The sequence below is a fragment of the Talpa occidentalis genome, unplaced genomic scaffold (assembly GCF_014898055.3).
Source record: "Talpa occidentalis isolate TD23 unplaced genomic scaffold, MPIMG_talOcc4v2.1 talOcc4.4, whole genome shotgun sequence".
Classification (NCBI taxonomy): Eukaryota; Metazoa; Chordata; class Mammalia; order Eulipotyphla; family Talpidae; genus Talpa; species Talpa occidentalis.
The window spans coordinates 117904711-118048889 of NW_023604295.1; the positions used below are offsets into that span (position 1 = coordinate 117904711).

The 144179-nt window shown below is 39.5% G+C and overlaps 2 protein-coding genes across 24 annotated transcripts; one reads left to right on the top strand and one right to left on the bottom strand.

The window, feature by feature from the left end:
• Positions 1-6852: 6852 nt before the first annotated feature.
• On the bottom strand, positions 6853-104254 carry SLC20A2 (solute carrier family 20 member 2). Of its 23 annotated transcripts, none has more exons than XM_054700931.1 (14): positions 104151-104254; positions 101518-101589; positions 99678-100094; positions 98263-98510; positions 41594-42145; positions 37346-37486; positions 35930-36015; positions 32805-32901; positions 23226-23342; positions 18467-18670; positions 16497-17088; positions 14090-14275; positions 12867-12951; positions 6854-8350 (listed from the first exon to the last, which is right to left on the bottom strand). In XM_054700931.1, exons 5-14 carry the CDS (start codon positions 41880-41882, stop codon positions 8186-8188), a joined length of 1962 nt encoding a protein of 653 aa, XP_054556906.1. In that variant the 5' UTR covers positions 41883-42145; positions 98263-98510; positions 99678-100094; positions 101518-101589; positions 104151-104254; the 3' UTR covers positions 6854-8185. The 23 variants fall into 23 exon arrangements, with proteins under 23 accessions (XP_037382066.1, XP_054556906.1, XP_054556900.1 ...); XM_054700925.1 differs by having other exon boundaries at positions 101518-101711; XM_054700927.1 differs by lacking the exon at positions 104151-104254 and adding an exon at positions 103805-103944.
• Positions 103902-121163, top strand: SMIM19 (small integral membrane protein 19). Its single transcript, XM_037526170.2, has 4 exons — positions 103902-103968; positions 108461-108591; positions 109984-110108; positions 114971-121163. Exons 2-4 carry the CDS (start codon positions 108479-108481, stop codon positions 115033-115035), a joined length of 303 nt encoding a protein of 100 aa, XP_037382067.1. The 5' UTR covers positions 103902-103968; positions 108461-108478; the 3' UTR covers positions 115036-121163.
• Positions 121164-144179: the final 23016 nt, after the last annotated feature.

The window sequence follows — 144179 nt, forward strand, 5'->3', positions numbered from 1 at the left end:
TGAGGTGGGCAGTCTGTGGTGTGTAGGAATTCCATGTGGGAGGGACTGGAGGAGTAAACACAGAGTGGGCAGCTAACTGCTGTGTATTAGAGAAGTGTGGTTCTGGGGCATTGCTCTTCAGTTTAGTCTTAAGGGTAGTGTATAGAAAGGAGGGTGGGGTTGGAGGACATTAGGAAATAAGAGGAAAGATGGATGAGATAGACCCCTAATTAATTTCTTAGTTACTTAACATGGTTTATTGTAAATGAGGTGAGAAGGACATTGTTAAGGTTTGAATGTTTTAATTGACACACAGCATTAATGAGCCAGATTTTGTGTGTTGACATAATCACCCATATATGGACGTAGGTAGCTCAAATCCAGCCTTTATCCAGTAGTTATATTGAGTCCCAATACAACTAGACTGTGTTCTAAGTACCCTTAGACTGTCTTCTAAGTACCCTTGTCATTGTGAGTGTCATTGAGTTGTAGCAGAAAAGAGACCACGTTTCTTGACCTTATGTGCCAGACACTGTGCTGGGCACTTACATGATACATTCTATTTCATACTCAAGAGTAGCTCTAGAAATTTTGCAACCCAGTAGTCCATGAAAGAAAGCCATGAGAGGTGGTATGGTTTTTCATGATGGAAATTCTCAATTTCTCTTCTTTCCCCTTTAAATTTCATGCAAGTACCTCTTTCTGTTCCCCCAGAAACTCACCTTTTCCAATTCCTGTTCTTTCTCCCTTTTCTCCCCAATGTAACGTTATAATTCTTGCGGCAACTCATTTTATTTGATTATATTTACTTTTAAAAGTTGATTCAAGGTACTGCCAGGATCCTCAATTTGTCTTTTGAGCCTTACTCTCAAGATAACTGTTAACAGTTGATATTTTGGTCTTCAGAAGTCTGTGAACTATGCCACTAGGTGCAGAGAATTCACATTCTAAAATATATCTTGAATATCAGCATATTATTTGACTCAGTTGCTCTACTTCTAGGAATTTGATTTAAGGAAATTATTAGAGATCCACGAATATATATGTACAAAGTTGTCCATTGCAGTTCTTGATATGATAGTGAAAAATTGTTAACCATCAAATATGTATTTAATAAGTGAATGATTAAAATTATGTATATTCATTAAGTGGAGTAGTATTTAGCCATTGAAAGTTGTGGTTTTGAAGAATAATAACCATTGGGAATTGTTCACAATATGCTAAACAGAAAAAGCAAAGTAAAATACTAATCTCAGTTTTAAAAATGAGTCATGCAAATAATAGGTGAAATATTCCATGAAGGTGGACTCATAGTTTTTATTTCTTTTTTTTTTTTAACACTTTTTTTTTTTTTAATAGAGGCATGTTTTTATTTATTTATTATATTTGTTTGTTTGTTTTGTTTATACATGCACTGGGTATAGTCAGAAGTGCGGGAGGGTGAGAGAATTCACCAGAGCCAGAGTGGGGAGCAGAGCAGGCAGAAGGACCGAAGTACACTGCTGAGGGGAGCAGCGGGTGGCAGGAGAGGTCTGCGCACCATGTGGGATCCTCCTCCGGTGGCCGGGGAGCAGCCGGGGATCGAACCGGCGCCGCAGAGGCCGCGGGCAGCTTTGCAACCCAGCGCTCAACCACTGCGCCACCGGGGAGGCCCTCATAGTTTTTATTTCTTACTTTACTGTACTTTCCTGGTTTTCTAAAGTGAATTTCTTATTTCTGTAATGAGGGGAAATAACTTCTAATTTCTTATAATTAATGTTTGACAAGGGGCCATTTGTTGCGGCAGGGCAAGTTTGTGGCTTGATGGATTATGTAGGCCAAAGCGGCAAGAATACTCTGTGGTTCCTACTTGCTACCTTTAGGATAGTTAATCAAAGAGACTGTCAAAGTATTGGCGTTGCTTGTGACAGGAAACTAATAGGCATGAAGTCCTTATTAGATTTTGTAATAAGGGATTAAAGTTCACACATTTTTAAAACACTGATAACTTCTGTAAGAGACCAGAAATTGTCACAGTGCATCGCTAATTTATCATAATCTGGGCATCACTGCTCAAGGGAAGGGGACGTCAGTAAATGTCCTGAAGTTTCATTTGGTTACTAAATGTCTTTCCTTGGAAGCTCACTGCTTGTTGGCCAAATCTCAGGACTAGAACTCTGGACAGAAAGGGACCTAACCAGAGAGCTGAAACTGCTCTGGGCTGCCCCAAGGTGTTTTCTACGCACATGCGCATGAAGACTGCTATTTTCTGCACATGAGGACCCCACCCTAATTGTGAGTGCTGTGCATCCTCTCATCCAGTTTCCACTGCCTCCCTTGAGGAACAAATCCCCCTTTTCTTTCGCCCTCCACTTAAATATGGTGGTGTGGGTTCTCTCTATACCCTGGCGTTCTGCTTGTGGGCGGAGCATTTTCACATTGCTCCTGCCTGTCCTCAAATTCTGCACCTCGGGCCTTAATGATCTCATAATAGCATCATTCTTTCTTTTTCAGGTTTAAACAGATTGTAAAATAGGACAGGGTGGCAGTGGATAGAGGCCAGAAGCTCCATCTTCACCACTGATGGCTAGTTGAGGCCCCAGCTCAGGGTGACGGTACAGCATTGTCTCTGGCCAGGCAGGCCTCTGCCCAAGTAGGGTGGCATGAAGGATGGCAGTTCTTGTGCTTGGAGGTCACTGTGACTCCCAGAAGGAAAACAGGATCTGACTCCAGCACCCCCAGTTCATTCTTTCCATATATACCAGTCAGATGCACATCTTTGCTCAGGCAGAGGAGTGAAAGAGACTAGGCTCTAGTCACATGGAAGGCGACAGTAAGAAGCGGCACAGCACTCATAGCGTGTGTACTTTTAAACCATAGCCAGCCCATCCCCATTCCCAGGGATTTGGCTTTTCTATTTAGATGTTTCCAGAGCTTGAGTTATCGGGATGAGTGTAGTATGTGGTTCTCATTTACCCCCACTGCACTTGGCTTTTGAACACTGCTGCCGTATTCTTGGACAGCTGCCTCTTAAAGCTAACTACTCCCAAAGCTCATCTTGAAACAGGGCCGGACAGGGGTACAGGGCAGCAAGGCAGGAGGCCGGATGGAAGGAGGGAATGGCCACCCACCTGCCCGGGCTCTGAGACCAAAGAGCCACCAAAAAGTCCAAAAGGCCAAAAAACAAAACCAAAGGCTATGGCTTAACAAAGGACAGTGCCTGATAAGAGGACAGTCACTGTCGGTGGGTTCTCACCGGCACACACAATTACAAGAAACCTTAGGCTCTAGGAACAACCACTGCGGGGTTTATTTTACAAACATGGCTAACAGAGCTTACTGTATCCACAAGTGGCAGCTATCTCACCCAGATAGCGTCAGTGATGGTCACCACCGGTCACCAGGAGTGCTGGACAGCACTGGCCAGTAGTGATGGCCACTACTGGTCCATCAGAGGTGGTATCAGAGACACCCAGTGTCAACAGCTCTTTGTGAGTTGGTGGGTTATACCAACAACAGCAGCTCTTTGAGGCACCAGGCCCAGGGCTATTGGTGCTTCTCTCAGGCAATGTCAGAGGGTCTCCATTCCTGACGAAGACCTCTGACAGAGGTCTTCAGTTTCTCTTCCCTCCTTGGAGGTTGGCTACTGGATGCTTCTTTTCCTCTTCAGAGGCCAAGAACAGAGTCTTCCGCTGCTTCCTTCGGAGGCTGGAACCATCTTTTCTTTGGGGGCTGGCGTCCTCTCAGGGCTGGTGTCATTTCTTCTTCAGGGGCTGGTGTCGTGTCTCCCTCAGCTCCCTCTGACCCTGGCTTATAACCTCTTTCAGAGTGCCCCACCCACACGTCTGATTGGACCATTTTTCAATCCTGTGGCTAGTTGGACCATTTAGCACCAATCAGCTCATAGCTCACAACTGATTGGTCCATTCCACCATCCAGGAAGTACGCTGTTACATAAAAGATCTCTGAGGAACAACTGACAGAAGGCAGTTACTGGGCTCTGAGGACCAACTGCCACAACTGACTGGTGGTGGAGCAGCAGGGTGAAAGACCACCACTGTCCTGCCAGCTCCCACCGCTGAGGCGGCTGGGTTCCGGTCACAATATGAAGCTGAGAAGGCTAGCCTAAGAACCCCGACCCTTGACTGCCAACTGCCTCTTTGATACTCTGCAGGCACCTGAAACTCATCATTTCCCAAACTGAACCAAAGTCCTCATTGTCCGCTTTGCACTGGCGTCTCAGCCAAATTTATGCCTCGTTGCGATGGCTTCCCTGCCCTCCCAACCGCTCAGCAGCCTTTCCTCGGGACTCATCTCCCTGGAGACAGCCTCACCATGACATAATCACATTGTATTATGTGAACTCCTTGAGGCCTTTTTTGTCTTCCTACCTCCAGTGGCCAGGCTAGCAGTAGGCATGCGACAGGATGCTTGCTAATGAGTGGAAATGAGTTATCAGGCATGTGGGCCTGATTTGACTTCTAGGTCATGGGAACGTTGTGCATATAGATTGAGTACCCTGTTCCCTGTGACTTGGGAAGTGGCCTGGCATTTCTTGCAGCTCTGAATTGTGGTATATAGTTAACGTTCTGTGAGATGACTCCGCTGCTGTTCTTTAAAAAGATCAGGGAAGATGGCCATCCATAGTTGCAGTTAAACTTGATCCCACTGGGTGCCACTGTTGTTGCCAGTGGAAGATGATGACTATCATCTTGAGGCCAGTTTATCGCCTTCCTTTTGGTCTCTGCCTCCCCTCCCCAACACTGTCAACTCATAGTTTGGAATCTCTGAAGTCAGGCTTTGACTTAAACCATAAATGTCAAGTTCTGGGGAAAGGCCAGGAAATTCTCCCTTCTACAGTGGCCCAGGTTGTGTTTGCTCTGAACTTCCTTACTTAAAATAAGGTTTAATTTCTTGTTTCTTTCTAAAAATAGGCAGAATAAGCCTCTCACCCTTTCTTCTTAGACTTCCTTCCAAGTGTTGGTCACCTATCACAACTTTCCTTCTCATAATCTTCCTCCCAGGCCTATTTCTAAAGACCACAATGTGAACACAGTGCCTGAGTGGGAAGCGCTAGATGAGGTCAGGAGCCTGGGACCTGCTCAGGCTCTGCTACTACGTTGTACCTAGACTTTTTCTCATTCTGGGCTTTCATTTTCCCAGTGCCTGGCAGCCCCAGATGTTTTAAAGACCTGTGTGTTTAAGACGATGGTGGCGGTATAATGGAATATGACATTTCTTTTTTCATAATACGCTTCAGGATTGTTTCACTATCTTCTTCAATAATAAAGGACAGTGTACTATAAAAATACTTGAGGGAGGTGACATCACCTCCCTTCTTGTAACCCAAGAACAGGCCCACATTTCCCTCTTATGAGGACATAACCATTCTCTACAGGGCTCATTAGTCTTCCTCTCACAGGCATTCAGAGTACGTTCTCTGTTCCTAAAATAGTCTCTAGCTATTCTGTCTTGTTCAACTAGTGGTGGTTTACTTTCCATTCCTTTTCTTCATCACCCTTCTGCATTCTTTCACCAAGAGAGGAAAACAAGCACTTGTCCTATCCTGGGCCAGGCCTGGAGTGTCCCTTTCCTTTCACTGTCCTCCAGAATTCTTTATAACCCCCATGATGTCTCACTCTCCCCTGCAGGAGACTGCAGCACACCGGGGTGCTGACTGCAGGGATAATCTCAGGAGAACGCCAAGGCCTTGGGCAAATCTGGTCCCCCATAGGTGAGATGTCTGGACACAGCCTCGTTGGAGGACTCAGCAAGCACATGCCTAAGCTCCTTTAGCACCTTTCCGACCTCTCATTGATGCTCATTGATACCCTAGATCTTCATTTACATTTATTTCCCCATTTCTTAATGATGAAATGGCTTTCAATTTTTATTTTGCTTTTTCTAGGGAGAAGGGGAGGCCTTATTTAAAAAGTTATCTAGTTGCAAATGAACATGTTTACATGTTAGTTCAAAAGGTCAGGTCCCTGCTGAAAGGCAAAAAACAAAGCAACAGAATATTGTCTCTTCAGCGCAGACTCCTTGTGGCAGCCTGTTCCCCACGCACACCTTCCCCTAAGAGGAGCCTAGACCAGGGAAGGCAGCGGCCTCCAGGGAGCTCTTCGCTCCAGGCAGCTGTCCTATACATAGCACAGTGATCTGGAGAGAAAAGCATCCCAAAGTCGCAGAGATGCAGGGTTAACCCTTGTCCTTGTCAGGGCAGTGTTTGGATTTTTAGGTTAGCTCTGAGGAAAGACTCCAGGGGCCTGGACTAAGGCAGTCCCTTACTCCCAACCCTCCCAGTGAAAGTGACCCATCCTCTGAGCTCACCTGCCTGCCCTCATGGGGGGATGGGAGCCATGGGGGGGTCATGTAACAGACTGGGAGGACACAGTGGGCATCTTTACACAGCGCCTGGGTGCTTAGTCATTCAAATGCTCAGTGTGGGTGTGACTTTTGTCCTACTTGGTCCTGGGCTTCTGCCTCTGCCCCCCTGGCTGCTGGGTCAGGCTGGGGTTCAGATGGCAACCCCTACAGCACACAGAGTCAACTGGCACTAGGTGGTGCTGTTTTTTTTTTTAGAAGAAGATGGAATTTCTTTTTGAATCTATGACTTTGTCAAAAGTCAGGGACTGGCTAGGCCCCAGGGCACACCCCTTTAACAAAAACCCATCCAGTGGAAACCCTCTGGCTAGGTGTTCTGTTACCCAAGGCTGACAGGAGAGGGGGAGACTGCTGAGAGTTGCTCTGGGGCTCATTCTTTCCTTTTCTAGCTCGTGTGTATTTTCTACACAAATATGTAATAGTAGTAAATGAGAAGAAAAATATTTGAAAACTAGAAGTAACCAAAGTATAGCTTTTATTTTTATGGAAATTCAAAGAAAAACACTATTATATACATTTAGAGAAAAAACTTCTGAGGCAAACTCTTGAGGGACATTTTTTATTATAAATTTAATATGGTTGATTAATGAAAAATCACAATGAAGTACCAAGAAAATGTTTGTCAATATAAAAATTTTAGCAGCATTTCCATAGTTTCAGGCTCTAACATTAGTCATACTTCCTCCCTCCCGCTATTAACAAAGAAGAGAATCCAGTGGGACTACAGTAGAGCATCAGGCTGTCAGCTTAGTAAAGGCCTCCAAGAAATCCTCAAATCCACTGTATCCTCTCAGATCCCCTCATCCCCCTCCCAGATATCCAGAATGTTAAAGCACTCACTTGAATGTTTGAGACAAATTCTGCTGTTCAGACTGCCGGGGAGGGAGAGGGGTGGACATTTCAACTGGACTTTATATGTAGTGCTTGATCACGTGTCCTTACGCTGTGCATTCTCTACTCTTGACAGCAATGAAGGGCCACTGCAGGGCTACCAGTATCCGGCAAGTGGCAGCAGTGGTGGGTTGGGTGGGGTGGGGAACTCCGAGTGGGATGTGCACATGATGGGGGGCAGTGCCCCACCCCACACACTACTGCTCTGGGCAGGCCGGGGCACAGTGGTCTAGCTACATCCCAGGTTAATGGTAGGATTAATGAGAAGGGGAAACATACAATATGAAAATATAATACTGGCAAACTATTCCCCTGCTTCTTTGGTACTTTCCAAAATTCTCTGATCAAAAAAGTATAAGGGAAGCACACCATTAAAAAATTACAGTTTTAAGTATTTACAGAAGCAATTATGATATATTACATAATAATCAATACACATTATATAAACAAATTCTTCAGTGAAAGCACTTGTGAACTCCTGTTCCAGTATTATTCAACAGTAACCATGTGTACACCTTCCCAAATGTGTATCCGCCATCTTGTATCTCACTTATCTTACAGTATATTAAATGGGGAAAATACCACTTCCAATCTATATTTTCCTTTTAAAAGGGTCGTAAAATTTGCCACTAAAATCATTATGTACAAAGATTTGCTGAATACTCTAGGCAAATATCTCCACTCCCATTCTGAATATGAAATAATGCTACCTATTCTATGTATACAATATATATTTAATATATAAGTAACTGCACCACGTTATATCACCAAGATACCAGTTTAATGCACATGATTATGTACAGTAGTTAAGTTAGCTCTGGAGGATGATCCCACAGCCTCGGTGAGCAGTGTGGTGTGGAATCATGTGGAAGGGACACGGGCAAGACACCCCTCCCACACAGACCCGCACCAGACCACCCCTTTCCTTAGTTACTGGCTGGAAGAAGACAGATCACACGTATGGAAGGATCCCGTACATGAGAAGAGCCATGATAGCAGCACTGAATACCCCAGCCACGGGGACAGTCACAAACCACGCCACAAAGATGTTTCGGAAGAGGCGCCAGTCCACAGCCTTCCGGGAGCGGATCCAGCCCACGGCCACCACGGAGCCCACCTGTAGGAGCACAGACATTTTACATTAAAAATAGAAGCCCACAGATTTAACGTGAGGTACAAAATCTACACTCAACCCATGTAAGCTGGCATCTCAAAGATAGGCTACATTATAAAATGAGCAATTCTTTCCCTTAGATTTGCTAAAAACCTTAAAAATCATTTAGATTTCAGGAATAATTCTTTTAGGATTAGTCTATCAGTAAGTCATTCTGATGGACTTTTCCACTTGCATCCTACTCTAGAGTGATACAAATCAATTAAAGTGTTTCCTCTTCGCTCTGCATCTTACAAACTATGAAGTCCTTGTTTCAAATATTCCCCATGTAGGTTACTGCTTACTACAACATGTAAGCTGCTTTAGTTAAGTAATGAAGTGGCAATAACGTATTCTTAGAATACAGAGTCTCAAAATGTTGGAGCTGGAGAAGAACTGAGACCATCTAATCCACTTCACTCATTTTACAGAAGATGAAACAGACCCCAGTGGGGCAGAGGAAATATCGTAAATCACAGCCGATTAAGGACTAGAACTCAGGCCTCTTGGTTTTAAATTGGTTTTCTCTGCTACCCTCAAACTTCCTTGCAATGCTTGCGGCACTTTAGCTTCAGTTAAAACGAAGCATATCTATTACTGGATTTAAACAGTCCATCATGCTTCACAAAAGTGGTTGTTTACAGATACTTGAAAATTAGAAAGTGAACACCGATTCAAATATTTTCCTAAACAGTTCATTTTAAGGCTTGTCGATAATTTAAAAAGGAAAAAGAACACTTCATTTTAGGTATCCTGAAAATGGAAACCATAAAGCAAGAAGTCTCGTAACATCTACACCTCTCTGGGGTTCCAGTGAAGTTCAGAGTTGGACAGGTGAGGTGTCCTGGGCCATTGTAAGGGGCTCTTGAATCTCTTCCGACCCTCAAATACTTAAGCATCAGCAGCCGCCAATGAGGTTCAGGGAAAGGTGTTTTAAAGCAATCAAGGTCTAACCACAGAACCCTAATACTGAATGGTTTATGGACACAAGCTGGAACACCAAAAAAAAGAGTAGCTTATTTAAATGTAGTGAATTTGACCTTTTGTCAACACAAGCAGTGATTATCTAGCAATTCCATACATCACGACAGCAACTAAAAACCTGTGTAAGGGATCATCAAAATGATGATGTAAATTCTTCAGCTGTATCCAGTGCACTATATGAGCCTGACAATCCTGTTCAGCAGTTCCTATAGAACATGCCAAACAATCGAGATTTTTCTACTGCATAGAAGTAGATTGTTTGCATGTTCTAGAAATGTGACAGCAGAACTGAGGCTACCAGAAAAGAGTAGGGGAGCACAAAGGACTATGTGGAGGGTGGGTGGTGTTTGGCGATGGGCGCAGTGCGGTAACACATTTGTAGGGGTGTGAGCCGTACTCCTGAAACACATACAGTGTTGTGAATTAACATTACCACAATAAGTATGGTAGTAATGAAAAGATAGTGTAACATTTATTTAAAAGCAGCTGTAGGGCCTCCCCGGTGGCGCAGCGGTTGAGCGCTGGGTTGCGAAGCTGCCCGCGGCCTCTGTGGTGCCGGTTCGATCCCCGGCTGCTCCCCGGCCACTGGAGGAGGGTCCCACATGGCGCGCAGACCTCTCCTGCCGCCCGCTGCTCCCCTCAGCAGTGTACTTCTGTCCTTCTGCCTGCTCTGCTCCCCGCTCTGGCTCTGGTGAATTCTCTCACCCTCCCGCGCTTCTGACTGTACCCAGTGCATGTATAAACAAACAAACAAACAAGTAAATAAATAAAAAACATGCCTCTATTAAAAAAAAAAAATTAAAAAAAAAATAAAAAAAAAAATAAAAATAAAAGCAGCTGTAGGGTAAATAAACAGTATCAGGCTTTTCTGCCCTCCTGCCATCAGGACAGATGACGGATCCCTGCGGTCCTGAATGCATGCCTGATGGCGGGCACCTGGAGTAGGGTGTGGGCATAGGTAGATGGGATTCACCTGGGCTGGGACTGGGCTTATAAGGGCAACGTCATGGGGAGACCAGCAGAGGAACGAACGAGAAGCAGAATGAGGAGAGAAGCAGAATGCGAGAGAAGGCCAGAGAGCCCAGAGAGAGTGAAGACTTGCTGGGGGCTGGGAGCCCTGCCAGCCTCCCGGCCCCCCAGCACCCCTGCCTGCTGTGTACCTGGTAAATCCCTGCAAAAGCCACCGAGGGCTCCAGGACTTCTCCTTACTTCGCCTGCTCGGGTCATAGAGAACCTGCACTGTACCATTCCTGCCGTTACGGCAGCCCAAAAGACTATTTATGCCTGAAAAAAAGTTCAAGGCCTCTCGGGAAGGCGTATATTTAGCAGCTTCCTCTGGCTTCCAGACAGCACAGTGGATTGTGGAGGTGGAACAAAAGGGAAGATGGTTTCTTTTCACTCCACAGTCTTGTGTTGTTTAAATATTCCAGTGAACGTACACTTTTGTAATTTTTAAGGAACTGAAACTAGAAACGCCACGTGAGTGAAAGGAGGAGCCCGCACTTCTGCCTTCCTTCCCTCGGACAGTGCGCGGCAGAGGTGGGAGAACAGGGCGCTAGCCAGTGTCCTCGTGGCACCCTCTGCCCTCTACCCGTTGTGTGATTGTGGGTAAGTGACTCAACTTTTCTATGTATGCTTCAGTTTCCTCATTGGGAAACGAGGGAGACTTAGAACGCACTCACCTCAAAAGCTTCTGGGGGGATTCAGTGAGTTCCTGTTCACAGCGCACTTTACACAGTGCCCGGCAGAGGGTGCTGCTCACACACTGAGCTGAGGCTGGGTGGCAATCAATTATGGCGATTGTGGCTACAGTCAAGAGGCACCCAGCAAGAGGTGAGGTCTGAATTCTGTTTGTCACATGCTTGAAGTATGATCGTGAGAAAGAAGACTGACTCTGGAAGCTTCAATTTTCTCAAAATTGGGATTAATGCTGCCAATGTCAAATGATTGCTGAAGGGATTAAATGCCATATTTGAAGTGTATAAAGCACTAACCACAGTGCCTGACACTATATTCAGGAAATGGTAGTGATTTTACAGTGGAAAGTATGGGTTTTCTATAGTAGCAACAAAGGAAAAGACAAAACAAAAATCCAGTGAAACCTCTCTCCAGAGAAGCTGATAAGATAATCCACATTGCAGAGCCCCAGCTTTGTCTTAAAAGTGATGGCACTTAAAATAGTCCTGAAAACAGGGCCTCCCCGGTAGCCTAGGGCTTACAGTCTCAGTGCTATCACTGCTAAGGCCTGAGTTCGATCACCAGCCTGGGAGCTAACCCACATATGGCACAGCAGGCCTCTCCTGTCTTGCCCGCTGCTCCCCTCAGCAGTGTATTTCAGTAGATTGTCCTGTTCTGTTCCCCACTCTGTCTCTGGTGAATCTTCTTACCACTCTGCCCCCCATACCTCCAGCCTACACCCCAGATCTTGTATGCAAAATCAGTCTTTAAAAAAAAAATATTTCCAAAAATACTGTGTGGCTTTCATATTTGAAACCCTTCATATTTGAAACTCACTCTTAGTAGGTATTTGTTTATAAACACTCCTGCTCCAGCTGTTACACTGGGTAAATGTGGACAGTGCCTGTGTCTTGGTCACTGCCCTGCCCCTGGTCCTGCCTCACACACAGCAAAAACAAATGAGTTTTCTTGAATGATACAAATGAAGGAAACTGGAAAGAGTCTGGAAGTGGTTTGTGCTTTGATGAAGCTAGTATTTTTTAATATAGGAGGCCCACCGAAGGTGTTTTAGAATTCCCCCTGCTACGGGGTAGACCTGGTTATCAGGCCTGGGTTCTAGTCCTGGCTCCAGTCTGGGTGCCCTCAGTAATTCCCTGAACTCATGGAGCCTGTTTCTTCTTCATTCATCGTTTGGATTCTTTAGTACCAACTTTCCACCATTCTGACAAAGAGCCCCTGCCTGCACACCCCTCAGGAATGTGGGAGCCCCAGGTGATCAATATTAAGAATTATCCCTCGTTTAGAGTTTACTCTAAGGCAACACAGTCACTTTTACCATCATATAAGGAAAAAGAACTGAAACATCCGTGTCTTACAGTTCCATTGAGCTGATTTCTGCTTATCTCTAGTTGCACTGTTAACTCCCAGTCCCCTGCAATGGGCTGGAACTGAGTGGCAAGCCCCCTACGAATATGGTTAGCGCACACATGACTTCAATGCAAAATCCACTGTGGAAACATGAGAGAGAAACAGGACAAATGGAAAGTATGAAGCACACATCAAGAGAGCTCCTGCCGTGCATGCACTGAGCAGAGTTTGCAAGACTGAACGTGTCACGCTGCTGAGCAGGAAAGGTTGAGAGGGACAGTCTGAGAAAAGCAAGTGCCCACATCCAAAAAGGCTCTAAGCAGACCCAGCTTGAGATGATTCTTTCCACAAACAACCATATACAAAATGCTACCAGTTTTTCTCAGATTCACTTGGTGACCGTGGACTGAGCCCAGCGGCTGCTGAAAGGACAGGGCTGGCAGGGGCCTACCTTGCAGTGTGTGGTGCTGACAGGAAGCCCGATGTTGGAGGCCATCACCACTGTGAAAGCCGAGGCCAGTTCAATGGTGAAGCCGCTGCGGGAGGGAGCACAAGAGACACATCACAGGCGCCCTTTGTAAGGGCCTTGCTGACACCCCAGGGGTGCCAAAGGCTCACCAGAACATTCTTTGGGTCAATTATTGAGTGCTGACTGGGCAGACAGAACAAGAAACTGCTGCATAATGGCCACAATTCATACTAAGTCTCTGCATTATACTTTTTACAGATTTAAATAGCCTTGTTTTTCTGATATGTTTTCAAAAACCACACATTGTAGTAACTGGGTCAGAAATTCCTGCTGTGTAAAAAATGGTAAATCAGTCATTTCTAAGGTAGCATAGGAAATACTATACTCTCATTTTTAAAATGTTGTTACAAAAAGTGATTTTTCATCAGATTACTAATTTTTCTCCAATCTTATAAAAGAATTTGTCACTGAAATGAATTTGAAGGGAGAAAAGATTTCTTACAATAGGTAGTTCCAAATTTCAGTTGTATTCTGAAAGTTCTTTTTAGTTTGTTATTTCACCCCATCTAATTCTAAAGAACACACATACTAGAAGGCCACATGGAAACCATGTAGAAGACATGTGGGAGGAAGTGTCCAGATGCCCCAGAGCATGGCAGGGGCACCCGCTCGCCATGAGCCGACAAGGGGTGGCAGGAGAGCTAGTCCCAGAGGGTGGCAGGAGAGCTATTCCCAACCAGCAGGTGGAGCTGGTGTGGCTGGGAACTTTTGGGAATGGCCTGCCCTGGGCCTGGCCTGATTTGCCTCTTCCCCACTTGCTCTCTGGCCTTTACACTGGGTAAAACCACCAGTGGGAGTGAACTGGGGGCTGCAGGGTGAGTTCTATTTTTCTCTTGCCTCCCACCCTGCTTTAACTTCTCCTTGTCCTTCCTTCTATCTCCTTGTCTCATTTTCTGTCCCTCTCACAGTGCCACTACGGACAGGGCTGACGAGGGCAAGAGGGATGGTGATGATGGGTGGTGAGCAGAGGTAGGGAGCCTGGCTCACCCCCTGCCCCTCTCCTCACTGGCTCCCACCTGCAGATGGCTGTGCTGAGGGGGTTGGGACAGAAGAGCATCACGAGAGGACTTTGGGGCCTATCAACTCGGGCTCCATGGTGGCCTCAGAGGACAAGTTTGCTGATCCGACCTGCACCCGCAGCTTACCTGGATGGTGTGATAGGAGTGAGGTCCTTGCCCATGGTCTGGATTACTCTTCTCCCCCAAACCCAGAGACCTGTGCAAATTCCAACTCCTCCATAAAACAGCAGCCAGACAGGGGTAACTGCTTCTTGCAGGACTGCGCCTTGTTCATAAATCAGCCACAAAGCTACCAGGGGACCAATGGCATTACTGGGGGGAGGGAGGAAAGGAAGATTAAGCACACATTGTATATGCAGAGAGTGTCCAACTTACAATGGAACTTAGGATTCTCCAACTTCACATGGTGCAAAAGAGGTCCACGTTCAGCAGAAACTGCAGAAGGGATTTTCAATTTTGATCTCCCAAATTCCCCCCAAATGTTGCTCATTTCCCAGGGGAAACAAGTGCCACTGTCAGTACAGCATTCAATAAATTAACTATTCAACACTTAATTTCAAAATGGATCTTACATGAGATGACACTGCCCAGCTACAGGCTAATGCAAGTGCTCTGAAGACATGAGCACAGGCGAGGCTAAGCCGTGATGTTTGGTGGGTTAGGTGTAGGAAATGCATTTTGGACTTAACTATTTTCAGGTGGTGGCGGGTTTATTGAAGGGTGACCCCACCGGAAGTGAAGGGAGATCTGTACAGTTATGCTTCATTTCATCTAATGGGAGCCAAATTCGTCCTTGAGTGAACATCTCAGTCATAGAGTATATACTTCTGCAAACCTAGCTGACACAGCAGACAACCTGCCGGGGCTGCACAGGGGGACCCCCTTCACACAGTCACGCAGTGCTTGATGCCACCCAGTCAGCCACACCGCATATACACTGGTGGCCCCAACAGGTGACCCACGGGGCCTGGGTGTGTGGCAAGCCTTACCCTCTAGGTCTGTGTTCACATGACATTACCTAGCAATGATTTCTTAGAACATATCCCTTCGTTAAGAAACGTGAGGCCATAAGTGTAGTGTTACGCAGCATGACTGTAGGCACTGAGCACAGCAATCCTATGATTCATATTTTGAGGCACGTCCAGATTGTTTTCCATAGCAGGAGCACCATTTTGCATTCCCAATAATGGTAGCCGGGTTCCAATTTCTCCACATCCTTGTCAACCCTTGTTATTTTCTGTTTTTGTTTTATAGTGGCCATCTGATTTATTAATTTTTTAGGAGTACTGAAAAATCACAAGTGAACTAAAAAAAAAATCCTTTTTTCTCCTCTATTGCTTTCCATTCGTATTAACTACCAGTTTTGGGCATATGTGTCAGGCCCCACACTATGGGATCACAAACATTACTGCTAATCATTACTTCTCATACCCACCCTGAAAACTAGGCTGTGTGATCCCAGGCAAGAAAGATTATGTTTCTGACTTTAGATTCCCTGTTTTTGAAGGAACTACTTATGAGCTCAAAGCGCTGTTTTGAGGAGGGTTAGAGAAACTTATAAATTCACAGCACTTTGCCAGTATCAAGCCTTCGAGTACCAAGAATTCTTGATAAGGAGGAAGTGGGGTGATGGCTGGGAATCAGACAAAAAATTATTAAGACAGAACAGAACACGATGTCTCAAATGAAAGAACATGGCAACACCTATACAACACTGAGCAGAGAATAAGTCCAGGACTCTTGCCTGGTGGAGAGGCTTCCTTTAAAAAGAACAGAAATTAAGCTGCATATGTGTGGAAACCCAAGCCCGTAAGCATAGAACAGGGCAATAAAAAATACAACAATAGCCTGTTTTCCTGGTTTGGACAGAAACACTAGCCCTGCATATTAATTACAACAGTAATAGTGAGAAATGTATAGATCCAGATGATGTGAAGGGCATTACCCTAAGCTACGTTATCTCCCGAGCATCTCACTTAATCCTCATAGAAACCTTATGAGGTTGGTATTTATTTTACTCCCATTTTAAAGACTGGAACATGGAGTCTGTGGGAGCTCAAATGACTGATCCAGGGCTACCCCACTGGTAAGAAGAGTAGAGACTCCACATATCCCTACACACTACGACATACTCCAGGCCCCCAGAACCAGTTGACCTCATCCCCAACGTGCCCCTATGGCCTCTGTGCTCTTCTAGAACTGGCACACTCCTGCCCCAGGCCTGTGCACCTGCTGCCCCCTCTTCTAGGTATGTCCCCCACTGCAGATGTCACTCAGGGAGTCCTTACCCAAGCAGCCTGTCCGACTCTGCAGCCCCACCCCCTCCTGTTGTGCCTGGGCCCTTCCTACTTTATCTTTCCCTCTATCATTTATCACTGGTTGGCACCCTGGGGTTACTTATCCATTTGTGTACTGTCTGTGGCCCCCTGCCCTTCCTGGCAGGGACCGTTGTCCGTGTGTGCAACGCTGGATGTGGCCCCCAGAAGAGTACCTGGCCCCGACAGGCACTTGCGGAATGAGTGAGCACACTTACCTCACATCATTGCCGCCGTGAGCAAAGGATCCAAAACAGGCCGTCAGGACTTGCAGAAAATGGAAGAGGAGGTGGACCTCAGCTGTGTCTTTCTCCTCCTTCTCCTCGTCTGCAGGGTCCTCCCGAGGCTGGTCTGAGTCTGTGAGCTCTGAGGCCAGCTTCATCTCCACGCCTCCCTCTTCTGCCTCGATCTCGGCCTCTGCTACCGCGTTGCAGTAGCTGGAGTAGCTGTCATAGCGGAGTCTCTTTTTCGAATAGGACACAGTGTCGCCCACCAGCTTTTCACTGTCCTCCGGTGCCGACGACGAGTCGGCAGCTTTGAAGGCCGAGTGCACCGGCAGCCCGCAGATGGCAGCCGTGTAGCAGGTGTAACTGTTGTTCCGCCGCAGCAGCCGGTAGTTGTTTTCCTGGGCGGGCCTCTCCTCCGGGCCCCGGTCCGTGTGAATTTTGTGCAGCAAGTCTTTGTAGAGCCCCGAGTCTTTGTGCACGGTGTGGTACACGTGCGCGTCACTCCTCGTGTGGCCGTCGAAGCCGAAGGTGCCGTTGGAGATGGGTGACTTGGTGGAGCCGTGGGTCATGGAGAGCGCCCTTCCTGAAAAGGGTGCAAAGGTCTTATTCGCTAGCCTCCTGGATAGAAATGGCGGCTGGAAGGAGATACTCCCTGCCATTTCATGGTGGTTCTCTCTGGAGGGTGCAACGTGGATGATTTAAAAATTTTAAATTTTTCCCACAGGCTTTATTTTCCCAATTGACTCTAAAGGACATATAATAACGCAGCTCAAACATAAGAGGAAACTTGGAAACATACCACAAAAGGGTACATCCAATACTACTGGGTTTAAAAAATGATGTTATTTAAGTTCTTCTAAGAAGTATCTTCCAGAAATTACTACAGTGCTCTTTCCATTCCTAGTAATGAAGGAAGGGAGAATCCTTAAAAGGACTTTAGAAAAACTTCACATATGAGGGATAAAATCCAGTTCTCTGTGGGAGAGATATTTAGTCACTCCTTAAAAGGCCGATCATGACTGCGAAGGTGGTATCTGTCAGATCAGTGGGGCAAAATTAATCTGCTTTCTTTGGGCCAAATCCAAGACCACACCTGTAGAAAGTGGTGCCAGGGCCGCACCTTGTCGAGAGGTGGGATGCCTGCCCAGACAGGCTGGCGGAGGCTGGGGCTTTCCCATCATTGTCCACAAACATCAGGGGACAAAAGGACACCTCCAGGATGGTCAATGTTTTCTGAGGTTTCTGTGATTCTACAGTAGGACAATCTCCTCAGTTCCAATTTTAAGCTTTCTTGTTGCATCTTCCAGGAGGAAGGCATTCTTAGGGAACTGGAGAGACCACTCTCCCTCTAGCTGTCAGGCACCTCCGAATGTGCAGGCGAGTGACTGCACAGAGGGCAGTGCAGGTCCTAGGAGCTGCTGCAGATATTATAAATAGCATTTAGAAGAAAGTCACAAGACAAGAGTGCGGCCACTCTGTCGGCTTTATGGTCTCCCGGGGCCTCTTTAGCCTCTGGGTTTACTTAAAACATAAAAATAGGGAGACTTTTGTGCATTAAAACCTAACCACTTGGGCCTCCTGGGTGGCGCAGCGGGTTGAGCACAGCGCTGTGAAGCTGTCTGCAGCCTCCGCAGTGCCGGTTCGATTCCGGGTGGGCCAGGGAGAATCTCACATGGCGAGGCAGACCTCTCCTGTCTCACCCGCTGCTCCCCTCAGCAGTGTATTTCGGTCTGTCTGCCTGTTCTGCTCCCCGTTCTGTCTCTGGTGAATCCTCTCTCCCTCCCACAACTCTGGCCTGTACCCCAGCTCTTGTATAAATAAAAATAAATCTTTAAAAACAAAAAAACCAAAACAAAACAAAAAACCACCCAACCACCCATACTTAGGCCTAGCTGGCTTCCCCACCCCAGCAAGCCCCGCTCTGTCATCAGGCAAACCCAGACCCTCCATGTGGGTCTTACCGTAGGAGGCCCTGGGATGGTTTACCGTTGATGTGCCTTCTGAGGTCCCAGGGGTCTCCCCAGCTGACCCCGTGAGAGGAACCGTGCTGTCGTCAGTAGTCTTGGCACCTGGTAGCTCTTTAAATACTGGGGACTCCACTTCCTGAACTTTATTGAGGCTTTCATCAGAGGCTCGTGATAAAGCACCTTCTTTTCGTAATTTGCCTATAGAAAATACAGTCATAAGTTTAAAAAAAATTGCAAGAGAATTCCTGCTATTGAAAATGAACATAAAAATGAATATTTATCTTTATACTTTAGTACTTACTTTGAAAACAAAAAAAGTAATAGCTATACAGGGAAAATAAAGTGGAAAGTTCAACCAATTATCTAGGAAACTCAAGCCAGAAAATTGAGCTATTGAGGAAAAGATGGGGCTTCAGGCAGTCATCCCATTCAAAACCAACAAAAAAAGACAGGGTTAGGCCTAATCCCCAAGGCACCCTCCAGGGTAAACATTCTGGAATGCTACAACCATTTAGGCCAGTCTTTTCTTTTCTTAGACTACCATCAGACTAACTGAAATGTCTATCCTTTTTGTCTTCATAGGTATTATTATAGTCTGGTTTTCTTCTCCTCAATAAGTTATTGGTCTCAGATTTCTTCAGGTCACCAAATCTTAGGGAACAAGTAAATCATTTTCCTTAAAAGGAACAGAGAGAGACTACTTACTTTAAAAAACCCTTTACTTCAATAGAAGCAAAGAATTTTTAAAAAGACATTTTATAGCTCAGTAGCATTCTTTCTAATCAAACCTGACATATGCAGCTGCTGACTTAATGATCTTGCTGCTTGCAGTGTTTCTGAGCAAATTTCTAAGCTTTCTCCTTCAGAACTTAAATATCCCAGATTCTCTGCTTGACAACACGCGTACACTCACTCTCCATCTGTCATCTCCATGTCTACCTAGACAGTCAGATAGATCTTTAAAACTCACTTTCTTTTATATATGCAGGGAACAAGACTGTACCTGCAGATTTCTGACCTCAAGTTGCTTATCATACCAATGAGAAGACAGTACTTGTAAAGATGACAATAATTAAAACAAAAATTGTTTAATTACAATTAGACAGGTTATTTTCTACATTTTATTGATGGCAAAAGGAAGCACAGAGAGATCATATCAGGTAAAATTAGGCAATTCAGCTCTACGGACTGTGCCCTTAACCATTAGTCTGTACTTAAAATAACAGAACAAGAAATATCTAGTGAAATATCAAAACATACGGCACTAACAAAAACATTTCCTGAAATGCCAGAATAGGGAACAGGGTCAGGTTCTGCTGTGACATTATAGCTTGAGGCTGGAAAGCAAATGTTTTATGGTCCTTTTGACATTTAAGTTTGGCTATTAAGAAAAGCCTTTACAAAAATCAAAGCACTGAAGTATAGTTTACCACTGCCATGGGGGTAGATCGGACAAGCAGTATGTTTGAGAGGGGCTCATCTTAGGTGAGTGCCATTTAGAAATGGAGGAGGTTATGTTTATTCCCAGCAGAGAGCAGGTGGTCACTTCGCAGGAAGGAAAGAAGCTGGTTACTGCTCATTATTGGCTTGCCTTTACACTTTAGTTTCATATGGTGGATTTTAAAAAATTATTAATGAATAAATGTGGAGTTTTAATTATTACAATGGATTTTTTACTATTAATTGATTCATATGGAATTTTTAATGTAGATTTTTAATATTAAATATGTGGATTTTTTTATTCTTAAACTTACACATAGTAAATTTATTAATGTGGATTTGTAAAATTATTAGTTTTAAATTTTACATGCAGTGAAGTGTGTATGTGTGAGTGTGTGTGTGTGTGTGTGTGTGTGTGTGTGTGTGTGTAATCCTGATTCTAAAACACATCCAGATTTGGGTAACTCCCATCATAATCAGGACATAAGAGGGTTCCATTACTCCCAGAGCTTCCCTTATAGTCAGAACCTCTCTCTGCTCAGCTCTAACAGTTGATAACCACTGATCTGGATTCTGTCCCTATAGTTTTGTCTTTTTCAGAATGTCACATAAATGAAACCATAATGTATATAATTTTTTGAGAATGGCTTCTCTTACTCAGCATAATGCATTGAAAATCATCCATGTTGCTACATGTTAGCAAGAACTTGTTCTTTTTCAGTGCTGAGCAATATTCCAATACTTGGATGTGCCACAGTTCATTTATTCATTCTGTTACTAAACTGTGTTGTTTCTAATTTTTGGTGACCATAAATAAAGCTGCTATAGTTATTCATATGCAGATTTTGTGTAAATTTAAATTTTTATTTCTCTAGGAGTAGGTATGTGTATATTTATGGCAAGCGGATACTACAAGAGACTGTCGAGATATTTTCCCTGAGTGGGTAACCCATTGGACATTCCCACTAGCATGTATGAGAGTTCCAGTAGTTCTTGATTTGCTTTAGTCTGTTGCATATTCATTTTTCTAAAGCCATTCAAATAGGTATATGGTGGTATCTCACTGTGTTTTTGATTTGCCCTTCCCTGATGACTAGTGATATTGAGCGCCTTTTCAAAAATTTATTTACCATTCACATAGTAAATTTCTCACAGAGCAATTTTGACAAAATGCAATTTGACTTTTTTTATAAGTCATATTTTTGGTGTCATCTAAAAATGCTTTTCTTTTTTTTTTTTTAATAGAGGCATGTTTTATTTATTTATTTGTTTGTTTGTTTGTTTTGTTTATACATGCACTGGGTACAGTCAGAAGCACGGGAGGGTGAGAGAATTCACCAGAGCCAGAGCGGGGAGCAGAGCAGGCAGAAGGACCGAAGTACACTGCTGAGGGGAGCAGCGGGCGGCAGGAGAGGTCTGCACGCCATGTGGGACCCTCCTCTGGTGGCCGGGGAGCAGCCGGGGATCGAACCGGCGCCGCAGAGGCCGCGGGCAGCTTTGCAACCCAGCGCTCAACCGCTGAGCCACCGGGGAGGCCCTAAAAATGCTTTTCTTAACCAAAGATCACAAAGGTTTTCCCTTATTAGTTTTTCCATAAAGTCTTACTTTTTCTATTTTACATTTAGATCTCTGATGCATTTTGAGTGAATTTTTTTTAAGGCATAAAGCTTAGAAAATGTTCTTTTTTGGCATAAGGATGTTCAATTATTCTAATACCATTTCTGTAAAAACTATTCTTTTTCCCTTGAGCTTCCTGTGTGCTTATGTAGGAAATTAATTTGTCATATTTGTGTGGGTCTAAGGGTCTATTTCTGGATTCTATTCTGTTCTGTTAACTATTAACCATGGTGTTCTCTCTCTCTACTGATATCGCTGTCTTGTAGCTTGATAGTAAGTTAAGAAGCATGAATCTTCCAACTTTATTATTTTTTCAAAATTGTGTTGGCTATTCCAGTTCCTTTGACTTTCCATATAAATTTTAAAACTGTCCAATTCTTGTCCAAATCTACAAAATATCTGTCTGGATTTTAATTTAAATTGTGTTAAATCTAAAGATCAAGTTGAGAAGAGCGATCAACCAATTAACAAACATGGTGTGTCTCCTCATTTGCCAATTTGGTCTTTGTAATATGGTTTCCAAATTCAGACATGTCCACAGTTGGAATATGATTGTAAAATACAGTAAGGTCAAAGTAACTCTTTCTTTTGAACCCTACTATAGCATGTGGCCTCAAGGTTCTGATTTCAATTACGTTGCCAGTGACAGGTAAATAGCTCTAGCAACTTTCTCAGCCTTTTAAAAAATGTTTCAGTTGAGGCATAGCTTATATACAATAAAATTCAGACATCTTAAACATGTAGGTAGATGACTCCTGATAAGTGTGCATACTCAGCAGCCTGTTGCCCAGTTAAGACAGACTCCACTTTCATGTCCTTGAAAAGGTCCTTCATTGTCCTTGAAAAGGTCCTTCATGCCCTTTTTACTCCATTTCCTGCAACTCCTCTGGCCCCAGCAACTAGTGATTTCTATCAGTGTAGATTAATTTTCTCCGAAATCATGCAGTATATGCTCTTTTGTTTCTGGTTTCTTTTGGTCCAACATGTTGTCTGAAATGAATCATGTATAGATGACTCATTCTCTTCTATATTGTATAAATATACCATAATTTGGTTACCTGTTCACTTAATAATGAATAGTTGGGTAATTTACAGTTTTTGGTTGTATGACTAAATGATTTATGTACAAGTCTTTTTATGAACATGTATTTTCATTTCTGTTGGATACATACCTAGGAGTGGAGTTCTGGGTCATATAGTAAATGCATGGTTTAACTTTATAGGAAACGGCTACCTTAATTTCCAAGTAGCTGTCTTATTTCCCATTTTACCATGATTGTCTGAAAATTCCAATTATTCTACTCCTTCATAAACACTTGGAATTGCGAGTCTTTATTTTTAGCCATTGTTGCAGGTGTGAAGGGCTATCATATTGTGGTGCCAATCTGCATTTCCTGAAGGTCAGCATTTTCCATCAGGCAGGCAGAACTGGACTGCATAGTTAACTTCCAGTTATCAGTGGCAACAGGGATCTTCCTGCTCGCCTGGGTCACAAGTTAGCAAGAAGCAGTTCAAGCCAGGAAACAGTGAGGAGTGAAGAGACAAGGCCTAGGCATGCATCTCAGCAAGTATTCTTGAGTTATTCATGCTCCCATTCCCCTCACTAGTAAGTATAATTGCTTTACACAATTACCATGTGTGAAGCCTCAGGAATTAGGAGCAATTTTGTAAATTAGATGAATAAAAAAGCTCTTACCTGTTATTTTCCTCCGCATCCACGGACACACAAAGAGCCACACAAAAACGGCGAAGAGCAGTGCTACCCCAAAGGAGATGAGCGCGATGGCCCACACGGGAAGGACCAGGCCCAGCACTGGGGAAAGAAATGACAGCAGTGTTGTCACAGGACAGTTTCTGAAGGTCAACCTCGGATCCACATGCTTCCCATTCTGCAAACCCAAAATGAATCCTCTGGATTTTGTTTACTAAAACTCTAAACCAAAAACAATATGCTGTACTTTTGGGGGTAGAAAGCTGTGTGTTTAAGACACACATTCATCTTGCGAATGCATGATTAAACTGGTGAATAAGGTAAAAATTTTATATTAAAATTTTACCAATTTGGCATAAATACCGTATTAAATTGGGAATACAACCATTTACATACTATCTCAGTGTCTAAATTTCCAAGTGGACAAGGGTGACTAAGAACAGAGTCCTCGTGTTCCCCCTAACAGCCTGCCCCCTCCCCTGGTGGTAAGCTGAGGTCTGGAATGCAGCCCAGCCAGGCTGACTGCTGCCTCTCTGGTCCTGCAGCATTCAGCACCCCTACTTTAAATGGACATGACACTCTGACCACATACACAAACCTTTTGTAAAAAAGTAGCCTAGAAATAAAAGCTTTTTAGGGGCTCCCTTGGTGGCACAAGGGGTTAAGATGCAACACTATGAGGCTGTGCGCAGCCACTGAAGCAAGAGTTCGATCCTCAGCCAAGGAGGTGACCTGCATGGTGCAGCAGACCTCTCCTGACTCCCCCACTGCTCCCCTCAGCAGTGTATACAGTGGATCTGCATGTCCTGTTACCCACTCTCTGGTGAATCCTCTTACCCACCACATCTCTAGCTTGCACCCCAGCTCTTGTATGTATGTATAAATAAATAAATGTTTAAAAAAAAAAAGAAATAAAAGCTTTTTTAAAAGGACATTGCCCTTCAAGCTTAATTCTTCTTTGAAGTGTTAACTCAGGGAATTATAACAAAGAAAAACTTCTCATTAAAATCCAATAATGTACACTACATTGCAATTACATTAGTCAATAAAAGGACAGAACTACATGTGGCTTAGTGGCATTGTATTTTCCTAGCTCTACAACATCTCTGAATCTCCTCACTCTGAATTTTTTACATAGTTCGTCACTGGTGGCTAAAGGCACATTTCACACGCAGTTAGTGTACAACTTAAACACAGATGCCTGTATAAGAACATGAACTATAAAACTTCCCATTGGGTTATGTGTAACAGTAAAACTTTGCAAGATAACTAATACATGCATCATCGTGGAAATGTGAAATAATTATTATATACAATCATAAAAATGAGATACACCTGTAGTATTGTTAAGAGTTTTCAAGATCTAATTTATGTTTAAAAACAAAACAATACCACATTTACACTCCCACCTTATATGTGCAAATATATAAAGTTCTGGAAACATTCAATGGTTATTCCTGTGGTGAGATGAAAAGCTGGAGGAAGGGTTCACTTTTTACTACATGTACTTTTCTACTGTTAACTTTTAAAGTAAATAATAATAAATTCATAAAATATATAATAATACTTTTATAAATTGTTCAAAGTTTTTGAACAGTTTCAGGAGTGAATGACTTAAAACTTTGCTCTGGGTTCTTAGATTAAATAAATCTTTAAGGATTCAGGCTTTGTTACATTGTTAACTATTTTATACATACAAACAAAACAAAGTTATTCAATTAAGGTATTATAATATTTTGGTAGTTGTAAGAGGCAGCAAAATAGGTAGTCAATACAATAAATGGGAAGTCAAAATTAACATATAGAAACATGAAAACAAAAATCCAGATTCACCCAGTTTAATTATAGCTAAGGGGTCGGAGTATGGACACTTAGGAGCTAGACTGTTCTACTTCCACATTCCCCAACAAATCAGAAAGCCGAGGACTTAGGCAGGGTTGGGCAGGGTGAGCTGCAGCCTGCCCAGCTCCCCTCCCGCCTTAAGTGGAAGCTTGGGGCAGCTTGTAAACCACCCAGGGCACCCTTGACCACACAAGAGAGGGCCCAGGGGCCCTGGATCCTGGTTCTTGCTTTCTATCTTCATGTCAGTGTCTTCATACAAGTGCCAAAGAGGCACTCCAAAGCTGCTCTGGCCCAACTCTGGTAACTGTTGATGATATCAAGCCAACCCATGAACAACACCAGTCTCAACAGGGGAAAGGATTTAGTTTTTGAAGAGGTTTTTCTTGTTTCCTTTGTGGTTCCTGGTTTAGTGGATGATAAAATTGTTAACTGTGCCCCTTTTGGTTTCTTGTGTTACCCTGATCTGAGAGGGCCTTGGATGCTGCTGGGAGACAAACAATTTGGGAGACTTTTTTTTTAATGAGGGGACACCTTTGCTTTTCGATGCTATTTTTTTCCGCCCATGCTGGGCAGAGTGCACTACAAAAGCAGAGAAGGGTTGCTTTGTGTGGTCCTTTCTTCAGGCCCATCTGTGAGCCCCCCCCCTCCCCCCCGGGGGGATTCCTGAGGGTGTCAGATGGACATGTGAAAGGGAGGAACAGAGGGCAGTGATAAGACTTTTGATCCTCTGCCACAGAACCTTCCCCTGCTTTTGGACCTTGTCTACCACAGCTGCCTTTGCCATAGCCTGACCTCAAAGTAGCCAGAGAGCTCTGAAGTCACTTTCCTGGTCACAAGAAACTAGAGGGAAAGGAGGGGAGAAACGCATTGCCTGGGGTGGAAGGGGTGGGAGAGAGAGTAAAAAAGCCAAAGCAAGAGGGGGTGGGAATTGTATGGGGGCTAAAACCAAGATGAAAATGCACACATCGTGCAAAAATTAAAAATGGTGTAAAAATATATACAATTAAAAAAATAAATTTAAAAAAGCCAAGGAGGAGGAAAAAGAGCAGAGAATGGAGGGAAATCAGGCCAGTTGTTGACAGTGAATAAGAGAGATGTGAGGAACAGGATCGAGATAATTTGTCTTACTAAATCATTTCAGCAATCTAGTAATTTAATAGAGCTTCTAAGGAACACAAGGATTTACTTTTAAAGCCTCATTCATGACATGCAAACTGACAGTTATTGATGCTACGTAGTTCCAAGTTGTATTAAATATAAGCTATCAAGTGTCAAGGATAAAAAATAAATAGAAATATTCAGTTTATGAAAGCAATAGAAATGATGTTCACCCAAGAGAAAACATTTCCCTTCTGCAAATTGAAGGTTGAATTATATACAACAAAATTTGTGATAAAAGTACTTTCTCTTCCAGTGAGAATCTCAGATTGTTTTGCAGTAATTACACCTTACGTTGGCAATAAGGCACGGTGTGTCACTTCACTCTGTGGACAGGCAAAGTAGGACACGGCTTGAATTGCTCCAGTTCCCTTGGCCAAAAGTGGCTGCCAGGAGCCAAGGCTGGGCGCTTGAATCCCAACCCTCTGCGCCAGCCACTCAGCAGCCTTTCATCTCAAGTCCCTTTCATTTTCTGAACAGTAAAGATATGATGAATAGTGATTTAGCTCTAACCTCAAGTATCTTTACAATTCAATTCCAAATCTTCCAAAGATCAGTCTATTCAAGTGACTCGGGGAAGAAGAAAACAGAATGTCTTATAAGCACCTAAAGTCTTCCAGAAGCATTACTTTGTTGTACCTCCTTTCTCATACGTAAAATCATTATTAACATCTATAAAGTGAATAAAATTTTTACAAAGACAGTAAAACTTTAGCCCATATTTGCCCCCACATACCCCTATCCATCAGGAAGAGAAGAAGAGGAGGGAAGCAAGCAGGGAAGGAGGAGAGGGAAGAGACAGTGGAAGAGGGAAGTAGGCAAGGAGGGGACAAGGGAGAGGAGGAGGAGTCGGGGAAGCAGGTCTGTCTCAGGTGTAGACTGCCTGGGGAAGCCAGAAAACAGGTCTGATTAAATGTGAGAATCCATCTGCAGTTAAAAAGAGTGAGCAAAGGTTGCTAGGCAGAACTATTAAGAGCACCCTCTATATCACCATAATAAGAGCAGTATTTAGGGTGAGAGGTGGTTACAGCAGTGGTTCTCAACTGTCCCATGTATCAAAATCACCCAAAGGCCCCCCCAGGAAAACAGATGGCTGAGCTGCAACACTTCTGACTCAGTGGGGCTAGGGTTGGGCCTGAGAACTGGCACTTTTTGACAAGTTACCAAGTGATGGTGATATTGCTGGTCTAGAGACCGCACATTTGACTTAGAAGGTGCAACACTCCCTCTTTACCTGTGAGTGACTTCAATTACCTGTTTGAAAAGATTACCTTCAACAAGATCTTTTGAGAGAGAGAATGCACATTCACATGACTCATTACACAATACTATTGCAATTGCACTGTTTTATTACCAAGTTTTGTTGTTAATCAAATCTTTCACTATTCCTAATTCATAAATTCAGCTTCGTCACAGGTTTGTATGTATAGGAAAGAACAGTATGCATTGGGTTCAATACATCTAGCATCCACTGGCGGTCTTGGAATGTATCCTCTGAGGATAAGGGGGTGGTGGGGGCAGGAACTAGTGTATATAACTTCCAGCGGCTTAATTAGGTGAGTTTGCGAGCTACTCAAAGAGGTATGCGATGAATTTCAGCATTCATTCTGTAAACAGTGAACAAAAACCAGGTCCCATTCAACTGAAGACTTCTTCATTAAAAATAAACATCAGGCTTGTATCTAACCCAAGTGAGCACTTTATTCCTAAAGTTATTTTTGCTTCTTGCAAAATTTTTTAGGACAAAAATACAAAGACAATTTTTTAAAGTGCTAACTCAGTCTCTGAAGAAGCCATGTCAAATGCAAAGTAAAACATATCAAACTGAGCCTAAGATATAAACAATTTCAAAATAACTCAGAGTGGAGGAACAGAGGAAATCAAAACACAATGCTGTAACTCATCATCTAACCCATCTCCACTGAAATCATCTCCATGCATGAAAATGCTATTTATCAAAATCTCTTCAAGTTGAAATCAGGCAGATGACCACTGCCACGCAATCTTGTTCGAGAACCTTCTTCGCTTTTTGATTCTGAGGCCTCCTGTGTACTGAACCGAGAGGTTCTAAGAAAGAAAGGAGTGAGGAAGAATAAGACCCAGCCTGAAGGAAGGCAGACATTTGGGGAAAAGGAGCAGATGGACCAAGTCATTAAAGACACTCCAGCTCAGCCTTTTCACCAAGGGTGACACCACAATTACTGATGAGACAATGGAGAGGCAGAACCCACACGAGGAAAGGCAGAGCAATTCCTCAAATACTTTTAAAAGAAAAGTCATTTTCTTCAACTTTTTTTGTTGTAACATTGATGAGGAAAAAAACAATCCCACTGACAATAACATAAGGCCATTTGTTATTCGTTTTACATTGTTTTGCTTAAAGTTAGTTTCCCAGAATTTATGGGAGATATTAAGCAAGGACTAAAATGTATGTGACTATAGTTTAGTTTGAAGGGCAAAAGAAAACCTTCAATACTTAAATAAAGATTTGGACTATGGGAATCCTAGAACCTTTCCCCAGGGACTAAAGTTTTAGCAAAGTCCTTTTCTAACCAACAAAATGGTTGGTCCTTCAGAATCATTACCTTCTTCTCTTTCTTTCTCCTCTAGGCAAGCCCCCAGGAAAACATCTAGTAAGAAATTTTCCATACCAATATGTGTGGAAAAAATAGGTGGGATGACTCAGTCTATGTTGGCAACACAGGGTCAAAAAGATGAGGCTCCTTATGCTTGAGGATCACGGAACAGCTTCTAATATGTAGTAAGCAATGTCACATGCCAGCCACATGCTAAGCACCTGCTGCCTCATCTCACGTGATACAGCATCCCTCACTCTATGATGACAGAGAGACTCAGGGTGGTGAGGATATGACATTCTTGACAGAATAGTTGCCTGACCAAAGTACTTAATATTGACTTGAGCACAGGGAATATTGTTTGAGCTTCCAACTGAGTAATGATCTTTAAGACTCTCGCACAGATCTTTTCTATTCCTTGTTAAAGATGTAGTCACCCTCTTCAGTCCACTGTATATGACATATACAAAAATAGACAACCAGGTTTCCATATTGGGACCCATTTTTTAAGAGAGTAAGAAGGGAAAGATTGTATTAGGTTGTTGTGTTTTGATTGTCATTAGTGATGGCATTAGGTACCAGGCACTGTACTAGGTGCCTTACCCAGCCCACGTCATGTATCAGGGTCTGTTGAAGCTAAGAGCCTGAGGCTCTGCACTAGACTGCTCATTTCACATTTTGGTTCTGTATCTCACTGGTGACATGACCTTGGGTTCTGTATGTTAATAAGTTATATGACCTTGGATTCTACACCTCACAAATTATATGACCTTGGATATCTTTGGATATGCAGCCTTGCTGTGCCTCAGTTTCCCATATATAAAGTGTAGCTCGCAATATTACCAATCTTATAGAGGAGTTTGGAGGGCTAGAAGGATTAATTCATGTAAAACTCAGCTTAGTAATAGTATTCATATTATTTTTCACAATAACTCTAGGAATTACTTAAATTGCCCTTAGTGTCTCATTTATTATACAGTTTAATTTTCTCTAGAAGAATTTACTCTCCCAGAAAGGTGAGATTTTTAGAAAATTTGCAATACAACTATAGCAACAGATAAGAGGGAAAAGAATGGAAAAATAAGCCAAATACAGAAAAAGTCAAATGTTAATAAAAATCATAGAGTTGTTGTCTTCTGACATTCAGAAGAACAACCAAGGAGCAAAAATAGAGGGTAGGGAAAAAATAACATGGAGAAACAAAAATAAATCATCTTTGTTTATACCAAGTCCCATTTCCAGAACTCAGCATTACAAATGGCATCTGTAGCCTTCTCAGCTCAGTCTCCTAAATCACTAACCAGGGTGGTATCTGGCTATCCATGGTTAAATGGCTTTTTGCTCAGCCAACTTGATGCCTATGAACTTACATAAAATTAAGAACAAGAATTCATGAGTAAAAATATGTCAGATTGTCCAGAAACAAAGTCACAACTAACTTATAAAGGAGCCAAGGACATATAGTAGAGGAAGGAACAGCACATCAACAAAAGATGCTGGGGAAACTATCTAATAGCAGTCACAAAAATTAACTTACTCAAAATGGATTAAAGACTTGAGTCTAAGCCTTGAAAGCATAAAATGCCTATAAGAAAACTTAAGCTATAAATTGACTCCTTGACTTCAGTCTTAGCAATGTTTTGGGGGAATTAACTCCAAAGGCAAGGGAAACAAAAGCAAAAAATAAGCAAATGGGACTATATTAAACTACAAAGCTCCTGCAGAGCAAAAGAAACCATTATTAATGGAAAGGCAACCTACTGAATGGGAGGAGATATTTGCAAATCATTTATCTGACAAAGGGTTAGTATCCAAAAATATATAAAGGACTCATATAACTCAGCAACAACAAAACAACCTGATTTAAAAATGGGCAGAGGATCTGAATAGGTATTTTTCCAAAAAAAAAAAAAAAAAAAAAAGACATGAGCTGGCCAACAAGCATGTAAAAAGATGTTGAATATTCCCTAATTATTAGGGAAACACAAATCATAACCCACACTGTGAGAATGGCTGTTATAAAATATAAGAAGTGAGTGTTAGAGAGAATGTGGAGAAAAGGGAACCCTCCACTGTTGGTGGGAATGTAAATGGGTATAGTCTCTATGGAGAGCAGTATGAAGGGTTGTCTTTAAGTCTAGAACTCCCAAATGATCCAACTATTCCTTTCCTCAGTGTATATCCAAAGAATATGAAAATACTAATTTGGAAAGACACAGGCAGTCCTATGTTCACTGAAGCACTACTTACAAGAGCCAAAATTTAGAAACAACGTAAGTGCCCACCTATGGACGAAGGGATAAAGATGGGTATAGAGACACAATGCCCAGCACCGTGTGAGAGCTTTGGGAGATCCATAGACTTGGTGATATGTGAACTTCGTAGCATCAAAGTGTTTTTTTCTGCTTTAATTTTTTTCCTGTGTGGCAAAACAGTTTGTGATAATCACACTTCATAGTTCAGGAATTGAAAAACCTGAGGGGACATTAGGCTTCTGTTACCTGAGATTAGAGTTTCCTCCCTCTCCAGCTCTCCTTCATCTTTGTGCTTTTCATGTAAATTTTTTTTAAGAAGTTGTTTTTTTTTTTTAAAGATTTATTTATTTATACAAGAACCGGGGTACAGGCCAGATGCACAGGAGGATGAGAGGATTCACCAGAGACAGAGCGGGAAGCAGAACAGGCAGACTGACTGAAATACACTGCTGAGGGGAGCAGTGGGTGAGACAGAAGAGATCTGCCGAGTCATGTGGGATTCTCGCCGGCCAGCCGGGATCAAACTTGCACTACATAGGCTGCGGACAGCTGCACAGTGCAGTGCTCAACTGCCTGCGCCATCAGGGAGGCCCCTTTCATGCAATTTAAAGCACTTGTGATGTCTGCACCCCATCTTCCATCAACCAAAGTCTGGAAGTCCTAACCATGAATCCCCAAACCTTTAAGATCAATGTTTTAAATGCTGCAGAGATGCTAAAGTAGAGGGTTACATAATGCTAACAATCATTCTGAAACTTTTTTTTTTCAGTACTGAAGTACACAAACATATAATTCAGTATGTCTAATAAAATCTCAGGAAAACTACTTTGAGAAAACCTAGTTGGAGAAGTTAATAAGAATGTTCTAGCATTTCAGATGAGGACACTTTCCAACTGTCATAGGGTATACCATTTAGTAGAAAAAATATTTTTTGAACAAAGAGATTTTTGTCAAGTAGGGCCAATTACTTAATCTTAACCCATAAAGGGCATTAACAAGAAGACAGATAACTAATGTATCTCATGGTTCCAGCTGTCCCCACAATGATAGATGTGTTCAGGAGGCTAGTCTCATGAGGAGAAATGGGACAGATCTTCAGCACCATTTAATTAGACTGTTACCAGTTCATCAACACTGAAATGTGTGCAAGGAAGGATGCTATATTTGAATTTTTCTTTACCCACTCAAAATGAAACAGAGCATTTAGCCTTTGCCCTCCCTCCCCCAACTCTCAGAGAATGGAAAGAAAAATCAATTCTGAAAGAAAATCAACCTTGGCTTCATTATCTAAAATCTAGTCACTGCAGTGATGATCTGACCACTTCCAGGGAGCCTGATGTTTCTGCTGCTTCCCCCAGCACCACTCACGGTGGACAAGTACTGCTCATCCACATCCCTTCGGGCCCCTGCCCAGCTTAGTGGTATGAGAGACAGAGCTTATTCTGAGACCCAGAGAGGGTGAGGAGGTCACCAGGACAGCACAGTCGGGCAAGTAGCAGCACAGGGATTTCTATTTTCTTTTTTTAAAATTTGAAAGTCTATTGCCTTCATACTTTTCCCATCTCTTGGGTATTTAAAATAAGCAAATGCATTGACTACTCTTTTTACTACTTCAGAATGACCACCATGAATGTGCTTTTTGCTGCCACGCAACAGTGCCAGCACCAAATAAGTCAATTCCATTAGACATAATACATTTTGCCTTTGGATTTAAGCCTCCAAGGAATTCTTACCTGGTGCTCCTGTGTACATGATGGAAAATACATTTATTGCTATTGTAGCAGCATAGAACACTGGAAGTGCCCGGAGGCCATTGGGAACAGGGTCCTCCTGTATGACAATGAGATAAAGTGGAAGGTCAGGACATCTGCAGCCAACACAGGCAAAATGACATAAAACACTGTGGCCAGAAAGTCCAAAATGGCAGGCCACATGCCACCTGCTGTGGGGTCTTCCGCATATCTACAGAAGTGATGCTGACTGGACAACCAGTGCTCACAGATGCTGTCTCAAAGAGCCCACTATTGGGCAGCAGACACATTAAAGCATGAGAATCACATGAACTGATGTCAGACTTAGAAAAAGAACTGTTGTTAGGTTAGGTCAGTTCCTGTGGACTGAAGCCAGAGCTCAGCATCTACTTCAAAATCTGTGGCACTCACTGCTCTTCAAGCCCAGGTTTGGTGCAAAAACCTTTCAACAAATATTCTAAGATGTGATCCTCTAAGAGAGGCAAATGACTTGAACATCACTGCGTTACTACTAGATTTCATGTCACTATTATACAATTTATTGCAGCTATATTAAAATACATAAACACATTACCAAGTGCTATGATTTTCAAAACCTTTTCAGAAGGCATAGTATTTAATCTTCACATATTAAAAGTTAAAAAGAACTGTGGGTTCTTTGTCTAATAAAACATTTAGTTACAACTTTTGACTTCAGTGACATCATGCCCTAAATCTAACACTTCGACAAGACTGGGAAGTGTCCATGTTTTAAGCTAAACAACAGCAGAGTATTAGAAATGTAGAGTTTCAAGCAGATATACAGAGGCTTTTTTAAAGCAAGCATACAGACTGAGAACTCCTCAATGAAGCACTGGCTTACAGATGTTGCTTAAATAATTCCAAAAAGGACATCTGCTAACAACCAAGTGAGATATTCTTGCACACTTACATGAATCTTCTGCCTACCCATGAAAAAAGGAAATTTTGTCTAAACATATAAACAGAAGTAAGGATAAGTGGAGACTATTTCAAAGATGTCTGCTGTCAACTACAAACTTGTGTAGAAACTAAGTATGCAGAGCACCACAAGTCATCAAGAACTTATTCTGCACTGTCTCAGCAGCCATCAGCACTCATCAAGAAGCTGGAGTTGAAATGGTAGTGGGGATCAGTAAGAGCAGGGTGGGTGGGATTCCCTGGGTGAGTGTCACAACCAGGCCGGGCAAGGAAGTGAAGAACATGGTGGCGGTAATGGCAGGAGCCAGGGCTGAGAGGCTCACCAGTCTTCTAATCTGTCTTGGGCCAAGGGATAGAACTCAGGGTGAACTGAAAACAAAAAATGCTGGGATGCTCAACATTTTCACATTTTATGTTTGGAAAGCTCTGGTTTCTAAAACGTTTTTTCTCAGGGACAATATCATAAAGAACCCCCAACCAATAACTTTTGAAGGTGTGAAAGCCCCAAGCTTGTGGTTTTTTAATTGAAACACTTTATGTTTTCTCAAATAACCTATTATTAAAACTCAAATGCTAAGTGTCTCATCAAGACCTGTCTCCTTTCCTCCGTCCCTCCCACCTCCTCCTCTCTCTTCCTTCTGTCATCTGCCACTCATCCAAACACTCACCATTCCCCTCCCTTAACAAATATTCAAGCAGTGTCTCTGAAGTGCTAAGCACAGTGCTGGACACTAGGATAAAGTGAACAAAATAATGATGGTTTCTGGTCTCAGAGATCTTACAGTTACACAGTAAACTGGCAAGAAAGCAAGAAATAAGGACTGCACAACATGGTAAGTGCAGTGATGAAAAAATCCAGTGTGTGGGAGTATAAAAGCAAGGTATCCAACCAGAACCTGGGCAGGAGGGGCAAGACTTCCTAGGAAGTGACATATGAAATGTCCCTATAACCAGACACCTGCTGAGTTGGAGCAGAAGTTTGCCAGACGAGACTGGGCAAGAGGTAGAGAAAATTGAAGGGTGAAGGTGAACAGACAAGAGAGGGCAACACCTTCCAAGAGGTAAACAAAAATTAGCATGGCTGGAGCCCAGGAGAAGGAATGGCAAAAAATGATGATGGTTAGCTTATACTCATCCCAGAGAAAGCCCTCAAGAGACTTTTAGGCAATGCTAAGAACACTTTGCTGCATCTCCCAATAAGGAGCCGAAGGAAGGCATGCCTATAATGTGGTAAGTTAAGCTAAAATACACTGATCAAAGGCATGTTTTATGGCTTGTAATATACTGCAACAACTTCTGTCAAATAAAAAATACAAACAAATATTTTTTTCTAGAATACTGAGCTCAGTAAGTTTTTGTTTTAATCTCACTTTTTTAAAAATAAAATACATGCTCAATAGGCATATTTCCGTCTTTTTGTCTTTTCTCAAATTAAGTCAATATTTTAAGCATGCTTCCTCCATTAAAATACACCTTACACTAGGGTAAGGAAATTCTCCAGCTATTTTCAGTGATAGTCAATTCCAGAATCTTAATACACCCTCATTCTATTATGTTTAATATGCAGGAAATAATTACCTTTCTTTTTAGAGATCTGAGCACAATGCCTGGGAGCGTTTACTAATGAACTCAATCATGGAGTAAAGCACACGATTCATAATACTGGTTTCTGGGGAAGCCCCTTGGTACTCTACCTTTACTCTCTCGGCCTATCTTATTATAAAGTCTGATTCTGACTCTAGGCTGCTGTGACTTAATTTTATTTTATTTTATTTTTTTTTTTTTAAAGAGGCATGTATATTTATTTATTTATTTGTTTGTTTGTACATGCACTGGGTACAGTCAGAAGCGCGGGAGGGTGAGAGAATTCACCAGAGCCAGAGCAGGGAGCAGAGCAGGCAGAAGGACCGAAGTACACTGCTGAGGGGAGCAGCGGGCGGCAGGAGAGGTCTGCGCGCCATGTGGGACCCTCCTCCAGTGGCTGGGGAGCAGTCGGGGATCGAACCGGCGCCGCTGAGGCTGCGGGCAGCTTCGCAACCCAGCGCTCAACCGCTGCGCCACCAGGGAGGCCCTGTGACTTAATTTTATAAAAATGCATCATTATTAATTTCTATTGAGTATAAGCAAAATTAGTTTAAAACAATAAAATAATAATAGTACTCACTTACCTTTTTTAAGATGAAAATTCTGATCAGTACAAATAGCACACCAGACATGAAACCAGACAACAGTGGAGATATAAACCATGAAGCAACTGAGTAATTAAAAAAAAAGAAAATGAATGTTAAAATTCTACATAATTAAGGTCATATTTACATATAATAATGCTAACCAACATATAGTACAAAAAATTATAAATACTCCAGAACTATTTACCTTAACTCAGAACCTAATAACTCCCCTGCCTTGGCAGAGCTGACCCTGATGTGTGTCTAATTCTCTGACACAAACATTGGGCCCCAGGTCACCTAGCACACTGCTGGCACATAGTCAAGTAAGTCTTTGCCCAAGCTCAGGCTTCAGAAGACAGATTCCTTAGGTTCTCACTCAGATCCTTCATCTGCTCTTGTCAACCCATATGGAGATGCGGGCAATATTTATTGCAACAGTAAGGATTATTGAAGAACTGGTCTGCTATTTCTAAGTTGCTCCCCAACTAATTCTACAGTTAAGAACCACTAATCTAGAAGCCTGGGATCTAAGTGGTTACTCCTTTTTTTTTTTTTTTAAGATTGAGTTATTTATTTATACAAGCACTGGGTACAGTCAGAAGTGCAGGAGGGTGAGAGAATTCACTAGAGCCAGAGCAGGGAACAGAACAGACAGACTGACAAAATACACTGCTGAGGGGAGCAATGGGTGTGGCAGGAGAGGTCTGCACACCTCTAAGTGGTTTTTCTGGATGCATGTATCCCTGCTTGGCAGGTCAGGAATCCATTTTCACTCGAGTTCCTAGAACACTGATTCTTAAATGGAAGAGCACCCCAGAGGATGGAGATGGGTGTTCTTCCAGTGGGTGGGCTGGAATTATGGCTGAATGGATTTCTCTCTTCTTAAAAGGCAGTGCCAGGAAACAGGTTGGCACAGCTCTCAGCTGGGTCTGAGAACTCAGGCCTACAACCCAGAAGGAACATGAGAATGCTTCCTCTCCGGGGGCTTACTGACTGATCAGCTTAATGCAGGGAGGTGAACAGTGCTGGGCTCACATTGAGGTTTTCAGGACCTTAAATCCTGACTCCTGAACACAGAAGGCATTTTCCTCACTTGGGTCTAGTTTTTCTGTGATCTTCAGACTGATTTCAATCATATAAATTTCTTTTCTGCCTGTAACAACAGCTTTGATTTTCAAAGCTTGGTGACAAGGTAATATTTGAAAAGTATTTGTAGTTAGAGATGGTTGAGTACATAATAATAGTCTGTTAATGGAGAAATTAACAGAAATTATAAGGGAAAACACACTACCCACATAGGTCTTCCAGGCCTTGACATTTGAGGGGAAAATATCACAATGGTAACTTTTAATCAAACTTATTCTATAAAATGTAAAATTTCATTCTTTACAAGTTTAAGAAAATGGTGATTACCGATCTTGACAAGTTCCATCCACTGCACACCTTTGGTACCAATTGCAACAAGTGAGAATCCTATAGTAGAGCCAACAATGCAGTGAGTGCCTGAGATCGGAAGTCTCAGGAAGGACGCGATCAGCTGCCAAACAGCTGAACCTAAAGGTTGAAAGATGAAATGAAAAAGTCAGATGAAGAAAGTACAGTGTCTCAAACGGTCACAAAAGAAAGAAACCCAAATCATGGTTCTCATTAACAATAGCAATCTGGGTTGAATTTTCTATGGATTATTTTTTTATGAAGTGCTAAATTCTCAATAAAAATCACTCAATTAACTTTAGTCAAAAGAACATTTTTCAATACTAAAGGAGAATGATGATTTATTTAAAGAAAAGTCTCCTGATGCCAGTTACTAATGGTCTTTGTGGCATTTAGGTACTTGAGTGGATGACGAACTTGTTCTGATGTAAAGTATGCCCAAGACCAAGCAAGAGATTCAAGATTAATAATGAACACAGAGGAAAAAGGCAGGCTGCATCCTGGGCAAGATCTCATTGTAGCAATGCCTCGCAGCCACACAGTGACAAGGGCTAGCTGCTGGCTAGCTCAGCTCAGGCTGTGCAAGAGACAGTCATGTCATGTTGTTCTTTTGATTTCTGCCTCTCATTTGAGAAGTAACTATGATGTTTAACCCAAAGTTGGGTATATGCTCTCAGCCCCGAGCCCAGGAGACTGGACCAATTCTTTGTCTGCTCCCTCAAGCCTTCTCCTTAGGAGTTAAGAGGATCCCTTAGTTTTGGCTTTGTGTCCTTTTACCTCAATTTCACCACTCTTTTCCAAGCTTAATGTTTTTCTAGGCCACAGTTCACTTCAGATATTTTCATAAGCAGATCAAATTTTGCAGTCAGTATTAAAAGCATCAGCTGGGAAAGACCACTTTCAGAAAAGTTGTTGAAAAGCTCATATAGAACAAGAAGGGAACAAAGGGCTTGGCAGATAAGCAGGGCACGTTATTAATCCCAAATGCTAATTCGGGAAAGCTGGTTGCTGGGCAGCAAGAGCACTTCTAAGCAGATCCTGGGCACTTTCTGCAAAAATATCTGAGTTTCAGAGGGTCACTGAAGGCTGCACTGGTCGCAGTGATAAAGCCATGCTGACGCTGCTCTGTGAGCACTGGGCACGCTGACCTTTGGGCTGTGACCCCATGGCTATCCCTGAAGCATGTGCTGGAGGAGAGGGGGCCAGCCTGAGCTGCCAACCTGGTGACAGGCTCCATGGCAGAGGCATCCCTGTGCACAGTTCCTTAAGCCTCACATCTAAGCCCAGGGCTCAGCAGGGACTAGTTGTTTGAAAAATAAAGCCAGAGTTTGGAGCACGTTTCTCGGCAAAGAACTGTAGCTTTAAAAACAAACTTTATGAGTTACATTTTTACAAAAATTAAAACAATTGAGTGATGTTAAGAGGATGGTATACACTCAGCCAATTGAATTCAAAATGAATTCATGGGATTTTCCGTCCTAAAAGTGGCCATCCTTTCTCTGGCTGACTTTATAGCATATATCCTGGAGGAGGAGGCTTTGTAAGGAAAGGTGGGGAGGGCCAGGGCTGCCTGAGAAAGGGAAGAAGGGGAAACATCAGGCCAGTGGGAGGAGAGAAGCAGCAGCTGCAAAAGGGGGCAGGACCAGGCAGGCATCACAAGTGAGGTTCAGGGTTCAGTCTCGAACTCATTTCTGAAGCAAATGGGGTTACATTTATGTTAAGAAAAACAGTGACAAAAAGTAGGAAATATTTTAACCTGAAGTAATGGCATCCTATAAGCAGGAAAGGATTTAAGTACAGTACGGGGGTGTAAGATAAAACCTAGGCGGGGGTGGGGTGGGGGTAACATGAGCATCTTGAAGCAACAGGTTCCTGAAAAGAGGACAGAGTAGTGAGCAAGTGTCAGGGTGACATGGAGGCAGACAGGCAGGTGAGCATGTGCAGGCAGGGAGAAGATGCAAAGTTACACGCTTAGAGGGAGCTTTGGGGTCGGGGTGGGGGTCTGTGCACGTCCTAGACTGGAAGTTGAGGCAGATGGTTTGTTCACGCTATTGTGAGTTTTTCCATGAGAAGCTGCTGAGTTTTGAATTCTCAGTAGAGTTTTGAAGCCTGTGGTTTCATACTAAGTGGACTAACTAAAGCTTCAGGGCTGAGCTAGAGCACCCAAGGATAACTTGTTCCAAAGTATAACTAGCACTGACAATTTATTCTATCCAACCAACTTAATGCTACCATGACTCTAGAAGAAAGCACAGAGGCACATGAGCTTGGGGAGAAGTTTCTAAAGGAAAAAGATAAGAAAGAAAAGAGAATAGGATAAAAGGGCGGGGTGGCGGGGGCAAGAAATGGATGTTGAGTTCAGAAGAGGAGAGCTGGGAGAATTCCAGAATCTGAAAAGAATCAGTTTTGGTTTTTGCCACTAATAATTATACCATCATCTTAAATTTACATAAGTCCCATTTTCAAGAAATCCAGTTTAAAAAATCTAGGTAACTCCTACAAATTCCCAACAAAACAGGCTCTGGTAATCATCTAACCACAACCCCCCCAAAAGAAACCAAAGCAAACAAAATCAAACTATTCAAGCAAAACCCCAAATTGCTTTGGTTAACCTAAATTCTAGTTGAGATAAGTAGTCTTCATTCTTTCAGTCAAGAGCCAAAGGCCAGGGGTGAAAAAACTTAAAAACTGGACACATTATTCTGTCCAAAGGAAGAGTTAGCCCTGACATGAAGTTCAGTTCACAAGGTGAACAGGGGGCCTCAGTGCAGCTCAATGACACATCTTCTCCATAAGCACCACCATCGCTCCAAAGTTGCATCCAATGAAAGGAGAAATGCCTGTTAAAATCTGATTTTTCAGTTTTTCTTTTTTTCTCTTCTACATCCAACATACCTTGCCTATATTACACTGACACTAGAAAAATCTTACTTTCAGCTCAATGTGATTATACTTTAGATATCCATTATGACTAGCAAGGATGAATAATATATTTTTCTAAGGGAATTTCAAATATGTCTGACTATGATAAGACATAAATATTCAGTGAAGGTAAGTAAAATCTAGTCATTACAGTAGCTGTTGTAATTAGAGCAACTGTGAACCATTCATCTTTAAAACAAAATGTGAAGTTCAGAAACAGTAACTCCTTGCTATGTATTACTAACCTATTGTGCTTTGTAATATTTGATACCCTAGGACATCAATCTGACCGGATGCCTCAACAACTTCTCAAACTAATTTGCTGTGATTAAAAAGTTGATGGGTCATCTTAAATTTATTAAGTAATCTCCATATTCTGGATGTTTAAGAAAGGCCAGTGACAATTAATACCTGTGTTCTTGGTACACCAGCATCTTACCTCCTACTGCAGGACTCTTCCTACAAAAGGAGATGTCCTGTTGAAAGCAGAAGGTGATAGAATTCCTCTCTAACCCACTTCTCCCTAACAAATTACCCACATAGATCAGCTGTCTGCTGTGCCATCACCGCTCCCTAGAGGCAAGCAGAGAAAGAGTCCTGTCAGCTACACTTAAGTCATCACTGCCCAGAGCTTGCTTTTCAGGGGTCACAGGACAGTGAGCAAAGTGTCCCCATCGTATTTCAGTTGATGGTCACATTGGGCAATGGAGAAATCCCACCATCTAATCAATTTGCTTATTAACACAGTTCACTGTTCTAAACACTCTTTCATTGAGACAACTGGAAACTACCAATAAAAGGTCATACTGTAAACAGGTGACTCACAAATGATACTCTCGGCTAGAAAACAAAACAAGCATACCAAATGGAACTCCTAGAGGTAGAAACAGAAAATCAAAACAAAAACTAACAAAAGGATTACAAAGAACATAGAGGACCAGAATTTCTTGAAATATGAGCACTCTAGATTGGTTTGGTAACTGCTGTAAGATTTAAATGGAGAATACAAAAGATTAATTAGTCGATAGTGTTTTTTTAGCACCTAAGTTTTCAAAATATTGTATTCTAATTGATGAAAAATAGACATAAACCTTTAAAGAAATCTCATAAGTAAACCTTTCAAATCAAACCTTTGATATTTGAACTCATAAAAATTATAGATTAAAATGTAAAAATGAGATACAATAAATATGAAACATCAGTTTTTGAAAAGTTAAAGCAAAAATCCACTTGGATATGGCAAAGCATGGAGGAAAGAAAGCCAGGGGACACATTTCTCATTGTGCAAAGAACGATGCTACTTACCAACCATTGCACTAACTTCCCCAGCCATTAGTGTTTCTACTGTGTCGTTGTATAGGTTCACATCAATGATACCTTTTCGAATGGTCTCTCCTACTTTGGCTCCCAGTAATACTGAGCCGGTGGTTTCAAATATCGAAGCCAAAATGCATGCCTGTCTCAAGGTCACCACACCAGAGCCCACAGCAGTACCGAATGAATTGGCAACATCATTTGCACCAACAGAAAATGCCAAGATAAAAGCTATGATAAAACCCAAAATGACCATCCACAAATACTCATCCATAGCCATTTTGGAAAGGGGCTCCGGGTACTTTTCTTTTGCAGAAATATTTTAAATAAACAAAGCTTGAGGTTATAAACGTCGTAAGGCCGAGAGTTCTTGTAAACAGTGAGTTTGCTCTGGAAAGTGCTGGATAATGTTAGAGCCTGAACAAACTGCTAACTGCTGGTTTTCAAACTACTGTCAGTACAGTTCATTTGGTTGTGTTCAGTCAGCAGTAAAACACATTCCATATTTTAACTCCCAGTCTGGGAAAGCTGTGATGTCTCCTCCTGTAACAGAAAGAAAAAAAAAGAAATCAATTACTCTAAGCAACCTGAAACAGTTTTTGTTTTTTCAGAAATAAATGATTTAAGCCTACCATCGGGAACTAATTTTGACATGTGACATAAAGCAACTTCAGGTATATTATAATCAGGTTAAATGCCACCACTCCTCTGGCAAAAGCTGATTTCTGGAATGTCAGAGGTAGAAGCAGCCTTAATAATTATAGACTCATAGCAAGCCTTAGTAGGAAATGCTTCTAAGCAATCTGAAAAATAGATTTGCTCATTATTTTCAGAAAGAAAATAATTCCCTCAAATGAGCAAAAAATAAAGGAGAAATTCAGAGTTAGAAGGTTTTTCGAATATATGCAACGCGCCTGATTTCTTGGAACAGTGACTACCAAATAGGATTCTGTGACACTATACCTGCACTTTCATGCAGAGGAACAAGTGCTTTACATTATGATTAGATTGTGAGCCTGAAAGAAAGTTTATAGGTTCTGGTCCAAAGTGACTCATCCAGAGGGTGACAAAGATGGTGACTGAGGACCTCCAGAAGGAAAGGAGGAGGCTACAGAAGGAATCCACCTTGTTAAAGCACCAGCCAAGTTATGACACAACTCAGCTTCTTCCCATCTCACTCAGGGAAAGCCACAGGCCTTACCATAGTCTGTGAGATACACCCCATGCCCCCCTTGCCCCCCGGCAAAAGACCTCTGCAAGCCAGTCCTGGCTCACTGACCTCAGGTCCTATCTACTCTTCCTCCTTCCCTGGTTCCTTGCAATTCCTTGAAAACACCAAGTATGCTCACCTTAGGTCCCTTCTACCTGCTGAGCCCTCTGCCAGGAAAAATCTTCCTGACAGCTGCACAGGTCACGCCTCACTCTATTTAGGTCTGGGCTCAAATGTCACCTTGTGAAAGGGCAGCTCCCCCACACCACGCCATTATCTATCCCTCTCACCCTACTTCTTTTCTTTTCTACTTATCACCTCATTAATTCATTCACGCATGTCTCCTCTCACTAGGATGCAGGGACCTTGTTGGTCTCAGTGAAGAGTGTACCTGGTATGCAGTACATTCTAATAAACTTAGTGAATAAATGAAGAAAGAAGCTATTAAACAACTAGAAAAAAATCTTCCATTTTCTTCCTTCTGGGTTGAAGGGGAGAGGTCACAAAATTAATATATCCACAAGGTAAAAGTATCACGAAAAGCTTTGGAATGACAGTATTCCATTATCATGTAAGTAACACAATCTGTATTTCCAAGTACCGTATCTGTGTATTTTCTTTGAACAGTAGAATGGTGCCTAGCAGAGTGTATACAATTTAATGATAAATCACATAAAAGTTATTTAGGAGAAAAAAAAGGACACAACATTTTTACATAGAGTATGAGTATGGCAATACTAAAAGTAGATAGAAGACCAAAAGATAATATATTAAAACTGTAGCAGTGGTTGAGTTTAAGTGGTAGTGTTATAGATCATTTTTCCCTTTCCTTCCAAACTGTATATTATGGCTATATGTCTTTCAAAATAAAATAATATAAGCATTAAATAGTAAGATAAATTGAGCACCATCCATGTATGCAATGTTATAGACACAGAAGGAAACAGAAAATGGATGCTGAGAGATCTTATTATTTCCTAATATTTGTAGTCTATGCAATTCTGGAGATTCAGATTCCAAGTGAGACAAATGAGAAGGCACGCTAAAGGCCAAAAACAATATTCTACTGAAAGAGCATTCTCTTCTTATGATGGGTACATCAAATCTATGAATAAAAATACAAAATAAAAAGTATTTTGGAATATCTACTTTAAAATACAAAGAATTTTTGATAGATCTTGTTTTTCAGGTTTAGATGCCAACAGGGCAAATGAGAACATCCAAAAATACTAGCTGAGACCCTCCTTTGTGCCAGTCACTAGGAATAGAATGATGAGTAAATGTGGATATGGTGCCGGCACATCAGGGCTCAGATGCATCACACCTGTCATGAGAGCACAGATCGGGGCATGGCCTCATGAGAGAGAGCAGGGGAGCCCACCCACAATCTCAGGATGGCAGAGTAAACTCTGGAATTAGAAGAAGCATTCCAGGCACTTCCCAGGAGGCAAGGAGCAGACTAAGGTGAGAAGACTGGAGATGGGCAAGTGTAAGGAAATCTTGAAGTTGAGGGGGGCCATCTTAAAGACTATTGTGACCATGACAACAATGTGGAGCCTCTGAAAGGTTTTAATCAGACATCTTGACATGATCACGCTTTCTCTTTAAGAAAGAAGAAAGTTCTTGGCTACAGTATGAAGAATGGACAGGGCAGAAGAGTGAATGTGGGGAGATTAATTATGAGGCCACTGCATAGTTCTGGCTCAGGACAAGGTGTCCTGGCCCCTGGTGGTGATGATGAAGGAAGAGAAATGATTGAACAAGGTATTTTAGTAGCTAAAGTCTAAAATAGGACTTGGGGATGGTTTGTGTGTGGGGGTCAAGAGAGGAGAGCTGACTACTGACTTGTGAAATTAGACTCAAAATAGCTAAGTGGGTTTGTTTTTCTTTATTGAATCATTTTAGTTTTGTCTTTGGGCAGTAGGAAAGGGTTGGATCACAGGTTCACTTTTGGACAAGCTGCACATAGAGGTGAATCATAGGAGCACAGAAGAGACACCAAGTTATGTCCTCAGCCCAGTTCTGCGTAGAGAGGTTTTTCCTGTTCTTTACAGTATCTTTGGCATCATTTCAGGCCAGGGACTTCCTCTCCCACTTAGATGATCTGAGATAACTTACTCCCGCAGTCATGTTTATGCTCTTTAATTTGGCTTTTCTATTCCACATTCACATACTCAGCTAACCAGATTAAGTCCAATATGCATCTGGTTGAGGAAAAAAGACTGTCATTTTTTTGACATCTAAATAATATTGTTCTTACAGTATATTTATGGGGCTTTTTTTTTTTTTTGCAAATACCAATACCTTGACTTTCTTCCTTTTCAACTAATTGCTATCAAACATGAGTGAAATAAAAGTACTTGAATATCACACAATCTTTGCATAGAAAAAGATGGCAATGCTGCCCAAACCAAGTCTCAGTTGGCTGTAGGACACCAGGCCAGAGACCCAAGATGGTAATTTATCAAGAATATGAAAGCCAAAATTCAGAGTGGCTGAGATCTGACCACATATGACATCTGAGAGAGCTGCTGACTGCTTGAAAGGATTTTGAAAGTGGGTGAACAAATCAGGGGGGACAACTCACTAAGTACTAACTATCTGGAAGGAAGAAAAAATATTAGATCCCTACCTCATATCAAAGTAAGATTTAAATGTAAAAACTGAAATCTGAAGGAGATAAGAAAAAAAAAAGTGTTTACTTAATATTGGAATGGGAGGCCTAGACATGACGTTGAAGACAGTTAATAAATGGAATCCATACATTTGAGTTCATAGAAACCACGCAGCTGGGAGACAAAAAGGTGTGAAGTGTGGAAGCATCAGTGGGAATGCCTCTTCTCTCCTCAGCAATAATTCTCAACAAGGGTGCAGTGCTGCTTAGAATTTCTAGCTGATGTCTTGGTTCTTTCTAACTTTCCTACCAGGGCTTTTCTGAAAAATGTCAGGACATGAAGGAGGGTTAGAACAAATTCGTTCTCTCTCTCTCTGTCTCTGTCTCTCTCTCTCTGTCTCTCTCTGTCTCTTGGGATTTGCAGAACTGAAGGTTACAAGATGTTCTTCAATTTCCAAATGTAACCAAGCTCTTGTATTTGAAGAACAGAGACAGAGAACTAAGATTGTTTTGAATAATCGCAAGAGATATTGAGGTGTTTCGTGAGATCTGTCTTGTAATATGTTAACAATTTGTAATATGTTAACAAGATCCTCACTTTCTTCTCTCAGTACCCGCGATAACTCACACAAGCATCTCAACTTTCAATTCCGCCTGCCATCTCTTCCATTCCTGGGTCTCTGAAACAATGAGGGCCCTGGAAGGCCTCTCAAGTTAAGCGCATAGGTTCTTTCTAATTTCCTCCATGAGCTTCTGCCTCAGCTCTATCTAATATCCTCTTATCCACACTAGAAATCTGAATGTTTAAATAACAAGTGAAAATAAACATTCTCTCAATATTTCTAGACAGATTTGTATACCATTAAAATATAGGGATGTTGCTGAGTTGCCTCAAGTCCCAGACGGGCAGGTCTGTAGGGACTGGAGCTTACATTCTTTCTGACTCTTTCCAGGGGACTTACTATTTGGCAGAACTGGCACATAGCCAGCCTCTTTACACTGTGCTTGCTCCTGGCCTATGAGGATCTTTACCCTGACATTTTATGGGTGGCACCGAAGCTTAGCACTTTCTCCGATAGAGAAAGGAGCCAGGTTCCCCATACAGAGGACCTGGGGCTTAAAGTAATTTTCCAGTGCCTCCTCTAAACCCCAGAATGCTTCACACCTACCCTCTAAAATGTAAAACCTACTTTCCTGAAAGCTAGGGTTGAATCTTGAATTCTGACACTTAGGTAGAAATATGAAGACACAGATCTCTCTTCAATGGTATGATGCAAAATCTGATGACTTTCTGTTACATGTGGATTAATCTGATGACTTAGATGTAATAATTACTAGCTCCTCCTGATAATATCTAAATAAAATGGAAGATTCAATCTGTAAACCTTATTATTTACAGACTAATGCTACAGGAATTTTTTTTTTCTTTTAACATTCAGGATACAGATCTCATCATAAGGAGTCCCTATAAACAACATCATTCTTGACCAGCTTATGAAAACATATACTTTACATTCCACTTTAAAAAATTCTTAAACTAATAGTATGTTCATGGACATAGTGTGGCGACTGCAGTTCATAAAACTGTAATGTTTATTTGAAAGTTGCTAAGATTAGATCATAAAAGTTTTCATCACAAGGAAAAAAAGAAATTTTTTAACCATGTCTGGTGAGACATTAACTAGACTTAATGTGATCTTTGCAATAGATACCAATGCTATGAATCTTTCTAATGTACACCTAAAGAGAGCATAGTGTTTTATGTCAATTATATCTCAATTTTAACAAAGGACACTGATAATAGAAGCAGGAAGAAGCAAATTGACTCACTGGTGACAAAAAGCATGAACATAAAGCCTGATAATAAAGATACAAGACATCCAAAGTAAACAAGCCACAGATTTAAACCCCACCATTAAGTAGAACAGAGTGGCAAGGACAGTCAGTGGGCACACTGTGGCTCCTGCCCACCATATGTTCCTCACTTTTTCTCTCTGCTCTTTCTCCTGCCTGGAGAAGGGTGAAGAGCATAGGACCTATAGTCAGGCCCTGGGTCCATTCCTGTCTAGTCAGCCACTGGCTACAACCTGGGCAAGTCACTTAAATGATTCATCTGGAAAAATGGGAATAATAGTACCTAATGGCCCTAGCTCAGCACAGCATCAGGAATCAATACATGGTGACTATAATCATTAAGAGCAGTGGGGCAATGGTGAGGAAATGTGAGGCCTAATCCCAGCTCTGCTGCTAACGAGGAGTATGATACTGGGTAAGTCACGTACACTTTCTGAATCCTGATTCATCATCTGTAAAACAGGGATAGTAGAAACCTTTATTTTGCAGAATTATTACTAGGATCCAATCTAATGCATGCAAAAGTGCTTTGTTACTTAGACTCAAGCAACCTGAAGTTACTGATATTGGAGGAACAGTAATTCGAGTTTCCAAAATCCTCTTAAAGTATCTTTCTTCTCCCTGTAAGGCCCCCTAACATCCTTTAGCAATGGTGTATAGATACCCAGCCCATCTCCCTCCACCCCGCTCTCTCTAGGTACTCTTTCCATTCTTTTATGTTATCCAGAATTTTCTACCATGAACAATACTACTTTTATTATTGGGTAAAAAGAATTTCAAAATAATACAAAGGTTAAAGCTCATTTTTTTTTAAAAAAATGAAGAATGTATCACCAAAATGTGCTTAGTTTTTGGTAATAAGCAAAATGAATTTACCACAAATCTGTGTCTAGCACTGGCCTCTCACACAATTCCTTAAGTTTACTATCTGTGATATAAGATGCAAAATACATCTTTTATTTTCTATCTTTATTTTATCTTTGTTTTGCCTTCTAAAAATATTCCTTTGTCCTGTTACCTGAGCATCTAGTGGGAAAGTCTCTCCATGATTTTGAGCCTTATATTACATTCCCATTTGTAGAATTCCAAAGGTCCACTCTCAGTCATACTTAGTCTTTTTCTTCCTTTATCTTCATATAGTTCTCTTGACGGTTGGATAATAGTACTGTATTTACCCAAAGACTAAGAAAATGCCCCAATGGTGCTAAATACTTTGCAGCTTTTTTTATGGAAATAACATTTGGGGTTGATGTTCACAAGCAATAACTTATAATTACTCATTTATTCCTATTTTGGCTCACAATTAGAAATTCATAGAACATGAGAGTTTGAATGAACTTTAGACATGCTCTAGTCTAATTTTGGTCATTTTGAAGTGTGACCATTATAAAAATATAGACTAGCTAATGACTCGTGACATGATCCACTTACAATTAGCTGACAACATGCTAATAACAAATGAAAACAATTAAAGACACTAGGAAGTAAAGCTCCTGCTTGACATTCATTGGGTCTTCCTGATAATACTGTTTTGGGAGTTGAAGTTCCTTGGCATCTTGGCCTAAGCAAGGGTGGAGGAAGAGACAACAGACAAAGAGGAAAGGGTGATGAATAGAATGGATGACTAAGAATGCTGCAGAGCTTTCACCCTTGGAAACTTTCGAGATTAAATGATATCCTCAAGTCCTGCTCAACTCTTGCTCTACATCAACCAGAGACCACAGGGCCAGGAAGAGGCAGTGTAGCCTGGAACCATCAACCACAGGATTGTCCTGTAGGGAGAGAGGGGGTGGAAATTTCTGACCCTTTTCTTGAGCTGTGCAATCAACGACCTTCATGAATTTATGGAACATAACTTATTTTGGTCCTCCATCTCAAGTTTCCACTGCAGACCCTGTGGCCTCAGGCCTTCTGTACCCTTTTTCTTCTCTTTTATAGCCTCATTCCTGCTATATTCACGTGCCCTCCTGCATTTCTGTCATTCTGACATTTAAATATCTTTTTGGCTCATAAGGCATTTGTGTTATTTAGATATTTTCCACACAGCCTTTTGCTCCCTGGAAAGGCATTATACAAATCTATTAAGTAAATATATTTTTTAAGGGATAAAGAAATAAACAGCAATAATAATTAAGATGAGATAAAGTTAAAAGAGTCAGGGTGATTTGGCCTGAAGAAAAGCAGCTTTAGAAGCTCCTACATGACTTCCATGAAAAACAGCTTTTAAAAACTGAAAGACGCCTCAGGAGGTGCAAGCGTCATTTCCTTTGAAATGTGCGAATGGAATCTGACTGTATGATGGGTTAGGTAAGTATTCAGTTATTTTTCCATTTTAAATTAATAATTCAACGATCCCATGAAAACGTTAGTATGAGGAAATACATATCAGTCATTCTTTATCTAATTTGAAGATAAAACAAACAGCCTTGTAATGTAACAAAAAAAACTATACTCATATAGGAGGAAATATTTGTAGTTGAATGGGTCATGGCATGCTGAACTGAGCTGCCAGTGGAAAGGTGGAATTACCCATAGTAGAGATTGAAAAGTAAAGATTATCCCACCTTGCTGGAGTGTTCTAGGTGCAACACTGCTTGAAGGCAAGGGAGAAGAACTGAGCTTTATAAATTTATTCCCACACTAAGAGAGATATGGCTTCTAAACATTTCCCCTGTTTTGTATGCACTTTAGAGGGATTCCTCTAATTTTTTCCTTCACTTGGAACCAAAAATTGGTAAATTCTCACAAGCAAATCACTTAACATCACTTCTATCAAAGGCGACCTACGAATGCTTGTTCAGATTCTGTGTCTTGTACTGTTGGTTTGGCTGTGTTCCAAGAGCTATATTAGGGAAATACTTTCCCTTCAGTCACCATCTAAAATGGAACCATGCATGTAAATAGATATCTTGAATCTTACATGTTTTTTGCTGATTTTGTTCTGAGTATAGTGGACACTGAATAAAAATATGAATAACTTGGAAAAACATCAATTCCTAACACTATTACATTCTTTCTATTAATGGAACATTAAGGTAAATAGAACAGTTGACAGATAAGGATTATTATCTTAACTATTATGCTCAACTTACAGCCCCAAATTTCTTGTTGTCATTTTATTTCTTTGGTAGCTGAAAAAGAAAGAGGACAAAAATTATCAGTTGATTTAGTCAGACTTTTCCTCTTTGCAATGTAGGAAAGTCTAAATCTCTAAAGTGCTTTATCAGAAATCTGCAAATGATTTAATTCCATCAATAATCTAGCAGGGTGAACAGTCTAAACAGGGCAGTAAGTTCACAAAAGTGTTCATCTGATTGGCAAGTCAGGTGAAAATTTAGCAGGTCTTCGTATCTCCCACAGAAATTGAAATCTTTTTAATAAATCAAGAAGCTATAAGTAATTGCTTGATAATAGTTACCAAAAACCATGGAAATAGAAGTTAAAATTGTAAAAAGAGATAGGCCAGTTTACAGATTTCTTTGAAAATTATTTCTAGGCACCTAATTCCTTATGCATGATTAAAAAGAACTTTCTTAGTTTATCTTAACTTAGCTCCCTTTGTCTCAATTTTTCCTTTAGAAAACCTGGAACTAGGGAGGATGCTCTGATGCAAAAATAGTTTTTTTTTTTACAATAAATGAGAAAGCAGCAGATGTAAGCTGCTCTTAGGAGATGTCTGAAATCAGTTAAAAGAAATTTATTACTTGGGCCTCCCTGGTGGCTTAAGGGGTTAAGACACAGACTATGAAGCTATCTGCAGCCTCGAAAGCATGAGTTCAATTCCCCGGCCAGGGAGCTACCCACATGGCACAGCAAAACTGACTTGCCCACTGCTCCCCTCAGCAGTGTATTTCAGTCAATCTGCCTGTTCTGTTCCTCACTCTGTCTCCGGTGAATCCTCTCAAGCCTTCCCCCCCCCCCTACACCTCTGGCCTGTGCCCCAATTCTTGTTTGCATAAATAAATATATCTTTTAAAAAGAGAGAGAGATTTATTACTCACCAAATTACCTTTACTGGAGTGCATGCATGCTTGTGTGTGTGTGTTCAAATTACTGTCTAGTGCCTTTTCCTTTCTGCCTAATGAACTTCTTTTAGTGTTTTCTATAAGGCAGATCTACTAGTAATAGAGTCTCTCAGTTTTACTTGAGAATGTTTTTATTTAGCCTTCATTTTGAAAGCTATCTTTGCAAGATATAGGTATCCTTTCAGGGCTTGAATGTGTCATCTCACTGCCTTCTGGCCTTTGCTGTTTCTGATAAGAAGTCAACGGGTTAATCTTATATCTGATGACCTACTTTCTTGCAGCTCTCCAATTTTTTTTTTTTTAAGATTTTATTTATTTATTTATACAAGCACTGGGTACAGTCAGAAGCGTGGGAGGGTGAGAGAATTCACCAGAGCCAGAGCAGGGAACAGAACAGGCAGACCGACGAAATACACTGCTGAGGGGAGCAGTGGGCATGGCAGAAGAGGTCTGCGCACCATGTGGGACCCTCGACAGTGGCCGGGGATCGAACCGGCGCTGCAGAGGCTGTAGGCAGCTTCGCAGCCCAGCGCTCAACCATTGTGCCACCAGGGGAGGCCCTCCGATTTTTCTCTTTCAAAATTTTGACAATAAATTTTGAAAATAGTTTCCAAAAACCATGGAAATATTGTAGAAGTTAAAAAATATATAAAGAGATAGGACACTTTATTTTTTGTCCTAATGGAGTTTGTTAAGCATCTTACAAGTATAAATTAGTGTTTTTCATCAAATTTGGTAAGTTGTCAGTTATTCTTTGAATATTTTTCTGCTCATTTTTTCTCTCATATTTCTGGCACTTCCATTGGTATACTTAATAGATTATATTTTTCAGATGACTAGATCAAGAAGATGTATACACAATGGAATATTACTCAGCAATCAAAAAAGATAAACTCATGCCATTCGCAGCAACATGGATGGAGGTGGAAGGGATTAAACTCAGGGAAATAAGCCAGAAAGAAAAAGAAAAATATCGAATGGTTTCACATAAAGGAGGAATGTAGAGGAAACAAATAAGGGATCGGGGAAAAATAATCATAATAAATTAAAAATCAAAATCAACAGGCAGCTATAAATCAGAGACATTCTGCAGGGGAAGAGGAGGGTGAAGGATCAAAACAGTGGAGGGAAGAGCACAAGGGTCTATGTCCCATCGGACACAGGTGAATTGCTGGTGGGAATTCCATCAGGACTACACCTGAGAGGAGAAAGCATACATTGTACAAGAACGATGTAAAATGTATATAAAATTAAAAAAAATTTTTTTTAAACAGTAGACTATATTTTTCTATGGTTTGTTCATTTTTCTTCACTATTTTTACTTTCTGTTCTTCAGACTGTATAATCTCTGTTGTTCTGTTTTTAAGCTCACTAATTCTTCCTCCTGACAACTCAAAGCTCCTGTTGAGCCCCTCTAATGAGTTTTACTTATACTTTTTGATTCCAGAATTTCTATTTTAAAATTAGTTTTAATTGTGATAAAATAAATAGTACATAAAACTTAACCATTTAACCATGTTCAAATATACAGTTGAGTGACATAAAGTACATTTGCATTTTTGTGCAAATATCACCACCATCCATCTACAAAGCTCTTTTCATCTTATGAAACTGAAACTCTGTTCCCGTTAAACAATAACTTCCCATCCCTCCTGCCCCAACTCCTCTCCAACCATCATTCTACTTTCTAGCTATGAATTTGACTATTCTAAGTACATCATTTGAATGAAATCATACAATATTTGTCCCTTTGTGACTGGCTTATTTCACTTGGCATAATGTATTCAAAATTCATCCATGTAGCATGTGTCAGAATTTCCTTCTTTTTCATTGCACATTTTATTTATCCAATCATCCATTGGTGAACATTTAAATTGCTTACACCTTTCGGTTATTGTGAATAATGCTATCAAAAGTGGTATGGAAATTGGCCTTCCTAGTGGCCTAGGGTCTAAGTCTCAGCTAGCATGGCAAGGCCCCCAGTCAGAGAGCTGGCCTACCTGGTACAGCAGACCTCTCCTGTTTCACTCACCACTCCTCTTAGCAGTGTATTTCAGTGGACCTGCCTGTTCTGCTCTACACTGTGTCTCTGGTGCATCCTCACCCTGTGCACCTCTGGCCTAGACCCCAGTTCTTCTATGAAAATAAATAAAAATCTTACAATAAAGGAATAATACTTTAAGTTAAAAAAATGGTATGGAAATATCTTTTCAAGTCCCTGCTTTCAATTCTTTTAGTTATATATCTAAAAGTGGACTTGCTCTGATTTTAGTTTTTTGATTAACTCTCATATTATTCTGCACAATGGGTAACAACCATTTTACATTCTCACTAAAAGTGCACAAGGATAATTTCTCCATATCTTCATGAAACTGTTATTTTCTGGTTTTTTTTTTATATTAAAGCATGATAAAGTTTATTTTTTTAAGATTTATTTATTTATTTATGCATAGAAGAACTGGGGCACAGGCCAAAGGTGTGGGTGTTGACAGAATTCACCAGAGACAGAGCGGGGAGCAGAGCAGGCAGACTGACTGAAATACACAGCTGAGAGAAGCAGCGGGCAAGTCAGGAGAGGTCTGCTGCACCACGTGGGTACCTCTCTGGCCAGCCAGGATCGAACTCAAGCTGCAGAGGCTGCAAATTGCTTTGTAGTGTGGTGCGTAACCCCTTGCACCATCAGGGAGGCCCCCTTTACCCATATTTAAATTGGGTTGTTTGGTTTTTGCTGTTGAGTTGTAGTTCTTTATGTATCTGAATACTAACCTCTTATCAAGTATATGATTTGCAAATCTTTTCTCTCTTTCCATAGGTTGTTCTTTCAATATATTCATTGTGTCTTTTGACGTGCAGAAGCTTTTAATTTTGATGTAGTCCAATTTACCATTTTGTTTTACTTTTGTTGCATATGCTTTTTGGTGTCATAACTGCATTTGGTTCCTTTTTTAATCATTTCTATCTCTTTAGAGATAGTCTTTATTTGATGAGTCAACTGACACCATACCTTCTTTGAGAATGGTTTTAGTTTTTTGAAGAACTGTCATATTATTCTGCACAATGGATAACACCATTCTCTAGGAATGGGTCCTTTACTCTTTGAATATATTTAAAGTAGTTGCTTTGAGGTCTCTGTCTGCTAACTTCAATATGTGGGACCTTTCAAAAGCCATCTATTGTTTGCTCGATTTTTCCTGTGTATGTGTCACATTTTCCAGTTTCCTCACACAGCTCATAGCTATTTTTTGAAAAATGGACATTTTAGAGACTATATTGTAGCAACTCTGGCTATTGATATGCCTATTTGCACAGGTTTGTTGTTTGTTTATCTGGCTGAACCAATTCTGCAAAGTCTTTCTTTGCAGTATGCAGATATAGATGTACCTGTTCCCAGTTTTTCCTCTTGTTTTTATATTTTAGTTTAGTGTCCTAAGGATTGGCTAAAGGTTGTACTTAAGTCCCTTTTAGCTAGTTAGATTTTCACCCTTTATTACGGTCATGTCTGTGGCTTAGAGACTGCTTTCACAGTTCAGGAAGGAATGGATGGGGGAAAGTCTAAATTATTCCAAATTGAAATTATTATGCATCCACTTTATGCTGATGGTCATAAACCCCTCTGCATGTGTAAAAACTCAAAGACTGTACAACAGAAAAAGTGAATTTTACCTTATGTAAATTTGAGTGACTGGGACTTGCCTTTAAAAAAAAAAAAGGATAATTCTACTCCTGTACTGCTGTTATATAGCTGGAGCTAATTCAATCAATTGAGTTCTTAGAAGTTCACTACTTAATCTTTTTTTTTTTTTTTTAAATAGAGGCATGTTTTATTTATTTATTTATTTGTTTGTTTGTTTGTTTGTTTATACATGCACTGGGTACAGTCAGAAGCGCAGGAGGGTGAGAGAATTCACCAGAGCCAGAGCAGGGAGCAGAGCAGGCAGAAGGACCGAAGTACACTGCTGAGGGGAGCAGCGGGCGGCAGAAGAGGTCTGCGCGCCATGCGGGACCCTCCTCCGGTGGCCGGGGAGCAGCCGGGAATCGAACCGGCGCGGCAGAGGCCGCGGGCAGCTTCGCAACCCAGCGCTCAACCGCTGCGCCACCGGGGAAGCCCTCACTACTTAATCTTTAATGGGGAGAATAGAAAAGACAATCTTCCTTACTACACTATTGCTCTACAGGTCACTTCATCTCAGGACACAGTTAAAACTTAAGACTTTAAAAAATGTATCATTCTAATACTTAATAGTATGATAATGTCAAGCTTTCATACTTGATCAAAAGAATTTCTTCTGAATTAGGCTTCAAGTTATTTTCTTCAAGTAAAAATTTTGGATTTACTTAATTGGGAATGACAGTTTCACAGAAGCCTGAAGACACCATGTCTTAATGATCAGAGGAAAACCAAACAAATGTAAAGAAAAGTAAATGTGAGAAAAATCCAAACTGACAGAAAGAGGGGTGTAGTTAACCAGGCACAGCAGGCTAAAGGGAAAAGTGCCAAAACAGCCAGTGATTCTCTCTCCCTGCTCTAGCCATCACCTTAATTTCAAGTCAAGTCTAAAGCAATCACTCTTTCTTTTGAAAACCTTTATAATAATAGATGAGCTCATTTATAACTTCCACTATGTTGGATACATTCAAATCCTCTGACTTTTGCTTTAGTCTTTAGAGTAAAGGCAAAACCCCACAAAACAAAAAGGCAATGAATGAACAAACAAAAAAATAGACTTATCCAAATCTTTAAGTCAAGATTTATTGATGCAAATTAAAACTACAGGACAGAGGGGGCGGAGCAACATGGCGGCGAGGAGACGCTGCGAGTAAGATCTCCCATTAAAAAAAGTGAATAGGGAGGAAAAGCGGCAGGTCCCAGTGAGAACTGGGACACGGAAGATAAACGGGTGACGCCAGCGAACTGCCCGAAGAAGAAACTGGCCATAAAAGAGGACTAGAAGGGAGGGAAGCGCAGAACCCTGCTCCCCTCCCCCGCCCACAGAGGCGGCACTCTCCGACCGGCAGAGAGGAGGAAACAACAAACCAAAACGGCCCACAAGAACAAACGACGCAGCAAGCGGGACTGTGAGTGGAAAGGAACTATTGCAGCCACCACACCCCGTGAACGGGAGCTGAGGCGAACCCTGCAGGATCCGCCGCGGCGGTGAGCGAACGGCTCCGGGCGCCATTAGAGAAGAACAAAGACCCCGGGAGACGCGCACACAGCCCGGGCTGCCGGTAAGCCTGCGCGGAAACGCGGCGCGCTCGGCGCGCTTGAAAAGCAAGTGCAGACCTGGATCGCGGCTGCCCAGGTCCCCGCGCCTGCGACCTAGGCTTGCGGGGAGACGACCTAGGCTTGCGGGGAGACGCGCGGAGGTCCTCACTGAGGTGAAGGTCCCTCCCTGAGTGAGCAGGAACCAGGCGCCCAGGCACGGGAGCGGTGCAAAAGGCGCCATTCCCGCGCCACTGAACTGGGCTACAGCCCGCGTCCTGGAACTGAGGGCTTTGAACTGAGACCCGGGGCACGAAAATTCGGGGCGTGGTTTCTCCACGACGGTGGGGCACAAGGCAGACACAGCACCCCAAAGCTGTTGAGGTGTACCCTACCATTCCCGCTCTGTTCTCTGTCCCACGGGGTGGGGGGAGGCGAAAAACAGCCCCCCAAGGACAATAGGAGAGATCTCTGGCGCCACCTAGCGACCAGGAAAAAAAAAGTCACTAACACCCTATAAAACAGGACATTTCTTAAGACTGCTTGAAAAGGGCAGAAGGTTTCTGGAGGACCCAGTGGCCAGCCGGGAAGTTATTCCACGCCAGGCCCCTTCCGACCAGCAGTCTGAGCCCACAGAGGGAGCAGGCACCCACGTCTGGGGCAGACTGGGTGCGCAGAAGAGTGTGCCTGAAACCGGAGGCGCAGGGACTGCATCCCGCTTCGCCATTTGAGAACAGGGACATTTCTTCAGTAAAAACTGCCTAAAACCAGCAGAAAGCTCCCCCAGAAGACAGAGATGGCTCCTGGAAGAGCCAGAGGGGAGCGGAGAAGTTCACCCAAGATGTCAGTCAGTCCGAGCAACACAGTGTCCCAACGCATACGACAAATTAGAAAACAGACAGTAGGGAGTAGAAGAACCACACGCAACCTAAAAACTCCTCAGGAAAGAAGCACACCACAAAAAGAAAACCACTCCCCAGATTGCAACGACAGCAACTTGGAAGAACTTCTGAGCCTTCCAGAAAGAGAATTTAAAATTGCCATGATTAAAAAAGTGATAGATCAGAAGAAGGAAATTGAGTCCCTAAAGAGGGAAGTAAGAGAAATGCAGGAGATCAAAGAATTAATGGAGGAACTAAAGAACTCTGGGAAAAGCAATGAAAGCAGAATAGATGAAATGGAAGAACGAATAAGTAATCTTGAAGACACAGAAATAAAAAGAACCAAAACAGAAAAGGAAAGAGAAGTACGAAGGAAAAAGAATGAAGAAAGACTTCGGGAACTATCTGACTCCATGAGGAAAGGAAATATAAGAGTTATAGGAATTCCAGAAGGAGAGGAGAGAGATGTAGGAACAGAGAAAATATTCATGGATATAATTGAAGAGAACTTCCCAAATGAGAAGAAGGAGCTGAAAATTGATATACAAGAAGCAAGAAGAACACCAAACTTCCACGACGAAAGGAAAAACACAGCAAGACACATAATAGTAAAGCTCCCAAGAATCCAGGACAAGGAAAAAATAATGAAGCTGACAAGAGGGAAGAAACAGATAACATTCAAAGGAAAACCAATCAGGCTGACATCAGACTTCTCTGAAGAAACACTACGGGCAAGGAGAGAGTGGAGGGACATAGTCAACAGACTCCAAGAAAACAGATGCCAACCAAGAATACTCTATCCCGCAAAGCTCTCTTTCCTCCATGAAGAAAGAATATGGACCTTCCCAGACAAAGAGAAACTCCGGAATTTCATTGCGACTAAACCCCCACTCCAAAAAATACTACAAGGAATCCTAAAGCCAGAACCTCAGAGGGACGAATAACAACAAAAGAAGACCAAAAAAAAAAAAAAAGTTATTAAAAGAATAAATAAATAAAATCAAAGGAAAGACAAACATAATGGCAAATACAGATGCTAACATATCAATATTAACTCTAAATGTAAATGGACTAAACTCTTCAATAAAAAGACACAGAGTTGCAGCCTGGATTAAGAAACAAAACCCAACCTTTTGCTGTCTCCAGGAAACACATTTAGCTACAAAAGATAAAAATAGGCTCAAAGTCAAAGGATGGAAAACAATCCTACAAGCAAATGGGCCAAAAAAGAAAGCAGGAACAGCTATACTTATATCAGATAAAACAGACTTCAAACTCAAAAAAATAAAAAGAGACCCCAATGGTCACTACATTATGATTAAGGGGACAATACTTCAAGAAGAAATAACACTCATTAACATATACTCACCAAACGAAAGAGCACCAAAATATATCAGACAACTGTTGTCCTCTCTGAAAACAGACATCAGAGAAAACACATATGTAGTGGGAGACTTCAACACACCACTATCAACAATGGATAGATCAACAAGACAAAAAATAAGTAAAGAAACTAAAGCTCTAAATAAGGACCTAGAGCATTTGGGCTTAACAGACATCTATAGAACACTAAACCCAAAAAAAACGGAGTACACATTTTTCTCAAGCGCACACGGATCATTCTCCAGGATCGATCACATACTGGGGCACAAGACAAACATCAACAGATACACCAAGATTGAAATCATACCAACCATCTTTTCTGACCACGAAGGCATCAAACTAGAAATAAATCATAAAAAGAAGGCAAGGTACTATCCTACCTCATGGAGATTAAAAGCCACACTACTGGAAGACCACTGGACTAACGAGGAGATCAAAGAAGAAATTAAAAAATTCTTTGAATTGAATGACAAGGAGGACACCAATATCCTAAATGTATGGGATGCAGCAAAAGCAGTAATAAGAGGAAAATATATAGCAATAGAAGCTCACATCAAAAAACAAGAAAGAACTCAAAGAAACAACCTAATCTCGAAGCTCAAAGATCTAGAAAAAGAACAAAAAAAACCCCAGAACCAGTAGAAGAAAAGAAATAATAAAAACCAAAGCAGAAATAAATGAAATTGAAACTAAAAAAACAATCCAAAAGATCAATGAAACCAAGAGCTGGTTCTTTGAAAAAATAAATAAAATAGACAAACCCCTAGCCAGGCTCACAAAGGAAAAAAGGGAGAAAGCACAAATACACAGAATCATAAATGAAAGAGGAGAAATCACAACGGACACAGCAGAAATCAAAAGAATAATCAGTAACTACTATGAACAGTTATATGGAAACAAGTTCAACAATCTAGAGGAGATGGACAAATTCCTACAACTCTACAATCACCCAAAGCTAGATAAAGAAGAAATAGAACACCTAAACAGACCAATTACAAGCAGCGAAATTGAAATGGTAATTAAAAACCTCCCCAAAAACAAAAGCCCAGGACCTGATGGATTTACAAATGAATTCTACCAAACATTCAGAGACGAATTAGTGCCTATCCTTCACAAACTCTTCCAAAAAATTGAGAAGGAAGGGACAATACCAAACACGTTCTATGAAGCCAATATTACACTAATACCAAAACCGAATAAGGACAACACAAAAAAGGAAAACTATAGGCCAATCTCCCTAATGAACACTGATGCAAAAATCCTCAATAAAATTTTAGCTATCAGAATCCAACAATGTATCCATAAGATAATTCACCACGACCAAGTTGGATTCATTCCAGGGGCACAAGGATGGTTTAACATCCGAAAATCAATCAACGTTATCCAACACATCAACAAAAAGAAATATAAAAACCATATGATAATATCAATAGATGCTGAGAAAGCTTTCGACAAAGTGCAACACCCATTCATGATAAAAGCCCTTGAAATTCTTGGGATACAAGGAACATACCTCAACATCATAAAGGCCATCTATGACAAGCCAACAGCCAGTATCATTCTCAATGGTGAAAAGCTGAAAGCAATTCCATTAAGATCTGGAACAAGACAAGGATGTCCACTCTCACCACTGCTTTTCAATATAATACTGGAAGTCCTAGCCAGAGCAATAAGACAAGAGAAAGACATCCAAGGAATCCAACTTGGAAAAGAAGAAGTCAAACTATCACTATTTGCAGATGATATGATAATATACATAGAGAACCCCAAAATCTCCACAGAAAAACTAATTCAACTCATCAATCAATTCAGTAAAGTGGCAGGATACAAAATCAACACGCAAAAGTCAGTAGCCTTCCTATACACAAACAATAAATCTGAAGAAGAAGAAATCAAAAAAACCACCCCTTTTATTATCGAAACAAAAAAAATCAAATATTTGGGAATAAATCTAACAAAAGAGGTAAAGGACCTATACAAAGAAAACTATAAAACACTGTTAAAAGAAATAGAAGAAGACACAAAGAAATGGAAAGACATCCCCTGCTCATGGATTGGAAGAATAAACATTATTAAAATGGCCATCCTACCAAAAGCAATATACAGATTCAATGCTATTCCAATCAAAATCTCAATGGCATTCTTCAAAGAAATAGAACAATTATTGATGAAATTCATATGGAATCACCAAAAACCCCGAATAGCCAAAGCTCTACTGAAAAAAAAAAGAAGGAAATGGAGGCATCACACTCCCAGACTTCAAACTATACTACAAAGCCATAATCATCAAAACTGCATGGTATTGGAACAAGAACAGACATACAGACCAATGGAATCGAATAGAAAATCCAGAAATAAACCCACAGATTTATGGTCAACTAATCTTTGACAAAGGAGCAAAGACTATGCATTGGAGCAAAGAAAGTTTGTTCAATAAATGGTGCTGGGAAAACTGGGTCGCTACATGCAAAAGAATGAAGCTTGACCACTACCTCACACCATACACAAAAATCAACTCAAAATGGATTAAAGAACTAGACATAAGACCTGAAACCATAAAATACATAGAAGGAAATATAGGCGAAACACTACGGGATTTGCACATCAAAGACATCTTTACAGACACATCACCCAAAGCAGTGATAGTGAAGAGAAAGATAAACAGCTGGGACTACATCAAATTAAAGAGCTTCTGCACAGCAAAAGAGACAATAACAAAAACAAAGAGAAACCCCACCAACTGGGAGAACATTTTTGCACCCAACACTAATGATAAAGGACTGATCACAAAAATCTGCAAAGAGCTGATGAGACTCAGCAACAACAAAGAAAATAATCCAGTCAAAAAATGGGCAGAAGAGCTAAAAAGAAACTTCTCTGAAGAGGAAAGGCAAATGGCCAACAGACATATGAAAAAATGTTCAACATCACTTGTAATCAGGGAAATGCAAATCAAAACTACCATGAGATACCATCTCACACCAGTGAGAATGGCACATATTAAAAAAACTAGCAACAACAAATGTTGGCGAGGATGTGGAGAAAAAGGAACTCTTCTGCACTGTTGGTGGGAGTGCAAACTGGTCCAACCATTATGGAGAGCTGTGTGGAGATTTCTGGACCTACTAAACATAGAGCTTCCATATGATCCAGCAATTCCACTCCTAGGTATTTACCCAAAGGACACAGAAACATCAATTCCAAAGAGCACCTGCACTCCTATGTTTATAGCAGCACTGTTTACAATAGCTAAGCTTTGGAAACAACCCAAATGCCCAAAAATAGATGACTGGATCAAGAAGATGTGGTACATATATACCATGGAATATTACTCAGCATTCAAAAAAGATAAACACATGCAATTTGCAGCAACATGGATGGCACTGGAAGGGATCATGCTCAGCGAAATAAGCCAAAAAGAAAAAGAAAAATACCGGATGGTCTCACTCATAGCAGGAATCTAGAAAACTTAATTAAGGGACCAGGAAAATGAATATAAGAAAGTGAAAATCAAAATCAACAAAAAACTATGAACCAGAGACACTTTTTGGGGGGGGGGGGGCGGGAGGGGAAGGATTGGGGTCAGAATGGGGCGTTTGCAATTGTATGGGGGAATATAAAAATAAAATTTAATATTTAAAAAAAAAAAAAAAAAAAGACACAGAAAGCTCAGAATTAAATCACTGGGACTTACACAGATTTCAAAAGTGGTAACTGTTATTTTTAAGCATGTATTTAAAACCAATGAGATGTAAACAGATCAGCATAGTCCATGCTAATGGATACTTACTGAAGGAATGAATAAATTAATTTATAATCCAAAAAAAAAAAAAAAAAAAAAAACTACAGGACACCACTTCATATCATCTAGGAAGGCTATAATCAAAAAGATGGATAATAACAAGGGTTGCTGAGGATATAGAGAAATTGGAACCCCTCATGCATTATTGGTTGGAATATAAATGGAGCAGATGCTCTGGGAAACAGTCTGGTAGTTCCTCAAAAGATTAAATACAGGGTCTGCCTGGTGGCGCAGCGTGTTGAGCGCCGGGCTGTGAAGCTGTCCGCAGCCTCTGCAGCACGGGTTCGATTCCCGGCCGGCCAGGGAGAAACCCACATGGCATGGCAGACCTCTCCTGCCTGGCCCACCGCTCCCCTCAGCAGTGTCTTTGGTCTATCTGCCTGTTCTGCTCCCCACTCTGTCTCTCTCTGGTGAATTCTCTCACCCTCCTGCGCCTCTGACCTATACCCCAGTTCTTGTATAAATAAATAAAATCTTTAAAAAAAAAAAAAAAAAGATTTATTTCATCTCTATAAGGCACATGCCTCTTCTTACATCTGTGCTCACACTATGTGCCACAAAGCAATAAGGAGAGCAATGACATGATTATTCCTGTCACATAATCACAAGAGAAAGAGACAAGTGATAAAGAAAGGAGAGGATGAAAAGAAGAGCATAGCTTGGCTTGTACGAAGAAAAAATGGTCAGAAGGAAACTTGAAAAACCAGCTATCTTAGTTCCAAGGACTCCAAAGCACTCTTCTATGAGTAACAAAGGTTCTGAAATGAAGTCTAGGCCAAAATACATCATTCCTGAGACTGGATTCCTTTTGGCTTAAGACTGCGTTTAAGGTATCAGTCCTGATGAAAGGGAATGCAATTCACCTCAGTTTAAACCGTTGTCCCCAAAGTAAACCTGGTGACAGATTCCACTCGAGGCCCAAGCTTAGGAACATATCAAGACAGCCCCTTAAAATTACCATTGAAGTACTTATTCTCATGTGTCACCATACAAAGTAGGCTGACAGGGAGGCCTACTGTTTTTGCTCAAGATTTTCTTAAATCAACCACCAACAGTACCCAGTTACCCAAAATACCCTTCTCATTGAGCTCACAAGGACATCCTAGCAGCATTTGACAGAAATAATTGAGGGAGCAGTACTCTCTTAAAGTGGTGTCAGTTTTGGTAAACACTGGTGAGATGCACATGGATACTACGAAGATAAGTGCTCTGGAAATACTCACCAGGACACTTTTCTTTCCGTCATCCCTCATCACTGTGGCTTGAAATATTATCTGAGGTCTCCATTACATGGTCCCACCATTCACTGCTTGGTATCTATGGTCTAGAATGATGGTCTCAAATAAAATTTATTCAAATAAAATTTAAATGGATAATAAGTCACATCAGAAGTATTGTTCTAATGATTTAAAAATATTCTGGATTCCTCAGCTCCCAAATGACACTGAAGTCAAGACCGTGGCCAATTTGAAATCATATTAAAATTTACCTAATATCCAGAGCAGTAGGGAGGGCTGACCTTTGCTGAATACCTTTCATATTGCAAAATTATCAAAGTTAACCTTTATCAGTAACTGTTACACATCATTATGTGTGGTCCTCTTCCCAAGAGCCAAGATGTCAAGCCTCTGCTTTAAAAACAAGTCCAAGTTTTCCATTATAAAAATAATGTACACTCATCCAAAACTTGGTAAGTACAGAAAAAGTAGAAAGTAAAACAACAACAAAAAAATGCTCCTAGCACCATCATGAAGTAACCATTGTTTTGTTGGTTGTTTTTTAGTAACCATTGTCTTTGAGTCATTTTGGTTTTGATAGTTGGGATAGGCATGACTTCTATTAGCCATTGAGAGGCTACTGTCAAATTAGAAGTCAAATGAAAATAAACTACAAGAGTTCTTTTTTAAAAAGAAAGTTTTTCAGTATTGCAAAAGTAATATATGTGCATCGAGGGAAAAAAATCTAAATTATAGGTCATCAAAAAGAAGGGGGGGAAACACAACAGCCCATCTCCTAGCGATAATTACTGCTTACCTTTCATGCACTGGGGTCTTTTTTTATGTACATATAAGTACCTTTCTTTTAAAAAAGGGAATTAGAGTCACTAAGCTATTCCAAAAAAAATGGGATCTGTGTTTGCTTCAACAGAACATACACTAAACACTGGGATCTTACATATGTATTTTGTAAACTGCTAGTTTTACTCAGTGTGATCCAGTATCATTTTCAATGGCTGCATAGCATTGTATTATATAATAATACCTTAAATTGTTTAACCAGTACCTTATTAGGTTGTTTCTGAGAGTATAATATAGAATTATTAGATCAGCAATTCTTGTGTAGTCTAATAATAAGAAAAGGAAGCTTTCTCCTTTCCTTCCTATTTAATTTTTTTGACAGAACAACTACAATGAGACAAAGTCTGTCCCAAACCACTTAACTATTCTTATTTCTAATTACACATCCATAGGAGGAGGAATATAAATATGTGGACAAAATATGAGACTATTTTAGAAACAAAATTATTTTTGCCAGGGTGAAATACCAAAAAGAATAACTATTTAGTAATTTCTCTTTGTACAGAAATGAAAATCATTCTTTGCTTGCTATCATTAAGAACCAAATTGAACAGTTATTTGGAATTTTCCCTACTGGATATAAAGTTATTGAGAGCTCCTGGGTTTTAAGAAAAATATTTTCTATTCGGAGACCAATTCAAGATGTTAAAAATCAGCTTTCTCTGCCCTCTGAATCGTGTCATATTTATCTTATCAGTGTGCAACTACCACCTTGTTGGACCTCATCTACCCTGAACACAGACATAGAAAGTAACAGTGCATGCAGCTTAATGTCTGAGAGGTCAGGTTTCTCCAGCATAATGAGGCCTGGAGATTGTGTAACAACATCAGTACACACACTTGCCACCTTTATCCCTCTGCCTCCCATTACAGGGCAAACTAGACTTTAAGCCAAATTGCCCTCACTTGTCTTTCCTCACTTCAAGGAATTTTAATACTCCTTGAATGTGTAATTAGCTACAGCTATAAAGCCAAAGATTCTACCCATCCTGTTTTTCAGTGCTAAACTCTTAGGGCCAGAGTTCCCTGGCCAAGGCAGGGCATGAAGACACAGTGGTGTGCTACTTGTGCAACACTTGTTGAGGAGCACTACACACGGTGCTCAGGGAACCCTTCTTTCCTTATGCTCACACAAAGCTGGTACTGCAGTAAATGCTATGCAAAGTGTAACAAGTGGACACACTCTCAGTAGTTTGTGTCCTCAATCCAAGACAATTCTGTCAAACAAAAGGGCAAAGACACAATTGAAATAGGGGACATTTTTATTATGTATAAGAAAGTGAGGATGGGGGCCTCCCTCGTGGTCTAGGGATGAAGGCTCAGCACTATCACCTCTACAGCCTGAGTTAGATCCCCTACCAGGGAGCAACCCTGGCACAAGACCTTCCTGTCTTGCCCACTGTTCCGCTTAGCAGAGTATTTCAGTAAATTCACCTCTTTTGCTCCCCACTGTCTCTACTGAAACCTGTTAACTCCCTACCCCCCACACCACTGCTCTACATCCCAGATTGTCCATGCAAAGGAAAAAATAAACAAAAGCCACCAAGGTTTAAAAAAAAAAAGAAGGGGTGCAGAGAGATTCTTAGGAGTAACTACTTTGGAAGGGGTGAGACCAGCCAATTCCTGACTATAATTGAACCCTGACTATAGATGCTGAGATAATTAATTACATGGGAAAGGACAGAGCACATATGGCCTTGGACCTTTCAACAGAATAAGGAGCCATTTATTTGTACTGTGTGCCTACTCTGTGTACCACTGATGCTGCAGATACAAAAAATGTCCAGATGAGACAGGTCCCTATCCTCCACCGCCATGGAGACACACAAGCTGACAGCATTATCCAGTGCCGCAAGTTCTCTTCGGTTGCTACCACTTTGCCCCTGCTTCCAGGGTGTCAGGCAGATTATCTATAGAGGGAATGAGGACTGCAGGCATTCCTGCAAATGGTACAACAGCTCACCTATTCTCCTCCAATAGAAGTGACAAAGTTGGAAAATGGGGAGAGTCATACTTTCCTTACAACCACCTCTCTTCTGAAATGAGCTACAGGAAGGTGACCCATGTAGCCAGCAGTATGTGACATGAAATGATCACCAGCTGTCACCAAACAGTTCCTGGATTTGACTTTTACCTAAATTGCCCTTCAGCTGGCTGTGAAAATGCCACATGGGGAGGAGGGCCTCCTTATAATAACATTGTATTGATCGATCAAATCAAGTAGGATACATCTGATAACAGTGTGTCACTATCTCATTAGCTCATCTGATCCTTATTTGAAATATGCACTGTCTTAACTATTGAGTTCGGAAAAGTAATTGCAAAATTCTCGTGGCTAATTATTAACCTTCTCTAAGTGACAAAAGGAAATCTAGAGCAAAGTCAGGGCTACAAGGGACTTTGAGAGGTCATTTATTTACTGACTCCAGAGGGAATATTAAAATATCACAAACAAATCTATATATACTTTCAGATGACTTTAGAAAAAAAGCACATTTTCCAGTATCCAAATCCCCCATTTTTTAGCACCCTTATATCTCAACTTAGTGGTCCTCTGATGTAAGTATCCTTTGGTCCCTTGGGGGGCTTGTTAAAACACAGATTGCTGAACTCCAGCCCCACCCCCAGTTTCTGAGTCACTAAGTCTAGGGTGGGGCCTGAGAATGTGCCTCTCACAAGTTCCCAACTGGTGCTGATGCTGAGGGTACTGTGAGGACCGTGGTTCTAATCTAACTCTTTCTGGATGGAACCTTTATATTCTCAATGGAAATAGATGCCAGTTGGTCATCATTTCTTAGAACTGAGGGTATACATATATTTAAATAACAATTCTGGAGTCCACCAGTCTAAATAATGCAAGTTCCCTAACATCTTATTACAGGCATCATTTTTCAACCTTTAATCATTTTTTGAGGTTCTTTGTTGAGCCCTCTCCAAGTCTTTTTTAGTTATGGAGCCATGAACTAGACCCAGAACCTTAGTCAGAGACTGGCTGAGGTTGAGTATAAAGGGAAAAATGACTCACAGATTCATACAGTATACTCCTATTTATTAATCGCCAATACCCGAGCTTTTTAGCTCCCTTCTGATTCATGTTCCTCTGACTCCTTTATGAGCTGTAGCAATGCTTAGTTGACCTTCCTAACGCCTTTCTTCTGAGAAGCTCAAAGCACTTCTCTAATTTTACCACTGACTCAACATCCCAAAGCTGTGCAGTGTTAAGTAACTTGTTCAACTGCAAATCAGCATGAGGACCAGAGAGGAAATCTGAACCCAAATTCAGATTTTTATCCAAAAATCATTATATGGAGAAAGATGCTTCTTACATTTTTTTTTTACTTTGTAAGATACCAAGTGTACATCCTCCATATAGTGAGAGTTTCACATGAAATTGATACCACTGCACCTCCCTCCCTTGTAGGGGAATTGTGAGCAAGAATTGGAGTAGTGCATGAGGCTCCTGGAGTCAGCTACTCATTCCCTCATCAACATCATCTCCCCAGCTGCTGGGAGAGAAAGAGAACTGCAGCAGTGTGGCACTGCATCCTGTCTTAACCCTGGCATAGGATCCTCATTTGGCAAAAGCCCAGATGAACTGAAAGCTAACCCACAAGCCACCCTTGACCCACTCCATCTTGTCTTCCTTTTCTTTGCTTTCATACTCTGTCTCTGCCAGTTGGTTTAGAGTGCATGTGGGGGCTCAGTCTCTGTGCGCTGCCTAATTTTAGCACGTGAAATTCTTTGAGAGGAGGAACTATGCTTTCTTTGTGCATTGTATGTGCTCTGGGGTGCTTAATACATGCTAAATAACAACAGCAGGCCCAGTATTTCCAGGAGAAATCCACATTCCTACCGAGGGTCAGATCCTATTACCATACACTTGTGTACAAGGACAGGCAAAGCTGAAGGCTCCCTCTGCTCATTCACTGTTCCTTTCCTTTTAAATAAAACAGTTGAAATTCAATATAACAAAGTCTATTCCTACCAAAATTCCTGTTGAAAGGGAATATTCTAGAGACGTGATTACTGAGCACTTGCACTTAGCTCCAAACCAAAAGACAACCTATTAGATCATGTATTTCCCACAGAGTCATGAAGAGAGACCTCCTCAAAACCTCATGTGGATGAAGGGGACCCAGGGAAAGCCCTGCTCTCTGCTTCCCTGAAAAATGGTTCACAGCTTCAGAGAAGTAGGCTGTTCTCTAGGAATAAAGTAACAGTAAAAAAATGCAAGAGGGACCTCTCTTGTAGCCCAGGGTCTAGAACTATTTTAAGAGGGAAAGGGCTAGGACGAGGGCAGGCTGCCAGTAAAAGAGCTTAAACAGGACTGGAGTTTAGATTTGCACGAGAAACCACAGTGGGGAGACCAGGATGAAATCTTGGCCCTGCACCTTCCTTCCACAGACTACAAAGCTGCCCATGTGTCTTGGCATCCTGACCACCCCCCCCCCACCCCCGCCTCCGACCCCATTAGAGAGTTGGAGTTGAGCTCATTGTGATAAGTCATGCCCAAGGTCAAAACTGATCAACAGAGCCTCTACTTGGGAGGGAACCACCACCAGCATCCCTTCCTGAAGCCCACAGGAGAATCACAGCACAGCCAAACAGCAGAAACTGACACTTGATAATTAAAACCAATCTCTCTTCCATTCACCTCTCTCTCTCTCTCTCTCTCTCTCTCTCTCTCTCTCTCAGAGCACATAAATCATTAAAGCACTCTGAAAGTATTTATGAGTGTTTTAGCACTACACCTAAAAGAACACATGCTTCCAAGTAGTCAAAACACCTATGGAAACCTCTGTTATATTAAAAAATGAAGAAATTTTAAAGTTTTAAATGACAGCTTGAAAAGCATGTAATATCTAACTACAGTATACCTTTGAAAACACTCCAGTGAGATTCTGATGGTGCCTTATTAACAATTAAATGTAAGAATGAGTATAGTGACTCTTTGGGTAAGAAGGCATATAATGGACCATGAAGCACGTAGTACAACAAAGTCCCTTTTATGCTGAAGATGACATTACAGACCTTTTGTTATAATTACAATGAATCTGAACTGCAAATTTCTCTTCTGCTTAACAAAAAAACTTACATTTTTTAAAAAGTTTCTAAAAATAGCCCAAGAACTAAGTTCTATTTTCTCTTCTTACATTCTTTTCCTACTAAATGTGCCCACTGAAACATTTCCTTCCATTGTTGACACCTTAGGTCATTAGGATTTAAAATCAGACAATACATAACAACCAGAAGTCTTTAAATAAAGCTTTACAAAATGGGAAAATGATATTTGAGACCATGCCCTCTTCCTTGCTTATAGAGATGATAGAGACATGGGTGCCTGGTAAGCAGCTACTACACCCCCTATAAAATTGTTTCATTAAAATTAATATTCTTAGAGGGGACATAATTTACCTATTAATTGGTAAAGAAATTCCTGCCTGGTTCTGTATTATAATATAACAAAGTTGTTTGGCATGAAGTAATATACTCTGAATTAAAATACACTTCAAATTAAGCAAGATTATTTAATTTCAAATATCCAATATTACTATCTTCATTTTCTTCAATACAAATTTAAGCTGACAATGACTTGTTACATTAAGAGCAGTTAGGATTACAGAATGTCATGGCCTTTGGTTAATTTTGATAACTGACTCAACCCTCCAGGGGATGCTTCCAATTACTTTCTAAAGCCTTTCTCCTAAATTTATTTTATTTTTTAAGGGCTTCTCTTTAGGAGCTTATGGGTCTCTTTTTAAGCACAAAATTCTCCTTAAAAAATAAAAACTATTCACCATTACATAATTACATTTGACATTCTCCTTATTTCTGTAGCATAAACCTGTAGCTCAGGGTAATACAACAGAAATTCACTTTTAACATTTTCCCCCTAAGAGTAAGATTATCATAGAAAAGAAAACTCAATGACATAACCCTTTCCACGAATCAAATATTTTAACAGATAAAAAAGTAATAATCTACAGCTTGCTTTTGCAAAGATAAAAATAAGAATCAAATACTTTCTCTTGGGGAAAAAACGAAGAAAGCAGATTTCTTGCAGTAGGATACGTTTAAAGAAAAACCTTTCGCCACCATTCTGAGAATTCTTTAAAGAGGATCCCTAAAAGTTTCCAGTTTTCTCAAGAGATAAAAAAAAATTAGTATGAGAGCAACATTAGGAACATTTAAGAAGAAAGGAACAAAGAGAAATCTTGAGATCTCACCCAGTACTTACAAGTACTTCCAAAGGGATTCTGAACTGCAATTCTTCAGGAGACTGCCCTCCGATCATAAACACAATCTGTAGTCTAAAATAGATATCCTATCACACGAGGCCGAGAAGTCACATTTCAGCTTACTAACTTCTACTTGGGTAAACAGTTTTACAACTCCTAGAACAAACCCTGGCTAAAATTAACTGCACCGGCGCAGCAGGCAGGAACTCGCTGATTTGCATCATGTGTGCCGGGATTTATTCACTAGGACAACATCGGTGTCCTCTTAATGGGAAATTTGGCCAAGGGGCGTGCTCTGGTGAACAATACATAGCATCACGATTATGCTAATTATTGAATTCAGTCCAATAATACTAACTTCTTTTAAGTTGTTTTTGCAAGTACTGACAAAGAGAAAGAGTAAGCTGTTTTTCACAACAGGCGTTCCCTTGATTTTTAAGCACATTCAAATCTGACAAAACTTTGGCAACAAGGTGGCAGTGCTGTATACTCTTCACAAGGAAAAGCAAAGTAAAAGGGCATACTGTCAGAAGATTTTTAACAGCATGATTAGAGGTGGTACCTGCGACATTAAATGGCATCAAATACGCACACCAATAAGTCTATCCAGAAGCCTTCAGTGAAAGCTTTCTTCTTGATTTATAATGAAATCAATTCATTTTCTTGATTTGACTGTTTTCTGCGCCTCCCAAGGAGTTGCTATGAGGACACAGGTTTACTAATAAATTACAACTTTGAACAAACATCTCAAATATTTGCAAAAGGCATTGTCCTTTGCAAGCAACATTTTGAGGTGCATTTAACTGCCTGGCTATAGGTGAGTGGGTGACAGAAAGCACATTGAAACTCAAATTGACAGTTAAAGACCCTAAGTTGACAGCTGATATTTAAAAGAAATTTACAAGTAACATAGATTTTTCTTTAAAAAAAAAATACAAACTCCCTTATTAAGTACAACTTCCATCAAAAATACAGAACTGCTTTTCAACATTTCAATTCTGATGACACCATTGGCTCTTTCTGAATACTTACAGAAGATATTGACGCACATTATAAACACTGATCACGGACACCTCCGGGAGAGGCCATTCTCCCAAATTTTTTAAACAGATGGGTAAACAGGGAAATGCAATGACTTTCGTCTGAGTTAACATTGGATTACTCCATCCCTCTGCTAATGTTTGATATGTCTTTCCTATTAGCCATTTAGCTATAGTCCTATAGATCTTTTCAGAGCAATTTGTTTTAACCAATTTAAAACATGGCATGTGTCAGTTTAGGTTTAAAGAGATTTATTCCATTCAACTGCAAAATCCTAGGTCTGAACTCTAAGGGCTCACTCCTTGACCCTCTACTGCAGGCAGATGTCCTGTAACATGGATCCTGAAGAAATGACCATGTCCTTTCGAAGTACTGTCCACAAGTGGCATACACAGCCAAAGTGGTAAATGGGTTGATTTCTATCGGCATGAACTGGTCACCACCAGTACAAATTCCCCTCCCAGCTGTTTACAAAAACTGCTGGCTCCAACTCTGGTATTCCACCTCCACTTCCCAGCCAACCTCAGGCAGTCAGAGCTAGCACCTGCTCCACTCACCACCACCCGGACCCAAAGTGACTAAAAGCAGACATTTCCCACTCCCTGCCAAAAGCAAAGAAATCAGCACTTATTAAAAATAGCTGACTTCTTATTAATATAGTTAATTCTCAGTGATCCTCAGCAAACTTACTCTATATTCTTACCATCAAAAGAGGACATTGTAAGGTTATTTCTGACACAATTATCCTTACCCTATTACATCACAGCTCAGTATCAGAGTTGCTAAACAGAAGCATTATTTCTTCTCTAAACCAGAAAGTAAGAAAAGCAAATATATCAAGTTTATTTATGCATCAGATTTTGCATCAGAGAGGAATAACATAATGGATCCTACATCCATTAATTGAAGGACAGGGATACTAAGCAGTTTCCAGTTCCTCATATGTCAACTATGCTAAATATGACTCCACTGTTTCTTTCAACAGTGGCCACACCTGTTACAAAATGCAAGAACCAAAACATTCCAAAGAAAATAATGTGTCCTCCAATTTACATTAGTCACTCCTCTGCTTCCTTTTCATTAATGAAAATAATTTAAGAGTCAAGTATACTTTTGTTCCAGAGATATTAATGACAATAGAAAAAAAATCTATGGGCATCTTTAAAAGCAAGGTAAAGTATTCCCATTTATTCTCATGAAGTTTTAGAGATGGAGGGTCAGGCACTCTCTACTATGTAAGTGGAAGATGGTGACTTACAAGAACCTTCGTTCAAGAGATTCATGAAACTTAAAAAGGTATTTTATGAACTCAGATTAATTAACCTGGATCTCAACCCTCTAGTGCTGCTCTATCTATAGCATAAATTTTTCTATAGTCACATTAAAAAATAAAAATGAAAAAGCAAAAGCAGTTGCAATAATTTTATTCAAAATATATTCACCATACTACATTTTCAACATGTAATGAAAATGAGCATTAATAAGATGGAAAGCAGAGGAAAGCTCAAGAACTGAGACAGAATGAAAAACTGATTTAAAAAGGAGGAAGAAAAGGGCAATAGGGAAGTCAAACAAACCCAAAGGAGGGGAGAAAAGGAGAGAAGAAAGAATCTCTAAGCATAGAATTCAGTGATAAAGGGCCTCCCTGGTGGCGCAGGTGGTTGAGTGCAGCGCTGTGAAGCTGTCCACAGCCTCTACAGTGTCGGTTCGATGTCCGCTGGCCCCGGAGCAACCCACATGGTGCAGCAGATCTCTCCTGTCTCGCCCGCTGCTCCCCTCAGCAGTGTATTTCATCAGTCTGCCTGTTCTGTTCCCTGCTCTGTCTCGGGTGAATCCTCTCACACACACCCCTACCCCGAGCATCTGGCCTGTACCCCGGTTCTTGTATAAAAATTAAATAAATAAATAAATGAAAAGAATTCAGTGATAAAATCATGTACCAAATGTTGGTATGTTCCAAGACTAGGTGCTGGGGACACAGAAGAAAGAGTCACTGTGCTCAAGGAGCTCACATTTCAGTGGGAGGGACAGACACACAGACATCCAGTAAGTGTGAAGATGCAGGGGTGTGTGTGTGCGCATGCACATGCTACAAGAGCACACCCAGGGGCTGGACGGCCAACAGTTTATTTTTTAAATAAAGGTTATTTTCTAATAATATTTTAAAAGTAAATTTTTAAGTAGTTCAGGGTTCTGTATTTCATTTTGGAATCTCAGAGGGGTCATGGAGAGATCAGTTATCCCAAAATATTTTAAAATTACACCTAAAACCAGCAGTAAAGTTTCCATTCTAAGTTATTATGATCTTCAAATTAAAACTGGTTATCTGGCCAAATAGGTGAAGGACGTAGGGTAGGGAAAGAGCAGAAAGGGAAAAATATTCACATTATGGTTGCCAGTTTTTCAGATAACACAAAATACTCAAAAGTTTTATGTTGAAAAAATAAATTCGTTAAGGAAGAAACACTTGTTTGTATTGTAGCTGTGGAGTCAGAAAGATCTGGGTCCTAAATGTCATCATCCACCAACCAACTATATGACCTCAGGCATCTTAGCTACTAAGTCCACTTTCTTACCTGTGAAACAGGAAAAAGCCCACACCATGCCCAGTGCTAGAACTCACTGAGATGCCCCACAGCACCAGTCCATGAACAATCATTGTGATCACATCCCTTTTTGCCATCAGTGGAGCCCTTGCTAAAAATTAATTATTTACTGAGTAAGGCTCCCTACTTTCATAGCTCAAATCTTCAAAAAATAAAAAGTTGAATGGAGCTTCAAATGATTACTTCAGGGAAACCAAGGGACTATAAACCATCTTTTAGAAAACTGTAGCCAATTTTTCTCTGTTATATCACATCATGCTGTTAGCCTGTTGAATAAGAACTTAGGGACACTGACTAAATAGTATGTACAAATTCTCTATCTTGGTAAACTGTGTAGTAATAATCCCTATCTTCCCGTATCCTTGGGTAGACCCTCTCACACTGTCGGCTTGTCTTCTCCTGCTGCATTATGGAACCTTGAGACCACCACATTAAGTGGCCCTGAGTAGTCTGCCAAGGACAGGAAGACCCCAAGGAGCAAAGATGTGCCACCTGCTGCTGAAGCCCTCGCATCAGCCAGCATGATGACTATATGACACAAGCAACTGGGAAATTTTACCTTTGCCACAATTTCCTGATAGCCATACATTTACCAAGCATTTGTTAAACAGTTTCCTGCCGTTATAGAACTTCTAAGCATTTGTAAGATTTATATGAATGGCAGAATGCTTGTGACTATAGCCAAAAACGGTGTGAGTTCTACCGGCAAGAAGCTTATAATCAGATAGGAGAAATGACAACATACATACAAACTTTCTACCATATAAGAGAGTAAGCATCGCAAACTAAGTGTTCTAGTAGGAATCTAAGCAAAGAAGAGGCTTGCAATTGGGCTAATCAAAACAGGCGTTCTGGAGGAAGTGATATTTGAATTGAGCCTTTGCATATGCATTGCTCTCAATAGCAAAAGGAGTAAAAAGCAATAATACAGAAGAAGTGACATAAGACAGAGAAAAGGGAAACCTGTAATATGTGTCCAGGGAATGACTTAGATTCAGAATTCAGTTCTAACAACTAATTGCCGTTTTGACTACTGATAAAGTTCCTTAATTTCATCAAGTCCGTGCTATAAAGTATCCCGTGAGAGTATGGATTCCACAAGAAGATTGCCTGGGTTCACATTCCATCTTTACCATTTAGCACTTGCTGACCTTGGATGGCTACTATCTCTGTGCCTCTATTTCATCATCCTTAAAATGGGGATGATTACATACATACTTCACAGAATGAATATGACATACTTCAGGCGGTGACTTATGAGGATTAAATGAGTTTACATTTATAAAGCATGTAGCCCTGTGCCTAGTGTTTAACCTATGAAGGTTTTTGCTAAATAAATAAAAGAATGTTTATGCAAGCACACAAGCAAAAGAGAGAGACGGACAGATAGACATGTACATGAATATGAATATACAGATACAGCTATATCACAGAGGGCTAAATATATTTAGCATATTTAGTAGGTGCTAAATATATTTTTATTTTTTTCCCTTTGTCTGGAGTTCCTAGAGAATTGCATCAGAGCAGGGGGTGTTAGCAGTTACAAGAACAGAGACTGTCCCCCTGCACCCTGAAACTGGGAACTTCCTTCTTTCTTTTAGGGGCAACAATTCTGTACTTACTGATAGAAGGTACTAGGCTTGAAAGTGCTAGACAGACACAACACGGCTGCCAGATTCAAATAAAGGAGTACTAATGTCTTATGTAATAAATACACCCTAACTGGAAAAATAAGCATAGGCTTATTAAGTACATGCTGAATCTCTATAATTTATTAGTATTCAAGTTAATCTAAAACAAGAAACCTTAAATATACCGTAATTTGAGATTTCAGAAAAAAAATTAGATTTAAAGCCACAGTAATTCAATAGGTAGGTTGACAAAATCTCACTAATTCAGCGGGTTGAGCACCGCATTGTGAAGCTGTCCGCAGCCTCTACAGTGCGGTATTCGATTCCCGGCCCGCCAGAGAGAAACCCACATGGGATGGCAGACCCCTCCTGCCTCGCCCACTGCTCCCCTCAGCAGTGTCCTCGGTCAGTCTGCCTATTGTGCTCCCCTCTCTGTCTCTGGTGAATTCTCTCACCCTCCCGTGCCTCTGACCTGTACCTCAGTTCTTGTACAAATAAATAAATCTTAAAAAAAAACAAAACTCACTAATTCCAAGTCTAATTTGGCTTCAATTAACTATATAGCCACACAAAAATATTTTCAAATTGTTTTACTACTTGAATCATTTAACAAAATGTTAAACAAAATTCCCTCCACTTTTAAATAAATTATTTTCTTAATTGAGATAATATTAAGATCAAGTATCACCACTGTAATATGCATTTCCTCCATTTTTAAAATGAAAAGTACTAAAGATTGTTAATAGATTATACTAGGGCCTCCCCGGTGGCGCAGCGGTTGAGCGCTGGGTTGCGAAGCTGCCCGCGGCCTCTGCGGCGCCGGTTCGATCCCCGGCTGCTCCCCGGCCACTGGAGGAGGGTCCCACATGGCGCGCAGACCTCTCCTGCCGCCCGCTGCTCCCCTCAGCAGTGTACTTCGGTCCTTCTGCCTGCTCTGCTCCCCGCTCTGGCTCTGGTGAATTCTCTCACCCTCCCATGCTTCTGACTGTACCCAGTGCATGTGTAAACAAAAAAACAAACAAACAAACAAACCAGCAAACAAATAAACAAAGCATGCCTCTATTTAAAAAAAAAAAAAATAGATTATACTAAAAAAAAACTGCTAAAAGTACTTGGAATTACTCTATATTGGAATAAATAAAAATTTCCTGCAATCTTAGATAGTGAGTCTTAGTATCACAGACAGGCTCTTGGAAATAGTGTCTTTAAACAAAATGATGTACAATAAAACCAGTCTTCAAATAAAATCTGTTTGTTCACTATCCATTAGCATTCTTTTTTCTCATCAATGTTCTAAAGTTCAACAAAATGTTATTAGAGGACCTGCTATATATTTACTTGTTTAGAGTTCTCTTTTTCACAGATAAAGCAAAGGCAAATTTCACCCATCAAAAATCAAGCTTTCTTCCAACTGTTCATTGGTGTATAGAATCTGAAGTATCAAGTTGTGCTAACCATAAATATCCACTGTTTACTCCATGCAATTATAGGAAAACGTTTAAGAATCAGGCTACAAGCTATTAACTTCCCAGATCTTTGTATTACCACCAAATATTAATTTTTGTTATTTCAATACACACTGCTTTGCAAATAATCAGTGAAGTCTACTTCAAGAGCACTTACAATCGTTTTAAAGATTACCTTACTTTCTAACTCAAAATTTAAGATAGCCAAGGCAAAAAGGCCAGTAGGCCTAAGGAACAGAGTTGTACTGCTGGGTTCATTTAAATCTCAGCTCCACCACTGAATGGCAACTATAGTCAGTTATTTAAGAGTATGCTCTCTGCAACATAAAGATAAGAACCTACTTCCTAGGATTGTTGCAAAAATGAGTTCATACATGTACAATACTCAGAGGAGTATTCTGGATGGATTTTTAAAAATATATATACTTAGGCTATATGAAAAAACAATGAAGGGGAATTCCTGGTTGAACCACTTGTAAATAGCAGAAAATCTACTTTGGGGTTCTAGGCTCTAAGATTTGTTTAAAAGTTGATCCTAGACATGTAATGAAACACAATACTTGGTACCAACTTGCCAAGAGATTTAGAAAATGAAGAACTTATTCTCTAATTTTTAGCAGTATTACTATAAATGGGTATGGTCTGTTCCTAAATAGATAATATGTAACGTGGTCCCTTTTATAGTAAGCAGTTCAAAATCAACTTAAGCAATTCTAATTTGACTCATTTGACTGCAAGAACCCGCTGAGTAGCTAAATTCAATGGGGTGGGGGAGACATGGGCTAGTCCCCTAATGATAAACATATGTGATTGTACCTTTTAAAGCTAAGTATTTCATTTAAAAAGTGCTCCAATGAGTGTTCACTTTTCAAAGTAGCAGCGATAAGCAAAATACCCCAGAAGGATTAACAACTTGAATTTTAAGAACTATAATAACCCAGTAATTATAATAATCTAAGAGGCCATTCTCAGTTCCTTCGTACAGGCCCTGCTTCACAAAAAGAAGAGTGGGCAAACAGTACCAGGATATCTGTGGTTGACTGTAAACCGTGAAATAATAGACAATTATCCAGTTTAGACCTTAATGTTTTCATTGTAAGAGTTGGTTTCTTCTTTTTCTTGACATTATAGTCTGTCTCTCCAATTGCCGAGAATGGGTGTATTTCCCAGTCCTTTAACTCAGACCTGCTTTTTTAAAATGTTCTTTAAAAATTATTCCTTTTAGAGACAATAACAAAAACAAAGAGAAACCCCACCAACTGGGAGAACATTTTTGCACACAACACTAATGATAAAGGACTGATCACAAAAATCTGCAAAGAGCTGATGAGACTCAACAACAACAAAGAAAATAATCCAGTCAAAAAATGGGCAGAAGAGCTAAAAAGAAACTTCTCTGAAGAGGAAATGCAAATGGCCAACAGGCATATGAAAAAATGTTCAACATCACTTGTAACCAGGGAAATGCAAATCAAAACTACCATGAGATACCATCTTACACCAGTGAGAATGGCACATATTAAAAAAACTAGCAACAACAAATGCTGGCGAGGGTGTGGAGAAAAAGGAACTCTTCTGCACTGTTGGTGGAAGTGCAAACTGGTCCAACCACTATGGAGAGCTGTGTGGAGATTTCTGGACCTACTAAACATAGAGCTTCCATATGATCCAGCAATTCCACTCCTAGGTATTTACCCAAAGGACACAGAAACATCAATTCCAAAGAGCACCTGCACCCCTATGTTTAGAGAGCACTATTTACAATAGCTAAGCTTTGGAAACAGCCCAGATGCCCAAAAATAGATGACTGGATCAAGAAGATGTGGTACATATACACCATGGAATATTACTCAGCATTTAAAAAAGATAAACACATGCAATTTGCAGCAACATGGATGGCGCTGGAAGGGATCATGCTCAGCGAAATAAGCCAGAAAGAAAAAGAAAAATACCGGATGGTCTCACTCATAGCAGGAATCTAGAAAACTTAAATAAGGGACCAGGAAAATGAATAACTGTAAGAAAGTGAAAATCAAAATCAACAAAAAACTATGAACCAGAGACACTTTTTGGGGGGTGGGGGGCAGGAGGGAAGGGACTGGGGTCAGAATGGGGGGGTTGAAATTGTATGGGGAATATAAAAATAGAATTTATTATTAATTAAAAAAATTAAAAAAAAGTAGATTGACAATGACATTAAAGAATAAAGTGTAATTTATTTGGTGCTAAAAAAAAAAAATAAAAATTATTCCTTTTAGTTTCACAAATTGAGATCCTTTCACATAAGACATGTTGAAAAGAGGAGCTCTTGACAAACACAGATTTTCTTTAAGGCTTAAAAAAATACCTTGTAAAATAAAATGTATGGAAGCATAAAAGCATAGCATATTAATAAATTCCAATTAACATTCTATTTTGAGTAAGAAAAATATGGCTCTTTGTATTCAATTATAAAATATAAAACTACAGGATAATAAACAGCCTGTTAGACAAAGGGTATTCTAGTTGCTCATACAGACTATATCAGAACTATGTACACCAAACCACGACATCAGACTCATTGTCCTTTGTATAAATGCTAAATAAGCCATTTTTTTCTCATTAGAGAATAGTGGTTAATCAGTATTCAGGAAAAATAATTAAAATAAAAGGCAAATAAACAACCCAAATATACCCAAACAATAGCCAGGAGAATTTCTCTGAGACTATTTACTAAAGCAATCTCTTTCAAAATCACCTATAACTTAAATTAATCCTGAGCACTGAAGGAACAGGGAGAATAAGTTACAATTCCTTAGAATGTGTTGGACAATTCTGAGGCAGGTTGAAAAAAACAAGTGTTAAAAATAGCCAAGAGAAGGAGTAGGCAGCAGTTAAAATACAAAGGCCAGGGGTGAGATCAAAATTAGAAACATATAATATCTGGACACTGTCCATTTAAGGGTATCTTCAAATCGGTAACTAAGAATCCACTGGCCAAAATAAACAGCTGCCAACATCATAATGGCTAATTCTCCATCTCTTATTCAGAAATCTCTGGAGAGTTTTAGTATACAGAAATGGCATGGCTTTACACTATTATGTTCAATAATGTTTAACAGTGTTTGAGGTATTTTCAAAGCAGGTCTCAACTTTCCTAGTCCCATATGAGAAACGTTGGGGACCTTTGACCTTTCCTTTTTATGAAAGTTTAAAAAGCTGTAGTAGAACATAAACTTCTGTTGCATATTCCTAACCACATCTATATATCATATTTACTTACTTTCCCCAACCCCAGTAGATTTCCTAATTCCCTAGAGAAGGCTGCTGTTTGCTCATTCTCATTTACTATTCATCAGACTCTCAGGGAGCTTTTAAACCTGGTGCCAAGCACTAAAGAAGTGAAATAAATAGTTCCGTGCAGATGTACAAATAATTATAATAAGAGTCTAAGTCCTGTAATAGAAGTTTGTACAAAAGCAAGGGTTACAATTCTCTTTTGGGCTTAGGCAAAGGTTTTGTGATAGAAATGAAAGAATAAAGGGAATTTTAGGCAGAGGCATCAGTACAGCTCAGAGGTAGGAAACAACACAGCATGTTCTGGGAGTAACAGAAAGTATGTGTTCAGAGTGCCAGAGAGAGACTATGAATACAAGAGATAGGAGATCAGGCTAAAAAGCAGTTTGGCACTAGGTTGCTGAGGTCCTTGTATACCATTTTTTTCCCCATATAACCTGTTGTTTTAATAAATAAGTCATATTCATGGCCTAGATTTTAAATCACATTTTCATGGCTTAGATTTTAAATCACATTTACAAGTTAGCCAATCATCCTGTTGTCCAATTATTCTATAAGCTTTCAACTCCAGGTATACATTAAAATTTCCTAGGATGCTTTATTTTGTTTTTAAGATTTATTTATTCATTTCTTCATTCATTTATTTATTTATGCAAGCACTGGGTAGTCAGAAGCGCGGGAGGGTGAGAGAATTCACCAGAGCCAGAGTGGGGAGCAGAACAGGCAGAAGGACCGAAGTACACTGCTGAGGGGAGCAGCGGGCGGCAGGAGAGGTCTGCGCGCCATGTGGGACCCTTCTCCAGTGGCCGGGGAGCAGCCGGGGATCGAACTGGCGCTGCAGAGGCTGCGGGCAGCTTCGCAACCCAGCACTCAACCGCTGCGCCACCGGGGAGGCCCCCTAGGATGCTTTAAAACAAAATGTTGATGCCTGGTATTTGCTAGTGCAATTAACTAGTTTATATGGATGCTGGGTATCTATTTTTTCTAAAACACTTCCCAAACTTGTCTGCATCAGAGGGGAGAAGCATTGCTGTAGACAAAAGGGAACCAACACAACTCTAGATGCAGGAAGGTGACATAAAAACATTTTAAGTTAACTGTACAACAGTGTGAAGAGATTAGAGGCACAGAAACTAAGGTTAGTTAACAGGTTATTAAATACAGATGCAAAGTAAGACATCATTAGTAGTTATTGGCCTCTTTTGGGTCACTGACCTGTGTGAAAGACAGTAATAAAAGCTAAAAGCCTGTTCCTTCTGAAAATTGCCAATGTATACAAAAATGTCCACATAATTTCAGGGGATTATGAACCTCTTTGAGTAATGGACTCAAGAAACCCTAATGCTAAGGCAGAGACTTCTGAGGTACAATTGATAGTACTGATGATTGACAGATAAGGAAAAAGAAGAAGAATTAAAGATGACACTACTATTTCAAGCCTGAGAGTTATAAATAATAACATGCATTGTTTGTCTACTTAAGTGTCAGAAACCACATTAAGCACTTAAATATGTATGTATATCACTGAATTGCCCCAATTCTATAACACAGATTGCTATCCCGCGTATTTCATAATTGAAGAAACAGATTTAGAGATATTAAGTAGCTTGTCCAAGGTCACAAGGCACAAAGTGGTGGAGCAGGAATTTAATCCCAGACAGAGTGACTCCAGCGCTTGCAGTGTTAACCTCTGCCTGTCCTACCTCCGATGAGTGGTACCCATTCTTTAAAAAGAAGAGACAGGAGGATGTGGTGGGAAGCAGGTTCAAAATAAAGAGGAAGGGGTGGGAGTGGAGATATCAAATAATCACTTTTAGACATGCTATGTTCAAAGACAGTATAAGACACACAGATGACAGAATCCGTTAAATTGGAAAAAAATTATGGTGTTCAAGAGGTCAGAGCAGAAGGTCAGAGGTCAGAGCAGCAATAGAATGAAGCCTCTCTTGTGCCACACTGTGCTAAGTGTGTGCTTTTCACAGTGATGTAAACGCTGCCATTCCCTTCCCTTTAGAAGGCAGGAATCAGACACAAGATCAGGTTCACACAGCCACTAAGTGAATAACCTACTTCTCAACCCCTAACCTCAAGCCCTCTGCCACTAGATAAAGGAGGGCAAACCATGGTGTCATAAGTGGCAGCATCCCCGACCTCTTCTAAGACACCAGTGTGAGATATACAATTTTTTTTCTTTTAAGCTTCATATAAAAAAAGACAATATTTATCCATTTCCATAACCTGGAGTATTTTTATATTGTTTCTAAGTATAATTAGAAATGTATTTCTTTCAAGCAAATGAAACAGACATTAGAGCTACATTTTCACAGGTTAGTAAGCAAACTTGGATGCAAACCTGTGTACATGATAAAGCATGACACAAATTCCATTCGGGGTTATTCTCTGAGTCAGAATTCAGAACAATTAGTCTAATGGAGTGTGCCTGGGTTTCCTGAGGCTTCAACGAGGCCAGGAAATGGTGAAATTTCCTTTTTCACTCTTTTGGTAGCTTGATAAGAATGTGGTTTTTCTCCTCTCTAAAGTAACAAACATAAAATCTTTAACCATGCTCTACAAGTCTAGACTAGTTACTTCAGTTTTAACAGCAGAAACTTACATGTTGCAGTTTCAGATAAAAACCTGTTATATTTCAGTATCCGTATTGACTCTCACATAGCCAGAGTCAAAGGCATTTCTTCTATAAAAGTACTTTTAAAGAACCTACAATAGTATCTTAGAGTTTTCTCCTGTTTCAGAATTAAAATACCTGAAAAAACACACATAAAATTCCAAGGAAAAGAGTTATGTTCTATTGTACAAAATTTTTTTTAATTATTTTAAACCAGTTTTATTGAGATGTAATTCACATACCATAGAACTCATCTATTTAAAGTGTAAAAGTCAATGACTACAATACTTTTGCCTGGGCTCAGGAATCCTCCAATAGCTCATACTTGGTGACCTATCCCTGTGCTTAAAGGGCCCCAATGACCAGGAAGTCTCTCCAGTCTTCCAGCAGTCTCTCCCATTTCTAGAGAACTCTCCGCAGAGTGCAGATCAGGTCAGTATCCTTGCCTTGTGATTTTCATTCATTCATTCAAACATCTACTGAGCACTTACGTGTCCCACCACACACCGCCTTCAGATCTTATTCCCTAACTAATAAGGGTTACTATCATCATTCTTTTGTTACCCTCTCCTTCAGTTTCAACAACCAAAGAATGTGGTTTTATTTTCTCTAAAAAAAAATTTAGTTGTGGTTCCTCATGTGACTTCATTTCCCTATTCATCATTATCCTTGTCTCCTTCCTTTGCATATGTTTCAACTAAAACATGGTTGATAGACAGAAATACAACTCATCAAACGTAGTCTAACTAGCTCATGTTTTAGCAGCCACACTACTGTGATGGCACATACGAACCTGTGGTCAAATAAAACTTCTTACTTTTTCATCTCAGGTGATCTGAAGTTGTCCTCTACTCCCAAGCATTCTTAACTCCTGCAGATTAACTTCAGTGTATTTCTTGCTGATTTTAGAACATTACTACAAGCTGTTCAGATAGTATTCTGAGTCTAGATAGTTATTTGTGGTACTAGTCATCTTTCTTAGGTTTATATCACCTAGAAATTAAATAAATGTAATCTAATTCTGATCTTTATAGAAGGGGGACATTGTAATCTAAAATGTGCTATTAACAATGGTCTATTGAAAAGGACTATGGGTGCTTGGGTGGTGGGGATGGAGTGGCAACATACGTCTGATGAATCTATTGCCCTAAATCATATGTAGTGTTATAAATCAGTGTTACCTCAATAAAGAGGAAAAGAAATATTTTACACTAGATTAAAATTAAAGAGTTTTCAAGCTTTACGCAAAAAGATAAATTAAAATAGGAATGTAATAATGAAGAAGATGTGCTATTAGTGGAACTCTACTTTGCAGGTTCTCTAACTACCTCTGCCCGATATATATAGTATGGATTCTTAAGCTTCTAGTGGGACAACAGCCCTTTGAAAACCTGACCTAAGTCATGACATGTACATTTGTATACAATTTTGTAATCAATATCAGATGATCTATGCACTCTCATGAAGCCTATCACTGGCTTCCTGTTAAATCACCCTACCTTAGGGACTCCAGCACCTTTGAAAAGCATGTCTAGGACCCATTAATATCCATTTCTAAAATAATTCTCCTAGCTATGCCCAACATAACATTCAGAAGGAGCCAAATAACTGGAAATCAACTGATATTGACTAATTCTTATGAATATTCAGAAACTAAGAAATCTGGCCAACAATAAATCATAGATTATAAGATCACATTAGAAACAAAAGCATAAATTCCTAAGGTTATATATACAAAGCTATGTGTAGCACCATTGTTTGTAGTGGAGGATTAAAAAGAAGGAATATCTTAAATAGCTACTCACAAGGAAATACAGGAAAATTATTGAATAAATTGTTACACTGAAAATTTTATTTTTTGAAAACTAAAGGTAGACTTCTATTTATGGTATATTAAGGAGGAAAAGCCAGCTTCAGAATAATGTATAGGGTATAATCCCACTTAAAAAATCAAAACCCTACAAACCTAATGTTAAACTTAATTTTTTGAGTATAGAAAAAGGTATAGAAAAATTCACATCAGGCTGTGAACAGGAATGGGGGATTGCTTCTTTAGTCATCCTTGCACATATTTACTTGTTACAAGTAAATATTTCTTTTACAAAGTAAAAGTTAAACTGAAAAAAGAAAAGAAAAACTAAATAAGGCTAACAATAGACTCTATCAATAAAGATTTAGATCTCTTTTTCACCCTGACTCTCCATGCAAATTTTCTAAATGTAATAGTCCCCAAAAGTTCCCCCTCCATCTTCATAATATGCCCTGGATGAACCTAATTTCCTTTCTGACTTTTCAGTGATTCTGATTTTTTCACTGTTTTAGGCATTGTATTTCACTTTACAATCTTCTGCTATACATATTAAAACTATGTCTATAGATTAAATGTAAACTGTTAACAGTCCATAATTCACAACTATGATCCCATCACCTTAGGAATTATTTCCCACCTTAGGAAATTATGTATCTCAGCAGAGACATTAATAAAAGGGATGCAGAACCCACATGAGTCCAGTACATGGGAGATGGATACAAGCCACATAGACACTGACAAGATCTAAGGTGAAGAAATGCAAGCATAGAGGCAGTACCTGGTGCTTTAGTGGTTCTCAACCATGACTGAACATTAGAATTACCTGAAAGCATTTTATAAATACGGATACCTGAAAGCCACCTCCAGAGGTTCTAATATAACTGGCCCAGGGAAAGGTGCTTGTTTCATTTTAAAAGCTATCTAAATTATACATCAAAAGGGCAGTCAATTAAGAATCGCTACCTTACACATATCCTTTCCCTTTCTTCCAATTTTTTATAAATAATTTTCCCTCTATTACTTTTAGTAGGTATATTTGGGAAAGACAAAATCTATCAACCAGGTTATCCTGTCCAACTTAAAGTTACTTCAATCTGTCTATCATAATTAGTAGTCCTTCCTATCTGAAAAGTGATTTATTATTTATTACTAACCTTGAAGATAATGATTTTATAAAACATTTTAAAATCCCAAGCAAGGGCCTCCCCAGTGGTGCAGCGGTTGAGCACTGGGCTGCAAAGCTGTCCGCAGCCTCTGCAGTGCTGGTTTGATCCCCAGCCGCCGGCGGCGAGGGTCCCACATGGCCCACAGACCTCTCCTGGCATGCCTGCTGCTCCCCTCAGCAGGGTACTTCGTCAGTCTGCCTGTTCTGCTCCCGCTCTGGCTCTGATGAATTCTCTCACCCTCCCACGCTTCTGACTGTACCCAGTGCTTGCATAAATAAAAATAAATCTTAAAATCTCAAGCAATATTTTGGAAAACAAAAGTACCTGTAACTCTCTACCAATTCTTTGAAATGTTACTGGACATTAGTCAATTAATGGATTTCCTTATTATTTTGTGCTAACCTTTACAACAATTTTTAAAATTCAACATCTACCACATTGCAAAGAATTGATTTAAAAAACCAATTATTTGAAATATCACACCCATTCAAATTTAGTATCTGAGAATGGCAGCATACTCCAGAAGAAAAATGTCAACAAAATACAAAGGAATTAATTAACAAAATGAAATATTTACTATAGGTTATATTATAATACACAAAATACAGGAGCCTATACTTTGGACTCAATGCATATTATACAGTTTTTTAAAACAAAGGGCAATGTGTATTGCTTATAATGGTTTAACTTTAAAAAGAATTACCTTTATATATTTACAAGTGTGGGTGGATGGCACTAACATGTATTTTTTTTAAGATTTATCTTTTAATTTATTTATGCATACAAGAACTGGGGTGTAGGCCAGAGGTGTGGGCGGGGGGTGAGAGAATTCCCCAGAGACAGAATGGGGAGCAGAACAGGCGGATCTACTGAAATACTCTGCTGAGGGGAGCAGCAGGTGAGACAGGAGAGGTCTGCTGTGCCATGTGGGTTAGCTCCCTGGCTGGGGATGGAACTCATGCTACAGTGGCTGGTGATAGCTTGATAGTGCTGAGACTTTAACCCCTGTGCCATCAGGGAGGCCCTCACTAGCATGTATTTTTTTAAAAAGCTTAAAAACAGCCCATTAAAAATGTCTTGATTCAGGACTGTACTCCTTGACATTTATTCTGTAGAAACAAAACTCAGGTCCACACAAAAAACCTGTATATGAATGTTCATGGCACCTTTATTTGTAATACCTCTAACTGAAAACAACACTAAAGTCCTTCTAGAGGACAAATGGTTATGATCCAGCCATACTATGGAAAACTACTTAGCAAGAAAAAAAAATAAAACAAGGTATTGATATATCCAACAACTATTGGTTTGTACTGGCATTATACTGAGTAAAAAAAGTAAGTCAACCTCAAAAGGGTCACATACTACATGACTCCATTTATATAATATTCTCAAAATAACAAAATTATAAACCTGAGGAACAGATGTGAGTGGAGGGACATGAAGGAACAGCCAGAGGAGGCCTTATGTTGATGGGATAGTTCTGTATCGCGATTGTGACAGTGGTAACACTTGTCTGTACATGAGCAAACTGCATAGAACCACACACACACACACACACACACACACACACACACACACACACACGAGTGAGTATGTGAAGGTGCTCATGAAACATTAAAGTAATCTGAGTAAGTCCTGTGGATTGTACCAATGTCAATATTCTGGTTTTGATCTTGTACTATAGTTACCTTGGTGGGAAATAGGGTGAGGGATATAAGGACCGCTCTGCATTTTTGCAATTTCCTGTGAATCTGTAAGCTTTTTTTTTTTTTTTAAATACATGAAGTGTAAAAATCTGTATCTAGGGCCTCCCCAGTGGTGCAGCGGTTGAGCCCTGGATTGCGAAGCTGCCCGCAGCCTCTGCAGCACTGGTTCGATCCCCGGCTGCTCCCCGGCCACCGGAGGAGGGTCCCACATGGCGCGCAGACCTCTCCTGCCGCCCGCTGCTCCCCTCAGCAGTGTACTTCGGTCCTTCTGCCTGCTCTGCTCCCCGCTCTGGCTCTGGTGAATTCTCTCACCCTCCTGCGCTTCTGACTGTACCCAGTGCTTGTATAAATAAATAAATAAATCTTAAAAAAAAAAAATCTGTATCTAAAATATAGATTTTAAATACATGGGGTGGTCATTTATTTCAAATACATAAACCATTTTTCTTAATCGAGCTGAAGGTACAAACAAGTAAAAGATATAGAAAAAGATGGCTAGAATTATTATAGTGCATTTATCATGCACTAGGCACTACAACTTTTAACTCAACAATATGATGAGGTGGTTGCTTATTAATAATGCTCATTTTTTGGATGAGGAAACTAAAGAACAGAAAAATTTCAAAATTCAATAAAGGTCACACAGGTAGCAAGTAGCAAAGATGTAAAGCTTAAGAAAGACTTTCAAAGCAAAGAAGATTCTAAGGAAAAACTACCACTGTATCAAGTGCTTTAAAAATAGTTTTAAATAGGCAGAGAAGGTGAAATGCTACAGAGGTAAACATTAAACACACTATATTCACAGCATACCATGCTAAATCCATGTCTTCCAAGAACTTAACAGCCATAATACCCCTTAGCCTAGGATAACTGAACGCACTTGACCAGCGATGTATTTGAAACTGGTTATTTTTTTTTAATCTTTCAACTTTTGCTCAGAAACAAGAAGTTAACAGGCTTTACCTCTTTAATAGATATTTGCTGAATGGAACAGTACATTAGAAGTGAGCCAAAATTAAAAAAAAATACAAAGAATGCACTTAAGATGGGATGAAAATAAAGCTATTAAAAAGTCTATTAGTAAAAAAAAAAAGTCTATTTGTAAAAGAAAGAGATGGCTGCAATATCAATTGCGAGGCAGAATGCCTAAATTAGGTTAGAATAAAATATGAATCTACATAAAGTGTCCAATATAGGCTAGCAAGATGAATATTTATTTGCAATAAATTAATTTTAAATAAAACCATGCAGTTAAAATTGATTTCAGTCTGGCTTAGAAAAAGCAAAAGGAAAATTTCTGCCCTTCTTGATCACTCCATTTCCAATTTAGATCACTGCATATTTTGACAGCATGTCAAAAAACAGGCAATGGCGCAGCGGTTGAGCGCTGGGTTGCGAAGCTGCCTCTGCGGCGCCGGTTCGATCCTCGGCTGCTCCAGAGGATCCCACATGGCGTGCAGATCAGCAGTGTACTTCGGTCCTTCTGCCTGCTCTGCTCCCCGCTCTGGCTCTGGTGAATTCTCTCACCCTCCCGCGCTTCTGACTGTACCCAGTGCATTAAACAAAACAAACAAACAAACCAGACAAATAAATAAAGCATGCCTCTATAAAAAAAAAAAAAAAAAAAAAAAAAAAAAAAACAGGCAATTCTAAGATGAATTCAATGCAAGCAAATGGGTATATAAAAGGAAGTTTGTTACTCCAGTTGCAAAGCTTCCAGTTAGACTTGTTTTTCTAAAGAAAAATAGCATCTCACTTAATTTCAATTTTAAAGATCCAGTGAAATCCCAAGAAAAGAGAGTATTTAAAACATTGGGAGTATATTAATCACTCTCTTAAATTGTAGACAGTCAAGTGCTACTTGAAGAAAATAGAGTAATTGCAATTGGTTCTGCTCTGAGGATCATCTCTGATAACAAAGATATTCTCTCTTAAATTATCTTCTTAAAAGCAAATGCAAATGCAGTGGTGATGTCAACATGTTGGTTTTCTAGACACCTTGTAAACTCTGAATTCAGGGAGTAACATGAGGGAAATTTACTTGACACTCAAAACTCTACAGAAGATCTGGAGTAGAACGGCCATACCACTATATTTCTATCCATGGCTTCAGTTAATATGGTTATATCGGAAGAATTATTGTCATATGCCCTTGGGATTTCTTTCTCATACATTAAGAGTTAATAAGGGTCCAACAGCAAGTATTTATAATTAGGAGATGTCTGTCATACATTCTTTATGATAATTTCTCTGCCTCTAAGTAAATCACAAGGTTAATTTTTGATAAAAATCCATAAAATTAGTCATAACCCATTGTGTATGGTGGACAGATAAATATTAGAATCTTTGGGTGATTTATATCAAAGAAGTGTTTTTTCAATAATGCAAAATTCTAATCTATAATAAACAAAAACTTTGGAAGCTTTTATAATGAAATATCCTGAAATAGAATTTTTTTCAGTTGTGAGGACATTGTGCTTCTGTTTTGAAAAATGCTGACATATTTTTTTTTGAATATGCTGAAATATTTACAGATGAAACAATTTAATATCTGGGGTACCCTCTGAAATAATATGATGGGGTAGGTGGGAATTTTAAACAAGACTGGTCACAAGTTGATAAAGCTGAGTAATGGGGACATAAGGATTAATATGATTCTTTTGTTTCCTTTGCTATATGCTTGAAATTTTCCAACTTAAAAAAATTTTATAGCCTTGCAGGGAATACAAAATATACTCATATAACAAGACTGTTGAGACTTACACAGAAATCTAGATTCTTGAATGCTTCTGCGATACCGAATAATCCCAGGCAAATCATCTCACCCAATAGCACCACAGTTTCTGATCTATAAAATGTAGGAATGTAACATGATTTCTAAGATTGCTTGCAGTTCTAAAGTTTTAATTCTTGGAGAATGCTGTTTTGTTTTTCCAAAATGAGCTTAAATTCATGTAAAACTGCCCACAGTAACTGATTCTATACTAAGAAGAGACAGGTCCTCAAGGCAAGGTGTATCCCCAAGGAAGCTCTTTCCAGTGACTGGTGCCATTCCACCATCAGCTCTGATCATGTGAAGAAAAGAATAAAGGGTGGCAACTACAATAATGAGCACTCCACCGTTTCTTTGTTTCGTTTTGTTTTTTATAAGAGGGTTGTTTTTTTTTTTTTGCATAGAAGAACTGGGGTATAGGCCAGAGGCAAGGGAATGAGAGGATTTACCACAGACAGAGTGGAGAGCCGAACAAGTGGATTTACTGAAATGCACTGCTAAAAGGAGCAGCGGGCAAGACAGGAGAGGTCTACTGTGCCATTCATGGGTTAGCTCCCTGGCCAGGGATTGAATTCAGTCCATAGCGGTGACAGCCCTGAGACTTAATCCTAGGCCACCAAGGAGGTCCTCCACTATTCTTCTTAAGGTGCAAATGCTCACTTTTCAGAAATCTGCTTAAGATAGCTTTAAGAACCATACCACATAAAATGTAAAGTGGGAGTCCCTTTAATATATAGCAATTTTCCTGTAAATGATCAATTTCATTAATGTATTTTGTGAAGCGTGCTCATTATAACATTGTTACAGTCAAATATCTGATACTGAAATTACCGTTAAAATTAAATATATTATAATACATTCTTACAATGGAATACCATAGTCATATAAAAATGAAGATATTAACCCAAAGTGATAGGGGTAACAGCAAAGGGACACAGGAACCAATAGAAGGAGCTTCAATGGCCAAAGCCAGAACAGAGAAAAAAGTTGTATTGGATTATAACTCAAAGCATAAATATCCATTAGCCTACAGTGATAATATCAAAAAATAAATGATTGAACAAGCAAATAGGATAGAATAAATAAATCTCAGAGATTTCCAAATACTGTATGTAGATACTCTGCCTCTCATCTCAAAGAAATGGAGCATAACTCCCTGCTCCTTAAATGTGTGCTCCTCTCTTCCCAAGAACACAGGATGGAAAAGGAAAACAGAGTAACTTTATGTAGAGAAACCTGACAAATACTACCTCAGCCAGTATATCAAGGTCAACATTAACAGTGAAAAGTCATGCGGATAGTATGGACCCTTGAAATGCGATGAAAATGACATTTTGCCTCTGTAGTCTTCCTTTGCAAAACACAAGCCCCAATCTAATTATAAGACTCCAACTGAGGGTCATTCTACAATACCTGACTTCAAAACTGTCAAGGACATTAAAAACAAGGGAAGTCTCAGAAACTGTCACAGCCAAAAAATGTCTAAGGAGACACGGTGACTAAATCTATGGAATCCTGGACACGACCTTGGAATAGGAAAAAGACATGCAGCAAAAAAACAAGGAAATCTGAATCAAGTACAGATTTCAGTTAATAATATGTTCAATAATTGTGACAAACATACCACACTAATGTCAGATATCAATGATGGAGAAACTGGGATCTCCCTATACAATCTTTGTAATTTTTCTATAAATCTAAACCTTTTCTAGATTAAAATGTTTACTTTTTAAAAAAGAAAATTTTAAATGAACCTATAAATTATATAGAATGATGGCCTTAATATATTTTTAAGATAGAGCACAATTAAAGAACCTGTTTAAAAATCATTTAGTCTAGTTACATGAAACAGCATCTTCCTATATCTGTTTTCCCTGTATCTTTGTCCTATTTGCAGATTCCAATGTGCAGCCTACTCAACCAATTAAGCCCACAGTTTTTTAACAACATGTATAAGCCTATTTTTGTTTTTAAAATACACATATTTATACAACAAAAAGCCTAGAAGACTATCAACAAAATGTTAACTTCTGCATGGTAGAATTATCAGCGATTTTCACAATCCACTTTAAATGATTTTGTTTTCCCGCAAAGCATTAATTAAACATTGAGTCCCATTACTTCTATAATAGAAAACATACCTATTGATCACATGCAGAATTGCCCTGACATTTATTTAAATATAAGTATGTATTATAGATTATATATGAACACATATGAAATATATTTCATTGTATCAAATTTTATTAGAAAATTACATAAGTAGTAGCAAAGAGTTCAGTGTATGTAAGAGCCTGGCCTTACCAAAATTGCATAATGGTAAACTGTTACTGTTATCAAATAATAATAAATTCACACATACACACACAAAATTATAAATAAAACATTATTAGAAAAAATTCAGTTTATCAAAGAATATTTAACAGGGAGCAGTGACAGACAAAACCAGGACCTCAGTTCATTCTACATTGCATCAATTTCTTAAACAGCTGTGTTAAGTAGAAAATCATAATTATTATGGTGATTAAACATGCTAACATGCCCATAGGACTACTGAGAATCTTCCAGAGTACAAATGAAGCCACTTTTTAAATCATAGCCAGTTTAAACCAGCTTTGGAAGATTAATGCACCAAGTCTCCCTTTCTATGGAAATAGATTCCCTATCTATGAATGAATGTCAGTACAAAGTAACACCAGTCAAAAATACAAACTAAGTCCTCCCCGGTGGCGCAGCGGTTGAGCGCTGGGTTGCGAAGCTGCCTGCAGCCTCTGCAGCGCTGGTTTGATCCCCGGCCTCCGGGCGAGGGTCCCAATTGGCACGCAGACCTCTCCTGCTGCCCGCTGCTGCTCCCCTCAGCAGTGTACTTCATCCGTCTGCCTGTTCTGCTCTGGCTCTGGTGAATTCTCTCACCCTCCCGTGCTTCTGACTGTACCCAGTGCTTGTATAAATAAATAAATAAATATTTAAAATACAAACTAAACTTATTTAAATCTCTTGATGATAAATAATGAGCTTCTTTTTTAAAAGAGCTGTAGACAAGAAACAAACGAACCTTTATCAAAATTCTGGGCTGGTAGTTCTATCTCAAAACTGGCAATTTTAAATTACCCAAAACACAAACTTTATAATATACAAAATCACAATAAAATAAACAAGTCTAATCATGTTATAAATTAGTGGACTTTACGCTAAATCCCAACAATCCACATTAGGAGAACCAACAACATATTTCAAATGAAGTTTCCCCATCCTGATTTATCATACAGCCTAGGACATACATCCATATTTTAAAGATCTGCTAATTTAAGAAGAAATTAATCAATCATAAAATATTAATCACTGTGCCAATTTCTTCTACATTACAAAATGCAAACCGTTCAGTCTGTTTTTGTTAAAGGAAATTAAACTTTTTAAAATGACAAACCATAGATATATAATACAGAAACTATATTTAGGCTAGGATATATACTATTCAGTATCAGGATTACAACTATTTGATTTTTAAAACATACTCCAAAGCTTCTGTATCCAATAAATCTTAATGCAACTTTCCTGAAAGTAGACCTACTCCAATGGTGGTATCATTTTGGCTGAACACTTTAGAAGCCTGTAGCATGTATTTTGTCAAATATGATTAATTGCAGCAAAATTAAAATTCTCTGAGAACAGACTTGACTTATGGGAAAAGACAAGTGTCACTGAGAATAACATCTGGGAAATACATCAAGCTAAATAAACTTTCAGTTAAAAAAAAAAAAAAGAGGGACTGAATATAAGGTAGTAAGCCTTTCTTTTAAACTTATAAAAACAACATACCTAAATCATACATAGTACTCTATACCAACATTATCTCGACAAAAAAAAATTCAATTAACAAAAATTACAAAAGCATATTTAAAAATGAGAATTCCAAGCTTTTTAGACAGCAATATTACTTCTGTATCTTACAATCAAGAAGACTATATTCTTTTTACCTTGATCACCACTGGTTGTTTAGTTCTCCAAATTTTAAACAATGATTGAATAAGAGGTCATAAGGGCACTTCATATATTTTATCTCATTTAATCCATATAACATATGGATTGCATAGTAATTTTCACCATTTCCAGGTAAAGACACTAAGTGAGAGTGCTTTAATTACTTATCCAATTTACACAGGTAAGGGCTAGAACATCAGTTGCTTCATTGTCAGAATTTACATATACATACATATATACGAGATATAAAACATCATATATCTCACTAGGTTTTTGACCTATACTTTCTGACTCTCCCTATTAGTCTCTTCCTGTAATAACTGCTACATATGGATATTTTAGCATTTGCCCCATAATGTTATGGACATTTACTTGTCAACATTCCCTAGTCAATTACTAGCTTACAGAAGAACAGACCATACCTTGTTTCTCTGTATACCTGGCACACCCACATAAATATCTTGTAAGTAGCTTAACTGTGATTAACTGGGATGCTGCCTTTTACATCTGCTCATGGGTGGTAAATATCAGACCACAAGCCATCCCTTTAGCTTCAAGAAACTCAACAACCCCCATCACAATTAGGCAAGGTTCAGGAACAACGAATACTTAATGATCCACTTCAGTTTGTAAGGCTGTTTTTAAAATCTTATACAGAAACACTAAATAAACTATGTGATGCACAGGAATTTTTTTTATATTTAAGAAAGTTACATCTGCACTCACATCAGTCTACCTCCAATAGTTCATTACAGATTATAAAAAACTAAAGTATAGGACAACATCATATTCATAGTATATATAAAAACAAAGGGGAAATGTCAGGCAATAAAAATCACCAGCAGCATCAAATCAACTTTTACAAGAGGCTACCTTTTCATTATAATAGACCTACAAAGTCCTGAGGGACAGGACTATCTACATGCATATACAACCTATATCCATTCCTACACAAGAGATTAATATAACAAGGTTATTATTAATGGCATTTTTAAGAATGTTACAGTATAATTATAAAATGACACAGGTTAATATTTAAGGAAACTTCTGGTCTCTCAAGAAGACTGAATATTTACAAAATTAAGTTTGTTTTGTTAAACATTAAAGGTCTTAAAGAAAAAGGCAAAAATACAGATACTAAAATTATTGAATTACTGATACTTTTTATTCTTTTGAGGGACCTTTTACCAAATAAATGTTAACGTGTGTGGTTTGTTATCAGCTATCTTTCCAGTTCTAAAAACTGATTTATGAGTCCTTTCTAGTGGTATTTACCTTTCTTTTTCCACCATCCACCTTTACCTCGAAAACTGTTTCTGAGGGTGTTTTTTAATCTTTCAAGATAAGGGAATAAATTCAAATGTTACAAACTTTTAAATGAAGAGTTGAAATTACAGCATCATATGACTACCCCAACTCTTATTAGAGTAATATTAGTCTTCTAGACCAACAACCTAATTCTTAGAATCAGAAAATACAGGAATTTCAATGTTCCAAGAAAAGTTAGTAATAATTAAGTCATCCTCGCAACTCAGGAAATACACAGCAAGGAACTGCGTTCTATGCAAATACTGACAACACATGCATCCAGTAATATCTACCACCCAGGGACAAGGAAAACACAAAAAGAGCTCAAGGAGCAAATGCACAAAGAGTAAGAAACACAGGAAGAAAGTGACATACATTTAGAGATGAAAAGGAATCAGAACTCAGTCAAACACATGATAGATCAGTGATCTATACAGAAAGTAGTCTCAGGTGGTAAAAGATGAGACCACCATGGGAGATGAGTGGGATGCAAGGAGACAAGAGGTGAAGTGAGCAGAGGTCAGAGATAAAACAGGCAGAGCCGGACATGACGGAACCCGAATTTACAAGAGATGACAAGACTGGAGGTGGCAGACTAGAATGGAGCCACACCCAAGGAAATAGAGGGTAAAGGGAATACATACATTTTCAATGAAAGACTGAATCATGGTAAAAGTAGGACGTAAGCAAAATACAAAGACATGAAAAAAGACAGTCTGGATAGATGAGAGAACAGCAAAGGGAGACCAGCTGATAAGCACATAAGCAAAAACAGGAAAAAAGGATGAACTGAAAGAGGCCTACTAGAAAAGGGGATATTAAATAAAACAAATGGTTTCTGGAATCTTTATTACATTAAATATAAAATTCTGTTGCTTTGCTTTATATTCCAATTGGGTAAAACTTGACTCATAAGAAAAAAGATTTCCTAAGTTTGCAGAGGAGAAAATTAATGCTGAAGCCAACGGACTTTGTCATAGAAAACAATAAAATTTACTTTTGTTAGTCAACCGTGTTAGCTCTAATTCACAAACTAATTTTCAAACCTACATCCTGTACATACACATTGATGACCTTAATGACCAACTGCTCCATTTGTTAATTACAAATGCCTTCTCAGTGTAGGGTGTGCATGCTCGCGTGCCTTCTTAGGAGCATCTGAGAAATCCCTGCTTCTCTACTGCCTCCCCCCAAAAGGAAAGGGCAGAGTAAGAAGATAACATTTATACCAATATCACTAAGAAGTAGTCTGATAGAGATTGAAAATAACTGTTAAATAAATTTTTACCATATATATTACTCTGGTCTCCTAGATAAGTGAAAACAAAACATAAGAAATCATCCTTCATTTCCATCTAGGAACAGGAGAGAAAAACAAAACAGTGAACAAGAGCTTAAAAAGAAGAGCAACTCTGAAAAAGAATGGAAGTTATTCTATTCTTGATCCCAGAAAAGAATCCATGATAGAAGAGTAATCATATCAAAGGTCTTTTTGTGATGATACAATTCCTATTTTTAAGCTGAAAGAATATGGGCATCTGATCTTCAGTGCCCAAAAAATTGTGCAAGAGAGTAGGCATATACAAAGGCTGGAAGTAGAGAAAGGAAGATGAATCTAAAGCTGCAAAGATTGTGAAACAAGCAGCATGATGTCATTAAGAAGAAGCAATTCACCAGCATCCTACACCTTTAGTAATTATTCAGTGAAAGTCAATTTCCGGGGCCAACACCCCAAAAAATTATTCCTATTTTTCCTACTATTTTTCTATCCATACAGAATAAAACTTTGATCAGATTATCAGCTACTGCAGTAGAGGAAATTAATTCAAACATTATACACAAAAGCAGATGGTTAACAAACATAATGTAAAAAATACATTAAAAAATATGCTAGAGTCTTGTCACTCATTTTCAGAAATATCTTCGTTCAGCTGCTCGGAAATTCTAAATGGTATTAGGGTCGCTTCTTGAAATTCACCTTTTCTTCAGTTTTTTTTACCATTCTTCCATGAATATCTTATTGAGTCACTTGGTTAGATAGTCCATTCACAGGCATCTGACACATTATTTTCTTCTGGAAATGGCTGCTCCAGGGGTTTTAGGAGACTTCTTGAAGGAACAAGCCTGCTTTTTTGGTCTCTACTGAGGACATGCTGAAACTGGGAATCTCTCTCATAAGCAAAGATGACAAGGGAGTTAAATTGTGCTGCTTCCCAGGTAAGACACCTTGAAAGAAGAAAAAAATTAAAAATCAATCAGATCTCAAAAAAAACCTTGAATAAAGAAGTAAAAAATACAGTTACATTTAAGCTAAAACTGGAAAATAAGTAATTTTTCAAATAAATTAAATATTAAAAATAAGTAATCTTTCACTTTGGCTTTAAATATTCTATAGATTCAAAAAAAATTTTAGGGCATTACAGGGTGTACAAAAAAAAGACAATGCAAATATCAACAGTTCCTGAAATTAATAAAAAAACATCAGTTGAAACTGTAAGGAAATTCTGGTGACTGACATTCTGATCTTTACCAAGTCCAAGATAGAAAACAGGCTTTGAGAAACACTATTGCTCTACATTCATCTCTTATTTGGTAATGGCCTGAACAAGCTGGCTTATATTCAGCTATGAAATGAGCTGCTAAATTGATGACCTGGAAAATTTCATCCAGCCATAAAATTCTGAAATTAGATATTACCTGGTGGTTAAAATCTTGGTACCACTGAATCAGCTGTTGGCAAATCATCTGACTTAGCCCTGATTTTCATATCTATAAAACACAACTCTGGGTCCTCTTACAGAGGGAGGAGGACACTAGAATCACATGAGCACAGTCTAAAATACAGGTGTCCCAGGTCCAGCTCCAGCTCGAAGATATAGCAAATCTCTAGGTTAGGTTAAGACACTTGTTACTTTAAATATAAATCAGAGTATACCCCTTAAAAAGCCACCACACTCGGTCATGGTGAGGATCAGATTTATAGCTCTAAGATTCCTAATGGTATAGCAGAGATTTCATTGAATTATCCCATCTTAACAGGCTTAAAATAAATGATTCAGTGCATTTTTCTTTTTTTTTTCCTAAATGACTCCCTTCAGAGAAGAGTTTGAAATTAAGATAAAGTTAATATGTGCATCAAGTAAACACTTTAATATAGATTATTTTAACTCATATTTTCTAAACTGTTTCCTCAGATATTTAAATAAAACATAACTATAGGGCAATATGCATAATTTTAATTTGCTTCTATGACAGGCCACCCTAAAATATGTGGTGATGTTAAAATGACAGCAACACATGTCATTTCTTCACTGACTCAAATTGTAAAGCTCCCCCCAAGTCAAATGACACGATCCTACTTAGCAGAAACAATGACTAATAAGAATACTATACCTGCTGAGCGTGTGTCCTCCTCGGCTGCTCTGACCAGGTTTGTGCTATGCTTCTTCAAGGACACGTCTTCCTGGACAGTGGTGTGATGATATATTTATATATATATACATATACACACACTCCCCTATCTGTGGAGTCATTTTGATTCAGTAACTCTGTTGATGCCCAAAACCCTCCAAATAATGTTGTCCCAACAAAAGGGATATACAACTGGGCTTTCAGAGAATACTACTTTTCTTCATCTTGCTGGAGCTTCCTTGGAGGCCCTCATCAAGTTCCACATGGCTTCAAAGACTTCATTCCAGGTTTGTCACCAAATCAAAGGAACAATTTTACGTTTAGTCCCCATCAAAGAAATATTACTTGCATTGAAGAAGTCTCCTGGCCCCAATATTGTTTTCTACTGCCCAAGACAAGCTGAAAAAGTGATCAAGATTCTACATAAGGACAAAGCAAATGGAAGTGCACGGAAAACCTTCAGTGACACCCACATTCTGGCAAATTACCACCAACAAGGGTTTATATCTAGTACTTAAAAAAGAAAAGGGGTAAGATATCAAGTGTCACTCAGTATTATTTAAATTGGCATAAGGTTTTTTCACACTCAATTAGTAACTTCAACAGTCAATGCTCCTACGTCCTGGTGAATAATTGTCCCTGAATATGATACATACAAAAAGTTGTAGTCCTCACTCAGCTTTAAGATCCAAAATTCAAGTTTCTCTCCCTTTGCCTTTACTCAAACACAGCGTCCCCTCAACCATTTCATTATCAACCTTTTCTGTCTGGAAAATTCATATTTATTTTGGCAGTTCAGAATCACTGCAATCTTTTATGCTACTCTGAAATTTGAAGTAAGGGCACCCTTTATAGGTGAGAAAGCAGTGCTGTAATATCTTCTCTTCTGTCTCCTATAAAATTCCCCAGAGGAATCGACTGACTCAGGAGCCACACTGCCTGGGTCCACATTCAATCTTCCTTTTTTACTTATATTGTGATCTTGTGCAAGTATCCTAATTACCTTGCTGTGCCTCAATTTCTGCATTTGAAAAAAAAAAAGGGTTTTTAATTGTACCTAGTTCAAAGGGTTATTGTGAGATCCAAATAAGTTAATGTTTATAAGCGTCTGGCACATTTTAAGCACTACATAAATGTTAGTTATTACTATTGCTTCATTCTCAAAAACAGTACTCTATAAAAATATATTCCTTGTTGTCACATAGCCTGTATTTTTTGGTTGGGGAAACAAAACACATGAAACATTTATGTAACAATATAAATCCATGAAAGATAAAACGCAATAGCTAACATAGTTAAGATTCAAAGGGCTGCAGACTGTGGAGAAAGTAAGGCTGGAATGGCCCTGCCCCAAAAGGTAAGTGGAATCTTCACTGGTAGAAAAATTAGAAAAGATTCCAGTGTATTTTCTGTTCATTCCACTGAGCACCTTCCATATGCCAGGCTCTGTCCTAGGCTTTGGGGACATAACAAAGAATCAAGCAAAAAAGATCCCTGTACTCCGGAAGCTTAAAGGGCACTCTATAGAGAGCCAAGTGTTGAAGTAAGGAACAAGAAAGGCTTGTCTTCTTATCTTATGAAACACAACATCACTTAAATGACTTACGCACAGGAGCCAGAGTTGGCATTAGGGTTACTCTGGTTCTCCAACAATGACAAACATACAGAAGTGGTTCTAATGAAAAATTCCGTAACTTTTCAACTTACTGTATTCTAAATATGTCATTTATAAAGCAGATTAAAGAGGTAGTCTCCATATTTCTGAAAGCAAATGAGATTTATAAACAGTCAATTTTACTGGAATGGTTTTCATAATAGATACCTGTTTTGATCAATTGAAAGTCTATTAATGGTATGATTGTATGCTCCTTTTCCCTTCTTCATCCACTAGTGCCTAAAGATGCATGAGGTGGCAAGAATCAGTATTCATTCCAAAAGAAAACACATGCGTCTTTTTCTTCTTATAGCCTTCCTTAGTGGACAACTCTCTACTCATTTCCTCCTCCAAAAGGATGCCTTTAGGTAAAGAAACCTTTTTATAAATACTGACTGGCAGAGCATTCTCAACCTTTTCCTCTCCACTAGAATCAGAAGATAGGTTAAGTCCTATAGGCACCAATCATAAATGAGTCACATTTCCAAGCACTTCCTTCATCCCCTCCAGTGTTTTCAACTCCTCCTACTCTCACAAGATGCAAAATGTTAGACCCCACCATTACTTTCATCGTTATGCCTATATAAATCATTAAATTCCACTTTTGAAGACACAATCAAAATACTTATCAAGGAAGTCAAAACTACTTAATAAAATCCAATTCAAAACTTAGGATCTTAATGCAGAGTAATGAACTTGAAACCATATGTTTAAGATAAAACCAAACTGAAAAAATAGGCAGAGCCCCTACAATGTCGATAATCTAGCATTCATATGGCAGACTCATCAACAAGGTAATATAAACTCCACTGTTTTTCATTTCCTTGTTTTCACACTGGGAATTAGTCTTCATTTTTCATGAGGTAATTGGTTTACCCTTAGTCAGGAACAGCACTTAGAAACTACAAACAGAAAGGGGGGCCTTTCAGAAGGAGCCCTTAAGACTCCCTACATTACCTTTTTCCAGTGTTCTAGCATAGCCTTATTTATTGGGTGACAGCGTTAAGTAATGGAAACTAGGATAAACAAGACACAAGGATGTGGAAATGACTAAATACCCAGCTAATTACAGTATTATGCATTTGTAAAGCCATCTTCCAACTTCAAAAAACACATTAATTTATGCCCTGGGTCGTTTTATAGGCCAACACCCTTATTTCACAAAAGCAGAAACATAAATATTTAATGTACACATTCCACATTTGGACACATTTAAATCAAGCAGGTATTCAAGTATTTTTTAGCAACCTATGCTTTATGCAAAAAGCTATCCCTTAAGATTGAGATAAATCATGTAGATCATTTGGCATAGGCTTGGCAAACAATCACTGTTCAACATTGCTCATTATTACTGCTCCTAATTTTCCAACTTTAGAGTCAAAGTAAATGGGTATAAAATTATGATTATGTGTATATCATACACACGAACCAACAGGTATTAATACTTTAAACAGTATGTTATCGTACCAAGTACTGCTTTTCATCTAGACAAAGAAGAATTTACAGTAATTGCAACGAAAACTTGCGACGGGATAGAGTATTAAAAATCAGCTCTCATCACTGCTTATCAATTAAGAATACAACCTCCACAAGGTCTAGTAGGAATTTTAAAGAGCAGTCAGCTGAGCCTAGAGAACCAGCTCCAACTGAATAGTTCAGCTGTCCAGCACGTGCACAAGTGTCCGTTTCTTTGCAAGACCACATCGCCCGCTGAAATCAGATCACTTCAATGTTGAAAACCTACATAAATCCACTATGTGTCTCGTGCTAGAAAAACCCATTTTTCGAGTCCTTACACCAATAATGAGGGAAAAAAAAAAAAATCCCAGAGTCGCTTAAACCGACAATATGACAGCATCCCGGGCGCATCTAGTTTTTAAAACACTTCAATCGTCTCAGCCACGCAACCATTTACTGCGATAGGGAAAGCGGGAGAGGCGGTCTGGCGATCCTACGCTTTCCTAAGAAACTATTAGAAGCAACCCTTTGTGCCCATTACGAACTGAGAAAATCTGCCTTTCGAGGCTTAACCTCGCCTCGCGGACCAGCGCAGCCCCCCTCCCACGCGAGGGCACGCCCGGGACGCGCCGGGGCGGGGCGGGGCGGGGCGGGCGGGAAGAGGCGCGGAACTCCCGGGTAGTGACCCGTCCCCGCCGCTTCCCGCCCGGGCGCAGCACACCGCGGCCGGCTCCACGTGGACATCCCGGCGCGGACGCCGCCGCCCGCCGCCGCTGCCCCGCGGGCCCTCGGGCGGGGGCGCCGGGCGCCGGGCCGGGGACGCGCGGAGGGCGGCGCGCGCGGCCCGGCGGGGGGCGGGGGCGGGGCCGGCGGTGACGCGCCGCGGGGGAGGGGAAGGGAGCGCGGCTCCACTCACGCGCCGGGGGCGGCACCGGGGCCGTCGCTGCGTCTCTCCCGTTCACAACTGAAAAGGGGGCGGGGTGGGGAGGGGGAAGACCTGGCTCCTCGTTCCGTCCGGAAACCGACGGGCGGCAGGAAATGACGAAGGCAGAGTCGTCCGGGTCCGTTCGGTAACCGGCTCCCGCGCGCCCGGCCCCGACGCCGGGGGGAAGAGCCCCGAGCCGAGCCGCCTGGCCGCGGGCCGCCTCCGGAGCGAGCAGCGTGAGTGGACCCGCGTCCCCGCGCCTCCCGGGCCCGGCGGGCCGCGTCACCGGCCCCGCCCCCCGCCCGCGCGCCGCCGCCCCGCCCCCCGCCCCGGCCGCGCTGGGGAGGAGGCCGGCCGGGTCGGGGGTCGCTGCCGGCGCGCCCCGCGCCCCCTGCCCGGGCCTTCAGGCTCCTGCTACCTGCCGCGCCCGCGCTCGGAGGCTCTCGGGTCGCGGGGAGGTTCCGAGGTCCAGAAACGCCGACCGAGAAGTGGAAGCAGCCGCAAAAATCGGCGGCGCGGGGCGGGCGAGGCGCCGCGGGGTGGTGGGGTGAGCGGGAGGGTGTTGAGGTTGAATCGCGCGCAGCCGGCGAGCGGCGGAAACGCAGGAATTCGCCGGGCGGCCCTGGAGGCTCCTGGCTGCGGCCACTTCCTGGGAGAGGATTAGTTTTTATTCCCATTCGACTGAATGTCTCTCCGGGAGGAGCGGGTCTCCCAAGATTGGGGGCACCGCCGGAGGAGCTCAGGCTTGGGAGCTAGATGTGTGTGACAGTCCTGCCCCTCACTACCTAGTTTGTGTGACTTTGGCCAGGTTACATAACTGCCGCCGCCACCAGCAGCATCCGCATCCTGGTTTCTGTGAAATGGAGAGGTGGTGCCCCCCAGCAGAGTGGTTGTGGAAATTAAATGACTGTGTACACGCTCAGCACTTGAGCCCTCAAATATAAATTGACTCGTTCCTGTGGATTGACAGCCTGTAAGCTTGTGCCCTCCTGCTTCAGCAACATAAACCTTTACTAGATTCTGGAGAGAGACTCTAGAGAAGGAAAATCACGTTATGTAGTGATTGTAAGGAACTCTTGGCGCTGTCAAAGTGATGCTAATCATTTTGCATTAAAATAACAAGACTCTTGGTAAGGGACAAAGTTAATAATATTCAGGGCATGATGACAAGTGATAGCAATTTTAGATTCACCTAGATATGGTAATCCCAAATAAGTAAACTAATTTTAAAACTTAAGATACAGTCACTTGGGCGGGCCTCCCTGGTGGCGCAGCGGGTTAAGTCTCAGCACTGGGAGGCTATCTGCAGCCACTGCAGCAAGAGTTAGATCGCATGAGTTAGATCGCTGCCAGGCAGGTGACCGCTCTTTTCTTGCCCCCTGCTCCCTTCATCAGTGTATTTCAGTAGATCTGCCTGTCCTGCTCCCCACTCTGTCTCTGGTGAATCCTCTCACACACACCCCACCTTTGGCCACACCCTAGCTCTTGAATGCATAAATAAATCACAGTCACTTGCTCTCTAGGAGAGTTCTAGCTTTCCACCTAAAAATTATTAAACTAAAGCTAAACCCTATGTTTTGACAGCTTTATCGCTGAATTCTTATGTTTACTTGGAACCTGATTCAGCACCTCCTACCATCTCCTTACTGAAATAGCTCAAGCATTATTTTACAGGAAAAAATACGCAAGAAAAGATTTATTTTCCCCAGAGATCCCTGAATGACACCCAAGCATGTAACTAGCTAGCTACATGGGTGATCTTGTGAAAGGTTAATTTGCCAGGAATGAACCATGTTAATGTCCCTAGCATTTTGCTTTAGACTCAATAGGAAGACTGGTATGCAGTAAGAGCTCAGCAGTTACATGTGTGTACATTTGGTTAAATTGTGGCATGCAGGGAAGGGGATGATCATAGTTCAGTCTAGACCATGTCTAGGTAAAGACCATAGATTTGTACTGATTCTAGATAAGATCATTCCTTATTCCTGGCAGACTTACAAAGTCATGCCATTGGTCATGATGGAGGTCTAGGCAGGAAAAGCCTACCCTCAGTGCTTATCTTTCACAACTACATCACTAAAAATAACTCAAGTGCAAGACCCTGGAACTGTGAAACAGTCATTGCATACCAGTGATGTTGTATAATATATGCTGTATAATTCACATTAAAATTTTACCATTCTGGGTCAGCAGTAATTTGAAATCCTTCTCTAAATATAATTGCATACTGGCATATTTGTAGCTGGAGGAAGAAAAGTTCCATAGAAATACACCATTTACTGAGTGGTACATGTGAACAGAATTTTGTGAAAAACAAGCATGTTAACCTGGTTCATATCGGTTCTGTAATTAGTAAACAGGTGGAAGGCACTTTCAAAATTTGTCAAATAAATGGCACATGTGAAATATTTTAGCAGCTATTGCTATTTTGTTCCTTGTTTCTCTCCCAATTTGTTCATAACTCAATCCTGAAAATTACCCCCTTGCAGCATAAATGTCCTACTCTTTGTACAGTATCTCAAATCAGACATGTTATCTTTGTGCAAAACACAGTTGTTATCTTACATTTGGGTCCCAACAAACTTCTAGATTATAAATTAGAAGACAACTAAGTTTCTTTTTCCATTTCTAAAGTAAGCTGACTACTTACTATAAATCATAGTGTTACATTCAAAGAAACTCTGGCGTTTGGTTTTAAGAAATAAGAATTGAAACTGAATATGCTAATTCCCCTGTGCCAACCACTCTGTTAAAAAAAAAGTACAAAGCATATATATAGCAAGGTTGTTTTTTTTTTAAAAGATTTATTTATACAAGAACTGGTGTAGAGGCCAGATGTGCAGGTGGGCGAGAGGATTCACCAGAGACAGAGCGGGCAACAGAACAAGCAGACTGACTGAAACACACTGCTGAGGAGCAGTGGGCGAGGCATGAGAGGTCTGCTGTGCCATGTGGGAATCTCCCTGGCCGGGAATCGAACACACACTGCAGAGGCTGCAGACAGCTTCACAGCATTGCGCTCAACTGCCTGCACCACCAGGGAGGCCTGCCTATAGCAAATTTTTAATGCATAGAAATTGGGTCTGGTCTAATGTTAGATCGTGTGTCTTTAAATTTTTATAATTTAAAGTTCTGTTTTATTATTTCTGACTAATTTTTACAAGACCAATCTTTTTCAGACACCAATAGATGTTTTTAAGAAATTCTTAATGAAAGACTTCAAATGTCAAAAACAGGGAAAACATGCCTCCTGGTCTAGAAGCACACCTCTGGGAAAGTGTCATTCGCTCTAAGAGAGAAAACTTACTTTGCCCTTCAGTGCTCGCTTTTTAACTTAAAACCCAAATCTACTCAAAAGAATGTTTTGGAGGCTTAGCGGTTTACGAGGTATTTCAGTGACAGTTCCTGCAATGCCTTCATTGTTGGGGGATATTCAGAAGAAACTGCAAAGCAATTTCTTGAACACTGTAGATACTCTTATCTTGTTAATAGAAAATGAGAGGCTTATTCTTAACAAATATAGTGTGGTTATCACCTATCATATGTTCAGTTTTTCTCCTCTTTATAGAGAAAGTGTGTCTAAAACCACACTTCTGGTTTCTTTCACATATGAGATCATTTTGCTTAGATCTTTTATGTCCGACACAAGGGAGGAAATTTTCTTTAAGGAAAAATCCAATTAACTTCTCAAACAGAAGTTATTACTCTTTTACTTGCTATGTGATACACTTGCTATTACCACTATTCTGTGGGGATGTCCAAAGAATGCATTACCTTGAATAGAAGTCACAGCTGTGTAAATAGCAAAAAGCAACTTTTTATTCCATAGCTTTTGACCAAATTTGGCCAGCAGACCCAAACTAGATAAAACTGGAAACGTTTTCCAGTTGGGCATCATGAGGCATGTGAAAGAGCATTGTTAGGGCTATCATATCTTTTCTAGGCTGCTGTCAAAAGACCAACACTGTTCCCTTATCATCACTGCCAGTTGTTTGGGTCTGTGCTTTAAATAAAGTATTCAATTGCTTTTGTCTGGATGATAGTTACAGTTTGGAAATTGTGCTGTGACATCTCAATCTATATAATTTTAGTATTTATATAACTTTATTATATAATATATTAATATTAATTATATGTTGTATATATAATTTATATAATTTTAGTATTTAAAATTTTTTTTTCAATTCCAAGATTTAACCTTTATGTAAAGGAGCTGTAATGTTTCAAAGTTGAAGATAAGTATGTTACATTCCCCTTATCCAGGGGTTGGCAATTTTAAAGGGCCAGATTTTAAATATTTTAGGCTTTGAATTCTAAGGCAAAAGTCAAAGATATGTAGGTAGTTGCGAGTTCGATCCCCCAGCCGGCCGGGGAGCAACCCACATGGCACAGCAGACCTCTCCTGACTCGCCTGCTGCTCCCCTCAGCAGTGTGTTTTAGTAGATCTGCCTATTCTGCTCCCCACTCTGTCTCTGGTGAATCCACTCACCCCCGACACCTCTGGCCTGTACCCCAGCTCTTGTATGCATAAGTAAATAAATCTTTTTTTAAAAGTGATATTTCCACTGTGCTTAATATTTAAAAAAAAAAAAATGTATCCAGTTAGAAATATAAAATCATTCCTGGCTCTCAGGCCATACAAAAACAGGCAGCAGGATGCAGTGTTTTTGCCACCTTTCTCTACTAACACTAACTAAAAGAAACCGTACTTTGTTTTCTCTCTTTCAGCCTGGAGGTTACGGGGTGATGGGTGACGATAGCTCTATTGATTATAGTGTTCATGAGGCCTGGAACGAAGCCACCAATGTTTACTTGGTAGTGATCCTTGTTAGCTTTGGTCTCTTCATGTATGCCAAAAGGTAAATTTTCTTTATCTCAGAGTATATAAGAAGCTGGGCATGTAAAAGTTTTGCAGGTTGGTTTGTTGTATATTGTTTTTGAATCATTGAATGCACAAAATTTCTCTTAGCGTTAATTTCATCAGCATTTTGTTTCTGTTCTGAAAGCACTGACTATTCTGGTCTCCAGCACTGGACACCAAGGATTGACTTTGAAAACCGCATTGTTTTAAGAGATTAAGATTTAAGTGCAACGCTTGGCACCAGAACCAGCTATTCTAAATTCCCTTTCTATCATTTTTAATATAGTTAAATTTTATCGTCCATCCTTGGATAACTGTCACCCTTGGATGAGCACATTCTTTCACCCATGACCCTGAGATGCAGGAAAAGCCCACTCCTATATGTTCAGCCATTGTCTTTTTGCAAATTTTAAAGCTTTTTCTTCTGTTCCTGGTGCATAGCTTTATTATAGCACTTACTGAACTATGTTGGCGTTATTTGGTTACTTGTCTGTTCATGCCACAAAACTTCAGTCCTGCAAGCACAGGACCTTTAAGCCTTTGTGTTCCTGCTGTGCCACATAGTGTAAATCTTCGATAAATACTACCTGCCATATTTCTAGATGTAGCATAATTTAACTGTCCTGTTCCACACTCCCTGCCTCCTTTCCCTAAAATACCGTTTTAAAAGGGGGGGAAGGGGTGTTGGACTGAGTTGCTTCTGCTTATAACCACATGGTTCAAGGTGCCCTCTACCAGGAGGAAAAGAGGGCATTAAATTGTTCAAAATAATCATTAATTAAAAATAATTGATTTTTGGCCCTGAGAAGAGTTCAGAGCCCCCACACTTGCTCTTAGAAACTCAGGCTTGCCCTTCCCAATCATGTGTCTACTGGAGCAGCTGGGCTCTAGTGGGTGAGAGTGGGATCCATCTATCAGCTCTGGTCTATGTGCAGGTAACAGCTCTCCTCTAAAAATAGCCACCTCCTTCCCACCCCAATGTTTTATGACCTTGTCCTTACTTTTAAGGATAGGTGGTCTTATAACGGCTATGTTATTGTATTTAAGAAATATGTTTATTGTTTACTTTCCAAAATTAAGATGTGTTCACATTCTGTTTATTCTCAAGCCCAGTAACTTTGCAGGAGTACAGTGGAGGCATGCCACTTTGTTATATTAAGTGAATATGCTTAGCTACTTCCTTCATACAGTCCTGTGCACACATACTGCTAATACTTTTTAGTAAAAGGAAGAATACTTGAACCAAGGAAACATCTCACAGATCCAAAAGAGACCATGGACTCATTATCATTAAATCCTTTTAATGTAACTCTAATTACTATGACCATGAGAATATTACAGTCCTATCCATATTGGTACAGATCTTTCTCCTGCTTTGGTTTTGTTTTAGGAATAAGCGGAAAATTATGAGAATATTCAGTGTGCCACCTACAGCAGAAACTTTGTCAGAGCCTAACTTTTATGACACAATAAGCAAAATTCGTTTAAGACAGCAACTGGAAATGTATTCCATTTGTAAGTATATCCTGTGTTCAAACATGTACATAAGCATGTTAAAATAGATTTTTGAGTATTGCGTCCAGTTAGCAAAAAGGTTATCAGAAATAGTTGGCAATGAAAACAGTGTGCCTTTTTATATGCTCAAAACAGTATTTGAAAAGACAGATTTTCCATGAAATTTATGCATCAGGATCTTTTGCTTGTGTGGGACCCTTCCAAGACCCTTGGGAGAACTGTAGCAGAACTATGTGATCATAGTTTTGTAAATTTTGCAAAATTTAGAGATTTTAACAATAAGTTAAGACTGCGGTCTCTTCCTACTCTAATTTCCCCTCTTTTGTATTTCTCTTCATCTAGGGCATTTGGGGGAATCTAGCCAAGGGGAAGTTGAGTTGGAGCTACATTTAGTTTGGGTTCGAATTTTGTATTTGTGGAGTGTTCAGTCACTTCTATTATAATTAATTGCTGTAGGCCAAAGCAGTATAGGAACAGCTCCCAGGAATACAGCATGTGACATAAATATACAAGGTCATGTGTCAATATTAATATGTCCTGTAGTACCAGAGAGCGTGAGTATGTAGATATGGAGAAGAAACAGACTTTAAAAAGTACAGAGCCAGAATGCATTGTACATCTAAGCCATAACTTTTTATGCCACCATTTAAAAGAATGATGCATGGTTTCCATTGTGGCATGAAAGGTTTAGGTGTCATGCTTCATAATTACTATTATGAGGTGAAATAAGCCAGTCACAGAAGAACAAGTATAATTTCACTTATATAAGGTAAATTCATAGAGACAGAAAATAGAAGGTAGGGGAGGCTAGGGGAGGAGTGGATGGGAGTTACTGTTACCGGGTTGTGTTCTGTGGGTGGTGGTAATGGTTGCACAAGATGTGAATGTACTTAATGCCACTGAGCTGTACACATAAAAAATAGTTAACATGGCCAATTTTATGTATATATACCACATTAAAAATATCCTTTAAAAATTTAAATATAGGGCCTCCCCAATGGCGCAGCAGGTTGAGTGCAGTGCTATAAAGCTGTCTGCAGCCTCTGCAGCACAAGTTCAATTCCCCGCCAGCCAGGGAGAGACCCACATTCCGTGGCAGACCCCTCCTGTCTTGCCCGCTGCTCCCCTCAGCAGTGTACTTCCTCAGTTTGCCTGTTCTCTTCTCCACTCTGGCTCTGGTGAATTCTCTCACCCTCCTGCGCTTCTGACTGTACCCAGTGCTTGTATAAATAAATAAATAAATCTTTAAAAAAAAAAAAAAAAGGGAACAAAAATAGATTGTCTTTCAGTTTCCAGAGTCTCGCTGGGCTATAACCAAGGTGTCAGCAGAGCTCCATTTCTTTTTGGAGCTCGAGAGTAGAATCTGTTTCTTTCCTGATCCAGTTCTGGAGGCTACTCACATTCCTTGGTTTGTGACCCCAATCCTCCATTGGAAAGACAGAAGAATTGCAACTTTCTGCTCAGCCCTCTGTATTTATATCTTGCTCTTTTTGTGAACACAGCCAGGAAAGGGTCTCCATTTAATTAGGGTGAGCAAGAGATAATGAAAAATAATTCCTCTCTTCTCAAGATCTTTACCTTAATCACATCTTTAAAGTCCCATTTGCCCTATGAAGTAACATATTCACAGAATGTGGGGTTGAGGATGTGGCTTTCTTTGGATGCCATTCTTGTAAACTAGGTGTGTATGTGTGGATTTGCACATTTAATGAATCCCATCATATTGGTTCATCTCATTCCAACCAAGTCTGGTTGTTCAAGGGGAAATAGCAAACAAAATTCTTTTTCTTAAAGAGGAATCCCAAAGTTGCATAAGCTTTATGCCGCAAAAATTTGGATCCACTATAGAGTAGCTTAAATAAATACTATTTCTTTCTTGGCTAGCAAAAACTTAACCAGGAGATTAAAAGTTTGTTGTTTTTTTTTTTGTTGTTTTGTTTTGTTTTTTTCACATCATTGTTCATTTTTTTTATATAATAAATTTTATTTTTATATTCCCCATACAATTGCAATCCCCTTATTTTGACCCCAATCCCTCCCCTCCTGCCCCTTACCCCCCATAGAGTGTCTCTGGTTCATAGTTTTTTGTTGATTTTGATTTTCACTTTCTTATAGTTATTCATTTTCCTGGTCCCTTATTTAAGTTTTCTAGATTCCTGCTATGAGTGAGACCATCCAGTATTTTTCTTTTTCTTTCTGGCTTATTTCGCTGAGCATGATCTCTTCCAGCGCCATCCATGTTGCTGCAAATTGCATGTGTTTATCTTTTTTAAATGCTGAGTAATATTCCATGGTATATATGTACCACATCTTCTTGATCCAGTCATCTATTTTTGGGCATCTGGGCTGTTTCCAAAGCTTAGCTATTGTAAATAGTGCTGCTATAAACATAGGGGTGCAGGTGCTCTTTGGAATTGATGTTTCTGTGTCCTTTGGGTAAATACCTAGGAGTGGAATTGCTGGATCATATGGAAGCTCTATGCTTAGTAGATCCAGAAATCTCCACACAGCTCTCCATAGTGGTTGGACCAGTTTGCACTCCCACCAACAGTGCAGAAGAGTTCCTTTTTTTCCACACCCTCGCCAGCATTTGTTGTTGCTAGTTTTTTTAATATGTGCCATTCTCACTGGTGTAAGATGGTATCTCATGGTAGTTTTGATTTGCATTTCCCTGGTTACAAGTGATGTTGAACATTTTTTCATATGCCTGTTGGCCATTTGCATTTCCTCTTCAGAGAAGTTTCTTTTTAGCTCTTCTGCCCATTTTTTGACTGGATTATTTTCTTTGTTGTTGTTGAGTCTCATCAGCTCTTTGCAGATTTTTGTGATCAGTCCTTTATCATTAGTGTTGTGTGCAAAAATGTTCTCCAGTTGGAGGGGTTTCTCTTTGTTTTTGTTATTGTCTCTCTTGCTGTGCAGAAGCTCTTTAATTTGATGTAGTCCCAGCTGTTTATCTTTGCCTTCACTATCACTGCTTTGGGTGATGTGTCTGTAAAGATGTCTTTGATGTGCATATCACGTAGTGTTTCGCCTATATTTCCTTCTATGTATTTTATGGTTTCAGATCTTATGTCTAGTTCTTTAATCCATTTTGAGTTGGTTTTTGTGTATGGTGTGAGGTAGTGGTCAAGCTTCATTCTTTTGCCTGTAGCGACCCAGTTTTCCCAGCACCATTTATTGAACAAACTTTCTTTGCTCCAATGCATAGTCTTTGCTCCTTTGTCAAAGATTAGTTGACCATAAATCTGTGGGTTTATTTCTGGATTTTCTATTTGATTCCATTGGTCTGTATGTCTGTTCTTGTTCCAATACCATGCAGTTTTGATGATTATGGCTTTGTAGTATAGTTTGAAGTCTGGGCGTGTGATGCCTCCATTCCCTTCTTTTTTTTTCAGGAGAGCTTTGGCTATTCGGGGTTTTTGGTGATTCCATATGAATTTCATCAATAATTGTTCTATTTCTTTGAAGAATGACATTGAAATTTTGATTGGAATAGCACTGAATCTGTATATCTGTATATTGCTTTTGGAAGGATGGCCATTTTAATAATGTTTATTCTTCCAATCCTTGAGCAGGGGATGTCTTTCCATTTCTTTGTGTCTTCTTCTATTTCTTTTAACAGTGTTTTATAGTTTTCTTTGTATAGGTCCTTTACCTCCTTTGTTAGATTTATTCCCAAATATTTGATTTTTTTTGTTTCGATAATAAAAGGGATGGTTTTTTTAATTTCTTCTTCAGATTTATTGTTTGTGTATAGGAAGGCTACTGATTTTTGCATGTTGATTTTGTATCCTGCCACTTTACTGAACTGATTGATGAGTTGAATTAGTTTTTCTGTGGAGTTTTTAGGGTTCTCTATGTATATTATCATATCATCTGCAAATAGTGATAGTTTGACTTCTTCTTTTCCTATTTGGATTCCTTGGATGTCTTTCTTTTGTCTTATTGCTCTGGCTAGGACTTCCAGTATTATATTGAAAAGCAGTGGTGAGAGTGGACATCCTTGTCTTGTTCCAGATCTTAATGGAATTGCTTTCAGCTTTTCACCATTGAGAATGATACTGGCTGTTGGCTTGTCATAGATGGCCTTTATGATGTTGAGGTATGTTCCTTGTATCCCAAGAATTTCAAGGGCTTTTATCATGAATGGGTGTTGCACTTTGTCGAAAGCTTTCTCAGCATCTACTGATATTATCATATGGTTTTTATATTTCTTTTTGTTGATGTGTTGGATAACGTTGATTGATTTTCGGATGTTGAACTATCCTTGTGTCCCTAGAATGAATCCTACTTGGTCGTGGTGAATTATCAGGAGATTAAAAGTTTTAAAGCTAAGTAGGGAATGATATTCACAAAGAATTCTGTATTTTCTGTAGTTTCATGTTAAGATCACTTCTTCAATAAATATTTAGAAGTACAAAAAGATTATAGAATACATCTCTTTTTCTTCTAATTTATGTTCGTAACAATATTCAATAATAAGTCTCTTAAGTTTATAAGATAAAATATAGTAAAATTACTTATAATGTGGACAACATTACTAACTCATGATGGAAATGGGGATTAAGAAAAGAGGAAATTACAAAGTGTTCATTTAAATTTCTTAATCATTCACCTTATATTTCAAAGCTCTGAGATAATCCTGGTACACAAAAAATAATAAGTAAACATAAAAATGGCTAGCAGCAGTGTTGAGAAATTAGAGGGTAATGAAGTATTTAAAATTTTTCTAAAGGAAAAATAGTTGATTCTAAACTAATTATTTACTGAGAATCATGACTAAGTGTGATTTACTGATTTTGCTAGTAATTATTTTGCTGTTTTATTAATGTTGTCTCTTCTTTTTTCTTATTGTTTAATAGCACGGAAACATGACTATCAGCAGCCACAAAACCAAGTTGACAGTGTTCAACTTTCATTGGAATGAAATCTCAGAAAATGAGCAACTTAAGTATTCTTAAACAGTCCCATAGCAAGCTCTTTATTTTGTGTATTGAATCATGCACTACATTTCTAAAAAGTCCTGAACACTAGGAACTAATGTTGAAAGATACAGGATAACCAGGAGATTGTGATTTTACCTTTTGAAGATCTTTTAATTTCTTCAGGATACAATCAATCAATCATGAATAAAGCACACTTTTGGAAGCAAGAACTCAGTTTATGCCACTTGATTTGAAATTTTTTGCAAAATTTAAAAAACTAGTCATTGAAATAACTTCCTTTTAGATTGTATTCTATGATAAATGCAATGTGGATAGTAGACTTATTTGTTCTTCTTGTTACCACCCTTGAATTGCATAAACTATCTTTGCTTATTCAGAACTAGCACTGTTGACTATGGTCTACATCAAGAAGCATAACCATTGGCTAATTGTGGAGACTTTATGATTGCACTATTTCCCCCTTAATTGTGTTCCCAGGAGTTTTTTGTTTCTTAATCCACAGAAGGGCCATCCTTAGGTCACCCAGAGGCTATGTTGCTGAATAAATGGCACCTCTATATTGATGTTAGCAACCTGCTTTTTGGTTATATGACTGAGTGCTTAACTATCTGGTTACTTGTACTTTTTTAGGATGATTAAGATTCCCAGAAGACTCTCTTGTGTGCGTTTATGCTAAGCAGTGAAATATTTTTACCTAATTTTTCATATTTAAATAGAAGCTATTTTGAGGTAACAGCAGGGAAGTTTAACTATCTAACTATCCAAAAATTTGTTTTTGAATCAGTTATTCTAAATTCAGAGAATTAGTTAATATTTCAGGCATTACTTCTTTTTCCTCTTTATGATTGTGAAGTAAAGAATGTAAATTTTAAATGAAAAGGTTTAGACCAAGTAAAATCATTCAGGAAAATTGCGTTTTCTTTTATCAATTTAATGTATATTTTGTACAAGGTGAATTCTTGTCCAAATGAAATAATTCTTAACTCAGAAATGAGTTTGAGTGTACAGCATTCTATACATAGAATATAAAACTGGCTAAAGGATTATGGTTATGATTAGAGGGTGGGACTAGCAGACTGGCAAGGGGACAGTCCTCTTAAACTTGGCTTTCCTCTGAAGAGAAGCAAAGTATATTTCCATGAGCAGAGGACATAAGCAGGAGCGTGAATGGTTTGCTTGCTGTCACTGATATGGCATAATAAGGACAAATTACAAAAATTGGCCATAAATAAATATAAATTACATTGCAGATGACTATGTCTTGTATCCACTGGAGAGAGATGATCATAACTCAAAATTGGTAGATCTTAGAGTGAGCATCTAACCTTGGCAAGCAAGAGAGAATAAATTCCTCCTCATTTTTTCCTCTAAACTAACTGATGGGAATCATACCGCCTACTGGCAGAAACAACAGCAAGTCCAGCTTTGAAGTTTCTTCACTGCTTCAACAGCTGGCTGGGAAAAAAGGGGTGGAAGCCCTGCAGCCACACTTCAAAGCAACACCAGCTGATTGTCCCGCTTCTGCCCCTGAATCCACTAAGGATTCAACAGAACTGTTTTCTTTGGAAGAAAAATGGAATGACTCACCAAGTGGGAACTAACACTTGTGTTCTCCTTTTCCTTGTTTCTTCTCTTTAATTCAGAAGATATTCAGCAGCAAGCACTGGTCGGCCTCTGTGGGTGCACAGCTTGAGTGTGTTAAATAATTGGATGTTTAGCTGATGCCAGCCAGCTGCATGAAGGGAAGAAGTTAGCTTCCAAAGGGCACAGATGTTTGCTATTGACCTCGTACTGTTTCAGGTGGAGCTATTTATGTGATTCATCAGAAATGCAGAGTTTATAGTAAAATTGCTCTAATGTCAGAAATAAGTTAAATGTTGGGTAGAAATAGATAAAATAGTGGTAATAAAAATAGTTTCAGATATTAAGATAATAATACTCATTTCACTTAGAAAGTATAATTAAAGGGAGAAGAGAGAAAATATTTATGGAGTCAATTCATTCAACAGTTACATGCTCAGCTAACCATGTGTGATCCTTATAGGCTATTCTACTCTAATAACAAAATTAGAAGAGAGAATAGGTATTGGAAACCAAATGGAAATAAGGGCACTTGACTTGCAACCTTGCACTTTGATAAGTCATTGCATTTTTCTTCCAAAGAAAACGTAGGATCAGGGATCAAGGACTAGAGCTCAGTCTTAATATATTTCCCATTTGACTCCCTAATAAAGTCAGAGCTGACTACGCAAAAGCAAGAAAAATATATATTTAAAGCAAGAAAATTTTCTCATTTCTTCTTTTTGTCCCTCTTCAGCTTCCTGTAAATCTATTTGGGTGAGATAACTCTTGAGTGAGGAGTTGAGTGAAGAGAAAGAAGTAAGCTATCACTTAACTCCTATAGCACATATGGAAACAGGAGCAGGAAATCGTTCCCCTGGCTTTGACCTCTCACCCCAAAATAAATGAATGGCATTTAGCAGTGTATTCTGTACTCATGTATTTCCTAGATAATGGTGAAAAACTAAAATATTTATGTAGATAAGTGACATTCCACATTCTAGGTGGGAAGCTGAGAAAAGTCAGGGGAGGCAGTTTGCTCACAGGCTTACTGGTTCTCCCCCATTTTGATACTATGTTCACTTTTTTTTATCTTTGATATTTCTAGCTCCATATTTCTTTCTTCACACTCAAACAACAGAGATCTCACTGTTATGAAAGAGTGACTCCATTGTAGGGATTTTTATGAAAAAATATTTTGACAAATTTCAAACTAGCTGAAGAAATTTGGGGATCTTTAATGACAACCATTGGTGTAAACTTAGTTGTAAGTTTCTTCTGTCTGAAGAAATCTGAATTTCTTGAAAAACTACATGACAAATATAAAGTATTTTTATAAATAAAACATGTTTTTACATTCATTGTTTTGGGACAGGATTGCAAGTGCCTCTGAGTAATATTTTATTTGAGATTTAAAAAACCAGGACCATTCAAGTTGACTACAGCCTAATATAATTCTTACAACTGAAGTGGTTTCTCGCACCTAGTGTAACTATCCTGGTAACTATCCCAACATAAATACTCGGTAAATACTTGTTGAATTAGTTAATTTACTTGAAACAATTTCTAGAATCAATTTTTAATTTTTTTTTAAAGTGTAGGTTCTTCTGGTAATGGGAGAGTAATTGTATCAGACTAAGTCTCTCACAGATAATGAGTTCAGAGCAAAGCATGGCATAACCATAAGCAGACATCACGGTGATGCTTAAAAGAAGGGGAGTGCATTGGATGAGATCTATGTGTATGTTTTACCTGAAGGCATTTCCCATCTACCCGTTGAGAGAGATTAGGCATCAAACAATACTACAATAAAACTGGTTTTAGGTGGCCTCCCCGGTAGCGCAGCGGTTGAGCGCTGGGTTGCGAAGCTGCCCGCAGCCTTTGCAGCGCCAGTTCGATCCCCGGCTGCTCCCCGGCCACCAGAGGAGGGTCCCACATGGCGTGCAGACCTCTCCTGTCGCCCGCTGCTTCCCTCAGCAATGTATCTCAGTCCTTCTGCCTGCTCTGCTCTGGTGAATTCTCTCACCCTCCCGTGCTTCTGACTGTACCCAGTGCCTGTATAAATAAATAAATCTTAAAAAAAAAAACAAAAACACGTTTTAGGAATAGGATATAGTTCAGGGTTTCCAGACAGTCAGGAAAATGAAGAGGACCATCACAAAAAAAAAAGTGAACCACAGAAGTGGAACCCCCAAATCTACATATAAACTCTTAGTCCTTAACTTATTCCTGAACTACAAGATGAAGAGACTCTAAGAAGCCTGGCAAAAAAAAAAATTGGTGAAACTGAAAAAACATAGTGTTTTCAACTGTTGCTCACCATAGGAAGATTTTTTTGAGTCCTACCAAACTGCCTGCTAGAGTAAAAAAGCACTTTTCAGAGGAGGATAATGGAATCCAGAATCTCAACATCATATCACCCACACAATGTCCAATATATAGTTTTTTAAATTGTAGGAATAAGATCAGGAAAATGAGATCCGTGGTCAAGAGAAGAACTAGGACAGTGACCCACAGTGAAGAGAAAAAATAGTTGATATAAACTGACTCCAAGATGACCCAGATGGTGAATTAGTAGGTAAGGGCTTCAATACAGTATTACAAATATGTTTACATAAATGAAGTACTTTCAAATAAATGATAATTGAAAGGCTTTGTCAGAACAGATCTGCTGTATAGGAAATACTAAAGGAAGTTCTTAGGGCCAAGGATAAGAGCAAATAGAAACTCAAATCTAGACATAATATATGACAATTTGGGGAGAGACAATGATAGAAAAAGTAGGGACTTTTACTGAGTGGGGATTAAGAGTATATAGGATTTCTTCTACTATTATAACTTATCTATAACTTGAAATTATTTTTAAGTCATAGTAAAATATTTATAAACCGATTTCTTAGTAAACCAGATTCTTCTGTGTCATACATTCATTAGCAAAACTGAGAAACTGGAGAATTTCCAAAGATATTTTAGACATTATGCTTTTTCCTTCTCTACCTCGCCCCTAAGTATCTAATATCCTACTGTTCTTTATCAAAATCTACTTTCAAGAAAATCTGAAACATTTCCACAAAAATGCAAATGACTGATGATAAAGTGCAGGGCATTCATTTTGCATTTTAACAGCACCTTCAGTTGGAAAGCTAGGAAGTTTCCAGAGTAGTAATTTTAAAGGAATGAGAACCTTTATGATCTTTGAAATCATATCATGTTAACAACTAACTCCACCTATTCACTTGGCAACCACTTCTGATTCTGCCTTTCTCCATTATCTTAGTTTAAACATTAGCAACCAGAATATCACCTCCTCCCTGTGAGAATTATTAAATGCATTTGTAATTCCTTAAAAAATAATATTTCTGCAGCTTTGTATCTGTTTAGGGCACAGTCAACTCTTATTATTTCATTTCTGTGAGATGTGAAAGTAGATAACAGAAAGTGATCTTTCAATTACCATCTAAAAGTGAGCAATGTCTATGACTCTCCTCACCTTGAACTTATGTGATACTGAGAAAGGTGAAGATTACATGGGAAGAAATATCTCCAGGGGCAAACAGATAGAGGTACAAAGGCAGGTATATAAAAACAATTTTTTTTTTTTAAAGATTTATTTATTTATACATACAGGAACTGGAGTGCAGGCCAGAGATGTGGTAGGTAAGAGGATTCACCAGAGACAGAGTGGGGAGCAGAACAGGCAGATCTACTGAAATACACTGCTGAGGGGAGCAGCGGGCAAGGCAAGAGAGGTCTGCTGCGCCATGTGGTTCACCTCCCTGGCCTGGCCTGGGATCGAACTCATGCTGCAGTGGCTGCAGATAGCTTCATAGTGCTGCATTTTAACCACTTGCGCCACCAGGGAGGCCCCTAAAAACAGAATTTCTGACAAACATACAGCAACTCCCTGTACTTATTAGTGTTTTTTGGACTTAGGAATGGTACATTAAAGATACAGAAGTAATAACTGATTTTCTTTTCTCTAACATCAAGTTTTTTCTTTATCCATTGTAGCAACTTACAAATACTAGATGTTTCAACAAATTTTCACTTAATTAAATCATGTTGCGTCTAGTGCTATGGTATTCCAGAAAGCTGTCAGTCCTATGGAATTACCCTATTTAAATAGTTCTCTACTTTTTCCCGAGTGCAACAAAAAACAACAGCAATTTTTACCATTCTTAAAGTTCTTACTGTCAGTCCAGTATACTTTATGAAATTGGTTAAATCCCAACAACATATCATACTTCATTTTATTTTTGTTTTTCAGAGTCTTAAAATAGCAAACACGTATTATCTCAGATCTGAAGAATTCAGGAGCTAGGTGGTTTCAGATCTCTCCTGAGGTTGCAGAGAGGATGTCAGCAGTCAGCTGGGCTACGTTCTGTTGGAAACTAGAGGAGGGACTTCCAAGACGGCACCTCGTGGCTGTGGGCTGGAGGCCCCAGATCCCTGCCACATAGGCTGCATATTTAATACCTTCCAGAAAACAAAAAGAGGAGGCTGGATCTTTCTCCCCCAAAATATTCAAGAACACAGTATACCAGATATTTTTAAGTGTTATAATTTCTAAAATATAATTGTTTTTCAAGAATTTTTTGCTCTTAAGTTTCAAGTCTTCATAACAGTGAAAATGGTTGCATAGAAATTCAAAAAAAGCAAACAAATATTTTAAACTTTTTTGTTACATGTTTGTGCAATATTGTGATTTTTAAATATATATATGTACACAAACAACAGATATGTATATTCATATATACGGTCATTCAGATGACTAAAGTATATATAGTTTTCATCAACAGAGCCTAACTCAGAGTTCCAAAAGTCTTGGAATTTCCTAAGTGTTGAGCATGTTAAAGTGTGTCTTGTTATGTTAATAAAGATAACTTTTGTGTAACACCTGAGGATGGGAGCTGGTTGCCGGGGAAACTCACCTGAAGAAAGAAGTTTCCAGTTCTACCCCTAGACCTCCAACAAAGGAGGGACTGGAGATTGAGTTCAATTATCAATGGGAAATGAATTAATCTGTCATTTCTAAGTTATGAAGCCTTATAAAAAACCCATGTGGGGTTTTTCCAAGAGACTCTAGATTGGTGAACATGAGATTTGAGGAGAAAAGCATCCCTAGAGAGGGCCTGGACACTCTAAGCCTTTCCTCCATACCTTGCCTTCTTCTATTCTTCCAACTAGCTGTTTCTAAATATCCTTTGTTGTTGTTTTTAAAGATTTATTTATGCATACAAGAGAACAAAAAGAGAATTGTTGGACCCTTCAATCTGTACCAGTTGATCAGATGTCCAGGTGAAGCCTGGGTTTGCAATTGGCTTCTGAAGTGGAGGAAACTGAGCCTTTTTTCTATGGAATCTGACCCTATTTCTGGTTAGACAGTGGTAAAACTGAGCTGAATTGAGTTGGCGTCCCAAACATCCTGCTAGTGTCCAAGAATTGCTTGTTGGTGTGGTGAAACATCACACACTCACATTGCAAAATATCAGGACCCTCCCCCCAACCCCAATTCATCTTTCCAAATTAGTTTTGTTTCACCAGTATTTTAATTGGTTTGCAATCTCTTAAGATCATTACACCTGATGATGATGGCCAACAAATACAAAACTATTAGAATTCCAAGTAAAGGAAGCTGGTCCGAGTCTGCTGGAGTTGCAAGCGATCTACAAATTTGCCATTTGGTATTCAGACAATCTTGAGTGGACAGATTCTGTATTCTAAAAGTCATGGCACAGGAGATTGTTTTTACAGAGCAATTTCTCCACCATTATATTCAGATTTAGCAAATTACCACAGTATCACATTTGAATTTCAAGTCACCATCTTCCATGATTCATAATTTTTAAGCAAAATCAACCATGATATCTTGCATATCAGAGAAACATCAATCAATAAAATACTGTTGATTGTGGGCCTCCCCTGGTGGCGCAGCGGTTGAGTGCTGGACTGTGAAGCTGCCCGCAGCCTCAGCAGCGCCAGTTCGATCCCCGGCCGCCAGCAAGGGTCCCACTTGGCGCGACAGACCTCTCCTGCCACGCCCACTACTCCCCTCAGAAGTGTATTTCATCACTCTGCCTGTTCTGTTTCCCACTCTGGCTCTGGTGAATTCTCTCACCCTCCCGCACTTCTGACTGTACCCAGCGCTTGTCTAAATAAATAAATAAATAAATAAATAAATAAATAAATAAATCTTTAAAAAAAAAAAAAACTGTTGATTGAAAGCCAACTATTGTGGGTTCCTATGAGCTGGCTATTAGTTGTCCACTGATGGGCAACTGTGACCTATTTGCTATCTGCATATCACAGCAGAGCATTCCTTGACTACCTACAGAGGATAGCCTGTATGAGAAGGCAGTCCTGGGAACTCCTAGGCCGCTGTCAACCTGATTACGTGACTATCTCTATGGTGGTCTTGGGATAACTCTGCCTGTGATACCATCAAATACTTTGCTGATGCAAATGTCCCTTGACATATGGTCACGATGTCCCCCTTCCCTCTCCATCGTAAAACTTTGTCCCCTATTCCTATTTCACCCTCCAGACTTTATTCCTCATACCATTGTCGCATAATCAGCTTTTACTAGCCTGCATGTCTTCAATAAATGGCACAAGAACTTCTGCTCAAGTAGCAGTCTTGCCTTGCAAACCTGCTCCATGACTGCTGTGTCCCTCATCACGTTCCCACCACAAAGCGGCTACCAGGTTCCTGTCTCAACAAACTATGACTGATGAAATTTGTCAACAGTCCAGACAAAAGAGGTGAACCTGTTTTGGCTAACTACTGATGAACTTTAAGCCCCCTTTTGGGGCTGTCAAGGTTTTTTTCCTTGAGAGTTTTGATCATCAAAGTTAGCTTTCTCTTTTCATCTTGAAGACCTGTGATGTTTTCTACCGAGGACTGGAAATTGGGTTTCAGAAATGCCAGTTCCAAGGACAAATTTCCATTTATCTACAAATTATAAATGAATAAAAGTGCCTGGAAACTTAATCACTCAGCATTTGCTAATTTAATTGCATTCTAATTTTTCCTAAGATTCTATTTGTTCGTAGCTACTTTTCAGGTGACGTACTTAATGGTCTGTGGCCTGTTGCCATGGCAAAATAGAACTAATGACAATCCTTACTTCTGCTAACTTAAAACTAATAAAATACACCCTTTCTTGATTTATAAAAATGAAAAGAACTGTGGCAAGTCTAGTATGCATCAAGATGAGTTAAATATTTTTTAGAAATGCTAGTCCTTAATTACAGCTGTGAAGAAACTGGAGCTGAATTACACATGACAAATGTAGACACTTACTGTTCTGCTAGTTGACAGCTTTGCCTGAAGTCTGACGTTTGCTTTTTTCAAGCTGTTTGAGAGTAAATTTAGCTAGAAATAACTGTGAATGGAGGGGAGTAACTTCATGGTTCTAATCTTTTTCCTTTTGAATTCCATTATGTGCCACTGTTAGCCAATTAATAGGTTCTAATTCATCTTTCTTTCTCCTAAAAAGTTGAAATAAAATTTGAATTTGCTTTAATTTGTTTAAAGTCAGATTTAATACACTCAAAGACAACTCTACATTTCTGTATGTTTCAGAACAATTTTGGAAGCACCAACATAAATAGAAAATGAACTAGGTGAAGGTTAGTTAATAAAACACATATTTTGAAACTTGAATTCCAGCGTTTTCTCTCTGTATAGTATCTGTTTGAATTGAGCCTATTAATAACCTTATGAGGTTTGGATTTTTCCATCTAATATATGGGAACAAAACTCCTTTTACTCCAGGGATAGTCAGATTCTAACTCTGATACAGTAATAGATCAGTTATACTAGATGTTGATTCCAGATATATATCTGGTATAAAGATATCCCACCTGAGCCCCTTGGAAGGCAATATGATGAACTTTGATGATGTTTAATATTCTTTTACTGTGTAACCAATTTAAATACTTTAAAAATTTGAAAGCAAACTCAAACTTAGATGGAGTTACTATTGCCTCCAGGCCTCTAATTTATGTATTTTTTTTAAGATTTATTTATTTATGCATAGAAGAGCTGGGGTACAGGCCAGAGATGCCGGGGGGTGGGGGGGCAGGGGCAGTAAGAGGATTCACCAGACACAGAGTGGGGAACAGAACAGGCAGACTGACCAAAGTACACTGCTGAGGGGAGCAGCAGGCAAGACAGGAGAGGTCTGCTGCACCATGTGGGTTGCTCCCTGGCTGGCCGGGGATCAAACTCGAGCTGCAGAGGCTGTGGATCACTTCATAGTGTGGTGCTCAACCCCTTGCACCACCAGGGAGGCCCCTAATTTATGTATTCTTTTGTTTTCTGTGCAGGTCCAGGAAAAGCAGCCACTTAATGAAAACATACAAAGTACATAAATCAAGCCATCTAAACAAAATTGCCATCTTTCAACACACATAACTCACTTTGAATACATTTTTAAAAATCCATCTTCTATGTTATCCTTCAAGTCATGATAGTATCTCCATTACTCAGATGGAAATGCTGGCACAGGATGCCCAATGTTAAAACCAGAATTAATTTATCTCTTGAGATCCTTTCCGCTCTATATTTTTGGGATGCTCATAATAGAAACAGAATGATTTGGAGTTCTGAGCATTGTTTTCAATAGGAAAAAAAATGCAGTTATTATTGCTGGGGGAGAATGAAGCAAACTGAAATTATCAGCCTATTCAAGTCCCTTTGAGATAACAGAAAATTCAAGCAAATGACACCAGATAAATTTCCCTTACAATTGTTTTTTTTTTTTTAATTGAGGTTAACACTGGTTTACAATACTCTGTATGATTCATTGGTGTTTTTACAATATTTTTAAAGTATCACTCCCAAACACTCAAATATAGAAGATTCTTTTTTTCCCCCCTTCGTATTCATTTGATTATCCCATAGTGTATAAATCACGTCTGGTTTGTACCAGACAAGTTTGGGCCAGCAAAGATTGTAGTGAGTTCACAAAAGCCACTTAACATATTTGGTTGTCATTTAAATTATTACTTTGAATACAAAGGAAGACAAATCCTCCTACTGTGATAGGCAGGTTTAAGTAAACTATCTTACAAACTAAATAAAAAATAACTTTAGTACATTTTGAAAAAGTCATTCTTTCATTGCCAGTCTGCCATAGAATTCTCTGATTTTTTAAAAAAATGTGACCCAAGGTTTCAGTACCCCTTCTCCTGTGCAGCTTTTGTAAGTCATGGAAACGAGCCATGGAGGCCTTCTGCTGAAGTTTGGATGAAGTCTGGTTCGTCCTCCAAAGCACTTATTCTGACACAGTGTAAGTCACAGGGGAAAAAAAAAATGAAGAGACAGAGTCTTAGGGGCACATCAGGGACTTGGGCTAGTTTATTTGCATCAGTTATTGAGTTTCACTTAGGTGACTCAAGAATATCCAAATTGTTTTGGGTTTTTTTTTTTGTTTGCTTGTTTTTAATGCTGTCAGTGACACCGGGGGTGTGGAAGGCTGTAGGCATGTTCTATTGGCAGGTACTGGAGGGGTTTTGGAGGAGCTATGGGCCAAAGAGAGACCTGGATTCACATTCCAGCACTTTTTCTTATCAGCAGTGTTCCGTGCACTCATCTATGAAATGAGATAATAATGCCTACCTCAAAGATCTATTTCCAGGTTTGAATGAAATTCTTAATGTCAACTGCTGAACTTGGAGTCTGAAAAAATATACGTCCTGTAAGAGTTGTTTGATTTTATACCCACTCTGAGCCAGTCTATATAATTTATGTGAAAATAAAGTGGAACATTGCTAGGATGAACCAAGAAAAAAAGACCATCCTTCTGAATTACTTGTATTAGGTAGTTTTTTTTTTAAAGTAAGGCTTTTTTTTAAATTGAGGTATAATTGTCATTGTATTTGTTTCAGGTGTATAACATAATGATTTGATATTTGTACACACTACAAAATGGTCACAATAAGTCTAGTTAACATTCATCACCCCACAAAATTTTTTCTAGTGATGAGAACTTTTAAGATCTAATTTCTTAGCAACTTTCAAAGAGGCAATACAGTTTTATTAACTATAGTCAGCATACTGTCCATTATATTCCCAGGCACATTTATTTAATTACTGAAAGTTTGCATCTTGAAATTTCTTTTAATAACAAACAGTAACAGAACTATGTGCATAAATTATGGCTATAGAAGAACATTAACTTATTTTAATGGACAAATATGAACCACTTCAAATTATCATAGCAATATATACTGGAAAAGGGCATTAGACAGATCTTCCTAATTCAGTTCTAGCTTTATTCCTGGAGAAGACTTCTTTATCTATGATCTTTGGCTTCCTCATCTGTTAAATCAATACTTTGTAAGGGTGTATTGAGGAATATATTAAAATTATTTGTATATGATGTCTAACTATCTAAGGTAATGAATTAAAACTGTATACATGTCTCTCTGGAGAGAGAGAACATACAGTAAAATATACAGATTGATGATTATTTCCAATGTTATAATAATTTTTATGGCAAACAGGATACAAAATAAATTTAAGTGCTAAAATTGTCTGCCATTTGTAAATATTTTCTTAGCAAAATTATTTGCAATATTGCTTATTCAATACTTTTGCCTTTTATATAATTAAAAACTAACTTCAAGGGGTCATGAGCATGACAGGGCAAGTGGAATGGTTACTGGGGTGGGTGGCAAAATTCAATTTCTTGACCTGGGTAGTAATTTACAAGGGCAAGGGCGTGTCTGGCATATCATTACTCATTAAGCAATATATTTGTTTTGTGTAGATTTTGGTGTCCTTGGTTTATTATGCAATTAAAGATAAATTTACTCAAGCCAGATATGATAGAGCTACTTACTACAAAGGTGAAATCATAGAGGACTGACTTACTGAGGTTTTATTATATTGTAGAAACATATAAAAGAGAACTGTCATACAAATAAAATCTTGATTCACTCATTTGGTGTTCATTCCACCAACACCAAATTGCTAAGTTTTCCATTTTCACATGAAAAATCTTGGATGCCAACAACTGTAAATATAGAGTAGAATTAATATAACCTCAGACAGTAACAATTCATTTGGCAATGTGGATAGTCACATCATTAATTTAAAAAGATGAATCAAATCATAATGAGGTCTCAAGGTTTCAGATGCAGTAAACATGTGCAGGGTAGGTAAAAGTATCAGACTTTTCTGCCCTCCTGCCATTAGGATAGATGAGAGAACCCTGTGGTCCTGAAGGCATGCCTGATGGTCGGCACCTGAAGTGGGTACACCTGGTCTAAGACTGGGCTTTTAAGGGCGGTGTCACGGTGATGCCAGCAGGAGTCAAAAACCAATAGAAGCCGAGAGAAGAAGAGAAGCAGAGAGAAGGCCAGAGAGCCCAGGTAGAGTGAGGATTTGCTGGGGCCTGGGAGGACTGCCAGCCTCCCAGCCCCCCAGCACCCCTGAATGCCATATGCCTGGTAAATCTAAATAAAAGACCTGCAAAAGGCACTGAGGACTCTGACTCCTCCTTTACCTGGTCTGCTGGATCAGAAAACCTGCTTGTAGGGTAAAGAAAATATCAGGCTTTTCTGCCCTTCCGCCATCAGGATAGATGATGGATCCTTGTCCTGAATGCATGCCTGATGGCGGGCACCTGGAATAGGGTGTGGGCATAGGTAGATGGGATTCAGCTGAGTTAAGACTGTGTTTTTTAAGGGCAGCGGCGCGGGGACGCCAGCAGCAGCAGCAGCAGAACCTGAAGGAGAAGCCGAAGCAGAGAATGCCAGAGAGCCCAGATAGAGGGAAGACTTGCTGGGGGCTGGGAGGTCTGTCAGCCTCCCAGCCCCCCAGCCAGCACCCCTGCCTGCCATATGCCTGGTGAACCCCAAATAAAAGACCTGCAAAAACCCACTAAGGACTCTGACTCCTCCTTTACCCGGTCTGCATGGGATCAGAAAACCTGCACTGTGCCCGTTCCTGGCCCTTACACTGCTCCGTGTCCTGTCCTGCCCCTACAACATGGTAGTATCCATTTAAAGAGTAAATATGTAGACAGTTAAAAAGAGATTGATGGATAACAAGTTGAATATGAGTCCACTTTTGTGTGGCTATTTGAAGAGTAAAAAGATATGTTAGCTAAAATGAGTATTTATTCATCATCAGCACACTTGCCACGCTCCTGAACGACTGCCCTATACCTCCGGATCTCTTGAGGCCAGCATCTGATACTAACAGACTCCATCTCTCTGTGCCTCGATATCAAAATTACTGTGGGCAAAAGACCCTGAGAATGAAGTTTCTGTGCTCAGGCACTGTAGGGATGAAAGGTTCCAACAAGGAACCACCATGAGTTCAGACTATGCTGGGAACTCAAGGATGAATAATGCCCAGTCTCTATTCTTGAGGAAGCCAGTTTTCAGAAAACAAGACAGAACATCTCATGAAATTTTTTAAGGGGTATAAAAAATTACGTACAAATAAAGTCCTTCAAAATCCTAGAGGAAACGAAGACAAATGTCACATAGAGGACTACAGTTAAACTATCTTGAAGGAGATTTAAACTCTCAAGGCTCATTCAGACCAAAAAATACAAGTGTTAATTTATTTACATCAATATCATGAATTTCTCTTCAACAAACTACACTATGCATGAAGTCTTGACAGGTTGAAGAGATTTTTGCAATAGCTAAAACTGACAAGGATCTACTGCACATCAGTAAGGAAATTATGGTTGCTCTGAGAGAAGATGGGCAAACACTGGGAACAAGCACTTACCAGAGGAGAAAACCAAAAGAATTTCTCACCCATCACCCTTTTAAATCAGACCAGCACGCTAACTAGCTCCCGGTGTGGGTAGGGGCTGTCAGGCTCTAGGTGCTGGGGTGGCGTGTTAATCAGTGCATCCATTCCGGAGAACACTGAGCAATATTTATCAAAGTCAACACTAGATCCTAAGCATCCAGTGCAGGGGAGGGGGACAGACCGGAGAGGGCAGCTTAGAAGTGTTTTCTGCATCACAAATTTGGTTTTGATTCTAAAGACAATGGAGAACCAAGAGAAGATTCTAAGCAGGCCAGTGACATGACCAGAAGTCATGGCTGTTTGGGGTAAGGGAGAAATGGCAGCTTAGGAAATGAGTTAAGGGGCATGTATATATAAAACGATACATCGTGAGTAAAGCAGAATGCAAAACAGTCTGCAGACACAAGCTACTACTAATAAGAATGGCAGAGTACATTTAATAAAGCTCAGAAGTAAATCCGTAATTAAGCACATCATACTTAATATTCGTTGGTTTCTTTTTCCCAGGAAGCAACTTATTTATGATTTTTTTGGGGGGGTAACAAAATATTGTTTAGAATTCTGGAATCTAAATGTTAAAAGTGTTACTCTTTAAAAGAAAAAATGCTGAGATTGGAGAAGAGAGTCATTATCCTTTGACCCTGTCTGTTAGGTGAAGTTTTGGCAGGTTTTGGTGGTTTCAGAGCAAACCACTAATATGAAAATTTAGGGTCTAGTTATACAAAAATCACTCTTCAAAGAATGTAACTACTTTGAGTTTGTGGGTTTATGGGAGATTTTTCAAACTATTTTTTCTATTTTCTATGGTTTCTACAATGAGATTGTACCCCCCCAAAATTTATCATTTTCCAGCTAAATTCTGACTTTTTATTTAGATGAATTTTAGGATTTGTTTTAGGTAAAGGAGCGAGGAAATTATAAACATAGTTCCTCTTGTGAAACCAATTAGTTGGTAGATGTTATCACTGCCTCAGCCAGTGGGCAAAGCAGCCAGTATGGGAAGGTCCAGCCAACCCCGGGCAAGTCTGTGGGGTAAGGAAACCCACAGAGGACTTGTGGTTCTCGAGGCATGAAGCTCACCAGTCCGACAAAGCAGACGGTCAGTAAGTGCTTGTTCGCTTCCCTTTCATGTGTGCAGAGATTTAATTACCTCTGCTCTTAGAAACTATTCATTTTGGCTTCTGTAACCTGAATGTTAATTAGCATCCCTTTCTCTTTCCTGTACATCAACCCATCTCAGGGCAATGCCAATGCTGAGAATACAGAGTCCTTTTTCTTATTTGCTTCTGGTTTTCTAAGTGTGCTTTCTCCCTCTGTTGCTCTCCCTGCTTTTTCTCTAAGACCCAGTCTGTTGTCTTCCCTTTTGTACCCCATGTCCTAGACTTAATGGCTTGCTTTCTCATTAATCCCTGAGAAGGCTGCATTGAGGCCCAGACACAGCTAGACAAATAGACGCTTGGGGTAGAAGGTCCATGCGGACTTCTCCAAGAGGACTCACAGAAATGAGGTTGGATGATTTGTGTTTCAGCCACAGTTATATATTCTAAAGCCAAACAACCATGGAAACTTGTTCCTTGCTAGAAGCTTATAAAATAAATACTTAGGATGCAGACTAAGCTTTATTTTATTGAAAATAACATCCAGCTACTATAAATGGTATTCGTTGTGCCAGGATTTAAGACATGTGCCACATTACGTCTGGCCTAGTTTTCTTACTGGTTTTAAGTACCTTTAAAGAATTGCTTCACACTTAGGAAAAAGAAAAATATCGGATGGTTTCACTTATAGCAGGAATATAGGGGAACCCAATAAGAGATCAGTGTAAAAAAATAATAACAGTACAAAACACAACAAAGCAAAAACGGACAATTATAAATCAGAGACACACTGCAGGGGAGGAGGAGGAAGAGGGATCAGAAGGAGGGAGGGAGGAGCACAGGGGACAGAGCACAGGGAGGAAGCAAATATTGTCCAAAAATGAACAATGATGTAAAAAATTCTAAAAAATGAAAAAATAAAGTCAAGCCAGAAGAGAAAACAAAAAGAATTGCTTCATACTTTTTGGCCTTGTGATACAATTTACTATATTAAAGTAATGCATGAGTAATATATAACAAACACTGCAGTGCTCAGTGTAGTAGACAAATTCCTAAAAATTAATATGTAAGTAAAATTGTGAATGAGGAAAATCTTAAATTTTAAGATCGCTAAAGAAATTTCATTGTATATTAACTAATAATTAAAGAATTCTTTTATATATCATGTGACAGTTTTATAAAGTGAGAAAATAATGGAATCAGGAATCACAAACTAGGTTTCAGTTTTAATTCTATAAAATATGAGCTGTATTGGGCCTCCCCGGTGGCGCAGCGGTTGAGCCCTGGATTGCGAAGCTGCCCGCAGCCTCAGCGGCACCGTTTAATCCCCGGCTGCTCCCCGGCCACCAGAGGAGGGTCCCACATGGCGCGCAGACCAATCCTGCCACCCGCTGCTCCCCTCAGCAGTGTACTTCGGTCCTTCTGCCTGCTCTGCTCCCCGCTCTGGCTCTGGTGAATTCTCTCACCTTCCCGCGCTTCTGACTGTACCCAGTGCATGTATAAACAAAACAAACAAACAAACAAATAAATAAATAAAACATGCCTCTATTTAAAAAAAAAAAATATGAGCTGTATTATATCAAAACACTCTTAGCCACAGCTTTCATGTGTAAAATATAAATTATTTCACAATGTCATTATTGCACTTAGCAAACTATAAAGTACTAAATGGGTGTAACCTGCTGCCATAATTATCTGCAAACTTTTAATGCATACCTGGTCTTGTGTGCCTGTGGTTGAGATAGAGTTGACTTTATCGTATTTTTCTATTTAGACAAGGATACCAAGGATCCAATGTCTAGTGATTGATCCTAGGTAATATTATCAAAGGTAGCAGATGCAAAATGAAAATTCAAATATTCTGACTCCTAAATTGATACATTTCGTGCTGGACCTCAGATCTCCGACCTTGGAGGTGAGGGAGAGGAGGGAGGTAAAGCAGAGATGGAAACTTCTCCAATAACATTCCTTTCCTCGCTATAGTGGAAAGTAGAAGGGAGGGAAACCGTCGTGGCTGAAATTCTAGCCCCATCTCTTTTAAAGAGATATTACTTAACCTGAGTCTCCATGTAGTCAATTATAAAATAAAGATAATTTATCTAATTTACAGAGTAGCTAGGATTAAATAAAGTGATGTGTATTCTACTCATGGAACATAATGAGCATACACTTAAGAAAATATTAGTGCCAAATTTAGTGCCTAGGTGTGGGAGAAAAGAAACTAAATGTATCGTTCTGCCTGTGCTAATCCCTGAAGGGGCCTTTTGGGACCAGGAGAAGAGAAACATTTTCATCTTCCATGAATTTCCTCCTCTCATAATGAGATTATTTCTTGATTACTAAAGCTAATGAAAGATTTTTCATCTGAGATAGCAGACTGAATACATAAATTTATAAACTCTGCATTAAAATGTTAATTACAAGTATATTTTTTCTAAAATAACATTTTTTTTTAACTCCAACAATAAAGTGGATGGGAGTTAACATTAACTGAGGATGTCTCAACATCACAAGGGAGTTCAACAAATTTCTGTAAAGCAAAAAGCATACAGAAGGAGGATTACTGATGAAGCAGACATTCAGAAGTCTATATTATTAAGACAGCAGCATCAGCCCTGGACGCACACTCTGGAAAGACTTCAGACTCCCAGGCAGTATGTAAAATGGGACAGAAATACAGGGATTGGTTAACCTCTAACCAAAGTTAACCTGTAAGCAAAGACAAAACATCTTTTCTAAAGAAATCTCTCCAGGGAACACTAAAGTATCTAGTGTAGTACTGGTTCTCCAAGTAAAACTCTTTTTTCAGCATTTGGCATAACCAAGACCTCTTCTTAGCCAGCCTGTTTTAAAGTAGACCATGTCCAAATGAAAATTCCCACCTCTGTACCCAGTATTCCCAGTCAGTCTGTGTCCTCATTTTCAAAGAAAAACAAATGTTTGAGTCAAACTGCGAAACTGGAGTGAAAGAATAAGAAAACAGTGACAAAGTGTCCCTAGAAGAGGTAGAGTTAATGAAGCAGAAGATAGCACTGTCTTAAAAACAGTAAATTATATACCACCACTCTCTTGCAAATTTTTCTCTTAGCCTGTCAATTCCAAAATTCCGAATAAGGTCACAGATGGTGTCCCTCTCTGCTGGTATTTTAGTCAAATCAAGGTTTTTATTTATGCTCTTTTTTTGCAGGCCAGATAGTAGAGATATTTTTGGTTAAAATTGGAGTTTGACCTCATAAAGTCTCCAAACAGAACACACAGGATGCTGGCCAGCACTCAGGATGCTATGATATGTGCTGAGGACCACACTGGTGTGGGTAATTCTGCTAGCCCACAAAAATTGCTAAAGCCTTATTTTTACACCCTCTTGTGAACTAACACAACCTTGCAGTGCAGATAGTGTAAAAATCACTATGCTTTTGTCACATTAATTAGCACTGGTTAGAAAAGAAAGGAATTTTTGAGATAATGCATCTAATCTAAACCTTTCATTTTATAGACCTTTTTAAACTGTAGTTAAAATAGAATGAATTAAAGCTGAAGACCTTAGCTGCCAGTGTTGGTGTTATCTCTTCTAAGTTAAACTGTCTTTGCTCCTTTAACTAAGAATGTCTCAACCTTTTAATGGCACCTTCTACAATAGTCCTAGTTTTCCACTATAAGAGTCAGAGTGAAAAATACCTGATCAAGTACAAAATGCATTCACTGATTAATAAAGCCAAGCAACTGTCTGTGTTTGGCTTCTCTTTGTCCCACTCTTTTGCTAACATAGCTGTTCTCCAAATGTGGTCTGGAGACCCCTGTGAGATCACAAGACCCTTTCAGGAAATTTGCAAGGTCAAATCTATTTTTTATGGTGCTATTAAAAGAATACTTGTGTTTTGTATTTTCATTTGCCCAGAAATGTTTTCCAGAATTTTCCCCAAAAAGTAGGCTTAGGATATAAATGTGTACATTGTTAGAGATTAAGTATTTTAGAGATTAAGTTTATTGAACTCTTAATTACCTTCAGTTATGCTTGCTATACTCTGTTTAGACACATTATTGCCCATAAACTGTTACTTTGAACTCCTGAACATTGCCTTGCTCCTACATGGGACCCCAAGAAAGTAAGCACAATTTTTGTCTTATTTTACAATCTTTTTTATTTTTTTACAATTGACATCTATTGGCTACTTCATTCAAAAACAGTAGATCACACTTTTTTAAAAGATTTATTTATTTATGCATACAAGAACTGGGGTGTAAGCTAGAGGTGTGGGGTGGGGGAGGAGGGTTGAGAGGATTCACCAGAGAGAGTGGGGAGAAGATGAGGCAGATTTACTGAAATACACTGCTGAGGGGAGCAGCAGATCAACAGGTCAGGTCTGCTGTACCATGTGGGTTGCTTCCTGGCCAGCCAGGGTCGAACTCTGTGCAGCAGTGCCTGGCTATACATAGAGTGATAGCACTGTCTTTAACACCTGCGCCACCAGGGAGGCCCACATTTCTTCTTAAATCACATGGAGCACTTAACAAGAAAGACCACATTCTGTGCCACTAAACACATCTTTACAAAATTGAAAGAACAGAAATCATACAATGTCTGCTTTCAGACTACAATGTAATTAAACAAAATCAGTGACCAAAAGGTAGCTGGAAAATCTTCAACTATCATTATCTCTGGGCACGTAATCAAGAATTAAACAACACACTTCTAAATAGCACGCAGGTCTATACAAAAAAGAAAAATGATGTAAAAAATATATAAAATTTAAAAAATAGCATGTAGGTCAAAGAAGAAATGTCAAGAGAAAAACAATTTTTAACTAATGAAAAAGAAAATACAACTTAAAAATCTTGTAAGGTACAGTGAGACCAGTGTGCAGAGGGAAATGTATAGTATTGAATGCCTATAGTAGAAAAGGAGATGTAAATCATTCATCTAGGTTTCTCCTTTCTGGAACTGGAAAGAGAAGAGGAAGTTAAATCCAAGTAAGCAGAAGAGGAAAAAATTAAATCAGAAATCAATGCAAATGAAACAAATCAATACAGAAAGTCGATGAAACTAAATTTGGTTTTTGAAAAGATTAATAAAATGAATAAACTTCTAGCCAAAGTAAAAAAAAAAGAGGATATAAATAGTATAAGAAATGAAAGAGAAGACATTATACATATCCCATGGATATTAAAAAGATAATAAACAGAAACTATTAACAACTCTGTGACAATATATTCAATAACTTAGATGAAATGGATCAGTGTTTTGAAAGACACAGTCTGCCAAACCTCACACAAGAAGAAATAGATGACCTTAATAACTATGTCTATTAAAGAAATTAAATCAATACTTAATAATCTTCCAAAATAGAAAGCACCAGCCCAAGAGGGACTTACTGGTTAATTCTACCAAACATTCATGGACTAAATTATATCATTTTTCTATAATCTCCTTCAAAAGATAGAAGCAGAAAGAATACTTCCTAACTTATTTTTTATGAGGCCAGCAGTACTGTTATCAAAACTGGAAAAGACACTACAAGACAAGAAAACTACAGACCAATATCTCTCATAAACATAGATGTAAAACTTCTCAACAAAATATTAGCAAATCAAGTTCAACAATGCATGAAAAGAAATATACACCACAATTTAGAAGCATTTATTCCAGGTATTCAAGGCCCACTAGGTGCAGAAGAAACATTAAATAAAATTTAACACCCATATATGATAAAAACTTTCAGTAAATTAGAAATAGAGGGAACTTCCTCCACTTGATAAAGAATATATACAAAACCCCTACACTTAACACCCCATACTTACTGGTGAGAAATCCAAAGCTTTCCCACTAAGATCAGAAACAAAGTAAAAATGTCTCCTCCTGCTTTTCAACACCAAACTAGAAGTCTTAGCAAATGCAGTGAGGCAAGAAAAGGAAGCAAAAAGTTTACAGATTGGGAAGGAAGAAATAAATCTTTCTCTCTTCACAAATGATGTGATCATCTATACAGAAAAGATGTAAGAATCAACCAAAAATTCCTGAAACTAACAAGAAATTATAGCAAGTTTGAAAGTTATAAGGTTAATGTACAAAGTTAGTTGCTTTCTAATATACCAGTAATGACAAATTTGTTTTTGTTGTGATTCTGTCTGTCTATCTATCTATCTATCTATCTATCTATCTATCTATCTATCTATCTATCTATCTCTCTCTCTATCTATGTATCTTTCTATCTACCTACCTACCTACCTAATCTCTTACATACCTGCAATGACCAAAAAGAATTTGAACTTTAAAACACAATACTATTTACATTAGCATCCCCAAAATGAAACTCTTAGGTATAAATTTAAAAAAATATATTAAACATCTGTCTGTGGAATACTACAAAGTTTTGATGAAAAAAAGCAAAGATAAACTTTAAAAAACAGAGACAGTCTATATTGATGGGTGTGAAAACTCAGTATTGTCAGGAGGTCAGCTCTTCCCAATTTGATCTTTCAAGATTCAATGCAATCCCAATCAAAAATTCCAGCAAGTTATTTTGTGGATATCAACAAATTGATTCTAATATTTGTGTGGAGAGGTAAAAGATTCAATTAATTAATTCAGTGTTGGAGAAGAACAAAATAGGAGGACTGACACGACCTAACTATAAGACTTACTATAAAGCTAAAGTAATCAGCACAGTGTGATATTTGTGAAAGAATAAACAAATAGATTAATGGCACAGAACCAAGCCCAGAAATGGACTAAATATAGTCAACTGATCCTCGGCAATGGAACAAAGAAAATACAATGGGCCAAAAAATAGTCACTTTAACAAATGCTGCTGGAACAATTGGCCATCCACGTGAAATAGTATGAATTTCAAAACAGACCTCAGTGTCTTCACAAAAATTAACTCAAAATAATCACTGTTCTCTTTTTTAATGATTTATTTATTTATTTATTTATTTATTTATTTATGCATACAAGAGGTGTGGTATAGGCAAGAGGTATGGGAGTGGGAGGTGAGAGGATTCACCAGAGACAGAGTGGGGAGCAGAACAGGCAGACTGAAGAAATACACTGCTGAGGGGAGCAGCGGGCAAGTCAGGAGAAGTCTGCTGCGCTATGTGGGTAGCTTGGCCGGGATCAAACTCGTGCTGCAATGGCTGCAGATAGCTTCAGAGTGCTGAGACTTAACCCCTTGTGCCATTAGGGAGGCCCAAAATAATCACTGTTCTAAAGGTATAATACAAAACAATAAAATTCTTAGTAGCTCACATAAGAGAAAACCTTGATGACCTTGGTATGGTGATGACTTTTTTTTCTGACTAAGAAGTTCATTTTATTGTCCTATTGAGGTAATAACATTGGTTACAGCATTGTACACCATTTAGACGCATAGGATCACCCCCTCAGGGAGTTACCACACCATACCCACCACCAAGACACCCATAGTCCATTGTACTCCCTCCCCGTTTTGCTCTCTCCCCTTGCTCTTCCCCCTCTGGGAGCTCCAGATCCACAGTCAGATTTTCAGAGTTAGTTGTTGCCTGCTTTATCTGATCCTTTGCTTTGTTTCTCTATAGTCCACATATAAGTAACACCAAAGTGATCAATCTAGATACAACACCAATGGCACCATCTATAAAAGGAATTGCTGATAAGCTAGACTTCATTATAGTTATGAACATTTGCTCTGTGAAAGACAATGTCAAGAGGATAAGAATATATACCATAAACAGAAAGAAACTATTTGCAAAAAGAAACATGTGATAAAAGACTATTATCCAAAATACACAAAGAACTCCTAAAATTCAACATAAAGAAAATGAAAAGCTTAATCAAAAATGGGCAAAGACCTGAACAGATACCTCACCAAAAAAAAGATGTGTATATGAAAAGCGTTCAACATCATACGTTGAAATGCAAATCAAAACAACAATAAGATATCACTACATACCTATTAGGATGGCCAAACTCTAAAAGATTAGCAACTCCAATGCTGATGGAACAGAGAAATTCTTATTCACTGCTGGTAGGAAGTCACTTGGGAAGACAGTTTGACAGTTTCTTACAAAACTAAACATACTCTTCGCACATAATCCAGCAGTGGCATACCTTGGTATTTAGCCTGATGAATTGAAAACTTATGTCCACAGAAAAACCGGCATGTGGACACTTATCAGTTTTTTATAAATAACTACCAAAACTTGGAAGCAACCAAGATGTCCTTCAGTAGGTGAATAGATAAATGAACTGTGGCACATCCAGACAATGGAATATTATTCAGTGCTAAAAAGAAATGTGCTGTCAAATCATGAAAAGACATTCAGGAAACTAAAATTCATACTACTAAGTGAAAAAATCCAGTCTGAAAAGGTTAGATACTACATGATTGCAAATACACAACAGTCTGGAAAATGCAAAATTGTGGAAACAGTAAAAACAATTAGTGGTTGCCAGGAGTGAGGGTGGACAGAGAGCTGAGCACAGGGGTGAGGGTTTGGCAGAACACAGGGGATTTTTAGGGCAGTAACACTCTTCTGAATGATACTACAATGGTGGATACTACAATGTCATTTTGCATTTGTCAAAATCCATAGACTGTACAACACCAAGCGTGAACCCTAGTATAAACTAAGGAATTAGGTGATAATGATGCATCAATGTATTGATTGTAAATGTACCACCTATGCTGTGAGATGTAGATAGTGGAGGAGGTTGTGTATAGGGGAACTCTGTACTTCTCAAATTTGCTGTGAAGCTAAACCTGCTCCCTTTATTATAAAGCAACAGTATTATAGTATTAGCACAAAAAGAGATACATGGCTCAACAGACCAGAATCAAAGTCCAGAAATAAATCCATATGTGTATCAGAACCTAATCTATGATTCAGCAAGCATAACCACATGATGGAGAAAGGACAGTCTTTTTAATAGATGGTACTGGGAAAAATGGAAGGCCACACATAAAAGACTGAATTTAGAGGGCCTCCCTGGTGGTGCAAGGGGTTAAGACTCAACCTATGAAGCTGTCCGCAGCACGAGTTCGATCCCTGGCTGGCCAGGGAACAACACACATGGCACAGCAGACCTCTCCTGACTCCTGCTGCTTCCCTCAGCAGTGTACTTTGGTCAATCTGCCTGTTCTGTTCCCCACTCTATGTCTGGTGAATCCTCTCACCCCCCTACACCTCTGGCCTGTACCCCAGCTCTTGTATGCATAAATAAATAAATCTTAAAAAAAAAAAGAATGCAGTTAGAGCACTCTCTAACTTCACATATAAAGATAAATTCCAATTAAATTAAAGATTTAGATATAACACCTGCAACAATAAAATATAGAGAAGAAAGCATTAATGATTGGTTCCATAACTTCATTGATAAAGATGTTTTTGGAGACTCGACCCCTATGGCAAAGGCTCTGAGGTTAATAACTGGGGGAGGGGTGAGAAAGTGAGAAAGAGATGAGGGGTGAGAAAGTGAGAAAGCGAGAAAGAGAAAGTAAGAGATGGTGGTGGGGGAAAATAAAAATAAAATAAAAGTCCTGATGATTAAATTTTTAAAAAGAAACTAAAACTGCTCTAAAAATATTATTTATTAATTTTTTTAAAAGACAGCTTTATGGTGCCAATTAAGTTGTGGTATCACTTAAAGATTGATCACTTAGCATTTAAAGAAAAAGGAATGAAATATTTTAAATGTAGATGTGATGAGCTTTTTCAAAACTAAAACTTACTTGTTAAAGCTTTTTATATTACAAATAAGAAAGTCTCCAAAGTACCTGACAGACTCTTTGTTACTTTATTACCCTGACCAGAGAAGTACATGCAGTAGTTGAAGACCTTACAAAACCTTTAAAATAGCCCTTTTTACAATAGCCAAGTTATGGAACCAACCCAAATACCCAAGGACAGATCAGCATATTAAGATCTTGTGGTATATATACACAAAGGAATACTATTCCACAATAAATAAAAACGATTAACTCTTAAAAAAAATAAAAAAAAATAAAATTGATACTGCTGGACACCTGCTGGATAAATAACCACCAATGGAATTAGGGTAATAACATGCCATTTGCTATGCACAGTAAATTGCTGTGCTCAATCCTCAGCTACAAATCATACTTTTGCTTTACCAATGGGACAAATCTATAAATCTGTGGCTGTTTTGCATGCATTCATCTTCATCTGTTACCAGACCCAGCAGACAATCAGCCAAGATCTCTTATGGGAACACTTGGCAAGGAATATAAAGCATTGAATAACTTTTTTGACAACAAACTTGTTGCTTGGCAAGAAGCACCAAGTACTGAGTGACTTTTTTGAATCTCCTAGTTTATCCTGGAATAAGTCTATTGGCATTTGAAGGGATGATACAAAAGCCAAGGTGAGTAAAACTACTGGCACCTTTGCATGAATCAAAGCAGTGGCATTCATACTAGCAGTCTTTGTATTCTTCACTGTGCCATTTAAAAAATAACCAGGTTCACTTAGGAATGCCCTAGATGAAGCTATAAAAGTTGTGCATCCCACTACATTTAAATTCCTTGAATACACGCATTTGTGCTGTTTCTGCAGGACAAAATGGGAAGACCTGGTGCTGCTTACAGATGTGCTGGTTGCCTTAAAGAAAAGAGCCTGTGCAACAGTCACAATTATTACCTAAACCAGATGCTTCTGTCATGGAACACCATTTTTACCTGCTAGAACAGCAGAACGCCCAATTAAGCTTGTTCAGACTTGAGAATTTCACATTGTTTTGGACATTAACAAAGTGTAGGGTAAATGGTTTTTCAGGCTTTTCTGCCCTCCCACCATTAGTATTGCCCTGCCTGATGGGGCACCCACAGTTGATATATTATTGCAAACTGTCTTGTTTACTTCTGTGGGCCATGGGAAGAGTATTGAGATAGTCCCTGAGAGAAGCAGAAGCTGGAGACCAAGCAGGAGAGAGACAGGAGAGAAGAAGGAAGAGAGAGGAGCCCAGAGTGAAGATGTGCTGGGGGCTTGGAGGCCTACCGGCCTCCTGGCCCCCTGGCACTCCTACCTGCCATATACCTGTTTGCCATACTGCATGTAAAGCTCAATAAAAGCCTGTTAAAGCCACGGAGGGCTCCAAGACTCTCCTTTACTGGTCTGCTGGATCAGAAAACCTGCTCAGTGCTCATCCTGCCCCTACACAAAGTAAAACTTTTATTTCAAACTATTGATAGTTTTTCTTGACAATGACACAAATCAATCTTCAGGGAGAGCTTAGCTAACTATAAAAATTGTATTCATCCCTGTGACTCTGACAGCTTCCCAATAATTTCCTTATAGATCAGCTGGTGATATTAGTGAATTATTTTGTATTTTATGAAGTATGTCAACATTTAGAAAATATACATACCTCAGTAAATCAATAATTTCCAATAAAAGTGTGATGTTATAGAAATGCTCATGAATAAAATATCTAGTTGGAGTGTCAGCTAGACCAAAGAACATGGATCAAAGTAAGAAAAGTTCATTGTCATGATTGCTGATTCAGCATTGCAATTAACTATTAAATACTATCCCTTATTGAGTTTTTGGTTTAATGTCAAAAGAGAATATCCACAATTATCTGAAAAAAAAAAAAAAAAAAAAAAAAAGATCAAAATACTCCTGCCTTGGGCCTCCCCGGTGGCGTAGCGGTTGAGCGCTGGGTTGCGAAGCTGCCCGCGACCTCTGCAGCGCTGGTTCGATCCCCGGCTGCTCCCCGGCTGCTCCCCGGCTGCTCCCCGGCCACCGGAGGAGGGTCCCACATGGCGCGCAGACCTCTCCTGCCGCCCGCTGCTCCCCTCAGCAGTGTGCTTCGGTCCTTCTGCCTGCTCTGCTCCCCGCTCTGGCTCTGGTGAATTCTCTCACCCTCCCGCGCTTCTGACTGTACCCAGTGCATGTATAAACAAAACAAACAAAGAAACAAACAAATAAATAAATCATAAATAAATAAAAATACATGCCTCTTTAAAAAAAAAACTTATTAAAAAAAATTAATTAAAAAAAAAACAAAAAACAAAATACTCCTGCCTTCCCCAGGGATCTGTGTGAGGCTAGATTTTCTTTATATTCTTCAACCAAAATAACATATCACCACATATTGAATGCAGAAGCAGAATGAGAGCTGTCTTATTAACTCAGACAATAAAGACATTCATGAAAGCATAAAACAAGGCTACTCTTACAGCTGAATTTTATGAGGTTTTGAAAAATATCATTTAGGAAGTGTCATTTGTGCTACATGTAATGGATTTATTGCTATTATTTTTAAATGAATAAACTCTACCAAACCATTGATAACTACTGTGCAAATCTCCTCTGAACATCACTTATCACATTCTTACCAAACCAATTAACTTAAGTCATAGTCAAGGTATTTGAATTGCCAAAGTTTTCCTCATTTTTTTTTCCCACACTACTCATTCTGACTCCACCTCTGGTCAAATCCAATTTTTTGCTATGGTTTTCTGCCACCCAACCAATCTCTACCTTCTCACAGAAGCTGCTAAAAGACCCCCAGTTTTGTTCCATGGGTGCCGCCTCAAAGTCACAGTTGACTTCTGCACAGACAGACTTACACTCAGACCATAGGAGCCAAAAACTGAAGAAGCAAATGAGATTAGGTGAATATGATTTGAAACCAGCCAAGTGCTGTCCAGATGTTATTATAGAAATAACTCTTTGTCCTAGAACCTGTCTTTAGTGCCCCATCCATGAAAAAGATACATTTCAATAGCAATATATTTGACATTTTTGTTTTTCACTTGAGAAGACCGAAATGGAAAGGAGTTCACGGGCAGCATCAAACACATTATGAATCTGATTCATCTAGTGATCCTGTGTTGCATCAGGCAACACCACACTGATAAATTAATGGGAGTTGTGGAGCAGGCTACATAATGCAGGATGTTGCTGAAGAGCAGGATCCTGGCCTTTTTATTGATTCACAGCATTGGTTGTAAGGGGGCGGAGCAAAAGGAAAGGGGAAGGAGATTAAAGAAAGGGGAAGAACGTAGAAGATCAGGGATTATGAGGATACCCTCCAGGCACTTCTTATCTGCTTGATGACTTGGTATTGTCATTGAGACCAAGCCCTAATTCCCCCCACCCTGGTTTTAATCTTATCAACAAGGCGTTTCACTGATCAACTTCTGGGGTCCCTTGTCATACATCGGTCCTCCGGCCCCTGGGCGTTCTCGGTCATACCTCGTGGTGTATAAGTTGGGAGTACGTGTTATGCATCAGTCCTCAGCCCCTCCGGGCATTCCTGGTCATACCTCGTGATGCATACCCTTCCCAGCGTGATCCAGCTTTGTGCTCTTGTTTGATTTGAAGGGCACCTTGCAGGCTTGGGCTCCTGCACCTAACTGACCAGGCCATTCTGACCTTGCTTAGGATTTAAAACTATAGGTGACAAAATGGTGGCTGAACAGGCCACTTAGGAGTAGCAGACCCACAATCTTGGTTGGGTCACATGGTCTAAAATAAAATGTGTTTTCTTAAGCTTCTGAGAGTCTGATAACTCTGGTGTCTTTTTTACTAAATGGTCTGAATTTAAATTAGAGGATAGGGCCTCCCTGGTGGTGCAGGTGCTTGAGTGCAGCACTATGAAGCTGTTGGCCACATCTGCAGAGCCGGTTTGATACCCACCGGCCTCGGAGCAACCCACATGGCGAGCAGACCTCTCCTGTCT

Bases quoted from the DNA above. Each gene is read 5' to 3' on its own strand.
- SLC20A2 (XM_037526166.2), bottom strand. From the start codon at position 41,882: ATGGCTATGGATGAGTATTTGTGGATGGTCATTTTGGGTTTTATCATA. The intron at 14,276-16,496 runs GTAAGTGTGCTC...CCCTCCCCCCAG, and splicing joins CACGGCGGCAATGATGTGAG to TAATGCCATTGGTCCCCTGG. The intron at 8,351-12,866 runs GTAGGCCCCTGC...GTGCTCCTACAG, and splicing joins TCAGCACCACACACTGCAAG to GTGGGCTCCGTGGTGGCCGT.
- SMIM19 (XM_037526170.2), top strand. From the start codon at position 108,479: ATGGGTGACGATAGCTCTATTGATTATAGTGTTCATGAGGCCTGGAAC. The intron at 108,592-109,983 runs GTAAATTTTCTT...GTTTTGTTTTAG, and splicing joins CTCTTCATGTATGCCAAAAG to GAATAAGCGGAAAATTATGA. The intron at 110,109-114,970 runs GTAAGTATATCC...ATTGTTTAATAG, and splicing joins ACTGGAAATGTATTCCATTT to CACGGAAACATGACTATCAG.